This window comes from Antennarius striatus, chromosome 8 (genome assembly GCF_040054535.1).
Source record: "Antennarius striatus isolate MH-2024 chromosome 8, ASM4005453v1, whole genome shotgun sequence".
NCBI lineage: Eukaryota > Metazoa > Chordata > Actinopteri > Lophiiformes > Antennariidae > Antennarius > Antennarius striatus.
In genome coordinates this window covers 9,585,746-9,712,500 of record NC_090783.1, presented here as the reverse complement: position 1 = coordinate 9,712,500, position 126,755 = coordinate 9,585,746, and the positions used below count along the sequence as shown (strand labels likewise).

At 45.1% G+C, this 126,755-nt stretch overlaps 8 protein-coding genes and 2 long non-coding RNA genes across 17 annotated transcripts in view; 4 read left to right on the top strand and 6 right to left on the bottom strand.

The window, feature by feature from the left end:
• Positions 1 to 10,211: 10,211 nt before the first annotated feature.
• On the top strand, positions 10,212 to 18,380 carry LOC137600248 (E3 SUMO-protein ligase CBX4-like). The gene is made up of 5 exons (XM_068321765.1): positions 10,212 to 10,824; positions 11,006 to 11,049; positions 11,549 to 11,614; positions 13,056 to 13,122; positions 16,014 to 18,380. The coding sequence occupies exons 1-5, from the start codon at positions 10,756 to 10,758 to the stop codon at positions 17,406 to 17,408; spliced, it is 1,641 nt and encodes a 546-aa protein (XP_068177866.1). The 5' UTR covers positions 10,212 to 10,755; the 3' UTR covers positions 17,409 to 18,380.
• A 2,077-nt stretch (positions 18,381 to 20,457) lies between these two features.
• Positions 20,458 to 23,778, bottom strand: LOC137600737 (uncharacterized). Its single transcript, XR_011036978.1, has 3 exons — positions 23,676 to 23,778; positions 22,970 to 23,092; positions 20,458 to 20,834 (listed from the first exon to the last, which is right to left on the bottom strand). It is a non-coding gene; the product is annotated as an uncharacterized lncRNA (long non-coding RNA).
• On the top strand, positions 23,130 to 25,913 carry cbx8b (chromobox homolog 8b). Its single transcript, XM_068321213.1, has 5 exons — positions 23,130 to 23,317; positions 23,441 to 23,484; positions 23,667 to 23,732; positions 23,842 to 23,908; positions 24,428 to 25,913. The coding sequence occupies exons 1-5, from the start codon at positions 23,144 to 23,146 to the stop codon at positions 25,214 to 25,216; spliced, it is 1,140 nt and encodes a 379-aa protein (XP_068177314.1). The 5' UTR covers positions 23,130 to 23,143; the 3' UTR covers positions 25,217 to 25,913.
• Positions 25,914 to 26,806: 893 nt separating this feature from the next.
• On the bottom strand, positions 26,807 to 29,405 carry c8h17orf67 (chromosome 8 C17orf67 homolog). Its single transcript, XM_068321655.1, has 4 exons — positions 29,228 to 29,405; positions 28,403 to 28,503; positions 27,624 to 27,745; positions 26,807 to 27,043 (listed from the first exon to the last, which is right to left on the bottom strand). The coding sequence occupies exons 1-3, from the start codon at positions 29,388 to 29,390 to the stop codon at positions 27,629 to 27,631; spliced, it is 381 nt and encodes a 126-aa protein (XP_068177756.1). The 5' UTR covers positions 29,391 to 29,405; the 3' UTR covers positions 26,807 to 27,043; positions 27,624 to 27,628.
• A 1,090-nt stretch (positions 29,406 to 30,495) lies between these two features.
• Positions 30,496 to 38,394, top strand: dgke (diacylglycerol kinase, epsilon). 4 transcript variants are annotated; one of them, XM_068321653.1, is made up of 11 exons: positions 30,501 to 31,832; positions 32,116 to 32,275; positions 32,660 to 32,779; positions 32,862 to 33,005; positions 33,087 to 33,244; positions 33,362 to 33,410; positions 33,483 to 33,596; positions 33,717 to 33,788; positions 33,958 to 34,085; positions 34,193 to 34,304; positions 36,451 to 38,394. In XM_068321653.1, exons 1-11 carry the CDS (start codon positions 31,381 to 31,383, stop codon positions 36,670 to 36,672), a joined length of 1,731 nt encoding a protein of 576 aa, XP_068177754.1. In that variant the 5' UTR covers positions 30,501 to 31,380; the 3' UTR covers positions 36,673 to 38,394. The 4 variants fall into 4 exon arrangements, 3 of the variants coding, with proteins under 3 accessions (XP_068177755.1, XP_068177753.1, XP_068177754.1); XM_068321652.1 differs by having other exon boundaries at positions 30,499 to 31,832; positions 33,362 to 33,596; XR_011036913.1 differs by lacking the exon at positions 36,451 to 38,394 and having other exon boundaries at positions 30,497 to 31,832; positions 33,362 to 33,596; positions 33,717 to 33,832.
• Positions 38,395 to 39,573: 1,179 nt separating this feature from the next.
• Positions 39,574 to 51,530, bottom strand: trim25 (tripartite motif containing 25). Its single transcript, XM_068321651.1, has 11 exons — positions 51,423 to 51,530; positions 50,488 to 51,113; positions 50,229 to 50,324; positions 49,849 to 50,082; positions 48,507 to 48,675; positions 47,793 to 47,936; positions 47,604 to 47,666; positions 47,481 to 47,516; positions 47,251 to 47,370; positions 46,814 to 46,870; positions 39,574 to 45,488 (listed from the first exon to the last, which is right to left on the bottom strand). Exons 2-11 carry the CDS (start codon positions 51,091 to 51,093, stop codon positions 44,956 to 44,958), a joined length of 2,058 nt encoding a protein of 685 aa, XP_068177752.1. The 5' UTR covers positions 51,094 to 51,113; positions 51,423 to 51,530; the 3' UTR covers positions 39,574 to 44,955.
• A 288-nt stretch (positions 51,531 to 51,818) lies between these two features.
• On the bottom strand, positions 51,819 to 62,797 carry rasal3 (RAS protein activator like 3). Of its 4 annotated transcripts, XM_068320944.1 has the most exons (19): positions 61,910 to 62,778; positions 61,220 to 61,353; positions 60,883 to 60,961; positions 59,855 to 59,919; positions 59,670 to 59,755; positions 59,383 to 59,512; positions 58,519 to 58,617; positions 57,773 to 58,447; positions 57,530 to 57,674; positions 57,292 to 57,436; positions 56,963 to 57,199; positions 54,999 to 55,200; positions 54,725 to 54,816; positions 54,491 to 54,604; positions 53,634 to 53,817; positions 53,427 to 53,537; positions 53,136 to 53,326; positions 52,859 to 52,943; positions 51,819 to 52,662 (listed from the first exon to the last, which is right to left on the bottom strand). In XM_068320944.1, exons 1-19 carry the CDS (start codon positions 62,511 to 62,513, stop codon positions 52,552 to 52,554), a joined length of 3,489 nt encoding a protein of 1,162 aa, XP_068177045.1. In that variant the 5' UTR covers positions 62,514 to 62,778; the 3' UTR covers positions 51,819 to 52,551. The 4 variants fall into 4 exon arrangements, 3 of the variants coding, with proteins under 3 accessions (XP_068177045.1, XP_068177046.1, XP_068177047.1); XM_068320945.1 differs by lacking the exon at positions 61,910 to 62,778 and adding an exon at positions 61,537 to 61,807 and having other exon boundaries at positions 51,824 to 52,662; positions 60,883 to 61,353; XM_068320946.1 differs by lacking the exons at positions 60,883 to 60,961; positions 61,220 to 61,353; positions 61,910 to 62,778 and adding an exon at positions 60,389 to 60,595 and having other exon boundaries at positions 51,824 to 52,662.
• On the top strand, positions 60,831 to 79,061 carry LOC137599799 (uncharacterized). Of its 2 annotated transcripts, none has more exons than XR_011036876.1 (3): positions 60,831 to 60,965; positions 77,585 to 77,662; positions 78,722 to 79,061. It is a non-coding gene; the product is annotated as an uncharacterized lncRNA (long non-coding RNA). The 2 variants fall into 2 exon arrangements; XR_011036877.1 differs by lacking the exon at positions 60,831 to 60,965 and adding an exon at positions 77,154 to 77,484.
• An 8,827-nt stretch (positions 79,062 to 87,888) lies between these two features.
• LOC137599923 (equilibrative nucleobase transporter 1-like) lies at positions 87,889 to 100,093 on the bottom strand. Its single transcript, XM_068321172.1, has 8 exons — positions 99,984 to 100,093; positions 99,519 to 99,599; positions 99,290 to 99,438; positions 97,788 to 97,931; positions 96,306 to 96,413; positions 88,338 to 88,524; positions 88,105 to 88,228; positions 87,889 to 88,002 (listed from the first exon to the last, which is right to left on the bottom strand). The coding sequence occupies exons 1-8, from the start codon at positions 100,091 to 100,093 to the stop codon at positions 87,889 to 87,891; spliced, it is 1,017 nt and encodes a 338-aa protein (XP_068177273.1).
• A 20,885-nt stretch (positions 100,094 to 120,978) lies between these two features.
• LOC137599922 (equilibrative nucleobase transporter 1-like) overlaps positions 120,979 to 126,755 on the bottom strand; it is a 7,522-nt gene continuing 1,745 nt past the window's right edge. The window contains exons 6-8 of the mRNA XM_068321171.1: positions 122,332 to 122,518; positions 122,120 to 122,243; positions 120,979 to 121,098 (exon numbers count right to left, since the gene is read on the bottom strand). Of these exons, the coding sequence (XP_068177272.1) occupies positions 120,979 to 121,098; positions 122,120 to 122,243; positions 122,332 to 122,518 (431 nt within the window). The remainder of the gene's footprint in view (positions 121,099 to 122,119; positions 122,244 to 122,331; positions 122,519 to 126,755) is intronic.

The window sequence follows — 126,755 nt, the reverse complement described above, 5'->3', positions numbered from 1 at the left end:
TGACACACACTGTGTGGAATGAAGGATGGCGAGCGTGTCAACAGGAAACCATTGGTTTTTAATGATGTCGTTGAGCCTCTAACGGACTCCGTGCTGCAGAACGGACTGAGAGCATTGAGCTGGAACAGCAGCAGGAGTGTCCTGTTGTCTTTTGTGTGTCTGGATGCGATGGGGTGATTTACGGGGTCTTAAACCCACGGGGGGGGGGGGGGGGGCAGGAACGCTGGAGAGGTGTGCATACAACTCCGATGCCGAAGCAGAGCCGCTTTCCTCTGTTTTCTTTGGTCACGTTCTCATTCCTGCAGCCCGCCGGATCCGTTCTTGTTCTGTTCCCCATATTTTCCACAGACCTGAGCTTTAATTCCATTTCCTCCTCCCTCAGCACCTGAATCAGGTCTAATTTCTCTCTGCTTCACCCCTGCTCATTTGGTATTAATGCTTTAATCATTCTTCTTTTTCCTCTTTCTTCTCCTCCTCATCTTTCTGTCATTTGTAGATCTGCATTAAGTGTATTTTTGTATTTTTAAAGTTCCTCTCTTGTTTCCATTTGATGGTGAGAGAAATACTGACAGGTGGATTTTTAATATTGTGTCATGAAAGATTAGAGAAATTAATTTTGTAATTATATGCACTAAATGAATATCAATATCATAGATATTATTTACTGATTGATGATTTGCGTTAAAACCCTAAGGGATTCTAAAAAGAACATTTTTAATTCCAGCTGACATCTGATTTCTCTTTAAACTCATTCCATTTTCACTCTGTCCACTTCTCTTTCTTCCTCTCACAATTAATCACTCCTTCCTCCCCCTCTCCCCCATCCTCTCCTCCCGAATGTAACCAGGGGTGTGAGGTGTCTGGTCAGAGAAAATGTTCCCACATATCAAAAGGCTCCTGGGTTCTGAGTGGAAGCGGCCCAGAGAAGGAAAAGGTCAAGCTGAATACAGATAGAGGGATGAAAAACGGTGATTAATAGCAGCAGCAGAGAGCAGCGGCGCTGAAAGGCCACTGGGAGCGAGAGCTAATGCTTCACTGCTTTGTGCTTTATTTCCTTCTCCAAACACATTCGGAACACTTCCCATTATCGATCACTGTTTCACAATTAGTTTTATTTTTGTCACATGTTGTGATAATCCTCGCAGACAGTACGCTGGTTTTTAATTCTCCTGCTTTCATTAATACTGATTTCATTTAGCCTGATTTAATGTGACCTCATCGTATGTGCGGTTGTGGTTTGATGACAGAATATCAGATGTACTAACTGCAATATTTAATCCGTACATAACGTACAATCGACGACGCCACCGACCTGCTCACGCTGAGACGCCTCTCTGAGAAAAAGCTTCAACGGGTTCCGGTCGGTTCCTGCTGCTGAGAGCGAATTAAAAATGTGAGGTTTTACATGTACAATGAAAAATCTAATTATGGCAGAAATTAATAACAAATAAACTCCAGGTGGACTTTCGTTTAGATGAATCCTTCCAACTTTCCGGACGTTGTCCAGACCGGGCTGGACCGTCAGGCTTTGAGCTTTCCAGACAGGTCAGTGTTGTTCATGTTGCTGTTTGGAAACTAGTGTATTTCTGACCTCAGAAAACACACAAAAATGTAAGGAATATTTGGTCTTAAGAGGACGACACACTTGCTGTAAAATGGCACAGCTCGAATATCATTTCCTGTGAGATCCTAAAAGCCTGGAGCACAAATCTGATGCATCCTGCAGGTGTTAGAAGTAACAAGTCACGGTGGCGGCGAAAATACAAAGGATTTCTTCAAGATTTACGTCATCAGAGACAAAATTCTGAAATTTATCTGAAATGAGGTGAAAAAGTTTCATTTTTAGGCATCACAACAAATTTCCATTACAGCAATAATCCCATAATGCTTCAGGAGGAGGGAAAACAGTGATCAGGACTGACTCACAAGGCGACCTGTGATGACACACATCACGTGTGTCGACTCACACACACACACACACACACACACACACACACACACACACACACACACACACACACACACACACACACACACACACACACACACACACACACACAGCAGTGTGTTACGTATTCCCCAGGCTGCTTCTGCAGTGTTTAAACACGCTGCTGAGTCTCTCCTTCAATAAATCATTCTGATTTCATTAATTACCCCATCAGACATCCCATATCATCTCCAGTATCAGTCGTCATTCTATAGCCGTCGACGTTGGAGTTGTTTGCCTCAGTGTGAAATGAAATCAAGGAGCCGTTGTGATGGAAGTGACTCTGGACCTCCCCCCCACCCACCCCGCAGGTAAATGTGCTGCTGTTATTCTGAGCTGCGTATGTGCCATGTTAGAAAGGAAAGCTTGACAGGCATAGCAACAGTAAGGGAGGTGGGACACACACACACACACACACACACACACACGCGCACACACACACACACACACACACACACACACACACGCACACACAAGCTCCTCCTCTGTCTAGCAGGTGAAGGGAGGAGAGAGTGTGTTTTGCTGCAGCAAAGTGGCTCCATGCTCTATCGACTGGCTCACCGTGGCAACCTGCAGAATTCCACCACCAGCCCCGCAGACTATCTGCTCCTTCCCTCCCTCCATCCATCCCTCCTTCCCTCCTTCCCCACCTCCCTTCATCCTTCCTCCCGCTCTCCCATCCCCCACTCCGGCAGCTCCGGGGGAAGCAGTGACGTCGGAGCTCCGTGCTCCTGAAACGGATTGAGAGAGAACAAGATAAAGATCCTCCCTCACCCGGTGCTCCTTAACAATGAAGCTGAGAGTCATTTCGAACCAATGAGCCAGAAAACGCCGAGCCGCTCCTCCATTCATCCTCCTAAGCATGACACCCCCAGACATCACATTCATCTCAGAGAATAGCTGAGGCTCACTCAGACGTGTGGAGGGTGCTCACGTTATAAAAACACAGGGACTCACACCGATTCAAAAAAATAATAGAGACGTGAGGAGGCATCGTGCGATTCATCCATCAGCGGAGCTGCTGAAGCTGATTTGAATGAACCGCGGTGACAATGTCATCAGCGTAACCTTTACCAAAAGAAAGAATGGAGTAATAAAAAGAAAGTAAACAATGATTCATCACCACGCGGCGCCCGGCCTGGCACGAGACGACAAAACCGAGGTGTTGAAGTGGCCCTCATGACAGCTAATAAGTAGCAGGAGCTCATTAGCGGCCTTTCATTAATGGGATGCAAGTTGTGAAATAGAAAATGTGGACATGTAAAACAAAGACATGAAGCATCGACGACATGAATTCCCCTCCTCGACCTTCACGGTGGACGTTCACTCTTCCTCCAAGTGGGCCATCTTGTAATTGTCTGAACATATCTGTGTCACCGCCACCAGCCGGTAAATATACATTCAAAAATACTATTTAATTTGCCCCAATCTGCCCCAGGACACGTGTTGATAGAATGGAAACACAGCATTTGATAGTAATCCCCCCACCCTTCTCCTCCCTCAGCCGGCGAGATGGATGGAACGGCCTTAATCACCCCCTGCCATGCACCGTCAGCATGGCTGCAGGCCACGCTTAGCATTTACACCACATGATCACACACACACACGCAAACACACACACACACATACACACACACACACACACACACACACACAAACCAGAGAGAGAAACTTGACTCTCTTCTCTCCTCACCCTCCAGCTTCACTCCCCCCCCCCCCCCCCTCCTGCCTGGGGGCCACCACACACAACCCGTTCTCCCGCCACCACCTCCGACCGATCCGATGGGAAGCAGCCGCCTCCCGGGTGCTGAAGGAGGCAGCACCCTCCTCCCGCTGCTTCTGCCGTTATCTCCAGGCTGGAGTCCCATCAGTTGGTACTGGGGTGGGGAGCGGGGGGGTCTGGTTTCCAGCTGCATTATCAGCAGCTCAGATGGTAGGTAGGAGCCAGGAGCCAGGAGCCGGGCGACTCCCGTATCAGCATCCTCTCACGTGGCCCGCTTCAAGGTTCCTCTCAGGCTACCTTTAAGTCAGAGCTACACACACACACACACACACACACACACACACACACACACACACACACACACACACACTGACTTTATCTCCAAAACCTCTAACATGTGCTGTCCCTCTGATGTACTCATTCCTGGATTCGATTGAACCCCAGGGGTTCGGTGAGTCGGTCTCACTCGACACGATGTGTCGGGTGTTTTTGCCGCACATACACGAATCACTGTACGTTTGACACATCGTGTCAATTCGTGATGACACACACCCCTTAGCCATCACTGGCTGCAGGTGATCACGCAACATCAATTAGCCTATCTGTGCTACATGGGATTGTGCGCTCTCAGTAGTCGATTTATGCTTGTCATGTGGACAGGCATAAAATCGGGCTTAAAAAATCCAGCCGGACCTGACCTGAGCTCGCAGGTATTAAAGCCCGACCTGACCAGGACGTAATTACAGTGGTACCTCTACTTATGAAATTAATTGGTTCCGGAAGAAATTACGTAAGTAGAAAATTACGTAAGTAGAGACGTGTTTTCCATTCAAATGCCCTAATCCGTTCCAAACCCACAAAAATTCCGACATAAATATTTTAGAAAGCATAAAAATGCATCAAAACATGTGACAAATACATGTTACGATTAGATTATTACACAATAAATGAGAGTTGTGCATAACGTAAAAAACAAAGAATAGAGTGAAGAATAATAATGTCGGTCATTTACCTTTTAACAGCTGTCCTCATTGTTTTTTGCCCTCTTTGGTTCATGCGCTCCTATCTCACCATGCCGAACAACAGAGTGAATTACAGTCCTCCTTTTGAACTTCTCCAACCACCCACGCGATGCCTTAAACTCCTTAAACTTCCTTTTGTTTTAATAATGTGTCAATTGTAGATTTTTGGCCATATTCTTTGGCGAGATCAACCAAACGCATCTTTCTCGTGCTCTTCTATTATCTCTTGCTTTGTTTGTACAGACAGAAAAACTCTTTTCTTCTTCTTTTCTTTTACTCTTTTCTCCGTCACTTTCTTGGGGTCCATAGTGAATACGTACTCAGAAAGTTATTATATTTGCGCAAAACTATCAGACTACCTCACGGGTCCAGTGCCGAATGCCGAGACACTCCATAAGCACTGTTCCACACAGAGGTGGAGTGGCATCCCTCTTACCCAATGGGATGCCATGAAGATACGTAATAGCCAATGGCAGAGCAGCTGTGGAATGTTGCGTTCAGAAACCTGTGGGAGATTCGAGTATCAGCCAATACTGTGTTTTTACATTACTTAAGTCGAAATTTCTCTCGTAAGTAGAGGTAATATTTTCCTTCTGAGAAATTTCGTAAGTAGAAAATTTCGTAAGTAGAGATATCACTGTATTGAAATTTTGAGCTTAAGATCTTACCTCTACTGTCATGATGGTCCGTCATCTGATTGCTTTATTAATATTTTAATTCATAGTAACTATGTTGAGCAAAAAAAGAAAGTGGTTGGACAAATATGTGCAACGTGAATTTACATGTACTGTGTAACTGAACGTGATGGGAGTCAACATTCTGCATGATTTGCAATGTCAAGTTGAGCAACTCTAATCTCGCACCGGCAAAAATAAAGGAACACTTCCTTAAGCTGCATGGAAAACAAAAGAAACAGACTTTGCTGTGAAAATGACATCAGAGTAGCACTTGTCAAGGTGAAGCCACGCATATCTGAACTGGTCTCTCAGTAACAACAGCAGAAGTCACACTGATGTGCAGGTAGGGCATTTTATGTGAGTTCATGCACTGTCTTGGTTTTGTTCTTTGAAAAAGGTGACGTTAATGTACAATTCATTACATACACCAGTAAAACATATACTTATGTCTTAAATTTAAAATAAATAAATAAATATGTATATATATATATATAGCATAAAAATGCATATATATATATATATTATATATTTATTTATTTATTTATTTTTTACTAAAGAAGGGTTCGGTGAGTGAGCATATGAAAATGGCAGGGTTCGGTACATCCAACAAAGTTAAGAACCACTGTCTCTAGACCAAACAACATCGCTGGTCTCACCACAGTTTTATACAGCTTTTTTCGGATGAAATTGTCATTATGGGATGCTAAGAACTTGGCGTCTCCTCTTAATGGAGCTTCAGTGGACTCGGACATTTTAACTTCAGTAAAGAATATAAATCTCTCCTGCAGATCCCTTCCAAACAAGGCTCACGTCTGTCTTTTCACAGGATTTCTGCCGACCAGATGAATCCAGTTTGTTCCTACCTGATCCAGGTGTGCTGTACCTGAATTAGTGAATTGCTGGTACCACGTTCTCAAGGGGTGAAACCTCCAGCAACATCAGGAATCAGGGTGTGGACGCTCACAGCGTCAGGACCTCGTATGAACCTCTTTGTGCGTCTTTAGCGTCTTTGAGCACATGAATCACAGAACACGTCGCTGATCGGTGCATGTTGGGAAATCAGTCTTTACGTGCAGCTCTTCAGTCCTTCTTTTGTCTTTTCTTTAATGTGATATGAACAGCAGGGTCACACACATGTTTCATTGATCAGAATCCATTGTCAGAATAAATGATCTATGATTAAAAGTTTCCTCTCACGCTCCATTTAAAAACAAGAAAAGATTTTATGCTATAATTTTTTTTTTTTTAATTAAGCATCACATCAGAACGTTCATGTCTGCAGCAGGTGGTATGTTTCAAAAACTGCCAGACTCTCTCCGCCTGGACTTGAACCCATCACCGCCTGCGCTGCCGTGAAAACCTGCTGCACGTTTGATCCCTGGCAGAAAAAAAGAAAAGCCAGAGCTGTTCGTCTGGAGTTCCCGCTGAACGGAAAATGAGCTGTGAAGTGAAGTGATGACACAGTGGGTTGTTCAGCTGTGACCGTCGTGGGGCTTCGGCTGTGACCTTTGCACTCTTCTCAATCTTAGAACAACAACTCCGCTGCGCAAAATCTGTCCAACTGGAGGAGCTGTAAAAAAATTAAACTCATTCCCAGGACACACATGTGGAGTTTGCCAAACAGGTTTTATAAAATTATGAAAACCTTTGAAAATGTGAACCATTTTATTTACATAACGAAATCAGCCACTGTTTTGTATGTGGAATAATTTTTCTACCTATTCTGAAACTGTCACGCAGGAGAGAAAAAAATAAAAAGAATTGTGTCTACTTCATCTGATCATGTCAAGTTCCTGAATTCCACTTCAGCTCTAATTGCTGAAGGCTCCATGGAAACCTCCATCTTCATCTCTTTCCTCTGAGCTGAAACAATACTCCTGATTTGGAGCAGCAGGTCTGCGCTTCTCAGCACACGTGTTGTTCTTAATCACGTCCTCCCCGCTGAACGTTGGTTCGCGACCCCCCCCCCCTCCACCACCCTCCATTCTCCTGTTTTTCCCCTGCTGTCATTTGATCTGAAGTCTGCCTCAGTGACGCAGACAGAGCATCATTCCTTCCGACGTGGAAATGTCACCTCAGTCAGATCTCCTCATTTAGGAGACCTGTGGCGTCAGCGGATCCAAACAGTTTCCTCCTTGCAGCCTTTGTGTCAATGTGGGATAAAAATAATCTTTAGAGAATTATTGTGTTTCACCTGTCATTATTAACACCTGTACTTCGCCACTTCTATTTCCACTTCTCTCTTGGTTTAAAAAAAAAAATGGCACGAATCATCTCGGATGAGTTGAAAGGGGGTGAGATGCTGTGCGTCATGATCTGAGGAGTTCAGGGTAAAGTCTGCATATTTAAAATGGAAGAGGTGATGAATAATAAATTGATTTAGTTTCCAGATATTAACTTTCTGAATATGGACTGTGTGACATAACCAGAACTCGACCAGGAGTCCTTTTCTGTCTCTGTCACGTCTTCCTAACACCATCATTCAGTTTCTGCTGCGGACACGTGATCTCTCCGGGAGGCTTCAGACAGCTTCGTGTCCGTGAATTAAAACATTTGGACTGTGGAGTCCAAGAAGCTGACGATCGAATCTGCGGTTTTACGCAGGAATGGTTTCATCAGTCCGCGCCAGAGAAACCAGACCTGCCTGTTTGCTTCTGGGGGGTCACGTGTTTGTAGATAAGTTCCCTGCGCCCGCACGCCTCTCTTGACTTTGACAGATCCGTCAATGTTTGCTCTTCTAAACTGCGGGACTCGTGTTTGACGTTCTCACGCACCGGGACTGGCGTGCGGCTATACTCGGGTGAAGTTTATGCGCGTAACTTTCATAACACACACACACACACACACACACACACACACACACACACACACACACACACACACACACACACACACACACACGTGCTGCATCACATTCCATCTGCCCCTGGAACACGTGCTAAAGCGCGGATGTTGGGATTAAACTGTAGCTTGAGCGATCCGCACATCAGTCTGTAGCGCCATGAGTCACTCTTGCGGTACAATTTGGGTTCTAAATCCACTAGAGTCCATGTGGAATTCATGGTGCGCTCTGCCCGTGAACGCATCACGCGTGGCGGGACCGGGCGCAGGCAGGTGACATGTGGGTCGCCTGGTAAAAGCTTCCTGTCGTATTTATCGGGCGCGCCGTCTCCCATCGACTACCCACGGCTACCATGACGACAATGTTTCTCCTGTCAATTCAAGAATGACGCATTAAATTAATAGACTCCGCGCACGGCGAGGCGGACGCGCGCCGAAGCCGCTGCGCGCAGAGCGGTAACGCGCCGCGGCGCGCGTCGGTGATGGGCAGCCGCGTTCAGGTGACTGTTATAAGACACCTGACGCGCCACGCAACTGCAGACGTAACACGGTCGTTTATTCCATGTGACATTTCGCCGCAGATTTGCCCTCATTGCCTTATAAGGAAACGCCGTCGTGCCTTTCTGCAATAGGCCGAGCGCTGCAGCCTGCGGGATCCACGCGCTTTAACTCTTTCGCTGCTGAATTTAATTTGGTCCGATACACCAAACAAAGCTTTTAGGGTTTAAGGGACAAATGCGATTTTTTTTTTCGTTTTGCACGCAGAACATCGAAAATGTTTCCTCCCTGTAGAATTATTAAGTGTGTGAGAAATAGCAGATAAATACTGGATACATGGACCCACAACGTCCAACAGTGTGATTTGGAGTCATCTCCTTATCCGTGTCTTTTTTGTAATTATTTTTTAATTCGTTGTACATGACGTACTGTCACATTCTAGATGAAAGTTTAGATTCGGTCTGTTTTCCCCTCCATCACGTGCCCAAACTGGTTCACGCTACCAGTCCGGTCTGGCGTGGGATCTGCCCGGTGGGGTCACAAATAACAACCGCTGGAGGTCCGACCTGCTGGGACGGGGGACGGGGACCTACACCGGATGGATGTCCTTTAGCACCACGGAAACCCTCCAGAAAAGCAAACGCAGAGTCATCCCTTTGTGTGACCTTGACTCAAGTGGAAATCCATTCAGTGTCGTGCGCAGAAGCAGCTGGGCTCTGACCGCAGTCTAACTTCACACTGCCAGGACTATCATCCTGCACCGGGGGTTCTGTGGGCAGTATTTACTTGTGTTTGCGAGTCCAATGCCGGCCAATAGACGTCGGTGACGGCCACAGCGGTGGTTGGACTTTACGTGACCTTTATCAAAATGCGTCTGCTATTAGTCATTGATAAATTAGATTACAATTAAACCAGCCGCAGCTCAGAAATCTGTGAAATCAATAAATGGAGCGCTCAAAAATACGAGCCTATCCCAGATTAACCCAATCGAATGACGTGTTGTGGGATTAAATACACAATTGAGCGACAGGCCTCGACGACTGAGTTCGCGTTCAGGCCATCGTGGTTCGGAATGGAACGCTTCCTTCTCCCACAGCTCCCTCCCGCAGTTACATTTCGCATTTTGGTCTCGTTTCAAGACACAGGAGGGACACGTGGTGCGTTCACGTCTCCTCTCAGCTCGTACTTTAGAGAACCACATGCGCACTCCGGTTTGTCCAAACAGGTTTGATGGCCATGCGTCAAGAATGTTCTGTAGGAATTAGTGGCTGTGTTGTTGGAATTTTTTAAACCTCTGAGTCTTATTTCTGATCCCAAGCAATGAACACACCCAGAGAAACGGAGGCCAAACCTTGGCATTATTTTCTAGTGTAAGTCTGAGCTCATACAGAATAACATGTCCTAATACAGCCGTGCTGTTTCGTGGGACTGTCGTGGGTCGTCATTGATAATTAAATAAGTTAAATATAAAAAGCAGCAGCATATCGAAGATGGGTTGAAAATGACAAGAAGAACTCTTTACAGATGATGTCGGACAGGAGCTTAAACGAGTCATTCATGATGATATAACTCTATTTATTCATTACAACCAGTGTTTCCTTATTCCTGAACTACACACCTCGTTTATCCGTTTCCTTTGAAAATTAAATAAAATCATTTACAGAATTAAGCGCTGAACAGAAGCTATTTTAAATATTTTCCGACATGACTTGAATGCATCACGAGAGAACACCCCCCCCCCCTCCGCCGCCCTTATTACCTCCCCTGGTCCGACGTCACGCCATTGGCTGTGGTGTTTTCTCGCTGCAGCTTCAGCTCGCCTCCAGAACGAGTCTCTCCGGTGGGGGACAGCGACGGTTTCACCCCGAGGAAGAGGAGGATCGCTGGGTTCCGGCTCGGGAGAGCAGCCGGAGGACGGAAAGGGTCTGACGGGAGGGAAGCGCGTCGGATAGCAGCAGCAGAGACGGACAAACAGGACAGAAGAGCCGCTTCTCTCGGGTCGGAAAAATGGAGCTACCCGCCGCGGGAGAGCACGTCTTTGCGGTGGAGAGCATCGAGAAGAAGCGCAGCAGAAAGGTTTGCCTGGAAGATGTTCGTGCGCAGATGCACATCGTTTCTTTTTAACCACATGGATTGTGTACACACATTTTATTTTTTTTCCTCACTGTAAAATGTTTGAGTTAATGCTGCGATGCGGTGTGTATCTGCGGCGTAAAGTGCCTGTCTAACCCCCCCCCCCGTGTCTCCTCATTAACAGGGAAAGGTTGAGTATCTGGTCAAGTGGCGCGGATGGTCTCCGAAGTAAGTATTGTGTGGGCGCTCAGCGGTCATAGTGCTGATGATGACATTCACGACAGAGGCCAGACTCAATGTTTTCAACCGTGTGAGCGTGGGCGCGCAAATGGGCGGTTGCGCGCTCTCGTGTTTTGGGCCCCTGAAGAATCTCAGTTCGGTGATCGCTGCGGTTTTAGAACGTATGGAAACACGTCAAAACGGACGTGTCTGGAATTCAGCGCTATGCCTGACTGACGGTCTTATGTTCAAAAGTTGAGAGGAGGCCACTGTAGCCCCCCCCCCACCCACACACCCACCTACACACCCACACACCGTGCGTAAAAGTTGTTGGTGATTTAATACGCGTGTGTCCACGGGGGGTGCAAGTGTCAACGCGTGTTGGTTACGCATGGGGAGATTTATAAGTGGAGATTTGGGTTCAGGCCAGTTGACCCCGTGGTTTCTGTTACCTGCTGCTGTGGGACAGGCCGGTGTGTTCACGCTGCTCGCTGTCTCCTCTGGACAGGTACAACACCTGGGAGCCAGAGGAAAACATCCTGGACCCCAGGCTGCTCGACGCTTTCCAAGACAGGTACGTGTGGGGTTGGATGCACCTGCGATTTAAATGCAGGTTCATCCATAACTCCAAATTTATCCGTTTGATTAAATTAGGACGTCTCCACCCTGTTTTGTGGTCAAATATGTTTCGTCCTGGTTGTTTGATTTATGATCCTCTGGAAGCTGATTATAAAACGACAGTTAAGCTCCTGGGCTTTTGGATTGGAAGCGACAGTGATGTCATTGTAGGGTCATGTTTGAGTTAAACTTGCTCAGCTCAGGTGACGAGAGCTGAGTGTGACATTTTGCTGCATCTCCTTTTGGTAACCTGATAGCTATTTCAGTATGAGCATCAGGTTTTCAAACTAAAGTGCTAGCTGCTGTCCCACCAGATACACCAGTTTCCTGAACGTGCAAAGTTCCTTCATTATGATTCAGTCTAGAATTCAGCCCACCATGCTTTTACATGATGTATAATAAACCATGAAACCATCTTTTCCTCCCTCAGGGAACCACAGAACCATTTTCAGCACAATATTTCAAAAGAATATGTGTTTGGGGCCCAAAACCTTCCGGTACAACTGTTGTGTTTGGTTATGTGCTAATTTGGTTTGCTAATTTTCAGTAAATACACATATCCAAGCTCATAATTATGACAACTGTATTCTGGATTCATAAGAATGGTTCACTTTTTTCTCATTCTGCGCATGATGTCATGGAAAAAACAAGAGGAAACATCAATTAGCAGAGGACTGAATGCTTTCTTAGTAATTATTATAATTTTGAAGTGTGTGCTTTGTCTCAAACTTCGAAGAGAGTCCAACTGACTGGGTCTGTGACTGGCAAATGTGGTTACCATGGTGAAATTAGCTGCTTGGCTAATTGCTAAAGAGCGTGATTAGTGACTCACCAGCCAGCTCCACATGAAGGACAGAATAATAGATTTTTTTTTAAAGCAGGGAGTGTTAAACTGTCACTGGCTTTTCTCAGCCGTCCTCAGCTCTAGCTTAGAGCAGCCATTCTCTTACATGTTAGAGCCAAACACTGACATTCCTCTGCATCTGTTTAATAATTACATCCCACCCTCTAAAGTGGAGAGATTTATTGAAACTAATTGCTCGTCTCTTGGGGGAGCCAACTCGTCTGAATGTCAGTGTATGAAAATACACTGAGTCGTCATTGTAATTAGATGTGATGCAGGAGGGTGAGGCAAGGGACTGACATCAGTTCTGTCTGAGGGGTGGAGTTACCGGCCCGGAGACGAGCGTGGAGACGGACGACAGCTTTTAATGTGGATTCATTACCAGTTCTATTTAGGGGAGGAAGGAGCCGCTTTAAATCTCGCTCCTTTAATCAGTTTTCCTTCGTGTTTTTTAATTAAGCCCGAGGAGGAAGGTCATGACGTTCTGTTGCTGTGCAACAGTGTCTCGTTTCTGTCGGACAAACTGATTGGCTGCCTTCTTCCTCTCCCACAGAGAACGTCAAGAGCAACTGATGGGTTATCGGAAGAGAGGACCCAAGCCGAAGCACCTTCTGGTTCAGGTGACACAAAAAAAGAGGAAATATGAAGTAGTTCACCTGGCTATCAGTCATACTTCATTTACAGTAAAAAAAAGCTCCCCTTCACATTATTCACATTATAGGAATAAATAAAGTTAAAGAGACGTTCTAGGTTAACCTCGGCTTAGGTCGTTAATCAGTTCCAGGAGACGCGACTTATGTCAAGATAGAAATGACGTGAGTGGAATTAGTTAGCCTCCACGCTAACCTTGAAGATAACCATTCCCAGTTCTTGAACTTTATGAATGAATACATTATAATAATATTTGGTTAATCATGAATTTATTTTAAGTTTAAAAACAGTTTCATTTTATTTTTTAGTACAGTATAGTACAGGAAATACGTCACCATCTTGTCTTCAGCTGCTTCTTCCTCATTGTGGGTCACAGGGGTTACTATGGGCTAATAACACAAATTTCCCCACTGTGGGACAATAAAGATTTATTATTATTATTATTATTATTATTATTGTTTTTATTCTGATTAATTGTACTGTAACAGAGTTCATTTTACCTCAAGGAAGTAGTGCATCCCTGGGATGCGCTTCAAAAAATGTGTGCAATCCAACATGACGTTTATGCATCCCAAAAGCAATAACAGAATATACAGTAGAAGCAGTATGAAAGGATTGAGTTTTGCCAATAGTACAATATAAAAACTAAACAAACTGTTAATTTTAACAATTTCATTAATAACAACATCATAACTGTTTAGGTAAAAAGAAAAAAAGAGTAAAATTGTGTATTTTATTAAAATGTTGCAGCCCTGGTAGTAATTTAAAAAAAAAATCATCAACCTTTATATAGTGCTTAATCACATCATCAGACATTTCAAAGCGCTTTAACAGACAGACACTCAACAGAACCTTCCAGAGCAAACACAAGCGATGGTGGTGGGGAAAAATTCCGTCATTGAGGAAGAAACTCCGGGTAGGACCCAGACTCTCGCCATGACTACTCGGGATAGAAACAGGGCAAGGAAAAGAAAGAGAAAGAGAGTGGCAGGTAGGCCAGATTGAATTTTCAGTTCAAATTGTGTCTTAGTTGCTGAAGTGTGAGCGGGATTACCAGGCCTTTGGATTTCCTGTCTTTCGTTCATATTTCCCACCTGTCGAGCAGAAGCACAAAGACAGCAGCAGTATCTTGGAAGCGAAAAGTAAGAAATAAAGAAAGATGTAATGTAGTTGTTTTTTTTCCTTTTACTTTTTACTCAATAGTTTTCTTTGCCTTTAATTCAAATTTTCTCCTGTAGACACTGCGCCAAGCTGACAAAGCCTTCTCCACACACAATTTGTGTGTGGAGAAATTTGTCATTATTTTGTCTTGGTGCTGACATTTAGCTGTGCCCCATCCATGGAAACAATGACACCATAGCGATACAAATGTTGGGATTTTTGCTGGTTTTCGCTTGGCTTGTTCTGGGTCTTTATCTGCAATATCCACAGTAATATTTGTCTTTTTCTTCGTTAACTATTGATTGTTTTTTATTCAAGAAAGCGCTCATTGTCACTTGCTTTTTCTCAAACTTTTGCATCTTTTTCAGAGGCATGGTAATATGTCAGACTAACTTGTCGCTCTAGCAATGCAGCGTGTAAAACGAGCGGTTTAACAAGTGAGTCTTGTGATAAGAACCTTGTGCGAGATCAAAATATAATGGTGATTTCAGGGTTCGAAGTGGAGAAATGGATAGATTGTGAAAAATATTTTGTTGAATGGAAGTGCATTTTTTTCCTAATATTATATCATAGGAAAAAGTAGCATCGAATTTTTTCTATTGTAAGTATTTAAAGCTTGCATTGTCTGATGACCGTGCGTCCCTGTCAAAAAATGTGCGTCAAAGACGCAATGACTCACGTTAACAGTGCACAAAGGTCAGAGGGATATCATCCATGTGCAGATTGTAAAGCCCTTTGAGACATTGTGAATCTGGGCTATATAAAAGTAAATAAACTTGAAACATGTTAACGAGAACACTGATGTAACCTAGTATTATGTGGTTTTCACGGTTTACTAGGGATTTTATGATTCTAATATTTGTGTGAAATGTAGAGTGGAGTAAAATGATGTCAACCAGATTTTAATTTTTCTATATATTTTTTTGAAAACCAATAATCGAAAACGGCGTAACTCCAAATGACGTAAGCCGAGGTAAACCTGTATTTAATGTACAATGACACTAGAAAGTCTGTCGTACATTTCTTATAATGCACTCAAGAAGTGTTGCTTATCCACTCAGACATTGTGTAACTGTGTCCCCTGGCTGAGTACACTAAGTCATGGAGTGTCCATCTAATTGCATCGCGTTTGCGAACCAAAACTCCAAAGATTTACCACAAACAAGATCCTGCTATAAATTCACTTAACAGTTGTAGCTATTAGGTTCTTACATTTGTACACTTGCTGCATCAATCACTGGTCCAAAGGCCATGGGAACCCCTCAGAGAAGTGTCTTATTGTTCCTCTCAGGAGGGTGTTGGTGGTAACACATGGGATAAAGTCAATGACGGGACACTGGCATTCCTCTAGGCTGAGGTCACAGCCACAGGAGACACTTTAAAACGTCACTCATGACCAGGTTGGCGGCTGAAAGGGCCGCACAGGAACTGCGGGGGGGGGGGGGTGAACACGAGTGAAGGCCCCTGAAATAAACTGTGTGCTCGTTGGGGCCTCAGGCGAACCCTTTCAAACATTCCAAGCACAGTTTCTTCGGTGCGGCTCATGGGCCCCCGGTAAATGGCGACTCTTTCTTAACCCCGTTGACACAGACGCCGTAGAGAGGATGCTTCTTTGTAACCAGCTTATGTAAACTTCCTCATCTCTGCATTTGGTGCTAATAAAGTTTGCTCTTACAGAAGTTTCTGTCTGGTCTTGCAGGTTCCTTCCTTTGCAAGAAGATCCAGTGTTCTGGCAGACCTTCAGGAAGCATCACTGGATGAGGACCCGTGTGAGACGAGCAGTCCCATCCATGTGATTTGTCCCCAGGGTCAGCAGTACCAGCTGAACAGCAAGAAGCACCACCAGTATGAGCCGCCGTGCAGGGAACATGAGCCCGAGCCGCCGGCCAACGGCAAGACCTTCTACTACCAGCTCAATAGCAAGAAGCACCACCACTATCAGCCGGACCTCAAGGTGCATGAGCCCCTAAATCCTAAACCCCGTGAGGTCAAAGCTCCAGAGTTGAATAACAAGGGGTACAACCTTCCCCCGGTGTTGCAGCAAAAATGGGTCCGGGACAAGGACTCAGGCTGCCTGACCAAAGTTAAGGACATCACCATGGAGCTGAAGAAGCTTCCAGCAGACCTCAGTTGTCACAAAGAGCCCGAAAAGGTCAAACCCGAAGAGGTCACTTTACCGCAGTTCAACGGTGTTGGCAGCAGCAAGCTAAAGATCGTCAAGAACAAGAACAAGAATGGGCGAATAGTGATCGTCATGAGCAAGTACATGGAGAACGGAATGAAAGTAGCTAAGATTGAAAACGGTGATTCTAACAGGGCGGAGAAGTCGCTGCGAGGCGTCGACGGCAGCGCCGAGAAACACCTCGAGAAGATGAGGCTCGTCAAGAAGCTCGGTCTCATGAACGGATTTACAAAAAGCTCCAAAGACAAACCCACTGGTCCCAGTTCTGTACTTAATGGCGATTGCTCCAAAGGAAGGGAACAGGCCCCCAATATGAAGCCAACTGTGACGGAGCTGCATAAACATGCCGAGGTCAGGGGTCAGGGGCAGCTTCAGGAGGATCAGCCTTTACAATTGACGACCAAGGCCAGTCTGCCCTCCCTGCCCCCGGACAGGGCGGCGTCCTCCTTGTTGGACAACAGCAGGATCCCAGGTGGACCTCAAGGACTAAAGCGACACTTCTCGGGCACAGACGGTGAGGAATTTGGGGGTAGCAAGAGGTTTTCGAGCTGCAGGTGTACCAACACCCCCACCACAGTGCTCCCACACGTCCAACACCTGGGGGATTGTGGGTATGCAGAACAGGAGGAACCTATTGACCTGAGCATCCTGAAGTCCAGACCTGAAGCATGCACACAACCTGAAACTGTAACGCAAGCAGATACACATACACAAGAAGAAGCAGACACGCAAACGGACACGCACACGGACGCTCGGAGTGAAACAGAGGAGGACAGAGTGGATTTGTCTTCTGTTTCCAGCCACGACAGGAGAAAAGAGGGAGCTTTCCAGCCTTTCCTTGGGAATATAGTGATCACGGACATCACGACAAACTGCCTCACGGTCACCTTTAAGGAATACGTAACGGCCTAGCTGGGACCCGCTGTGTCACTCTACTGAAGATTTATTTGCAATTTCAGATGCTTGAATGTACAAATGGAACCTTGATGTCGTTGTCATCGTAAATTTTGGTTTAAAAGAGAGACTTTATAGCGTTATTTACACATTTCTTCTATGAGCTCTAGCTGTTGTTACTTCTGGAGGTTTTAACCACACGCAGTGTCTGGTTTCAAAAATGTAGGTCAAATAATGCCCTTAACTCCTGTAAATACTCCCCTGCTTTTCTATAGATAACATTTGATTCCACACTTCAGAAAAACATAGACTTGTGGAGCGTTCTGTGAAGAAGAGAAGTTATGATGGAATATGGAGAATAAGTGAACGTGTGAACAGACAAATTTAAACAGGGATGTATGCTGCTGGAACAGGTGACGCCATGAGGCCTGCTTAAACAACAAGATGAAGAAAACTGAAGCACAGTTCTGTCAAAAAATGTCATTTAAAAGGTTTGGAGGACAAATGTGATGTTTTATTTAAATAAGAGTTTGTCTATTTTTATTTTTCAAGTTTTGGAGCCACGAAACTCACTCGCGTTGGCAGTTTAAAACTGTTTGTGACCTAAAAGGACTTTTCAGTTCAATCATTTCGTTCACAAATGGGTGAGACACCCCCCCCCACACACACACACACACACACACCTCACCCCACCCCACAACAGGGCCCTCATCCTGACATATTGGATGTTAGGTATGGGATAGAATGGGCTCCTGGTGGTGTGGGGTCCTGATTGACTTCTGTAACTGTGTGGAAATTATAAGTGAAAATACGTTCTTGTCATCAGATCTGCCCCCCGTGTCATACATGCCCCCCCCCTCCCCACTAGAACTACCTTCCAGCACTTTGCGACCTGAGGCGCATTAAACCTGTCTGAGAGAACTCGGATCCGACGCACTTTTGATTATTTTTGCGTAGACTTAAAAAAGTGAAGCTTCCACCGAAACATTTTGCAATAAATAAAATTGTTTGCAAAGGATTTGTGGACTTGCTTGCTATGTTTTTTGTCCCCCCCCCCCCCCCCCCCAAACCAGAAAATCCCGGCCCGGCTGGTCACGTGACCGTGAGAATGAAAAATTTTGAAGAAGACAGAGCTGCAGCTTCTAACACGATCACCTCAAAAGAGTCCGAATTCGGACTTGGATCCGTGTGTGTGTGTGTGTGTGTGTGTGTGTGTGTGTGTGTGTGTGTGTGTGTGTTTCTGAACATGTGTGTGTGTGTTTCTTTTCAGACTGCCTGCGGGCCAGTCCTGCTTCACGACCCCAGATTGACTCATCGTTCATTAAAACCATCGCAACGAATCCAAAACACACCGACTGAACTTCCGGCGTACACGGAATAAAATCCGCTCCTCGATCCGTCTCTGAAACATGAATATAATACATGACTAACACCACGAACACGTGACAAGATCACTCGTTGTTGTCGAGTCCTCAGGGCGCCTCTGCGTCACGGTCGGACCAACTTCGCGCGTCCCCGCGGGGGATCTGAACCGATCACCGCCCATGGATTTGACCTGACGCCACGGAAGGCGACTGATTTCTTTGCGTGGACGCTTTAATAAAGGAATGGATGTGTTTATTTTCATCTTCCGTGTTTCTTCTCATTTCTCGTTAATCATTTCGCGAGGCGCACAGTTCCTGTTCTCCTGCGCTTTTCAAGCGCCGATGAGCGCGTCGTGTCCGTTATCTCCACGCTCATTAACCACACCAGACGTCCACGTGGACGTATTTGTTTCGCGCTGAGAGGATAAAACGACGGGTGTCCGCCTCTCCTGCTGAAGTTAAACGTTGGTTCGCGTCGAGATGCGCCGTAGTTCGACGTTCCAGCCCGCAGCTCCGTCTCACCATTTCCTCGGCTGCACCGCACCAATAAAATGCTTTCTACACCCTGCGTGTAAATGTGAGGAAACAGAAAATGGCTGTCCCCTTTCTTCTCCATCCACCGCAGCTGCAGCAGCCGACAAATGTAATGTGGTTTTAGTCCAACAGTCAGCAGCGAGACCTTCTCCGAATGGTTTAAGAGCGCGTTGTTTTTTAATCGTGGCCATCAGATGTCTCAATTTAATTAAACCAAATACATACAAACAAACAAACAGTTCGTTATGAAAGTGTCATGAAATAAATCATAAAATAGTGAAAGAAGCACTTGTGGCGATCCACCCTGTTGACTTCCTCCTCTTATCTGACAGGTCACCCGTGACTGAGTCGGGCCTGCCGCGTCGTGATCGTGGATTTCACAAGATAAAAAGAAAAGGTAGTACTGGGTGACATAAAGCAATATTTGTGCTTTTCACATGGAGGTGAAGTCAACTTAGAGCCAAACGCGTCTTCCACTCAGTCCCCGGGTTCAATTCCACGACCGGGCGCACAGAGATACCTGTGTGAGGCGCGCACATCACCCTTGATAAAGAGCGTGCTGCTGCTCCTTGGCGGGCTGCATGTTGGATGCTTTATTTAACGGTGGTTTTTACTCAGTCTAACTTTCAGGAACTCGGCTCCTTCAGCTCGTCAACGGCACTCAGCAGCTCCGACCAGTGTGTGACGTCACTCGTTTCATTTGTGAAAATTAATTTAGAAGGGAAAAAGAAAGCATGTGGGTGGAACTGTGGTGGGACAAAAAAACAACACACCATCCCACTTTTTACACTTCAAACTATATTTACGACGACATCACAACGCAAAAATGGACATTTCCTCTGAACCTCCCGTCCCATGAACGACTGGGTGAGAAGTCTCTTGAGTTGTTGAGCAAAGCTCGAAAAATGGATTGTGTAATCTGGACTGGTCCGGTCAATTTTCTGCATCACACAATCATTTTGTTTAGTCTTTGGTAACACAAGATACCCTTATGGACTATTGGCCAAGGAGGCTTTGTGGAAAGAAACAAAACCAGCTGGAATCGCCTGATAGAAAATGACGCACGGTGATAAAACTGCCCTGTCCCCCTATTATTGGATAGAAATAAGCGAGAAAGAAATGTGAATAAATGGAAGCATAACCTCTAAAGAATAATACATAGAGGGAACCTTTAAAATAAGCAGATTTTTAATGTTTCATAGTAATTATCAAGAATGTCTCCCTGTGATAATTGTATAATTATCCCGCCGTCCCGTGGGGTCGAGAAAAGACACCCCTGGTATTTTTTTCTTTCCATATCACCGCCTTTGTGGTGTCCGCTTGAGGTTTCCGCTCCACGCGCAGAGTCTTGCCCGGAAACAAGCCAACCAATGGTGTTTTATCGGCGGCAGCACTGCTGCACTGCAGGCGCGCCAAGACCAATCGCATCCAGAGTCGGAGGTGTGCGCGTCTTCCCGTTCTGCCGAGGACCGAGAGAGGAGCGGCGGACGGGAGAAATTAGACGAATTGGACGACAGCGTCCTCCAACCGGACGCGCTGTCCCTCACTGAAAAACAAACACGACAGGTTCTCAATGGCCGCGTCCCATTAAGACCCACAGATAATGAACTTAATCCGAAATCCTGTCCTGGGTGTCACCCAGGAATCCAGACTTTAGATTTACTGTCGGTCCACCTTCAACTGCTGGAGGGACTCCGCTTTATTCTGGAACGCATGGACTAGATTAAAAACATTTTTTTCGCGGGTTGGAAACAAGTCAGGAAGATTTTCTGTGTTTTATTAGTAACGAAATATAGCAAGTATACGTTTGCGAGCAGTTTATTCCCGTCGAAAACACTTAAAATTAAACTCGATGTGCGTCGTTCCGTTTGCTTTTTGTTAATTTAAAATCCTTGAGAAAGAAAATCTCCTGTAGATGCGGAATAGTATGGAGTCCGAAAAGGCCAAATCAATCATCTTCAGTATTCCTCAGCAGAAATCATCGACACCTTCAATGGATCCTTTATCTCTAAATGACAAAACTATAGCGTGTCGTGCTATGAAGGCCCGGTCCCGGGACATCCTCCGCCGGTTGTCAATTCACTTTCACCCGAAGTCTTCAGAAGACCGAATCCTTCACTGGTTCTTGAGAAATGCAATTTAACAAATTTAATCTCAAAGGTCGAAATTAAAACTACAAAGCCGTTGGATTTAAAAGCAGAATGTCTCGGGATGCAACGGTGTTAAATTATAAACTCCAGAACTCTTAAACAGCAGACTGACGGAAAACTGCTGATAGGTAATTTACCGGACACTTCATTAATTTGATTCTATGACGTCATTTAGTTTCCTAATAATTTCGATAAAAATTTAGAGAAGAATGAACCTTTAGGAATAGTTTACATACTTAATGGAACAAAGGGATTTTTCTCAAATGGTTTAAAATGAAATTATAAAACATTTAACATGCCCGTATTTTACCCCATTGTAACCTCTCTCTATACATCATCATCATAATGATAGTAAATAATAAAAGTAATAATTTCCACCTTTTTAAATAGTTAAAATTAATATAATCGTCGCTTTGTTTAGATTTCTTAAACCGTTTTAACATTTTTCTTATTTCTTCTCATAAAAATGGAAACGATGGAATTATAATTATAATCTGATCATAACAGTAATTTTCTTAAGATTTTTTTTCTACAGTTTAGATTCTGATTGGGGATATCATTTTATTTAATTTAATTTAATTCATTTTTTAAAAACGTCAGGCCTAGTGGGCGCATCGCGGACACGGATCATTTACGCCGGCGCAAACGCGGCCTTCGGGACCGGTTCTGACCCGTTTCCACGCGTCGTGTTTTATTAGGCGGGTCGATCACGGTGGCGGTGGGGTGAACACGGGCCGTGTTAAATTAGGGGAGGTTAAATGCGGAACCTGACCGTTTGCAGCTGTCGGCGCGCATCACCGGAATGTCTCCGGCTTTATTTTAGTTGATGCTAAAAGTTTCGTTTTTCGAACGGTTTCTAAACGCGGGTCCTTGAACGCCTCTCAGTGCGGGGTGCGACTGAAGCCCCACGAACCCTCCGATTAGTGGATCATTATTTTAAACTTTAGCTCCTCAGTTAACCCACATTTGTGTTCCACGTGGATGACAGCTCTGTGAATTGAATTGAGAACCACCGTTTGTCACGTGATGTTATAAAGAGAGGGGATTCGAACCTGACGACTTCAGACTTTGGATTCTGATTTAAAAAGTGTTGATTAAATAAACCTGAAGCGCACGGATACTTTGCGATCGGCCTGAAACGGTGGGTTAAAAAAAACAAAAACAAAAAAACTCGAAATGACTTTTGAGAACGCCTTGACGCGCGCGGGCACAGCGCGTGAAAGCAGCCCATAAAAACATCGTTATCTAACGGCTGGATGATTGTTAACCGGACCGGAACCGAACGGAACCCGCCTCCCCGCTTGGTTCTCGCGCTGGTGCACAAATGAAGCGCCACCGGTTTCCTGGTTCCTATCGACCAAAGGGGGGAGGGGGGGGGTTGACCCCACGGCCTGGTGTCACCGCGCGCGTGTATTTTTAAAAAAATTATCTCTCAAAAGTTGCGCGAGACAATTCACCCGTCGCGCGGGATGGTGGTGATTGTTGTGGGGCGGGGGGGGGGGGTGAGGCAGGGGAGGAGCCTCCTTCTCACCCTCCGAAAGAATCCACACAGGCGTAAGCTCCTCCCCCTCACTTAGCAACCGGATCACGTAGCAACGGCTGGACCAATGGGCGCCCTCCTCGAGGTTCCACCGACTGCGGTTTCCTAGCAACGCTGGGGAAGAAAAAAAAAACGCACTGACGTCCATTCTGTTCGGGTAGTATTATGGTCTGTCGGGAATTCAGAGTGGCTGGGACTGGAGAGAAGCTATCTGCTGCGCTAGCGTTAGCCACCAGCGAGCTAACGGCAGCTAGCAGCGCGGGGGGAGACATGGAGCTGTCCGCCGTCGGGGAGAGGGTGTTCGCCGCCGAGTCGATCATCAAACGGAGGATCAGGAAGGTGGGAGCGAGACGTGACGGGATGTTTTCGGGGCGAGATGCGCCACGCAACTCATTTACAGCTGCGCCCCCCCCCCCCCCCCATAAGCTAACCCAGTATGTTGTTGTTTCTGATGGCACGCAGGGTCGGATCGAATACCTGGTGAAATGGAAGGGCTGGTCCCCCAAGTAAGTCCCGCTCCGCCGCCCGTGACGCGTTCGCGGCCCGCGGCTGTTGCGTCTCACCGCCGCGGCTGTGGGACTCGGTAGCCCCACTCGAAGCTAGCGAGGCGCGTGGGGAGATTCCGCGACCATCCGTGTATGCCCCCCCCCCCGATTAATCCTACCTAATGCCCCCCCCTCTCCCACAGATACAGCACCTGGGAGCCGGAGGAGAACATTCTGGACTCCCGCCTGTTCGCTGCGTTCGAGCAGAGGTAAGGCGCGTCGGCGGGCGGAGACACCGACCGGGACACGTCCGGTAACGGGCGGTGTGCGCTCTGCTCCGGTGACGCTCCGCCCGTCTGTCGCTGTGTTCTCGTGCAGGGAGCGCGAAAGGGAGCTGTACGGGCCCAAGAAGAGGGGGCCGAAGCCCAAGACGTTCCTGCTCAAGGTGAAGTCAGGACGCTTGTTTATCATGTTTTTTTGTTTTGTTTGCTTTTAAATGACACAGTAGTAATCGTGTCGGTGTGTGTGTGTGTGTGTGTGTGTGTGTGTGTGTGTGTGTGTGTGTGTGTGTGTGTGTGTGTGTGTGTGTGTGTGTGTGTGTGTGCACCGTTTGCGAAACGGTTTGGAACGTCTCCAGTCGCTACTTTTTTATTTCATCGAAAGTCTCCAATGTCATTAAAAAAAAAAAATTTAAGTGCGAAAAAAATCTTCCATCTTTTCCTGACGCGGTCAGAAAGGATTTTATCTCCTGAGACAACGAACCGGGACATTTGCTCTGTGACCTATTCGGTTAAACGCGATTCTCCGCCGGCAGGATGTCGAGGAGGTTCCCTCTAGCAGGAGTCGTTTCTATCCTGGAAGTAATCCAGCAGTCTTTTTTATTCCATTCTGGAATAAAAAAAAAAATTTCATTCTGAGATAAAAAACACTAAATTAATGTCCCCTTTCATTTTCTCCTCTTCAGGCTCAGGCTAAACTCAAAGGCAAATCCTACGACTTCAGGAGCGAAGCTGTCCGAGGGATGCACATCAGCTACCCCACGCCGGAGCCGGTGGTCACCCCCAGGGCCAGGGAGGGCCTGAGAGCCGTCGTCCCCACCATCTTCCCCCCCAGCGCCGTCAACCGCGGTGAGAGCGTCCACATCCGACAGTTGGAGCTCCAGCAGCAAGCCGGTCCAGAAGGTCTCATCCACACCCCCAAAAAACGAGGCCCCAAGCCCAAGCCTCGTTTCAAGGACGGCGGCTGCAGCGCCGCGGGGTCAGAGCCCCAAAAGAGGAGGGCCGAAGAGCAGGGGGGCCACATCCATCACAAATTGAGTAAGCTCCACGGGGGGGAGGACAAGAGGCTGGTCAAAGTCTCCCATCGGTACCCAGGGAGCTACGCTCACAGTCACAAACACCCCCCCTATCACCACCACCACCCCCACCACCACCACCGCACACACGAGCGAGGAGGCTCCACCGGAAGCTCCTACAGGAAGTACTACTCAGCCCGTGGGCCGGACGCGGTCCCACACAGGACTAAGGACGCCTTCAAAGCCAGCCCCCCCGTCAGACTGCCGCAGATGGACAGGCCGTACTTCTTGGACCGGCCGTCCCCCCCCAGGCTGGACGTGGACTTGGACGAGGTGAGGTGGAGGCCCTCCCTCCGCAACGTGGAGGAGGTCCTGGTGACGGACGTGACCAGCAACTTCCTGACCGTCACCATCAAGGAGAGCAGTACCTCCAAGGGCTTCTTCAAGGACAAGAGATGATTTCACCCCCCCATCTGGACGCTGTAGGACATAGTGTGCGCTTGTTAGGCAGAGCAGCGTTTGTTTGTAATGTATAAAAGGAAATTATGTTATGTGCACATATGTATATAGTAAAAAAAAAAAAAGAGTTGGATATCTGTTTAATGTATTGACCAAATCAAGTGAAGTTCACTGCATACGTTGCGTTGGTGGAACACGTTTCCTTTGCAGCAGGCGGCTACTTCCTGTACAGAGCTTTTTGAATTTTAAGGTTTTGTAAGTGCAACTAACCAGAATGTATTTTTTCACTCCTATTTTCCAGCCTATAATCTTAGATATTATTAAACTCTCTCTACCAGATTAAGAAGGTCTGTATAATTTGAACTGATTCGACTGAATAGACTGTTCAAGTCAGCAGGGTTAATATTTAAAAAAAAATAAAAAAATACTCAAGCACTTTGAATTCAAAATTATAAAGAAATAATCTGTTTGTCTTGTGTTCAAAGACTCTGAGCGTGTAAATCTCTAACCTTTAAATTTGTAAAATGAATAAATGAATCCCGGGCCCTCTGTGTGCATTTAACTGCGCTTTTCCATTAACATAGTATATTTTACATTTTCATAGAAATCGTTCATGAAGCTTTAATGTAATGAGAAAAAACAGAGTTGGTGTCGATATGCTTTTTAGACGCTTTTCAATAAATTCCTAAATTCTGAATTTTCTGTCTCTTGTTTTTGATTAAATCGTCATTGAAGGAGATGCGTTCACGGTCAAACGGAATAATCGACTACGTCATCTAAACCTTCAAGGTTGTTTGCTTATTTATTTTATGGATTATACTTTTATTTCATTTTGAGTTAAAGGAAAAGGGGCAAAGCGCGTTATTTGTCTTCCTACCGAGGACGTCCTACACCTGGAGAGGAGGGATAAGACCTCCGACTAAAACCAGAAACCTGATTTAGTCGGTACCAGCCTGCAGCAGGCTGAACTTTTAGTCACTAAAAATGGATGAAAAGAGAAAGTGCGCTCTTTTTTCGGTCCATTAAACCGTTTTTAACGCGTTTATTTTGAGCCAGATCCACGCGTCACGCTGCTCGGGTCTCATTCGGATGTTCTCTTGGGCCTCACCGGCTCGCTTCCGTTTTTTTGACGTTTACGTTCTATTGGAGGAAAATTTCATTTTAAATGTAGGCCTAATCCCCACATCTGGACGACAGCCGATGGTGCGTGTTTCAGATTTTAAGGATCATTTCTGCCTTTTAACTACATCATTCAGATAAGGCCTACCGGGAATGGCCTGCGGCTCTCATTGGTCCAAGGAACAAATTAGGCCGGGGTGCGCAGCCGGGCCTTTTATTAACTCTACATCCGGATGATCCATGTATACCTCAAACACAAAAGAAATTTAAATTCGATTTTTTTGCTTGCAGAGGTTCCAGACAAACAAACAAACAAAATAAGAAAAGAAAAGAAAGAACGAAAGAAACGCGTTTTTCGTGACAACTCCTTCAGGAACAATCAGGTGTGTGTGCGTGTGTGTGCGTGCGTGTGTGTCTCCTCCACCTCCTGTTATGTTTGTGTTTTAACAACAAGAACTCACACATTATTCCTCATGTTCGACGTCAGTATGTGGATTTATTTGGGATTATTATTCACTACTAATACGTTTAACTACATGTGATGACACACAACTAACTGATGACACTAAACTAAACTACACAGCTGCATCAGGTAGGATTACATGCATGGCCATTTCTTCAGCAGTCTCCACATGGTCACAGTTCAGGAAAGAGAGGAAAGGTTTTCCATGTTTTCATTCTTCCAGGATTTTCCTTGTTTCACCGTCACTGAAGGAAAAAGAAGAGCAGAACTCAGACCCTGAAGCATCCTGGGAGATTGTGTGCGGCACAGTTATGATGCAGTGACATCTCCAGAACGAATATTTCATGAATGTCTCTTCAAACCGACTCCACGGCATCACTGTTGTTCTTTATTCTTTGCATGTGTTTGTGGAAATGTGTTTGTTTTGAAGCTGATGTGAGTGTATTTAGAATTCTGTTAAAAATGAAGCATTTCTGATTTGACTGACTGTGTTTACACATCAGCCTGACTGAAACTGTTTGACAACTTTAAGAAGTTTTCCTGTGGCTTGAACCGTTGTGATAAAGCCGTTTAAAAAGAAAACAGGGATGGAAATAAGCTCAACAAGGGAACAGACGCGTTCGGACTGACAGAGACGTCTTCCCTCAGGCCTCAGGGTGGAAATTGCTTCATACTCTGAAATGTGACAAAGGTTCAGGTTGTGAATCAATAAGAAATATGTTCCTCCAGCTGTTTGCACAGACATGGAGGCAGAATTCAGGTGTTTCCGCAGAACCGATGGTGCTGCTTTGCGTGTGAACGTGGACACGTGGCATCTGTCCTCACCGCGCTCACACGGGGTGTCCGTAGTTCCTGTCGCAGCGGGGGGAGCAGTGGGGGTTCAGCCAGTTCTCCAGGTTGGTCTCCTGAGCCCGCTGGTCCAGAGCCTGCATGTGGAGCAGATGCTCCTACACGGGGGTGGGGTGGTGGGGGTGGGGGGGCATGAACAAGTTGATAAAAGTGGACGCACTCCGTCAGCCACACCGGCCCAAAGGGATCAAGGTCAAGAGGGATCAGTTTGGTTCTGCTTCATAGCACAAAGCTCATGTTTAAATCAGGTCCTGCTCTAAATTACTACATGGAATTCACATTGGGTGAGAACATATTTTTAATATATTCATTAACTTATTTAATTCTAGAGGTGAAATGCGTGTTCTACTGCTTACGTCTGTGGAACACGACAGATTTCTGAATGATTTCTGAATGATCGACGATGTGAAGTCTGACACCAGATCTCCTACAAATGATCCTTAAGCTTTTATTAACAGTATTAATGACATTTAAATACCTAGTACATGATATCAACCTGTCATTCCTCATGTCAGCTCAAACCATTCATTTCAGATGAGAATGCTGGAATTAAAAAAAAAAAGTCTTTTGGGTCACATGATCAACCCAACACCTTCTAAAGGTGTAATGAATGCTTTGTGAGGCATTATAAGCATTTGTTCATGTTATCAGAGCGTTAATGGATGCCTCAGATGAGGAATGATTCAACATTAGGTCTAAAATAAAAGCACTTCTGGGATGACTGATCGTCTGACTTCCTGTTGAGTGACACTCACCCTCATTGGCTCGTCGGGGTGGCCAGCCTTCATTGGTCGATCCTGCCTCTTGCTACGCAGCAGCTGCTTGGCGAAGCTCTCCTTGATGACGGGGTTGGCATCTGAAGGAGAGAACAGCGAGTGAAGCCACAGTGTTGACAAACAGCACAAGGATCCTGAACTCAGGATGTCTGATCTGACCTCTGACCTCAGGCTACAGCTGTTTTCTCGCTGTGATTGGCTGATCAGGGGAAAAACATTTCACCATCAACTGCTGCTGTTGTTCATGTGAGGTTGTTTATCCACACACACACGCACACGCGCACGCACACACACACACACACACACACACACACACGCGCGCACACACACACACACACACACACACACACACACACAGTATTTGGAGGAAGGTAACAAAGCGTCCATTCATCTTCCTGGTCCCTGGGGAGCCTGGCCCACGCGTCACGTGACCCCAGCAGTCGTCCAGAACCCCCCCACCACCACCTCTGTCCATACAGGGCCAGAGCCGCCGCTGCTGTTGCAGCAACGTGGCAAAAACACTCCCACCCTCTCTCCTGCTTGGGTTTGTCAATTTCAGAATAATTGTAGGAAGTTCTGAATATTTCAATTTCTTTTCATGCATGAAAGCTGCCAGGAATCGAATCTTTTTGTGAAGGGAAACGCTGCAAAGCGTAGCTGTAAGGATGAAACACTTCGTCTTGGTCCTGATTTAACATCTAAATACATGAAAATAGAGACACGCTAAATTCAAAGCTACTGATATGAGGAAAATGACATCTGAGAATTCATATCGGACATGACCCCCCACCCCCAGGTTCCTACCTGTGTCGATGGTCAGCAGGACCAGACAGAACAAAAGCACCACCAGCTTCTTCATCCTGTTCATCCTCGTCCTGCCTGAGCCTTCTCTGCTCAGAGGTCCCCCGTCCAGAGGGGCGAAGGCTAAAGTCTCCTCCTCCTCAGCGTCACCACAGAAACACTGCATGTCTGCTCCAGTGACTGAAATATTCTTATTACAGCAAATAACTTAAGAACTGTTCACTGCATGATGATGATGATGTAAATCCTAAGAACAAAACTTTAAAAATTACAATCCAACATTTCTGATAAAAGATCTCCTGACGCCATGTTCTCCTGTAATGAGGAGTCTGTAAGAATACATGCAATAAGCGATGGAATGCCCTTTGACACCCTAGGATTAAGTCATCACAGGTGACGTCAGTTTGTTTGAGACTTCACCATCATGGTGATGCACACAATCAACTCACTGAAACATTTCTGTTTAGGACAGTGAAGCTTTTATATCTTGTTAAACCATCCATTATTTCATCTGCTATGTGTCTTTTAGTGATGTGCGGTGAGGTTCATGGCTGGTGAGGCACTGATTTCATCATAATCAGATTTACAAACATATGAACCTACAGTGCAGCTTATTCACCAATTAATAAGTAACATGAGTGGGTTATTTTTGAAGTCTCAGAGCAGAATTATTTACACATACAAACTGTAGCACGCAAACAAGGACATTTGATTAAATAAACGTCATGTTGTTTCCTACATGTTTGTTATATGTTATGTTATGTAACTTATAAATGAAGTCCATGAGCAGCTCCTTCTGAACAAAAGTATTGATAACTTGTTTATAGCTTGCTGTCACTTCTTCTGCGGCCAAAGAGTCGCAAGAAGAATCCTTGGGATCACCAGCGCCCCCTACAACGAGGCAGGAGAACTGCATGCCTCTTCCCAGCGGTTTCTTGATCGCTCAACTCAAGAAAGACGTTACACACATAAAGGTGTTGACAAAAAACAACTGTACATTATATATAAATTAGCTAAACTGTGGAAATGTAGGTCATATAGCAAATGTTTTTGAAATTTTTAACAGCGACATATAGACAGATAGCATTACGATATAGGTCTCACTGTTTAGCTACTAGCACAGCTAGCCGAGTCATTGGACAATCCATGGTGAAGCTCAGCTGACTGGTGCCTCACTGCAGGTCTCTTCTCAGTATTACAGTATTTCGCGTAAAAATTCAGCGAATTTGAGTAAAAATAATTTAACATTCGTGACGTGAAACAGAAAATAAGTTTATAATACACATCGCTGGATAAATATAACCATTTATTTCTTCCATTTTCCAACTTTTTTCATGCCTCCCCTGACCCCACGTCACATAAGACATAAAACACACTGTCTTTCAATTCCTCGGCCCGCCTGGCTCACTGCCAGTGACGTGGAGATGACGTCATCATGCGTCACCCTTTATGCTTCCCCATTCACCGCGTAGACGCGCCAGAAAGGTACCGCGCGCGTTGTGTTCACGCGCCACCTCGCGGAAGTGATTCGCGCTAAACAGATCTCTCTTCTCTTTCTTTAAAGATTTTTTTTTTGTCGCCGCGCAGCTCAGAGCGCATGCGCGATGTGAGGCAACGGGTCAGGCGCTCGGAGTCAAAGATGATAGAAGACATCAAAGTAGTTTCTCGTTTTTTCCCCCCGTTTGACTAAACGTCATCAGGCAAACAGGAAATGTGAATTCAGTCACCGGACTCGTTTAAAGCATCTCATTTCGAGCCCCAAGGAGATCAAATTATACCACATTCCACACCAATGAATAAAATAAACACTAAAAATACTTTGTGGAGCTACCTTACTCCTCAAAAACGAGATTTAAACCACGTAACGCGAGTCTCACTTGTGCGCATGCGCGTTTCTAATGTTTGTGAGGTGAATGATCTTGACGTAGTAACGCTCTGGTAGTGAGGTAGCTCATTGGTTTGACGTCACACCGTTGTCTTGTTTGGAACTAGTCGGACCCAGAGCTGTTGGTGAAGCTGGAATTAGTGCGAACATTCCGGACATGAGTGTCGCGGATCCCCCGCGGCGCGCGTCCGGCCGTGACTCCGTGATGCTGACGCGCGTCGCCGTCCTGGTTTCCAGCCATTAGCGTCGCCGCCGCGAACGTCCGTCCGCGATGTGTCGGGGAGGAGACGAGGCGCCGGACGACTGCGGCTCCCGGGAGGAGTGGACGCTTCTTTTCTGGACGTCGTTGGCCGTCATCGTCCCGGTGATCATCACGCTGTGGTGCAGCGCGCAGAGCTCCAAGCGGAAGACGCACATGAAGGATTTCTTCCGCAAGAGCAAACACGGCTGGCGCTACACGGACCTGTTCAACAAGCCCACCTACTGCTGCGTGTGCGCCCAGCACATCCTGCGGGGCGCTTTCTGCGACTGCTGCGGCGTGTGCGCCGACGAGCAGTGTCTGCGTCGGGCCGACCGGAGCCTGTCGTGCAAGGAGATCATGGCCCCCTTCAGCCCAGACGGAGCCGTAGAGCACCGTTGGGTCCGCGGAAACGTGCCGCTCGCCAGCTACTGTGCGGTGTGCAAGCAGCAGTGCGGGACGCAGCCGAAGCTGTGCGACTTCAGGTAAGGCACACCGGTGCCACAGGTACAACCGAAACCAGCCTGTCTGCGTAAAAGACGCCTGTTTGGCCGCTCTTGAACGCGCAAAGAGCTCCAAACCATAGTGATGTTCACCCGTGATTGCGCACACAATGACGCACCTAATATTGACGGAAAGCGCGTAATTTACGCATAAAAATGCGGATTGAAGCTCCAGATATTTATAGTAATGGGTTCTGACGTCATTCCGTTTTAATTTGCATCTACGTGCTGCAGCTGCTCAGACATAATCTCATGCCCCCCCCAGGTGTGTGTGGTGTCAGACCACAGTACACGATGACTGCATGGACGCGCAGGAGGACGCGGGTCAGTGTGACCTGGGAGAGTTCCACGACCTCATCATCCCGCCTCACTACCTCTACCTCGTCAACAAGCTTCGGCGCAGACACCCTGATGAGTACAGCAAGGTGCGGAACACGTGACGTCACGTTGAGCAGTCGGCTCGTGATTACATGTTTGCACTGAGCTTTTTGTGAGCAGTGTTAGCGGGTCAATCCGTGGAATGTGTTAAGGACTGGATCTTGGAATTTTCTTAATTTCATGCCATGCAGAACATAAAAGACTTAGATTAAACTTTTTCAAGCTCAGGCACCATTTTTGGAAGTTTCTAATTTTTTAGAATTTATTTTATATACTTATCTGAGGAAGAGGAATTAAGAGCACACTCTAGTTAGTAAATACTTCAAACTCATGCATACTTGTTAGTGTGTACAGGCCCCTGCAGCACACACACACTGAAAATATCACTTTGAATGCTGTGTTTGTGTGTGTGTGTGTGTGTTCTTTTGCAGCTGGCAGCTTCCTGTGGCTCTGGCTGGACTCCGGTTCTGGTGCTGGCGAACACTCGGAGCGGTAACAACATGGGGGAGGCGCTCCTGGGGGAGTTTCGCACCCTTCTCAATCCCGTGCAGGTCAGTTTGGACACCCTCCCCTCACCTCCCCTAGAGGTAGGTTCTGTGTCCCAAAACCAAACCCGTCTCGTTTCCCCTCCAGGTGTTTGACCTGTCCGTGCTGACTCCCTCCAAAGCCCTCCAGCTGTGCACCCTGCTGCCCCCCGGCAGCGTCCGGGTGTTGGTGTGTGGGGGCGACGGAACGGTGGGCTGGGTGCTGGATGCAATCGACGCCATGAAGCTGAAGGTGAAACGGGACCGCCTCCGGCGGCATCTGGTCTTGCATGTGGTGACGTTGGTAACCTTCCTGACACTTCGATGCTTTCAGGGTCAGGACCAGTTTATGCCCAGGGTGACCATCCTGCCCCTGGGCACCGGAAACGACCTGTCCAACACTCTAGGCTGGGGGGCGGGGTATGCTGGGGAGATCCCCGTGGAACAGGTTCTCCGTAACATCCTTGATGCAGAGGTGGTCAAAATGGACAGGTGGGTGGGTGGGGCATTGTGTCCGGGTTTGGGGCTACATTTTATGGGAGTCCTGGAATAATTTAATTGGATTTGTTCCCGTTCTGCCTTCCTCCTTCCCATCTGTGCTCGCATCAGGTGGAAAGTCCAGGTGGCATCAAAGGGCCTCTACTTCCGAAAGCCAAAGGTGAGTTGGATCTGTTGCCCAGGCCTTGTGGGAGGGGCTTTGGATTCACAGGAAGCTGCCTGTCCCCTTCAGGTTCTGTCCATGAACAACTATTTCTCCGTCGGGCCTGACGCCCTGATGGCGCTTAACTTCCACGCACACCGCGAGAAAACGCCGTCCTTCTTCTCCAGTCGCATCATCAACAAGGTCAGAGATATGTGACAAGTCACGTGTGTGAATCTCAACACAATGAGTGTCTGAATGTTTGTTTCCTCTTCAAGTCAGACCTACAACCCTTTCTAATTTCCTGTTTGTGTTCTTTTCCAGGCCGTTTATTTCCTGTATGGCACCAAAGATTGTTTAGTGCAGGAGTGTAAGGATCTGGATAAGAGGATCGAGGTATGGGACGCCGGATCATGTGACAGATGTTTGTTTACACTCAGGTAGTGTTGATCACGTGTTCAAGTTCAAGTGTTGATCAAGTTCAAAGAATCTTTTCTGGTAGTTTCACCTTTTAGTTTTTTTAAACCACATTTCCTTTCATGTGTGTGTGTGTGTTCATACCCAGCTGGACTTGGATGGGGAGCGGGTGACGCTCCCCAGCCTGGAGGGCATCATCGTGTGTAACATCGGCTACTGGGGTGGGGGCTGCAGACTGTGGGAAGGTATGGGGGATGAGCCCTGCCCCCCCACACGGTAAGGGCGTGGCATCCATTTGGGTTTTATGTCTGAAGCACACTCCCCATCACAAAACGTCGGAGCTTTCCTTGTCCTTCATGCTGCTGGTCTGTTTGGTCCTGCAGGCTGGACGACGGCCTTCTAGAGGTGGTGGGGGTGTTCGGATCCTTCCACTGCGCTCAGATACAGGTCAAGCTGGCCAATCCCATACGGCTGGGACAGGCCCACACTGTCAGGGTGAGACATCAACACTCCTCCAATGCCCCTTCAGAGCAGCAGATCAGACACCTGAGCCGTACTGCTAGCAGAACTCCTGTAGACGACTGTGCACACTAGTCCTCCCAGATATGAGCCGTCACTCTGTCTGTTTTTGTTCGACATACAAGTAAAATCTGAGATATGAGTCGTGTTTCAGGACACCACCACTAGTTGGTGGATGGATACATACAGTGGCTTGCGAAAGTATTGGCCCCCAAGAATTATTTGACATTTTGCCACATTCCAGGCTTCAAACTTCAAGATAAAAAAACTGAAAATATTTTTTAAGAATCAACAACATGTGAGACACAATCGTGAAGTGGAACCAAATGTATCCAACATTTTATATTGTGTTTACACATAAAAACTGAAAAGTAGGACGTGCAAAAGTATTGGCCCCCTGTTCTCTCAGCTCAGCTAACCGACTCCAGAAGTTCCCTGATGACTTCTGAATGATCCAGTGTTGACCTAAATGACTAACAATGACAAACAGAGTTCACCTATGTGTCATTTGGTCTCAGTTTAAATGCATCTGTTCTGTGATGGTCTCAGAGGTCTATGAAAGGAACACTGGAGAACAAACAGCATCATGAAAAGCAAAAGAGCATAAAACCACCGCAAACCTACCAAGACCTGGCTGTCCCTCTAAACTTTCAGCCCAGACAAGGAGGAAACTAAGCAGAGAAGCAACCAAGAGGCCCATGATCACGCTGGATGACCTGCAGACATACACAACTGAGGTGGGACAATCTGTCCGTAAGACAATTATTAGTTGTACTCTGCATAAATCTGACCTTTATGGAAGAGTAGCAGGAGAAAGCCATTTTTGAAAGACAACCATAAAAAGGCCCATTTGAAGTTAGCAAGAAGCCACATGGGAGATACAGATGGCATGTGGAACAAGGTGCTCTGGTCAGATGAGACCAAAACTTTTTGGGCTGAATGCGACATGTTACGTTTGGTGTAAGAGTAACGCTGCACATCACCCTGAAAACACCATACCCACCGTCAAACATGGTGGTGGCAGCATCATGCTCTGGGGTTGGTTTTCTTCAGAAGGGACTGGGAAGATCGTCAGAGGTGATGGGAAGATGAATGGAGCCAAATACAGGGCAATTCTGGCAGAAAATCGGTTGGAGTCTGCAAAAGACCTGAGGATGGGGCGGAGGTTCACCTTCCAACAGGACAATAATCCTAAACATAAAGCCAAATCTACACTGGAATGGTTTAAAATGAACCATATAAAGGTGTTAGAATGGCCAAGCAAAAGTCCAGACCTCAATCCAATAGAGCCTCTGTGGAAAGATCTGAAAATTGCTGTGCACAAATGATCTCCATCTAACCTTAAGGAACTTTAGCTGTTTTGGAAAGAAGAATTGGCAAATATTTTTGTCTCAAGATGTGCAAAACTTATAGAGACATACCCAAAAGCACTTGTGGTAGTGATTGCAGCAAAAGGAGGTTGTACAAAGTATTAAAGGGGGCCAATATTTTTGCATGTCCTTCTTTGCAGTTTATTTGTTAACACAATATAAAATGTTGAATAAATTTGGTTCCACTTCACAATTGTGTCTCACATGTTGATTCTTAAAAAAATATTTTCACTTAGTTATCTTTAAGTTTGAAGCCTGAAATGTGGCAAAATTTCAAAAAGTTCTTGGGGGGGGGCAATACTTTCGCAAGGCACTGTAAGTTGAGACTGGATATCGTTCTTTACCATGTGTTGGCGAATGGATACAACATCAGTGAGACCGGATCTCATTTTCATTGGTGGAGTAGCTCGTGTGTTGTCGTGATTTTTGTGTTTCTTTTCATTCTATATTATTGTTTTCATAACTTATATATAATTATACACAGGTAAAGTCTGCATGTCTATTGGTTAATAAAAAGGTGGGTTTTTTTCATAATTTAGGGGGTTTGGGGCTTTTTTACAAGGCTAGAACAGATTAAAATGATTTAAATTATTTTAAATGGTGAAATGTTTGACTTAGGAGATCAGCTACGAATTAAACTGGAATCTGGAGGTTCTACTGTTTGACGTTACATGGACATTAGTCGGTGGACAGGGATCAGATGCAGCTCAGGGGGTCTCACCCTCCGGTGTCTGTCATTATTCTGTCTCCAGCTGGTTCTGAAGAGCTCCAAGATGCCCATGCAGGTGGACGGGGAGCCGTGGGCCCAGGGGCCCTGCACCATCACCATCACACACAAGACCCAGACCCTCATGCTGTACCACAGCGCAGAGCAAACGGACGACGACGACGACGAATCCAGCGCCTCTGAGACAGAGAGCCCCACCCCTCACGGCTCTCCCAAACCCCAGGGGCCGGTCTCTGCCCAGGCGTGACCCACCCCAAAGCACCGCGTGATCCGAGTTTGTTCTTATCTTTATTTCTGCAGCCCAGTTTCTGGTGAATGATGTGTGATTGTTAGCGTTCTGTCACTGCAGTCGTGAGGGGCTGGTGTCAGGTCTCCTTTTATCTGCACCTTCCCCTGATGAACTCAGAGCCCAGGGAGCTCACCCCCCCCCCCAACACACATGCCTGATTGTTTCCAGGTGAGATTTGCACTGATCCTTCGTCTGTAGGTTTCTGTCGTCGACCCCACCCTATTTATTCGTTGCCGCCCTGCATGTTGGCCGTGTCTCAATCGCGCTGCCAGAGTGTCAACGTGAATGTCAAGTGTTGGTTTTTGTCATCTTCTCGTAGTCCAATAAGCCCACACAAACTAATCCTCTCCAAAACACTAAAGCCAACTAGCGGAGGGTAGAATTAAAGAAGTCACAGAATGTTTCCTCATCACATCAGAGTGTGAGTGTGTGTGTTTTTTTAATCAGGGCCTCCACCACGTCCTGTTGTCAATCACTGGATGCCCATGCTGGTTTGTTTACTTCCTGATGCACTGTCTTCAGCAGCTCGCCATGCTGTTACGATATTAAACGTTAGCTAACGTTGGTGTCAGAGCGACAGACACCACACGACTTGTTTACTTCATTTCAAATGACTGCCAACTTTGTGTTGTTGTGTAGACCATTTATTTTGCCTTCTTGTTAAGCCTGTTGTGTTTTTTTTTGTTGTTGTCTGTTGTTTACCTCGGTTTCGCGCCTCTTACAGCGTTCAGACACACACCCACACACTTTACCTTGTGTGTTGGTGCTGACGTCATGATGAAGCTCCCATGTCGTTATTTGTCACCCTGACTAGTTTGTGCGCTACCAGCTATGACCACTAGGGGGCAGCCGGCACGCCAACAGCTGCTGTCCTCAGACCATCCCTGCTGTATCAACCTGTTAGTCAAGTGATGCTGATTCTGCTGTGTGTATTTCCCATCATTCCTGTAATGGACATAATGTCTTCAAGGGTTTGATAGGCCCTCAACCTGGTGTGTGTGTGTGTGTGTGCGTGTGCGTGTGTGTTGCACTGAATTTACTGAAATCCTATTTGTAATCCTTTTTTTTTTGCCTCACTAGCGTTGCTCTAGTTCAGTTCACTGTATTCTATGTATTCTATATTCCAACACGCTGCTTTCTGACAAATCTTACATGTGCGCCCTGCACACACTTGCACATGGCTAGTAGCTAGTTTGTGTGCTCGCTAGAAGAGCTATTGAATTTACCTGGGAGATGCTACAAACAATACTAGAGCTGAAATACTCAAACTTGACGACTGTGGTGCATACAGGATCACTTCTGTTATCTTGGACGCACCATCATCAAATCGTGTCGCCCCACTAGTGGCAGGATTTCCTGCAGCGAAGTAGCTCCTACATTTGAAGGCACCCGTCAAACGCATATCCTGGTGTTCCCTCAGAAGGCCTCTGGCTTGGAAGAAGGCTTTGTTTCCTTTTAATGCTAACAGCTAGCTGCCGTCAGTTCAGGATTCATTGTTTTCTTTACAGAGCAGTATTTTATGTCGACCCAGTCTCTTGTGGCAGATATGTTCATTATAATTAATATCCTTATTGTATTTTTTTTTTACACTTTCATATTGTCATTTCATGTATTTATGTATTGCTGTAAAATATCTGCAAAATAAATTGATCCATAAATATTAATAAAGTGAAGAAAATGTTTGGATCTTCATGTGACAAATTACTATATATGTAAAAGTTGCAAAATGGTAGTAGCAAACTTTTTTAGGTGCAATCGTTACGAAGAGTGTTAAATGTGGATTTTGATAAAAGTGAATGTAATGAGGTAATGGTTTGAATTCAAAGACATCATAAATATTTTCTTGCAGAAGCCACGGGTGTTTTGTTTATTTCAGGGAGAATCGAGCACATTCAGAAAATTGCGTCCGGATCTTCTTCTAGTCCTAATCCTGAGCTCAAGTGATTTGGAAATGTGTTGCTTTTCTAAGCAGCGGCTACCGCAGTCATTTCTGAATGTTCTGTAAGTTTATTAAAGCACAATGGTTTCCTGAACTTGGCGCACTCATAAATTGAACCATCACGCATCATGTGGCAGACTCATAATGTCCATGTCGTTAGGACACACAACTGCGCCTCTTGTGTCAGGACTGCAAAACATTCTTATTTGCTGACGCATCACCTTTTCAGGCTGTGGATGAAGGAAGGCTTCAGAGCTCCTTCCTGGTGAGCAGCTTTGATTTTCAGCTTTTTGGTTCCTCCTCTCAGATGATTAAAAGGTTAAAAGGTTTCTTGAAGTTTGAGTCGTGCAACTTGTGAGAAAACTTCCTATTACCTGAAAATTAGCAGGTGATACTAATTGTGTTTTGGCTGTTTGTTGGTGAAGCACAAAATTGTTGAACAGAGAGGGTGAAGAAATATTAGAAAACTGTTTGGGGAAAAGTGGAAGAACTGGAATTAAAATATATGTTCATTTCCTAAAACCAAAGCATCGACGAAATCTGAGTTAGCTCATCTGGTGGTTTCAAAATTAATATTGAACCCTTCAAAGGGTCATTTGGATAAACCTGAGGGATTGGGGTTTAACAGCAGAGAAAATGATTAAAGAATTACTCTGATTGACTGAATGGATTTTTTTTTCTGTCGTTGCTTTTTAATTTATTTGATTTTAAATGAAACCAGATAAGTTTATTATGTATTGTGATGATTTCTGAAGAGATTTCTGTATTATATAATCCTGTTTTAAAGTCTTGCTAGTGTCACCTGTAGTGAAGAATAAAGTACATACAATAATTCCTTCTGAAATGAACAAAAAGGGAATTTATGAAAATATCTGACAGCTCTTTAAATTTTTTAAATCTCAAAAAAAGAAAACAAAAAATTCAGTGAAGAAGGAAACATTTTTATTGAACATAGAAATTGTTTAATCATTAACAAGACAACCACACACAAATATTAACATTTAACTCCATGCATCGCCTGTTGGGTGCAATGCACTAAACCATAAATGGAGCTTCACGTAAAAGCTGCCTGATGTTGATGTGGAGATCTAAGAAAATCCCAACGCACTATTAAATGCAAACATTCTCAAACTACATTTAAACTGATTATCAACAGAAACAATACATTAAGATAATCTGAAAGCCAATGGAATGATGGGTTGATCACAAGAGAACACAGAAAACCCTAAACGAGAGGAATTAGGGTCAAATGTGGCTTTAAATAAAGACAATCCTGCCTTAATCTGACAGCACAAAGACGACCGTTAGGATGCTGGTAGCGATCGTGAGCCGGTGTCACTGGAATCAATGCACTTTCCACAAAGCTATGTCTTCCACAATTCTCTGTTGAGACCACAAACAACAGTGAGGAAACGAGGGGTTGCCCTCTGCAGGTTAAGACTGTCCATGCAGTGATGTAAATAAAGGTGTGTTGAAGTGCGTTGGTAAGACAATTTAAGACAGGCGTTCACCGTGTCTGACATCTGCAAACTGTTACATCACATGGGAAAGCAGCATGATCGCGTTAAATGAAATGAGGTCATTATTTACTCACTCTGTTAGATAGCATATAACAACTGGATCTCGATTAGATCTCCTCCAAGAGAGAGGATCCACTACAGTAGAAACAATCGTGTTGTGTCCAGATGTCTACCATCCACATACTTCATCACATCAGCAGAGTTAAAGACGCTTGTGTTAGGCCCACATCACCAGTAGGTACAATGACCAAAGCAACAGTTGTGCTGCATCCGCCAACGAGCCACTGGAGCTAACGCCGCTGCTAACACGTCCCACAGGCCTGACTCTCTTTACCGCTTCGTGGAAAACCAACACTGGTGTAATCCGCATGTAACACCCGTGTGACCCACCCTAATGTCAGGTTCAAGTCCATCTCTAGTTACAACTTAACAAATGGAATGGAACTAGAATAAAAACAGAGAAAATGTTTAGAACTCGAAGAGAAGAAGGTCGAATCATGTGATCTGTCCTCGCAGTAACCAATGCAGAATGTTTTCCTAGGTTACACAGCTCGAGTGGATCAAACAACCAATTGCATTGAAGAAATAAAAGTATTTCTGGTGTGGATGCACGATGCAGATATCAGTATGGTACCCTTAATGATGCCTCGATGACACTCAATGGCGACACAACGTTAACTTCTGAGCAGGAAGACTGAGGAGGAAGATGTCTCTTCTTCCTGGAAGTACTTCCTGGAAAAAAAATTGGGAATGAAAAAAGACATGGCAAAAACAGGCTAAACCGTGTCCGCCACTTGTGGACTAGGCCTCCACTCAGGGAAAGATTAGACTCTGATGACAGCATGTTTGAAAGTAAACTTGAAGTATTAAGAACTCAAGTTTTCAAACTTTTTTTAGTTTTCATCAGAGTACGTACTCGTACTCATATTTGTACTCATACCCAATCTGGTAAAAACTGGTATAGCTGCAGTGATAATTTGTAGCTAATCACATAATAAGTTAGCATGACACACTGCATGCCAAACTACAATTGTTTTGTCCATAAAGAACATACATCATAAGATGGCTCTTCACAGCCGGGCACATGAAAGCATCATGTAAAACGCCCACAATGCTGTACAGACACGTGCTGGAGGTTGTGTGCACCGAACCATTTTTATACAGTGACACACAACTATTGTCCAGTGCATACCACACGAACACATGTGATGCTAGTTCACGGCACGTGTTCTGCTATAGTCGCAGTAAAGATGGACGCTAAAATGTTGCTAAAGTGTGTAGCAACTACCCTCTCTTGGGTCTGGCCACCTCTCTTGGGTCTGGCCTTGGCGTGGCGAGGGGTCCTGTGCGTTCCAGTGACCCTGGAGAGTGATACCGTCGGGAGCTTGCTCCTGGTAGGGTCACCCATGGCGGGCCGGTCTCCAGGGTAAGTTCCAGACAAAGACCCCAGCGTGTCGGTATGCTGTGAGGTGGCAGCCCCACCAACCGACTATCCTGCGGAGGGCTGACAACCCACCCAGGAGAAACCCTTTGTTACGAAACTGACCAGAAAAAGAAGCTGGACTGACCAAGACGATAACGGACCCCAGCCTGCCCACGACCAACGAATATGGATCAACCTTCGTCGTAGGACCCGTGTCACCACATGGAACGTCTGGACACTTCTTCGCCCAAGAGCTGCCACTCTGCTATCCCGAGAGCTCAGCCGCTATAAGATCACCCTGGCAGGGCTCTGTGAAGTATGATGGCAAGGCAATGGCGAAACAACAGAATGCGACCACCGCTACATCTGGAGCGGCCCCGAGAGACAGACAGGCCTCTATGGCGTGGCACTTGCCTTCCCAAAGGCCCTCTGTAAGTGCCTCATCAGCTGGACTCCTCTGAGCGACAGACTGTTGTCGGCTTGCTTTCTCCAGGAACACGGCAAGATGACAGTCATTGTTGCCTATGCTCCCACCGATGTCGCTGATGAGGATGTGAAGGATGCCTTCTTTGACCAACTCCATCAGGCTGTTGGCCAAGCCTCACCACACAACATCACCATTATTTTCACTGACGCCAATGCCCCTATTTCCAGCAGTGATCGGTCCACAAGCTCACCTGTCGGCACAACTTTTGCAGACAGGCTTACAGACAACAACGGTCACCGCCTTCTCCTTCTCTGCCACCACAACAACCTCTGCGTCACTGACACCTGGTTTCCTCGAAAACTAATCCATCACTGGACATGGTACAGCACAGATGGCAGAACCAGGAAAGTGTTGGACCACATCCTCATCTCCCGACGCTGGAAGTCGTTTGTCACCAACTGTCGTGTGTACAGAGGAACAGAGCTTGGCAACACTGACCACTGCCTGCTGGTGGCCCAGCACAAGTTATAGCTGTGAGCCAACCAGCACACCACGACTCAACCTTGCCTGGACTCCTCCCTACTCAGTGACCAAAACATTGCCACTGACTTCAGTTGCTCCATCCGCCCCGCCCCTGACCACTGACAAAGTGACGGACTGGCACACCCTCAAGGATAGTGTCATCCAGTCAGCTCATAATGTCCTTGGATGCTCTTGATCCTCCCCCAAAAAGTTTTGGATATCGGCGAGGACACCCACATCATTGATCAGCGGCGCCAAGCCAGGCTCCAAGGCGACCTGACCGAATACCGAGGACTGAACCACCAGCGCAAAGTGGCCATAGCTGAGGACAGAGAGGAGTTCTGGCAAGCACAAGCTGAACACCTCGAGTCCGCAAACAATATCAACAACATGAGCCGTGTCTTCACTCTGCTGCCCACGCATCAAGGCAGCCCTGGTTAAAGACTCTGATGGCAACATCATAACAACAGAAGCAGACTGCCTCACGTGCTGGAAAGAGCACTTCAGCCTCCTTTTGCAGCACAGCTCCACCCCAACTGATCCCACTATCTTGGCGGCTGCAAACGCCTCAGTCCCTAGCGATGCCTGCAGTACAGATCCCGTCAGACCCATGGAAGTCAGAACAGCTCTGAAAAAAATTAACAACAGGAAAGCCCCTGGCATCTGTGCAGTAATGGCTGAGATGCTAAAATCTGGTGGTGACAGTCTTGTTGAGTGACTCACCCACACCTTCAACCATGTGTGGGAGACAGAGAGACTTCCCAGTGACTGGACCAGAGGAGTCATCCTACCCTTCTGGAAACATAAGGGTGACAGGCTAGTCTGCAGCAACCACAGATGCATCACACTTCTCTCCATCCCCAGCAAGCTCTTCACCAGGATCTTGCTCACCCGTGCTCTCCCAGCCATCAGAAGTCGCCGCCGTCTACAGCAGGCTGGCTTCATGCCTAACCGCTCCACCACAGATCACATCGCTGCTGTTCGCCTGCTCATGGAGAAGACCCATGAATTCAGCAAAGATCGCCAGCTACACATCGGGTTCATTGATTTGAAGGTTGCCTTTGACACTGTCTGCCATGCCTCACTCTGGAGCATTCTACAGACCCTTGGAGCACCACCAGTTGCCCTGCTGAAGCTGCTCTACATCAATGCAGAGAGCTGTGTTCGTATCAACAGTACAGACTCTGACTGGTTCCCCATCTCCAGTGGCGTTCGCCAGGGCTGTGTGGCCGCTCCTGACCTTTTTAACTGTATCATTGACCATCTGATGTCCAGGGTCTGTGAGCAAGTCCCTTGGGTGTTCCTCAGAAACTACCACCTGACCAACCTGGAGTATGCTGACGACACCATCCTACTCAGCACATCCTACAGCCAGCTGAGAGATGCCCTGGTCAAATACAGAGGAGGGGCAGAGAAGCTTGGTCTTCGAGTGAGCTGGACCAAAACCAAATGTTGGTTTTGCATGCATGTTGGTGATGGACCGGATCCACCTCCCTGCAGCTAGGTGATAACACTGTGGAGCCTATGGAGCTTTACTTATCTGGGGTCCATAGTGATGGACAATGGGGACCTTAAACCAGAGATTCTCTGTAGAAGAACTCTGGCAGCATCAGCTCTGCAGTCTCTTTGGAAGCCACTCTGGCGGCACCAGACCACCTCCCGCAAGACGAAGCTGTGAAATTTACAAATCTGCCATCCTCTACATCCTGCTCTACTTCTCAGAAACTTGGCCCTTAAATAAGACCCTGGCTGCCAGTATAGATGGTTTTGATAGCAGGGCTCTCAGAACCATGAAAAACATCAGGTGGCCCCAGCGGGTTTCCAACAAAGTGCTTAGAGCACGTGCCAACCCAGAGCTTCTTGCCAGGCGGCGCAACGTCGTACCCGCTGGTTTGGTCATGTCCTCTGCCTTCCCCCTGATCACCCAACAAGAGCCATTCTCCAGTTTGACCCTAAGACCGCAGGCTGGAAACAACGTCGAGGCAAGCCCTGCACTGATGGCTTGACGTCATGGCGGGTGACCTCCGACAACAGGGAGTCGCTGTGGAGGATGCAGAGCAGATGGCACAAGACCGCCAGCGTTGGAAAAAACTGACTCATCTGGTTGGCTCAACGCACAGGGATGGGACACTCCCCCATCGCAAGAGTTCTACTTGACTGACTGACTGTAGCAACTACTTGTTGCTACACACTTTAGAAGCAGATATTTGAAGTGAAACACAAGAAAATATATTTTCGAAATTAAAATTTGTGGGGATGTATCGACAAAAGTAGTCAGGACCGAGAGAGAGAGAGAGAGAGAGAGAGAGAGAGAGAGAGAGAGAGAGAGAGAGAGAGAGAGAGAGAGAGAGAGAGAGAGAGAGAGCGAGAGAGAGAGAGAGAGAGAGAGAGAGAGAGAGAGAGAGATTCCTTATGCCTCCAGGTTGCACAAAGTAATGGAGGAGCCACTAGAGAACATCCAGAAAGCTGGATAGACTGCTTCTGCAAAGGTGAACACAAACGAGTGGAAGGGAAATGCCCTGTCGGCCACGTTATAGAACGTAACGATTCCCGCCTCACGATCCAACAGCACGCCAACGCGCTTTGTGTTGAAATAGGGCAGCACGGTCTCGCTGCCGTTATACCAGGCAGACAGCTTGGCGTTAAACCACTCGACACACCAGGACTGGGCGTTACGCCCCAGTCGGCTGGTGGCACCTTTGCGGTCGATGCTCCTGTAAGACAAGCCTATGCCAATGAAATTGTTGCTGCTCATTTTGATTTCCCAGTAGCGGCGCCCTTTAGAGAAACCCGTGGAGCTGAGCACCTGGGAGCAGACAGCAAAGCGTGAAGGGGAGTCTGGGTAATTCACATGCTCGTCCAACACGGTGGCCCGAGTGAAGCCCTCACTCAGCATGATGCGTTTGTGGGCCGTCTTTGCATCCAGTTTGAGCGTCACAGCATCTGACAGCAAGAAAAAAAAGGTTGAAATCCGGTGCTAAAGAAGTTTGGATGCTGCAGAAAATATATATAAAAATTATGTCTACTTGTGACAGTTTTAGAACCGCTTCAAGAGAGGAGATCCAATGGTGTTCACTACAGTGGCTTTAGTTCTTTTCTTTTTCTATTTGACTTATTTTCCTGTGTCATCAATGCGTTTTTGTCCCTGATGTACAGCGCGCCCTCGCGAATTCGCGCATCAACGCTCGTGACTCCACCTCGTCGTGGATTTTTGGTCGGCAGTCACGTGATACCGTACGCGCATTCTATTGGCTGATGGCATCCGGAAGTGTGCTACGTTCTGTGAGTCTCGGACTTACCTGAGACACAAAAGTGCTTTAAACAGTCAATAAGAGTGTGGGAAATAGTAATACAGATAGAAAGTGGTTTAATATCAGTATGGGGAGGGTTCATAAAGGTTTAAATTACCGTAAATAATAAAATAAATAGTTTGTCACTCTATCGCGGAATTCGGTTACTGCAAGGCATTAACCGCGAGGAATGAGGGCGCACTGTATTTCTTCTTTGTAACAGTTTCTTTTTCTTCTTCATTTTGCTGTCGTACATCACCCTGTGTTGCTTTCTTTGTCACTTCTTGCCTGATTTTTATTGGAAGGATAAGGATAAGATGTTTTTTCTACATTAGATTTGTGTGAATTGCAGTCTCATTTAGAGTTCTTTTTCTTTTCACATTCCTGTCCACTTGTTCTCTCTTCCTGTATTGTGTAACACAACAGCCCCATCCTTACTGACATTAACTCTTTTTATTTTCTATTCGTTCCACATTTGTTTGAAATATATGAACTGTATTAAGTTAAGACAAAAGCATCCTTCCATCCATTTTCTTCCGCTTTATCCACTGCAGCGGGTCATGGGGAGTTAGTGACTATCCTAGCTGGCATAGGGCGTGAGGCGCCACTGCACCGCGGAGACACATACAAAGACAGACAACCACACATACACACACACACACACACACACGCAGACACACACTCACTCCTACGGGCAACTTGGGACCAGCCAATTAACCAATTAAGCGCATGTTTTTGGAGGTGGGTGGAAGCCGAAGAACCCGGAGAGAACCCATGCAAACACGGGGAGAACAAGCAAACTGCACACAGAGCGGGACTCGAACCCAGAACTGCTGTATTGTGCGGCGGCAGCGATACCCACTGCGCCACCGTTCCGCCCAGAAAAAAACATCCATTTGTAAAAATGTGTGTGTGCTGAGTTTAATACACAGCACACACACGCTCACACACGCTCACACCTTCTGTAAACACACTTACATTTCAGAAGTTCGTGTCTTTTCTCCGCAGACGTTACTTCCAGAGGAATGTATAACCCTTCGGTGGCAGAGGAAAAAAGAAATAATTGATTAAAACAGATAAATAAAACCTCTTCAAAGGAAAACACTGTTCTACACGTCTCGACTAAACTATTATCTGATGGTGACTTGAGTTTATTGTTTAACATGGGTCACAGCCCCTGCTGTTTGAAAAGAGCTTATTCATATCTATTTTTAGCTCTCGTAATTAAATGTTGCATTGCTAAGCACGACGAGCATGAACTGCCTGCAGTCCAGTAGGATTGTGGGTAACGTAGGCAGTAGGAAGTGGAATGAGTGAACTAAATGTCTCGATCTCCTTCATCCATTTTTAACTACTGGTCAGGAATGTGACCAATCAGCTCTGATGGCGGAGTGCTCTTGATGGACGGCGTCTACCTGGCTTCTCTTTGGATCCGGCCTCTTTGGATCCGGCCTTTTCATTCAAGTCCAACAGGCAGTCCTTTGAACTGGAATGCTTGTTGCTCAGCTTGTTTTTAGCAGATTTTCCAGTTTTTTCTAACAAATAAACAAATTTGTCAGGGCGGTCTGACTCGCCATATTACCACTAAATGAAGCATGAAGTTAGTTATTTGTCTAAAAATGGATATTTACACAATTTTTCTTACTTTCATCTGTTTTCTTGTTCCTTCTGGGTTGAGCACCTGGGTGAGAAACAAACGACAGGTTTTATTCTTGAATCATCATTTTCATCACACCTCACAATGCGTATGTGTGGGACAGAAACGCACCAGGCTTCTGGTACATTTCGGGGTTCAGAGTTGCAAAGTCTGGTCCAGGGGTCGCAGTAGCGCCTGGGAACAAAACAGAGTCAATACAACAGTCTTTTAATCCACATCTGAATACTTCTAGGTTACCTTTTAATTTGATGGAAAAGAAAAACACTGGTGTAACCCGAGTGTAACACCCATGTGACCCACCCTGAGCATGGTAGGGCTCCCAGCCTCCTACCGGCTTGAAGTAGCCTGTTGGAATAGGAACTGGACAGAACTGTTGCAGGACCGGTGGAGCACCTGGACTGTGGGACCTGGGATTTCCTTTGTTCTTTTGAAACTGTTTTGGTTCTGAAATAAAGAGCAACCCGCTATGACACGCGTCTTAATCCTTTTCTGCTAAAATAATATGATCCTAGAGATCAGCATGCAGGACTCCGGCGGAGGTCCGGCACTTACTGAGACTGAGGCGGCTTTTTTATCTGTGATTATTTAAATACACACTACTAGTTTCACATTGCTCAGAGACACAGGGCTGGAGCTCAAACCACCAAACGTGCCTTTAGCAAACAACCAGCAGAGATACATCCTACAATGCAGTTAAGAGTTATAGAAGAAGTTCTCTGCTGTCTCAGATCACCCAACCCTTGTCCACCATGACATACAGTCATTACTACCCCTGGTTAGATTACAACAGTTTTGTTTGAGGTGGATTTTTCTTTGAGGTGTGTGTTAAATTAGAAAATGATGACACAGGGTGTATCAGAAAAGCTTTGGCACTCCCTGCTATAACTTCCTGGTGTACTCCTGCCCCACATGTTCTTTTCAGTAAAGCCAATTGGACTTATGGGTACCTGTAAATTCCAAGCTGCCCTTCCTGCCTGACACACGTGATACGTACAGTAGATATTGATCATTCACCTGGCCAATGAGTCAGCAGTCTGGCCTCAACCGGCTGTTTCAGGATGTTTGTTATGTGTTCTTTCAGGGCAGCGGCAGAAGCCTCTGCTGCCAGTACCTTCCTGGAGTCCAGGCTGATTCGAGGGGTGTAAGGGTTGAAGTTGGCGACTGGTGGCAGGTCAAAGGAAACCTATGGGAAAAGAAAGACATCTCTTCTCCATTTAGTGTCATTCTAAACGTCAGCGTAAAACTGTGTTAAATTTTATGAAGAGACGAAAATGAGATAAAGTCATTTGTCAAGTTTTCAGTGTAGCATAACATGAGGCTTTATCCATCCATCCATCTATTTTCTGCCGCTGTATCCGCCGTAGCGGGCCACGGGGAGCTGGAGCCTATCTCAGCTGGCATAGGGCATGAGGCGGGGGACACTCCGGCCATGACGCTAGTGCACAGCGGAGCCACACACAAAGACGGACAACCATGCACACACACTCACTCCTATGAACAATTTGGGACCAGCCAATCAACCTGAAGTGCATGCTTTTGGAGGTGGGAGGAAGCCGGAGAACCGGGAGAGAATCCACACAGAGACAGGGAGAGCATGCAAACTACAGAGCAGGACTCGAACCCGGAACCGCTGTATTGTGAGGCAACAGCGCTAACCACTGCGCTACTGTGAGGCTTTATGTTGTCTATAAAATTAAGATTAAGATTAGAAATTATGCTAATATGCTAGAAGCATCCCAGTGAAAATAGAAACACAGTAGAACCTCAAGATACAAGTTGAATCCACTCCGTGACTGAATTCGTAAGTCAAACAAAATTTCACCATTTACAGTAAATATAATCATTTTGATCCATTCTAGCCTCTAAAAAAGCCACAAACCCCCTAAAAATTTTTTATTAACCAATAGACATGCAGACTTTACCTGCGTATAATTAATTCTGTATGTTACGTAAACAACGATAAAAAAAGAAAGGAAACGCAAAAGAGAACACACGAGCCACGTCTTTACTCCACAGACGAGAATGAGATCCGGTCTCACTGACATTGTAGCCATCCACCAACACCTGGTAAAGAACGAGATCCGATCTCAGCTGATGTATCCACCCACCAACATGTGGTAAAGAACGAGATCCGGTCTCACTGATGTTGTATCCATCCGCCAACATGTGGTAAAGAACGAGATCCAGTCTCACTGATGTTGTACCCATCCACCAACTAGTGGTGGTATCCTGAAGTACGACTCTTATCTCGGATTATCACTCGTATGTTGAAAAAAGACAGACAGAGCGATGGTTTGTATCTCATATATTCTTATCTTGAGGTTCTACTGTATCATAAAAATAAAAGTTGTCTCACCTGTAGGAAGGACAGAGTTTGCGACTGACTCAAAAGACCCTGGATATGCTCCTTAGCTTTCCTCAAATCACTGATGTTCTTCGTGAACCTCTTGGTGAGATCATTGAGTTTGGTCTGACCATTCTCTAGCTCCCGGTCCACTTCCTGCAGTGCATCACGCTCATCCTGGGCCAGAATATCCCTCATCTGCTGGTACTCTGCTGCTAAAGCCTTCCGTCTGTTGGTGGCTGAGTCCTGCAGGACAATTACAAGAGGATCTGTCAAAGGACAATCAGGTAAAAGGAAGGGGCAGGAATGATTCACAGGACCAACACTCATTGTCTTGGGAAGCAGGACAAACACTAATTGGATTGATATGAATGTAAGATGTTGAGCATGACCTTCAGCTTGATCTGCAAATCCTTCATTTGAAAGATGGAATCCTCATTCTTTGAGATCTTCCCTTCCAGCAGAAGTAACTTTCCTCTCAGATCGAACTACAAACACAGAGACACAACAGATCAAAACTCCCCAAGGTCCATTTAGCAAGGACCCTGTTTTATGAGGATGGAGTATTGGGTTAGGCTCTAGCAGCATCTGCTCCAGAAGAACTTTACAGTCCCATCATGGTTCTTCACCTGGATTTGGTAAAACACTCACCTCTTTGGCGGTCTTTTGCTCCTCTGGAGAAAGGAAGGTGCAGCCTTTGTGAACCTGTTGGAGACAGGTGCTGCAGATCGGTCGGGCATGCTGGCTGCAGAAGAACTCCAGTTGCTTGTGGTGGTCCTGGCAGATGCGCTCCAGAAGGTCTCTGATGGGCTCGGTCAGCTGGTGGAGACGGAAAACTGGGTTTTCCAAGTGAGGACGCAGGTGCTCCTCACAGTAGGAGGCCACACAGGTGAGGCAGGTGCGTGACGCCTCTGTCTGCATACAGGTGTCACAGACTATGACGTCATTCTTATCGGGTCCACTGTCCTCTTCGACCGACCTGGCGTCAGACGTCCCGCTCGACCCTAAGCTCAAGGTCTCCACCACGTTGCCGATGACTGTGTTCTTCTTCAGCTCCGGTTTGCTGTGGAACTCCGTGCGGCACTGAGGACACCGGTAATCCTCCAGGTCCTTCCAGGTTTCCTCCAGGCAGTCGAGGCAGAAGTTGTGTCCGCAGGGGACGGTTACAGGACAGGTAAACGGACTCAGACAGATGCTACATGTGAGCTCGTCCTCCAGGTTGCGTAAACAAAACGGGCTCTCCGTGGTTTCGGCCATGATGACGCGTCCGGTGGAGACTGAGGGAGAAACGAAACTTAACGCGAAACCGAAAGTGACGCAGTTCGCTGCCGGTTCCGATGAAGGAGAATTTAAGTCTTTTCTTTTCTTTTGCTTATTTTCCCGACCGACCGACTGTGTGTGTGTGTGTGTGTGTGTGTGTGTGCGTGCGTGTGTTATGTCCGAAAAATATAATAAAATATATGTGACACCGATATATTCTCACATTTATATTTACAAATTATAATATTTATATTTAAATATAAATACTTATTATTACATTTCATTATTATACTTAATAAAATTTCAGATAAAAGAGTCGGCAGTACCTGAGGTTCTGGAGGGAGAGATGGATCGATCTGTGCAGCTCGACTGGGATATGGTGACGAGTCTTTCCCTCTGTCCTCATTCGCTCTCTCTCTCTCTCTCTCTCTCTCCTCTCTCTCTCTCTCTCTCTCTCATCTCTCTCTCTCTCTCTCTCTCTCTCTCTCTCTCTCTCTCTCTCTCTCTCTCTCTCTCTCTCTCTCTCTCTCTCTCTCTCTCTCTCTCTCTCTCTCCTCTCTCTCTCTCTCTCTCTCTCTCTCTCTCTCTCTCTCTCTCTCTCTCTCTCTCTCTTCTCTCTTCTCTCTCTCTCTCTCTCTCTCTCTCTCTCTCTCTCTCTCTCTCTCTCTCTCTCTCTCTCTCATCTCTCTCTCTCTCTCTCTCTCTCTCTCACTCTTTCCCCTCCCTCTCACCCTCTGAAGTAAATGCTGGCTTATTGCAGTGCATCAGGAGCAACTAATAGAGCCAATAGAGTCAGAGCTGAAGGGATCATCTGGGTGTGTGTATGAGGGTGTGTGATGCTGACTCACCCTGCATGCGGAGATTGAGCAAAAGCAAAAAACATCTCTCTTTCTCTCTCTCTCTCTTCCCCTCCCTACCGCTCTGCTCCTCTCTCTCCGTTTCTTTGCAATTGTTTATTACGTTTTTTATTGAGCAAAAAAACAGAACCCCCCCCCCCCCCCCCCAAACACACACAGGGTGGTATCTACAGTATGTTGCCCTCAAGCTTGGTTCCTCTACGGACTATAAAGCTACTTTGAAGAAAGTGAAAATCAATTTACAGCATTTCAAAATACCACGATAATATTTCATATGTATTGCATTAGAAGACGTAAGATCAATGTGAACATAACAAATACCATTTTCTTTTATCCATTCCATGGGTATGCTGTACTAACAGTACAGCATACCCAACCAATCAGGTTTTAGATCTTTTATTCATCACAAAAGTTTATAAGTAAAACACGTCTAAAATACATCCTGACAGTGAGAGTTTCCATCACATTCAGTCTGAACATTAAGAACGTTATCACACAGGAAGCATTCGGCTCGCTGGGAAACTAATCCAGATGGTGGCTTTACTTTACACACTTTACATGTGTGTCATGCAACTGTGGGACCGTTTAGCTGTGGGGCTCAGGTGATGTTGATGTGGGGCTTATCAGGATGCTGGATATTGTTTTGGCTGCTGCTGCCAGCCTCCCTGAGGTGATGGAGCTCCATCAGCAGACCTGCAAACTGCTCCTCCTGCGACCACAGAGAAGACAGTACAAGAAGGACTACACATAGAAGTTATAGTCATAGTGGTACATATGTACAGTATATAGTAGAGCATGAAAGAATGCCAAAATGCTTTCACTCTCAAATTGCTTTAATATACATTTTAGGATTGTATGATCTTCAAATGACTCCTGCAACTTCTTATTTGTTGGGTTTTGCTTACCAATACATTCATTCTCTCAGCTGCTGCAATGGCGACACCCAGCTTCCTCTCGTCTTCTTCCCTCTCTTCCTCAATCACACCCAGCCTGAGAAAAACGCACATCAGACAGAAGTTTAGATAGTGTTTTATGACTTCAACAGAGAGACAGTTAAAAAGACGTTTGATGTTTCAAGTAACTTCAGAAGGAAAGTGCTGTTTTAGGACATCAGAGGGCATAATCTTTTTGGCTTCACAATGAGAGGAGTCAAGTTGATTTAAAGACATTCTTCTATCTTACCTGAAGATGGCGCTGGCAAGCTGCTCCTCTCGTACGGCCAGGAGAGTCTGGAGCTCCTTCAACTCTGCCTGAAGCATTGCATTCTGGTCCTGACTTTGGATAATAAAATCTTCCAGGCGCTTGGCCATGTCTAGTTCGCGCTCCGTCACCTGCTCTACTCCCAGACGAAGCTCTGATAACTCTTGAGCATGCTGTTTGTGAAAAGGGCATTTATATTTCATGACATATGAATGAAAGCGAATACTCCACAGCCAGGATATTTCAGTTTTGACGGTAGCAGGTTTCATTTACCCTATCCAGTACGGTGAAATGCTCATTCTCAGGCTTCATCTTGTCTGACTCCCTGTTGTGGCTGGTCTTGATCCATGGAACTGGTGCATGTGGGCGTTTCACACTCCCTCTCTGAAACCAAAAACAATTCATGCTGTTTGAACCACACATCTTCATTTCAGTTTCCAAAATAGATTAGCTGAGCTCTCAGCCTGTCTTTGTATGTACAGTTTTTGGTGAGGTGATAAATGGCTGGTTGGTCTCAATTTCTTGTTTGTCATCTGCTGTCAGAGCTTCAGAACTTCTCTGCCTCTTCAAGGTTTGCTTTGCTGGACCGGGACGTCTGTGAGGAGCACTCTGTGTTCTGGTTACTGGCTTCCTCTCTCTCGGACTCCTCCGGGTCCTCATATCCCTTTTTAACAAATGAGCGTATCATTAATTAAATGCTATTTACTGTATGCAGCAATGACATTTGAAAAATCTGCAAATAATTTTAGTAGAGGTCACAAAAAATCAAATAGGGCTGTGATGTACACTCAAAACGCTGGCTAAGGAGCCAGCAGTGTCCCCAATTGTTATTGGTGATCTGGTCCTAGAAGATGCTTGCACGATGGGATAGGATCAGGCATCAAGAATCCTACTAGTGCCCAGGGCCCTGAGAATTCAACACACTCCAAGCTGTGAGGTCGTCACGGAGTCACAGCGCCACAGGGACCCAGATTCACTGTACAGGCCCAGGGATCAGGAAGTACTCCGATCGGTGCTGCTGGAGCAGTCACCCTACCACGGGGACAGGACAGGAAGGACACTGTACCACCATTACTATGTGCTACAGGCACCAGGGGTAGAGAGTGGGCCACCAGCAGGATTACCCCAGCTTTAAGGATCCATCGGCCAACTCATGGCCAAAATGAATTTGCCAAAAGCATTTCAAAGAGATAACTTGAGATAAAGCATCTAAGGAGGTCTGACCTACTTGCATTATAACAACCAAAAATAAACCAGTAAGGTTCAATCATAAATCACCTTCGTTTGTAAAGACATGTGAACATCAATGCTCAGAAACGCACATACAACTATCATACCCATCTTGTAGGCCTTTAGAGTCCACAGGAAGCTGCTGAAGGGATGATTGATGAGGACTGTACTTGCTCAAATCTTTAGGAGGAACGTACACTGGCTTGGCTTGGCCCATTTCGCTGTAAGACAGTGCTTTCTTCAGAAACAGGTAATGTCACTTTGTTCTAGGTTAGGGTTAGGGTTAACACATTACAAATTTCTCAAAAGTAAAATAAGTAATAAACAGTCTTCAGACATACTTGCTAATTATGATGCGAGGTGCTTCAGGACCCAAGGATTCTGTAATCTGATTCAGAAACGAAGGCAGAGGTTGTAACTTGTCGATTGTGTCCTAGAGAAAAAATAAATATTATTTAAGGTACCATTGACTATATACTAATAGCATGCAGTAGCATTGTGGTACTACAGTACCATTAATAGTATGTAGTCTAATCACACAAAAAAGATAAATTATGTGAGGGTTACAGAAATATTTCAAAGTACCAAACTAGACTCGTTGGTTTACTGTCCTACCTGGTCCCTCTGATAAATTATGTCCACCAACAGTCCATGCAGCACCGCCAAACGCAGAGGCAGGTCCACGTAACCATCAAATGAACTTATTCGGATTTCGGTATCTAAACTTGACACTGTTTGTAGAAAGCCCCTCATTCCATCCCAGTGTTGCTCTAAGAATTCATTCATGAATAACATGTATTCTTCTTTCTCTCCAAACCTGAAACAGAACAAAAGATTTCATTAACTAAAACTGCTTAAGATGACTTCCTTCTTATTTCAAGAGTTTGTGTTTGTTAGTCTGTCAGAAAGAGGATTTCCTCCTGCTGAACTCCTGCTGAATCTCCCTATAGTTTCTGTGTTTACCTGTTATTGCACACCTATTTACATTTACGCTATTTATGTTTAAAATGTTTATGTTAAATTATTATTTACTACGATTTGAACTAAGTTTTGCACTAACTAGGTTTTAAACTAACTAGGTTTTAAACTAACAAACTAATTAGTTTTTTTTAACTAACTAACTAACTAACTAACTAACTAACTAACTAACTAACTAACTAACTAACTAACTAACTAACCAATTAGGTTTTTAACTAACTAGGTTTTAAACTAACTAGGTTTGGAACTAACCAACTACATTTTGAACCAACTAGGTTTTAAACTAGTTTTTGAACTAACTGGGTTTTAAACTTACTAGTTTTTGAACTAAAAAGGTTTTAAACTAACTAGATTTTGATTTGATTAATTAGGTTTTTGAAGTAAGTAGGTTTTGAAGTAACTAGGTTTTTATACTAACTAGTTTTTGAACTAATAAATTAACTATGGTTTAAATTAACTATGTTTCGAACTAACAAACTAGGTTTTAACCAAATAGTTTTTGAACTAATTTACTAACCAACCAACTAATAACTCACTCACTCACTCACTCACTCACTCACTCACTCACTCACTCACTCACTCACTCACTCACTCACTCACTCACTCACTCACTCACTCACTCACTCACTCAGTGTGAGTCAGCTTCGGATTTTCGTGAGACACAAAAGTGCTTTAAACAGTCAATAAGAGTGGGAAAAGGTAATAGAGATAGAAGGTGGTCTAATATCAGTATGGGGAGGGTTCATAAATGTTTAAATTTCCGTAAATAATAATCTTGATCACAGATTCCTTAATCACGTGTGGTTCCTGGAACGCATTAACCACAAAGAACGAGGGAGCACTGTAATTAGTTTTTGAACTAACTAACTAACTAACTAACTAACTAACTAACTAACTAACTAACTAACTAACTAACTAACTAACTAACTAACTAACTAACTAGGTTTTAAACTAACTAGGTTTTTAACTAACTAGATTCTGAATTATTATTACACACAAACAGTGTATTTATGTTAATACTTAATTATTATTTGTTAATTGTTTATGTAAGGTGAAAGTAGAGGTAGCAAAGGTCAAACAAGGGGCTGCACAGCAAGGAGGGAGAGACTGATCAACAGTGTACAGGTTGGCAAGACTGAGAGATAGAGATGGGAAGGACGTGCAGCAGGTTAGGGTGTTTATTAAGGATAAGGATGGAAGTCTATTGACAGGTGCCAGTAGTGTGATGGGAAGATGGAAAGAATACTTCGAAGAGTTGATGAACAAGAAAAATGAGAGAGAACATAAATGTTTAAATCACCGTAAATAATGAGATAAACAGATCATGATCTCGAACACGGATTCCTCAACCGCGTTCCTGGAACCGCAAAGACCGAGGGCGCACTGCATTATTTATCATAGACAGTGTATTAATGTTATCATTTAATTGTTGTTTATGTTTATTGTTTATGTTCACACTGATTATGTTTACATTGTATGTTTGAACCAGGGGACTAATAAAGTTTTTTAATTGAATTGAATTAAACTGAATTGAATTCTCATGTATAGATGCACAAAAATTGAGGAATTTGTTTTATCTAAACCAAAACCAGATCACTCACAGGGTGAAGTTAGCCAGATTCTGGATGACTTTGGCAGTTAGGGTGAGGGCACGCAGAGTGTTTGGCTCTGGATAAGGCTGTGTCAGACCAAAAAGAGAAGGACTGAGAATAGCAGGACATAAGAAGCGAAGGAAGAGGGAAGCAGAGATGAGACGCTGGCCAATCTCTGGTCTGCACTGCTCCTCACACAGGTCCACCCAGCTGGAGAAGATCTTGTTTAGCTCTTCAGGAAAGGGACTAGAGACAAGAAACATGCCCAGCATCAGTTTTGTGCATTAAATTTTTTTATCATTTCAAATTACCTTTTTTATTGCTGACTTTTCTCTCACCCATTGATATTGATAATCTTTTCCACCACCTCCTCACAGACTTCCCTCAAATGCTTCTGGTTGACTGAAAGTTCAGAAGCAGGGCATTTACGAGGATCAACTTCACAGTTGTCTACTGAGATGTAAAGACGAGTTACAAAGTCGCCTGTAGGGAAAAAGAGAGCAAAAAGGTCAGTGAAATGACGGCACTAGACAAAAACATTGACATTAGCCCACCTTAATCACCAAACGGCCCTACCTAGTGTGTCAGTGAGGTACTTCTGGCCAACCAGCTTCATATAATCGTCTATGGCTTTAGTGGCTAATGTGTTCTCTCTGAAAATAAGTGCTTCTTTCTCTCCAATGCGCTCCACCTCAGCGCTTCCCAAGTCAACAAGGAACTCCTAAAGCACAGTTAGTAAATAATCTTTGAGTTTTCTTTCCCCATTGTGGGATTTCCAAACTGTGATAAAATTAGCTCAATAAAAAAATCTTTCTTTACCTTGGCTTTACCGATACTCTGCAATACATGGACCAAAGCTCCAGCCAGTTCTTCCTTCTCCTTCACATTCAAAAGTGGCTCCAAGCTTCTGCACATTTCCACATAATCCACCGTCACATACTCGGCAAACTCTTTGTACTTCTCCATTGGCAGCACTTGCAAATTCTGGAACCGGGCTTTTATACGTAGAGAAGCCTGTGGCCCCAGCAGGTCTTTGCTACCTATTGTGCCTGAGGTCTTGTGAGGAATGATGGGATACCACTTCTCCTGATAGGTCCTCCCTCTGATTTCATCTAAATTTATGGCCACGTTGCCGAGTGGCTGAAGGCTAGGCTCATCACGGGAGTGACGCTTTTTCTTGGGGTCTTCTTCTCGGAAAAGGTGTAGGGTGATTTGAGAGATGTTGGGCAGGTTGTCTAGCTCAAATAATTCCCCCCAGAATGACCGACACCCTCCGGCAACACCTCCACTGGCCCCTAGACTTCCTGATGTTCCAGCAGAGCCATCCCCACCCAGACTGGACTGGTTGGATGGCTTGCCAACAGCTTGGGTACTGGTGCGGGCAAACAGGGTTCCATCCAGGTGCACCTCGCAGTAATAACGTCGTTTGGGTGGAAGATCCTTTGCTTCATTTACCCAAATACTCAAGTAGTTCTCTGTGCGTGCAATGTTATCCTGTGAACAGCGTTGTGATTAGCTTGTTTTATAACTTTTTCAGGACATATCTTTTGGTGCTAATAGCTTACTTTATTGGGCTGTGCAGCTCGTCTCAGGTCTTCAATCCATCGGTCACGTTCTGCAGCTGAGGAGCAGCCGAAGCAATGAGTGCTCTCTGAGTTTATTACCTATAAACACATTCAAATCAGTAGCACTTCATGTAAGGGCTTAGACAGCTACTTTGGTAGAATAAAAGATGGACAACACTAACGGTAGCCCAGAGGTTAACAAGGGTGACTAGCACTCAGACAGTCTAATCCAGTGAAAAGTTCTCCCCACAGGCACAATTGAAAAAATAGGAAAATATATTTATTCACTGTAAAATGGGAAAGTGACAGAAAAAAATCTTTTAAAGCAAACTGACTGATTTATTTAAAGGTTTTTATAAGCAACAACCAGCTGCAACCTGAAATTACAAAAAATCAGTCAAAAATATCACTCTTTGAAATGCTAGCTAATAGTGGCTGAGATGGTTTATTGCCATTCAAGTCGCTGACCAAATGAGGGGTCTTGCTGAGGTAACCGAGACAGGAGACAGCTTCGGGACAGTGTTCATGGACGGTACCATTAATGTCCTCAGTGGCAATACTGATGCAATACTGTGCTTCAGATTGAGCTTTGTGTATGACTAGAAGCAGAGAGGGGAGTGACTTTGGAGATAAGTCATCAGTTGCTCGCTCAATCAGAAGACGGGAATAGTACTAGTTTAATCTATACTGCTTTTCATTTGACTGGACAAATAAATAATTTTTCTTAATTTTTGATAGGATGGGTAAGATGCAGATTTAGGAGGGCAGAGTCCACCCCTGAACCTAACAACCTCCTCCTTGCTTGTGTTGCTCCTGGAGGAGCCTGGAGGAGGCGCAATTATAGAATGTGGAATTAAAATGTACCTCAAAGCAATACTTTTCCCCCAAAATGGAACTGTGGACTGGTCTGATGACAGTATTGGTGTCTGCACTGAGATCCAGACTTCCCACTACACTGACTGGAATTGAGACAGATTCCCGGGAACCATAGTGCCTTGAAATAAGTAAAGGAAAAGTTAGCCAAATGTCCAGAAGCATAATTGACTTCCATCCATCCACCACCCATAGCATTAGACATGGCAAAGAATGATCTCATGTACAATGTCATGCTCTAAACATCATCTTTGCTTTAACAATATAATGATCTATACCTGCTTCCTTTGTTTAGTCCTGATGGGTTCGGTTGGTTGTTGATATTCCTTTTGGCTCTGTTCTCGAGACGTCGTTTAATCAGTGCCTGAGGGTGAAGAAGACAAGCACGGCCTTTGAGAGTGACTGCATCAACAGGAAATGCAGTTTTAGCAGAAAGATTAGCTCTGGTGTGCACGACACTCACCCTCACACCACCGTCTAGGTTCTTTGGTCGAGGCCCTGCCGGTCCCATGTGGTCGGGGCTACATTCTAAGTAATAGAAAAATGTAAAGATAATGATAATAAACTTAAAGCATAATATCTTTTTTAAAAACTATTCTTACTGTTTTGTTTGCTCGGTGGTTCTATATAAATGCAGCATCTTTGTAGTCGTTCATTTTTAGGTTCTTATTCTATTTGTGTAGGAAGTTTATTCGCACTTGTTAAATACACAATATGAGCCCTGAGTTACTGAGAAATCGTTACTGATCCAGATCACTGTTAAGACCTTTTGTCTGCTCCTTCACTGAAGGATAACAAAACCCCACAAGGTCAAGGCTGAAAATTTCTGAATACTTTTTAATGAAGCCAAGCGACTTTAACAAATTATGTGTACTTCATAAGCAGACATATTTCTTGTTGTACGCCTCTGGTTTATTTCTTCACTGTCAAGATCTCACTTTTACGGGGGGAAATATCCTCTAAGTGAAATCTTTAAAGTTCTGTGTTATTGGCTTACCCAATGCCCCACCGCAAACAATCCAACGTTTAAATCCCATCTTCTAGTCCGGAGGTGTGCCAGTGTAAAATACGTTACTGATGAAGATCAACCAAACTCAACAGAGGATCAATAGACTTCTTCTAAAACGAAACACCAGCTACTGAGATGTTTCCCCGTCTCTAAAAGCTCTCTACCAGAGGACCCAGATGTGATGTTATCGTCTCCAAAAACGTAGAGGAAGCAATTTAACAACCATGCGTAAACAGGCAGCTATTTCCTCTGTGACTGCCTGCACAAATGTTCAAATGTTCCCTTGATGTCACTAAACGGAACACTATGGGAGGGTTCTTCTAATTGCTCAATGCATTTTAAATTACAAGAAGCTGCCCATATGTGTGTGTGTGTGTGTGTGTGTGTGTGTGTGTTTGTGTGTGTGTGCGTGTATGTGTGTGTGTGTGTGTGTGTGTGTGTGTGTGTGTGTGTGTGTGTGTGTGTGTGTGTGTGTGTCTGACCTGTGTCGATGTCCACCAAGTTCTGCATACTGACATTGGACAGACAACTGTTGACACGATTTCGGGTCCACATCATCGGCTGAGTAAGACACACAAAAACACACAGGAACACACACACAGGAACACACACACACACACATACACACGCACACACACACACACACACACACACACACACACACACACACACACACACACACACACACACACACACACACACACACACACACACACACAGGAACATTCACTTTAATTTTTATCTTGCTTTTGTTTTGTCATACTTGTCTTAGACCTCTGGTTAATCCTGTCAGTTTGTGTGTATTTGTGTGTGTGTTACTTCTTCCTCCGGAGAAATGAGAATCTGTCCATCTTCTAGGACGCAGTTGTTAATGTCCCACAAAGGGACCTCCTGAGGTGGTGCCCACTGTGGTCTCAGCTGGGCACAGCTGGTGGGCAAAGCTGGTCCTACATCTGCACACACACACACACACACACACACACACACACACACACACACACACACACACACACACACACACACACACACACACACACACAACTGTAATAAAGACTGTTCCAAGAGGTTTGTAAATAAGATCATAATGCACATAACTAGTTAAACTATAACGTTGGAGAACATCATCTCAGGCTCACACTGATGTTTGCTGGTCTTATCTGTTTTTTGATAACTGCAGTGTGATGGAACTTGTCACGCAGCACTCAGCCTCTCCTGTTTGTAGAGTTGGTGGAGTTGCCAACGCTATCGCTGTTTATTCATGACGCACCAGGATGAGATGTGCCCATTTTTAAGCTATGACTTCTGATGTAATCCATTAATTTATCTCCAACTCGGAGTTTCACTGTAAAGCCAGAATTTAAGCCCGCTGGTCTGCAACTTCTTCTGCTGTTTTTGTCATTTCAACTCTTTCTATAAGGTTTATTGTTCCAGCTACTGCACTGCTGATAACAAACGTGATCAGTTAATAAAGTGTCATGCACTTGCAGATCACGTTATTTCATTGATTACCTGGCAGTAAATTGGAGGTGCTGCTCCGTGTTTGCAACTTGGGCCTCTTGAGTCTCTGAGACACAGTCCTCAAGTACTTTTTAAAGAGCGTTCCTCCACTCCCTTTTTGTGAAGGGTCTGTGGAGGGGGTCTCAGAGGCCTCTGCAGCCACCGATGATGAAGCTGTTGAGGATGGGCTCAGGGCTGTGAAAAGCGACCCTGGGGGCTCGGAGAGGGCCCTCCTGAATGGGTTCTTTCTGGTTCCTCCAGCGCCTTTATCCAGCTTGGCTCCATCTCCACCTTTCCCTCTAGATGAATTTTTCTCTCCGGCATCCTCGCTCAGGGCCTTGCGCCAGTTTTGCACCTTACTCCATTTGTTGGTCGACATCTTTGGGACCTTACTGGTTGTATGTGTGGAGGAAACTTCCCCCATCTCTCCTGCTTCCCTGGCCTCATTGTTAGTTCCTTTGGAGTCGGTTTGCGACTTGTAAATATGGAGCTGGTCGCTGGTCTCACGTGGTTGTCCTTCAGGAGGATCCGTAGGAGGCTTCGTCTGCTCAGTCGATCCCTTGTCCTTCAGTAGGGGCTGGCATGTAGGCTCTATATCAATCTCTTCTGTGCCCATTTTAGATTTTAAAAATGTGACCTATCGAAAATTCATCAAACTTCAAATTCTTTACCCTCACAGGAGACCTGGCCACCTTCCTTTCTGGCTTCCTTGTGGGGATCGTTTTGAATGTTAAGGATGTCAAAAACAGTCTGTACACGTCCTTGTTCGATCTTTCTGCCTCTTTCGTTTCCTGTCTTGCAACACGTCATCCGGAAACAACAGGCTCGTCGTTAGGCTCAGTGTGGTTGCTTGCTGCACTTCACAACTGCTTTGTCATGGCCTGCTAGCATCCTTGTGAAGCAGTACAGAGAATTTCATGCAGCTAGAGAAATCTCATTGTGTTGCCTTCTTTGTATGTGTTCATTCAATACTTCCTCTTCTTAAACGCATCACACAGGATGTCCTGAGGACATTTAATACTTTTTTTTTGATGTGTAACAGATCCACTTTAATTCAATGACTTCTTCTATAACTGATGTAAAAACAGCGATCTACTCTACAATTGAATCGATCCACCAACAGCTATTTATGTTTGTGCGTTCAGTGTCATTAACCCTTTGAAAAGAAAAGGAGCGATGGTCTGACTTGTTTTCATCTACCAGTGGGTGTATGCACTTTTGGCTGTTAAGATCAGTTTCCTGTCAAAGCGAGTCTGCACTTCTGACTGAAAACCACTTCCTGTGTGTCTGCTTGCACACACCCACAGGATATATTGGTCCCATTAGAGCACATATGTCAAAGTCAAGGCCCGCAGGCGACATCTGGCCCATTGCGAATTATTTATGGCCTGCCGGATGATTTTTAATTACTATTAGAACCAGCCTGCAGGCCACATCGACCTGCTGATGTTTTGCATGCACCAAAACTACATTCCCCACAATGTCGTGACTTCCGCTACCGGAAGTCACTGCAGCGCAGCAAGTGGGCTTTGGGTTTCAATGTTTATCAGCAGGGCGGCACGGTGGCGCAGTGTGTAGCGCTGTCGCCGCACAGCAAGGCGGTTCCGGGTTCGCTCTTTGTGGAGTTTGCACGTTCTCCCCGTGTCTACTTTGGTTCTCTCTGGGTTCTCCGGCTTCCTCCCACCTCCAAAAACATGCGCTTCAGGTTAATTGACCGGTCCCGAATTGACCGTAGGAATGAGTGTGTGCGTGGTTGTCTGTGTCACTGTATGGCTCCGCGGTGCACTGGCCCGGAGTTTCCCCTGCCTGACAAAACAGATCAGTAACGTATTTTCAGTTTTAAATTCAATTAAATTTTTACATTTGTTTCTACAAAGACATAAAGTCTCTTTGAAGGAAGTATTGTTTTGTGTGTGTGTGCCATAGATTTTTGTATTTTATTTATTCATATTTGTTTCAGTTGAATTGCAGATAAGAGCCATGAGAAATTGCAGATAAGAGCCATGAGAAAGGATACAACTGATTTTTAAAAATTTTTTTACTATTTGAAAGCAGTTGTTGGTAGGATTGTAGAGCAGCACAATAATTTCTAAATGTAAAAAAATTTGCACAATATTGCATTATTATTGTGGATGCACAATATTATTATTGTTCATGCAATAATGCATGCACAGTAATATATTTTCAGTTTATAATGCATGCAATTTAATTTATGCATTTATGTTGATATTAAGGAACATATTTTGTTTTTGAAGGACATTTACTTTTTTGCTTTTTTCCTAAAAGGTTTCCCCTTGAAGTTACTGACAGAGCCATAAAAAAATATTGCTTTATTTATTTAATCATAACATAATATACGCTGTGTTAGCTCTTGGTTCAACAGGCTATGTTCATTTCAATATGTTTTAATAAATATCAAACCACTCCGGCCTTCGACTTGTAGCAAATTTGTTTTTTTGGCCCTCCATGTATTTCACTTTGACACCCCTATTTTAACCACTTCAGACAGAGGACTTGTTTCTATACTGATTCTCTTGGATCTTAGTGCAGCTTTTGACACAATTGCGCACAATATTCTGTTGGTTAGGGTTAGGGTTAGGGTTAGGGTAAAACCTCAGTCAGTTCAGAGGCATCGCTCTGCTGAATGTGGAGGGGAAAATCTTTTTCTCTATCTTGGCCAGAAGGATGACGAGCTACTTCATGGCAAACAAGTACGTTGACACCAGCTGCCAAAAGGCAGGAGTCCCAGGATTCCCTGGCTGTGTAGAACACTCAACGGTGATCTGGGAACAGATCCAGACAGTCAAACGAAGCAAAGAAGACCTGCATGTACTTTGGCTTGACCTGGCAAATGCCTTCGGATCAGTTCCCCACCAGCTCATCACATACACCCTCAACGTTTTCCACCTACCATCATGTGTCCAGAACCTAGTAGCCAACTACTTCAACAACCTGCACGTTTGCTACACAACCCGGGATATCTCAACCGAGTGGCACCGGCTCGAGAAGGGGATAGCAATGGGATGTGCCATATCTCCCATCCTCTTCACTGTGGCTTTTGAGATTCTCCTGGTAGGCGGAAGGAAGATGGTCCGAGGGGTCAGAGCACAGACAGGCCAAAGACTACCAGCCATGAGGTGCTATATGGGTGATGTCACCACCCTCCTCCAAACAGCAGCCTGCACAGCTAGACTCTTCAATCGGCTGGAAGAGCTACTAGCCTGGGCTCGCATGAAGGTCAAGCCATCAAAGCCTGTCAATCCAGAAAGGGACCAGGAACGATAACATCATCTTCACTGTGGCGGGTGAAAGAATCTCCCTACTGGCAGAAGCACCTGTGAAAAGCCTCGGCAGGATATACACGGCGGACCTCTCTGACATCATATCCTCAGCTATCACAACCCACCTCCAAGAGGGCATTCACAACATCAACCAGTGCCCCCTACCAGGGAAGTTCAAGGTGTGGTGCTACCAGTTTACTCTGTACCACCGCCTAATGTGGCCCCTGAAGCTGAGCAACATCACCATGAGCAAGGTCCTAAAGCTGGAGGCAAAGGCCAACAACTTCATCCGGAAGTGGCTTGGCCTTCCTAGATCCCTCTCCGCCACGGCACTGTTTGGGAGAAACACCCTGCAGCTCCCACTGCAGTCCATCAGTCTGGGGTACAAAAAGGAGAAGGTGCAGCTCCACTACGAGCTGAAGGACTCCATGGACCCGGCAATCCAAGCTGCCAACCCTCAGATCAGAACTGGACGGAAGTGGAATGCATCCAAAGCAGTTGACCTTGCAGTGGAGCGGTTGAAGCACCAGGAGATTGTTGGCTTCACACAGTCAGGCAGGTCTGTCTTAGGATGGGCAGCAGCGCCAAAGACCTGGTCTAAAGCGACCATGAAGGAGAGGAAGGATCTGGTGATCTCTGAAGTTGCTAAGATGGAGGAGGAAAGCTACATCTTAAGGAAAGCTAGATCACAGCAATGAGCCAGCAACAGCAAGGAAAGTGGACTACTTGGGAGGCTGTGATCAACAGAAAAATCACTTGGGCCGACATGTGGAGAACTCCCCAGGCGAGATTGAGTTTCCGGATTAGGTCCACATACGACACCTTACCCAGCCCCCGGAACCTTCTCACCTGGTTTGGAACAGAAGAACCCTGTCACCTTTGTAGCTCCCCAAATACAAACCTGAAGCACATCTTCTCTGGATGCAAGATGGCGTTGTCACAGGGAAGGTACAGGTGGCGGCATGACAAGGTCCTGCGCAAGCTAGCAGAGATCCTGGAAGCCCACAGGCAGCAAGTAAACCGGGAGAATCCACCCACATCCCCAAAGTGGATCCAGTTTACCAGGCCTGGGATAACAGCACGGCGCCGCACGGGATCAGAGCGATCGCTCCTGTCACTAGGAAGCACGTGGCAGTTAGCAGCCAACCCTAGCCACCGACTGAAATTCCCCGCAGAGATCACCATGACATCCCTACGTCCAGACATCGTGCTCTGGTCAGCTCCTGCCAAAGTCGTCATCATGGTGGAGCTGACAGTCCCATGGGAGGAACACATGGAGGCCACGTACGAGCGCAAGAAGGACAAGAAAGCAGAGTTGGCAGCAACGTGCTCGCAAGCTGGGTGGAGACCATTCACTTTCCCAGTGGAGGTCGGATGTAGGGGCTTCACCGGGACATCCACTCAGCGGCTTCTGGGGACCCTCAGAGTCTCTGGATCCAGCAGGAATCGAGCTCTTCGGGATCTTGCGGAGGAGGCCGAGGAAGGGAGCTTCTGGCTATGGCTCAGAAGGAAGGACAGGGCGTGGGGAAGAGAAGGCTCATAAGAAAGACGTCACGGTATGCGGTCAGGCCTACGCTTGACTCAGGGAGATGGACGTCCCTGCCATGCACAGTCCCCTGGGTCTCATTCCATACACACCAACAATAACACTGGGGTCAGAGTGTGGGGAAAATACGATCCTTCAGCAGGCTACAGGGGGGCGGCAGGGTGGATCCCCCTGTAGTTGGAGCACACCCTCCGGTCCCCCTTCTTAAAAAGAGGGACCACCACCCCAGTCTGCCAATCCAGAGGCACTGTCCCCGATGTCCACGCGATGTTGCAGAGGCGTGTCAACCAGGACAGCCCCACAATATCCAGAGCCTTTAGGAACTCTGGGCGGATGTCATCCACCCCCGGGGCCCTGCCACCGAGGAGCTTTTTAACTACCTCGGTGACCTCAACCCCAGAGATAGGAGAGCCTCAGAGAACCCAGACTCTGCTTCCTCATGGGACGGCATGTCTGCGGGATTGAGGAGGTCTTCGAAGTATTCTCCCCACCGAGTCACAACGTCCCGAGTTGAGGTCAGCAGTGCCCCATTCCCACTATATACAGTGTGGATGCTGCACCGCTTCCCCCTCCTGAGACGCCTGATGGTGGACCAGAATTTCTTCGAAGCCGTCTGGAAGTCGTCCTCCAAGGCCTCACCGAACTCCTCCCACGCCCGAGTTTTTGCCTCAGCAACCACCAAAGCTGCATTCCGCTTGGACAGCCAGTACCTATCAGCTGCTTCAGGAGTTCCACAGGCCAAAAACGCCTAATAGGACTCCTTCTTCAGCTTGACGGCATCCCTTACCGCTGATGTCCACCAGCGGGTTCTGGGGTTGCCGCCACGACAGGCACCGACCACCTTACGGCCGCAGCTGCGGTCGGCCGCCTCGACAATGGAGGCGCGGAACATGGTCCACTCAGACTCAATGTCCCCCGCCTCCCCCGGAAAGTGAGTGAAGTTCTGCCGGAGGTGGGAGTTGAAACTCCTTCTGACAGGGGATTCCGCCAGGCGTTTCCAGCAGACCCTCACAATACATTTGGGTCTGCCAGGTCGGACCGGCATCTTCCCCCACCATCGGAGCCAACACACCACCAGGTGGTGATCAGTTGACAGCTCCGCCCCTCTCTTCACCCGAGTGTCCAAGACATGCGGCCACAAGTCCAATGACACAACCACAAAGTCGATCATCGAACTGCGGCCTAGGGTGTCCAGGTGCCAAGTGCACATATGGACACCCTTATGTCTGAACATGGTGTTCGTTATGGACAGTCCGTAGTTTTTGACAGTAGTAGTTTTTTTTTGACAGACAGTAGTTTTTGAAAAGCTCACCTCACACAGGTATGTTGTGGAAAATGGGAGCAATGTCAAAATAGCTGAGTTGAGCATGTCCACTTATATCAGTAGACTCATCAAGTTGCAACACAAATTTATTACTGATACGGATCTTGTCCAAAACCACACTTTTGATGTCTGCAGACATCTCATTAATACGTCTGAAAACTGTTGTCTGAGAGGGACTTTGGCTATTTCTTTAGCCGCTTCGGGTCTGAGCATCTCATTTACAATGGCTTTGCAGGCGGGAAGTATTGATTGCTCTGCCACAGTGTGGGACTTTTTTTGATTTAGCCACAAGTTCAGCAATGTGGTAGCTAGCTTTAAGGACTCTCTCGTTTACTTTTGTGGTTTTTCTCATGAAAGTTGCTTGTTTCTCTGTGTGTTCACGCAGGCGAACAAAATACTCGACATTTTTGTTTTGAAGTGAAGGGTGTTTCATTTGGAGATGGCGTTAAAGCTAACTTGGGACCATAGCACTGTTGGAGAGCTTTTCACCACAGACCAAGCATGACGGAGTTGGTGCCGTTACATCTCGGGTAAAAGTAAATCCAAATTAAAGATAGCTTTAGTTGTATTGCCTCACGCCAGAAACTTTGCTGGATATCTTTCCTTTCTTTTGACCTCCACTCATACTAGGGCAGGGGTCGGCAACCTTAAAGGTTCAAAGAGCCAAATTGAACCAAAAAAACTAAAATCAAACCTGTCGGGAGCCGCAAAAAATAATATGCTCTATATGAAGGCAACACAAGCTCTAAGTGTCTATATTAGCTACATTAGCCTACTATCAAATTGATTAACTAGTCATAGTTAATGCATAATGAGATTCATTATTTTCCATGCATGCATTATTTTCCATGTTTACATACCTGCACAACAGCCTGTCTGTTCACTAGCGATCACATCACATGACTCCTCACGTTTAATTGATAATGCAGGAGTTGAATTAATGTCCTAGATTTGCTGATTGGTGATGTTGCTTCTTCTTTCCTTCACTGTCTTTGCAGAGAGAAGCAGGTCTAACTTTCTGTATTGTTTTGTTTCCATTATTTTAATGAGTCCTCCATGTAATCACCATCTATTGGAGATATAATCGGGGGGACTGTGTGTGTGTTGGAACCCCCTTATCCACAGCGGTAACTGCGATCAGAGAGCAGGCACCACACAGGGAACAGCTGATTTCTGGCATTTAATCAGTAACTTGCAGCATGACAGACCATAATTTCATGAACAACTCTGTTTTGTAGTTGACCGGCGCTTTTCTGGTCCCGATTTCACCCCCTACCTGAAAAACCTGCCCCGCAGACAGGCCATACATACATAATATTACACATTTACACAGTAGTTACATTTATTTTACATTACATTAAGTTACATTTGGTTACATTTATAAGTTACATCTGGCCCTTTGAGGACAACCATCATGCTGATGTGACAGAGGGCAGGGGTCTGCAACCTGCGGCTCCGGAGCTGCATGCGGCTCTCTAGTGCCTTCCCTTGCAGCTACCTGGACATTAATCACAAAATAAAAAATAATACTTAACAGAAAAAAATAGATATTCTACTTACAGCTAAAAAATTAAAAAAAACCAAAACTTATTGTTGTAAATTTCCTACGCTTTATTACATTATGATAGTAATCGTGTTGTTTAAAAATTTAGTCAGGCTCCCTTTAGTACAGCTCAGATGCACTGTGTGGTCCATACAGATTAGACGGGAATTGAAAGTCATATAAAGCATATAATTTTTTACGGCTCCCGACAGGTTTGATTTTAGTTTTTTTGGTTCAATTTGGCTCTTTGAACCTTTAAGGTTGCCGACCCCTGGGCTAGAGCCTTTAGCTATCAAGTCCCCCTGTTGTGGAACCATCTCCCTACCTCGGTTTAGGAGGCAGACACCGTCTCATTATTTAAGACTAGACTTCAAACATTTCTTTTTCAAAAATTTTGCAATTAAGGCAGCTTAGGCTGCTAAGTTGTTTTTATTACAGACCTACACTGCTGGAGACTCAATATCAAGACACAATGAGCTTCTCTCTCCTTCTTCTCTCTGATCTCTGTTCCTACTTCTCTTCTCTCTCTCTCCATGTCTCCAATCACATACTTCTATTTCAACGTCTTCCCTGGAGTCTCTGTGCTCTACTGTATGTCCTCAAAGGTTTGTCTCAGGTTCACCCCTCATCCGCCCATCTGCTGTGAACCTGCTCCTCCAATCCCACCGGTATCACCCCTCATCTATCCATCGGCTGGGTTCCTGCTGCCTTTCTTCCTCCGTGTCATCATACAGTCATCCATGCAGGTTTAATTGTGCTTTGAATTAACCAGCTACATGATTGGGAACATGTATTGAAGACAACAACCCAGGAGTCAGTGAATGCAGCCTGACTTTCCCGTCCCCACTTCAGCGCCTGCATCAAACTTCCTAACTATAACCATAAAGATACTGACTCTGACTTATCTGCCACTCTCTCTGTCTCTCTTTTTATTACCTTGTCCTTATCTTCATTGTATTTCATTTCCACTCAACTGGTCAAGGCGGATGGTCGCCCAAAAGAGTCTGTCTTGCTCGCTGTTTCTTCCTCAATGAGGGAGTTTTTCCCTGCCGCTGTGGCTTATGCTTGCTATAGACGGTTCTGTTGGGTTTTTCTGTCCGTTAAAGCGCTTTGACATGTCTATTGCCATGATTAAGCGCTTTATGAATAAAACTTGATTGCTGGTAGCACCCAATATTCCAACAAGGCAGCTGCTCCGTGCCGACTGATTTCCCCAGGCGTGACTTTTATTCAGGTCTCACGCTGAAAGGGTTTTCTGTAGTTCATTTAAAGGGACTGTAAAGCTAATTTTAAGTGACACATACAGTACCTTGTGAAAGTATTGGCCCCCCAAAAAGTTGTTGATATTTTGCCAAATTTCAGGCTTCAAACTTAAAGATAACAACCTGAAAATCTTTTTCAAGAATCAACAACGTGTGAGACACAATCGTGAAGTGGAACCAAATTTATTCAACATTTTATATTGTGTATACAAATAAAAAACTGAAAAGTAGGATGTGCAAATGTGAGACCAAATGACACATAGGTGAACTCTGTCATTGTTACGACCCAGCTAGAGGACTGGGGAAATAACATAACTAGGATATAAAAATGGGGAACATAAAACATTTATTTACAAATTCTCGCAAAGTACAAGTATTTAACCAAGGTTGTTCTTTTAATTAACAAAGGAAGGCCAAAGGGCGCTGTTCAACGATAACAAAAATGCACCAAACTTAGGACTCTTTAAGAGATTAAAAATGTTAAACTTCACTAACAAAAATATACAAAATGGAACACAAAACACAACCAGCTCTTTAACTAGGGTGTACAACAATCCAAAATCCAAACTCAGAATCACAAGGTCACGGTTCGAAAAGCTTTCAAAGGTGTGCTGCCACAGTCAGACTGTCGCGCTGCTTGAATGGCATTGCAGAGCTTTTAAGCTGTCCATTTCTGGTGACGAGGCAGGGCTTGGGCTAATCAAGGAGATGGCACACCAATCAGGAGATGGGTTGGCCAGGAGTCCCAGAGACACCACACCTGGCACTGACGACGGAGGGCGGAGCATCCCAGAGCAGTGCAGGGCCAGCAGCTCAGAGGCAGGGTTGCAGAGGGATATACAATACAAACAGATGAGCTATGGACATAATACTCCCCCTCTTAAAAATGTAACCTCACTGGGTTACTTATCAAATTACCCACCTAAACTCAAAGCATACTTTCTAAAAATACGTTCAGATCTCCAAAATACAAACACCATACTCACTGTCTGGACAGAGCATCAGCCAACACATTCTCGGACCCTTTTTTATGCTGAATGTGCAGGTTGTAGTCCTGAACGACCAGTGCCTACTGCATGAGACCCTAGTTATGGTTATACATGCGGGATAGAAAGGTGAGAGGGTTATGATCTGTGAAAACTAACTGGCAAAGAACTGGACTCAAGGTAAACTTCAAAGTGCTGTAGTGCCAGCAATAAAGCTAGGGTTTCTTGCTCGATGGTGGAGTAGTTGATCTGGTACTGAATTTGCGTGAAAAGTACGAGACTGGGTGATCTACTCCATCCCCATCCTCCTGCAGCAGAACAGCACCGGCTCCCACCCCACTGGCATCAACCTCTAGTTTAAAGGGTCGAGAGAGGTCAAGTGCAGCGAGCACAGGAGAGTGGCACAGAAGTGATTTTACACTTTCAAAAGCATTCTGACACTCTGGGGACCACACAAATTCAACTTTTGGGCTAAGGAGGCTGGTTAGTGGTCGCACCACGGTGGAAAAGTTTCGTCAGAAGCTGCGGTAATAACCAACCATGCCCAAAAAGCGGCGCAGGGCTCTCCTGGTGAATGGCACAATGAACTCGGAGATGGCACAAATCTTAGCCTCTATGGGTCGCACCTGTCCCTGGCCTACCTGTCTCCCCAAGTAGGTGACAGAAGCCTTACCGAACTCACATTTAGCCAAATTTATGGTGAGGGTAAACCATGTGATAAACCGGCCAGCACGGAGTTAATGAGACGCTGAAAGGTGGCCGGTGCGTTACACATACCGAAGGCCATGACTGTGTATTCTAGGAAGTAGTCGGGGGTTACAAAAGCGGAAATCAAAGATGCGCGCTCGGTTAGAGGCACCTGCCAGTAGCCTTTGAACAAATGTAATTTGCTCACGAATTCTGCTGAACCCACATTATCCACACAGGCGTTCATCCTCGGTAATGGATAGGAGTCAGGGACAGTAACGGCGTTGACTTTTCGGTAGTCAGTAATGAAACCGTCGGGTTTAGTGTCCAGAAGACACGGAGAACTCCAGGGACTGGAGCTGTGGATGGCTAAACCATTTTCTAATAAATACTCTCTTTTCATTATTGCACGCTTAGCCGCGTTTACACGGTATGGGTGTTTGATCGGCCGAGCATCACCAACGTCAATGTCATGCAGTGTGACAGTAGTCCGGGATGGAACGTCACTAAATAGACAAGAGTATTGTTTTGTTAACGCCGTTATGTCGACCTGTTGCTCAGATGACAAGTGGGATAAGTGATCCGCCAGTACCATTAACATTGCCGAGTTTGACAGATGGGGGCTTTGATGGGTGGAGGCGCGCACAGCTACATCATCGGACCGGTTGGGGGACTCTGCCACTATAAGCGCGGAGTCACAGGTGGCTGTGCAGGCTTGGGCATTTTTGGGACTCTCTGGAGTAATACCGCTTCAGCATATTTATGTGACATACACGAGTTTTGTGTTTTCTCTCGGGTGTACAAATGACATAGTCCGTCTCACTGAGACACTCACGGACTTCGTACGGGCTGGAAAACTTAGCCGAGAATGCTGGGCCTGGGATTGGCAGTAACGCCAAAACTTTGTCACCGGGGTGAAACTGTCACGGAACAGCAGAATGATCAAACTGACGCTTCATTTCAGTTTGAGAGGAGGATAAAGAGTCTTTTGCAAAAGAGCGAGCATGGTGCAATCGCTCACAAAATTTACAAACGTAATCTAACACGTTACTCTGAGGAGAAGCGGCGGATGACAGAAATGTCTCCTGCAGAAACTTCAACGGACCGCGGTGCGTGTGTCCAAAAATAAGCTTAGCGGGGCTGAATCCGAGGGATTCTTGTACGGCTTCACGAGCCGCTAACACAACAAAGAGGACTCCTTCATCCCAACAGTTTGCAGTCTATAAAAACAATAATTACGAAGCATCGACTTTAACGTCTGGTGCCAGCGTTCTAATGCGCCCTGAGATTCGGGATGGTACGGGCTGGAGACTATATGCTGCACCTTTAGAGTGGTCAGCACCTGCTTGAACAATTTGGATTTAAAATTGGTGCCCTGGTCTGTCTGAATAACACGAGGAAGGCCGAATGTGGAAAAGAATCGTTTAAGGCTTTGACTACGGATCTGGCTGTGATATTACACAGCGGGATGGCCTCGGGGAAACGAGTGGCGGCGCACATAACGGTCAGGAAAAACTGGTTTCCACTTTTTGTTCTGGGCAAAGGTCCGACACAATCTACTATTTGTTCAAATGGTTCTCCTATGACGGGTATGGGGTGCAAAGGAGCGGGAGGAATGGGTTGGTTTGGTTTTTCCTGAAATTTGGCAGACGTGACAGGAGCGGCAGTATTTGGCAACATCAGATTTTAAACCAGGCCAAAAGAAATGTTTCAGAATTTGTTAGTATGTTTTAGTCACACCCAAATGTCCAGACCACTGACTGTCATGTGCCACAGATAGCACATGTGAATGGTACACTGAAGGAACAACTATCTGAAATACAGTATATCACTCCATTCTGTGTCGGAGAGGGAAGGGGACCATTTACGCATTAAAACTTCACCATCGAGTAAATAAGCCACCTTTTTACCCTTTGCTTTTTATGCACTCACCACACCTGAGAAGCATTCCTGTAGCGTCGGGTCCGCCCTTTGCGCAGCACACAGGCGGTCGCGAGACACTGTAAGAGAGGAGCTGTCAGGACAAGCAGGAGCAGGCTTTACGCACGGAGGCTCCGGGGCGCATTCTGCCTCCGTCTCTGGCCCAGCCTCTCCTGAGAAGGCCGGCATCAGAAAACTGTCGGTTAGAGACACATTATCACCTTTTCGAGCTTGTGCTCGAGTTAATACACAAGATGGAAAGGCATCAGAAGAAGACCGAGGTTTATCTGTCTGTGCGCACTGAGGGATATCCAACACTTCTAACTTTACCACCAGCTATATTGTTACCCATTAAAAATGATATACCTTTAATATGCAGTGCAGGACAGATAGCAACTGGGAAGAATCCTGTTACTAGTTTTGACTGCAAGTCATTTATCAAAAAGAGTATTTTTCTCCCTGGCAAACTACATGAGTCTAGGATGAGGCCTTTTTATGATCTCTGAATTTTTGACTATAGGCCTCAGGTACTAGTTCATATGCACGAAGGATAGCATCTTTAACAGATTCATACTTTAAACTATCCTCTACCAGAAGAGCTGCGACAGCCTCCTGAGCTTTCCCCTGAATTTTAGATTGTAGTAAACGGGCCCACACATCAGGTGGCCACTGTAAAGCTTTAGCTATACGCTCAAATGCACCAAAATAGCAGTCCACTTCAGTCTCTCGAAATGTAGGAACCAAAACAATGTTCTTACCGATGTCAAAGGCCGCTGGCAGGGAAGTGGTGGAAGAGTGTGTTCTGGTCTCAGAACCAGCAGACACACTGGGCTTCTGAGTCAACCTCAGAGCCTCAATCTCCAGCTCACGCAGCCGTGCAGCTTTCTCCATCTCCATTATCTGTACCTTAAGCTGATACTGCAGCTCAGCCTGCCGGGTTTCCGTCTTCACCTGGGCTTCCATTTTTAGGCGAGCGATGCGCAGCTTCAAACGGGCTGCCTCCTTGGACCTGGAACAGCTGAGGGAAGGGGAACGGGAGCCCTCCTCTGAGGCTCCATCATCATCATCCACACTTTTTGAAGAGTCACCCTTAAGTGGTAGACTACCAGCCTCTCCACCCAGGGGGACCTCTTCAATCTTGGCTGACACTGTCTGCATCGGAGCATCAATCAGTCCCACTTCCACCAACATACCAGAGCCTTGAGCTCCTTTTTCAAAATTGGTTTCAGCACCAAGAGACTGAAGTGACTGGCTATTTCAAAAAAATTATCTTTACAACAAATGTTTATTACTGTTAGCGAGGGGGAAGCTAAGAAAGCATCCAAATCGAACTGTGACATGACAGTTGCACACAATCACTACAATCAACAACTCAATTAAACACACGTGCCAGAGGTCAATTAACCCAACAAGTGCAAGAGGTCAATTAACCCAACAAGTGCGAGAGGTCAATAAACCACCATGTGCGAGAGGTCCCGTGTTTGATTCCCGGATGAGCCCCCACTTATGTTACGACCCAGCTAGAGGACTGGGGAAATAACATAACTAGGATATAAAAAGGGGGAACGTAAAACATTTAATTTCAAATTCTCACAAAGTACAAGTGTTTAACCAAAGTTGTTCTTTTAATTAACAAAGGAAGGCCAAAGGGTGCTGTGTAGTGATGGGTTGGGCAACATCAATGCTGTGGTGCATGCGTCAAGCTGTGAGAGCGAAGTGCCGTGTCGGTACATGTATTGCTTTAACAAAGTCATGTGACGATACAGATGTCACGTGACCGATACAGCGCCAATTGGGATTTAAAAGGAAGCGCATCTGTCAACGCTGATACAGCTCTGGCAAAACAAACGATAAATTGTTTATAGCTTATCTACCACTTGGACCTTTAATTGACCATGGAGCCCGAAAGGAAGGAAGACCTCAGCCGTATGGGATCATTTTGATCTTGCATCGGAAAACAAAGTATGTTTTTATTTCCATGTTAACATTTCATCCTGTCCCTGATCTATTCTATTCTTATATTCTAGTTTTATGTTTGAAGTGTCTTTCTTTATTTCACATATCCAAGTATAGAGTGATCAATATCTTTTTTCTTCACTTTTTGCTCAGATTGTATATTTTCACATTAGAATTTTCAGAATTAAAATCCATTTCAAAGTGAGTAATTTAAATTATAACTTTTATTTGCTGCAGGTTAAGTGTAGGATTTGTTCAGTTCAATCAATCAATCAAATTTTATTTATATAGCGCTTAATCATGGCAGCAGACCTTTCAAAGCGCTTTAACAGACAGAGAAACCCAACTGAACCCTCCAGAGCAAGCATAAGCGACAGTGGCGGGGAAAAACTCCCTCGATGAGGAAGAAACTCCGGGCAGGACCCAGACTCTTTTGGGCGGCCATCCGCCTCGACCGGTTGGGTGGAAAAGGAATCAAAGGAAGACAAGAACAGCATCAGAGAGAGAGACAGAGAGAGAGTGGCAGATAGGCCAGATAGAGGCAGTATCAATATGGTCAAGGTTGCTAAAGTCAAGGCACAATTACAGCTGTGTGGGTGCTCCCACACATGAGAGATGGGGGTGATACTGGTGGGCTCGGAGGTGCAGGTCCACAGAGGAAGGTCCACGGCGGTTGGGCGGATGAGGGGTGGAACAGTAAGATGACACCAAGGAAGAGAGGCAGCAGGACCCCAGTCGATGGTTAGGTGAACTGTCCTACATAAATAAGAGCACCTCATCCATGCTGAGGCATTTCAGGGCCCGGCATGAGAATGAGGCCTCAAACAGACCTACACCTGAACTGAACACAGGTAGGCCTATACAGACATTTTACAACTTTCTAATGGTCGCTTTATTGATAATTAACATAACTTTTTTAGTACTTTATTTATGACAATCAAGCTTCTAGGAAGCAAGAACTGGATCAGGCAGTCCTGAATTTTGTTATAAAGGACTGCCAACCACTCAGTGTGGTGGAGGACGAGGGGTTCAGGGAACTCATCCAGGTCCTTGAGCCCTCATATGTTTTACCAACCAGAAAGGTTTGTATAGAAAATTTCTAGAGTAGTAGTTGATATATCCACTTTGTTTACTATTTAATTTCAATGTATTGATTTACTTTTGGTTGAACTTAATTTTCAGACTGTAAAGGAAATGGTGGCCAAAAGGTACGAGGAGGAACGCGAACGAGTGAAATTGGAGGTACAGCAAGCTGTGGCAGTAAGTATAACAGCTGACATGTGGACATCTGTAAACATGGAGGCGTACTTGGCTGTAACCTGTCACTACATAAATGAGAATATGCAGTTGTGTACATCTGTGTTAGGAGTGCAGTACTTTCCACAAAGTCACACTGCTGACAATTTGGCCCAAGTCAAAATGGGCATGATGGAGGACTGGGCCATAACCAATAAAGTAAAGTGTTTTGTGACCGACGCAGCAGCAAACATGGTCGCATCCACTAAACAGCTCATAATTCGGCACTCAATTTGCATTGCACATAGATTAAATTTAATAGTTAGAAAATCATGTGACGACTTCCCCACACTGACATACATCAGACACAAAGTTAGGAACATTGTCACATACTTCAGATCCAGCACCACAGCCAAGGAGAAACTCGCTCAAGTTCAGCGATAGATGGGACGGCCAACCCGGAAACTCATCATTGAGGTGGCAACACGTTTGAACATCACATATGAAATGCTGGCGAGGCTGCATGATGAGAGGGAGCCAGTGTGGGTGGCGCTCACCTCATTGAACTCAGGCATACCTCCACTGTCAGCTGATGAGATTACCAACATCGGAGAAGCACTTCTTGTGCTTGCTCCGTTCCATTAAGCCACAGTGGAGATGTCTGAAGAGAAGAGGGTTTCAGGGTCAAAGGTCATCCTGATGATGAAAATGCTATATCTCTCACTTGAGTGCAACTCCTCTAATTTGCACACACCCACAGCAACACAGTTACAGCAACACCTCAAGTGTTGAGTCACAGAGGCTGCCTCCAATCTGGAGTCATTGAGTGTGCTGACCCTATCGACATTTCTAGACTCCTGATATAAGTCACTCAGGGTTTCGTAGTTCCTCCAAGTGCTCGGAGACCATCAATAAGCTAAAAGCTGAATGTGCAGCTGTGATTGGGTGCAAAGCAGAGGAGCCACAGCCCAGACTCATAGTCACAACAGCTGTCTGCAAAAACTTCAGGCATGTTATTCAGCTTTATTTGTGCATTTATTTGTTTGTAAATCATATACTAAATTGCCATTTATTGTTTCTTAGACCTCTGGAGGCACCTGGATGAGGAGGTCAGCAGACAGACCAGCAGCTCCACAGCAGATGCTATTGTGGAGGTTCAGCGGTACCTGGCAGTGGGCAATGCTGCTAGGTCTGCTGATCCTCTGCAATATTGGGACACCCAGAGGAACACCTTTCCACACCTCTTCTGGTTGTCCCTCAACTATCTATGTACACCAGCATCTTCTGTTCCGTGTGAGAGGGTATTCTCCAAGGCAGGGGAACTCGCTTCAAAAAAAAGAAACCGCTTACATCCAAGGACCCTAGAGCACCTTTTATTTTTAAATACAATTTTTTAATAAAAATTACCCAAATCTCCTCTTTATTTTGATTTTCACATGTTATGACCTTATATACAGTCAAGTTAAGTTTCCTTTATTGACCCCCTCAGGGAAATTCAGCATCACAGCAGCCCCATGGGTGTGTGTGTGTGGGGGGGGGTAACAATAGACACGAGTCACAGAACAAAGAACAAATAACAACTAACAGATAGCAAATAGAGATCATTGGTTATTATGCACACATTCACACTATTTATTGATTGCAAATACAGGTAAAGATATTTAATATTAAATGAAGATATGAAATATTACAATATACAGTATAAAATACAATAACTTAAATAGTATTATTATACATATTATACATTATACAGGTCATTGCTTCTGTATGTCAGTTGGGCTGACTAGGTTGCCTGTAATGATTTTTAATGATTTCCAGCAGGTGTCGGTATTGAGCAACACAGTATCAACACACTATCAATACAGTTTGGAAGTGTGCCACAACACCTCATGAGACCTCATCTACCTATCACTAGTGCTGTTCAACGATAACAAAAATGCACCAAACTTAGGACTCGTTAAGAGATTCAAAATGTCAAACTTCACAAACAAAAAAAAAAATATACAAAATGGAACACAAAACACAACCAGCTCTTTAACGAGGGTGTACAACAATCCAAAATCCAAACTCAGAATCACAAGGTCACAGTTCGAAAAGCTCTCAAAGGCATACTGCCACAGTCAGACTGTCGCGCTGTTTGAATGGCATTGCAGTGCTTTTAAGCTGTCCATTTCCGGTGACGTGGCAGGGCTTGGGCTAATCAAGGAGATGGCACACCAATCGGGAGATGGGTTGGCCAGGAGTCCCAGAGACACCACACCTGGCACTGACGACGGAGGGCGGAGCATCCCAGAGCAGTGCAGGGCCAGCAGCTCAGAGGCAGGGTTGCAGAGGGATATACAATACGAACAGATGAGCTACGGCCGTAACACTCATTGTTGTCATTTAGGTCAACATTGGATCATTCCGAAGTCATCAGTGAACTTCTGGAGTCGTTTGGCTGAGATTAGAGAACAGAGGGCCAATATTTTTCACATCCTACTTTTCAGTTTTTTATTTGTAAACACAATATAAAATGTTGAATAAATTTAGTTCCACTTTGTGATTGGGTCTCACATGTTGTTGATTCATGAAAAATATTTCAGTTAGTTATCTTTCAGTTTGAAGCCTGAAATGTGACAAAATGTCAATAAGTTCTTGTGGGGGGCCAATACTTTCACAAGGCACCGAATGTTATTCACCATTATGAAAAAAAGAAGAAATAATGAATTTCATATGTGTAGCATCATCCCTTTGGTCATAAAACGTTAAAATTTGCGCCGCAGCCAGTTGTCACATGGGCGTCATACGTCATTGGCAACAAACTTAGCTTGGCAGCCATATAAGACAATGCGATCAACAACGCGATTAACTCTGTAAATATCATGGTTACCTGTGAGGTGACGGTTGTGTCAACACAACAGCAAGAAAAAACAAAGACAAGGACCTATCCTTCTTCAGAATACCTTCTGGATAGCTAGGAATGAGATGAAGAGCACAGATAAACCGGGTCAGTATGACCAAGGCTCTGTCATGAGCACTTTACCTAGGGTGATTTGCAAAGAGATTTGAAGGTAAGATCATTTTTGGACAACCCATAGTATTTATCCTGAATTCTCAAGATTTAGTGGATAATTAATTAATATCTAGAACTAGGTAGTGTGTAAATGTTTTCATGACCAGATTATCGCACAATTATGGCACTCGTGAAAGGTAAGCAATATCAAAAGTGATAGACAGGTCATTTTACTGACCACACGATGCCGGAACTTTTTGAAAACGCAACTTTTTTGTTGTGTTTATGCCTTCCGTCCACACGACAACACAGGAATCCGGAATGAAAACGCAACTTTTTGAAAACGCTGACGTCTTGCCTGCGACGAAAACCTCTTTGACGTCATATTTATGGGCCCCTGTGTTATGACAACAAAACACGGAGGATTCCTATTGGATAAAATTTGACTCAATACTGCCACCACATGGTTTGGCATGCTTATAGCCGTCCTCGAAAACGCACTGCTGCGTTTACGTGTGGACGGAGATTTTTTTGAAAACGCTGTTGTGTGGACTCAAATCGTTTTCGATGCGTTTTTAAAAAGTCGTGTTTTCAAAAAAATCCATCATCGTGTGAACGGGGGCTGAGAAGATCTGTGACACTCAAATAAAACATACAAAAACAGCATGTCAGATCCTGATCCCTATACATTCGTAAATACAAGACATATTAATATAAACTAGAGTTGTTATTAATTCCACACAGTCCAACAGTAACAAATGGCGGCTAGCTCAATGCTAACATAATGTGGAAAATCCCATTGACGGGCTGGCGTGTTAGCATTGGTAGCGCAATTAACTTTTCCATACACACAGTAAACCAAAAGGGGACATTATAACTAGTTGGATATCTCTGTCAGAATGTGATTCAGATGAAGACAACTGGGATGAATGTCCTAGATGTCCAAACTCTCATTCTCCTTGTACATCAGGTGGTAATTATATGGAATAATTACACTCCCAGGTGGGTTCACTGGGAACTCGTCTTCAGTTTCCAATGATGACGACATTATTTTTGGCGAAATTATTACGAAAATGCCAGCTTTTTGCCTTGTCGCTAGCTTGATCTTCAGTGATATGGATTCACCCCGTGGTCTACGGTTGCGTCACTTCCGCTGCCATGGCACGCTCCATAACTTACGATAAATTTCATTGCAAATAAAAAAATTAAAATGCCACCAAGCCTTTGTTTTACTTATGTACTTCAAATAAAGACCTGGTTCATTTTAACTGTACTGTACCTTTAATTTATTAGTAGCAGCAGGTTTCTTCCTGGCACTACGTAATGCCTGATTTCCACCTCCCTCCTTCTCTTATCTGGGTGTCTTTTCAATTAAGTTTTTGGATGACACCCCTTGACAGGTACGTCTCAACAGCTGGAAATTAGTCATCCATTATTACTCATTTCAGTGGAAACATTACCGTTATCAAAAATATGTACCTAAAATACATGTACATGTGTACATGCAAAGTTTACATTCACTTGGTATGCATTCATACAACCTGTGATAATTTCTATAACATATACATTATGAATGTGACGGTGTCACAAAATCACTAAGTGTGTTCTCCTCATTAGATGGTTACTGCAGCTCAAAATATAGTATGGTCCTCCATGCAATTACCTGATTGTTGCAATTATTCCTTTGCAGATTGATTTAGCTACCATGGTAACGGGGCCATTTCACGAAGAAGGTTTAGCGGAAACCTGGGGTATGTTAACCCTGAAATCAGGGAAACCCAGGATTTCCAGTTTCACAAAGAGAGGTAACTTACCCAGAATCAGAGGAGGTAGGGAGGGAGGTAACTTACCCAGAATCAGTAACTTACCCAGAATCAGAGGAGTAGACCTAAACTGTTTCACGAAGCGAGGTAGCCTAAGACTCATGGATTTAGACTCATGGACAGTTGAGCACTGTAAATAATGGCAGCCACTCCGTACGCTCCGCAGCATAGTCTTTTATTTGTATGTTTTTTGTAAGTTTTTACTACTTTTTCTACTTTTACTACTTCTTTACATGTATCAAATGGATATGACATCCATACAACCGAGAACCATCCCTCTCACTCATTTTAGAGAGGAGTTACTTACGAAACACTGACAGAGACATGACATAACGGCTGAACTGAAGAGACGTTACCGTGGCTGCAAGGCTGGGGATAAGCTAAAGGCTAGGCAGGCAGACAACCGAAGGCAATTCAAACCATTGCTTCCCTCCGTAATCATGGGCAACACAACTCACTGCCGAACAAGATGGATGAGCTGGCCGCTCTGGGGAACCAGCGGATCTACCATGAGTGCATCATGTTCATACTAATGGAGACATGGCTGACCGACGCTATACTGGATGCTAACGTAGAACTCCAAGGTTTGACTGCAGTGAGAGCGGACAGAGACACGAAGGCATGTGGGAAAAGCAAAGGTGGGGGACTCATTATATACACCAACAACCACTGGTGTAACCCCGGCCATGTTTCAGTGAAGGCGGTCGTATCCTGCCCTAACCTGGAGCTGCTAGCCGTTAGCATACGGCCATACTATTTACCCCGGGAGTTCAGTCACGTGATCTCCTTCTGTGTTTACATCCCTCCATCGGTCAACGCAGCCACTGCATGTGAGAAGATCATCAGTGTCGTTGCACGGTTGCAAACCAAACATCCTTAAGCCTTCATGATTATCTCTGGAAACTTTAATCATGTCACCCTGGACACTGCCTGGCTGCTTTCCACCAGGTTGTTAACTGCCACACAAGGAAGAACAGAACGATCGACCTACTGTACACCAATGTTAAAGAGGCATACAGAGTCACTGCCCTGCCTCCACTAGGCAATTAAGACCACAACCTGGTGTACGCCCAGACCCAGTACACCCCCCTGGTCCAAAGACAGGCAGTCTCTACACGCACCATCAGGAGATGGACTCCTGAAGCAGAGGAGGCTCTCAGAGACTGCTACAACACCCAGACTGGGAGGTACTGCTGGGTGGACATGGCAAGGACATCGATGGGATGACCCACTGTCTCACGGACTATATCAACTTCTGTGTAGATGTGGTCGCCCCCACCAAGACAGTTCGGTGCTATCCAAACAACAAGCCGTGGATAACACAGGACGTCAAGGATGTCCTCAACAGGAAAAAGAAGGCTGTCAGGACGAATGATGAGGAGGAGATGAGAGAAGCACAGAGAGAGGTCAGACGCTGCATAAGGCCAAAGACTCTTACAGGAGGAAGGTGGAGCAGCAGCTGAGCACCAACAGCATGAGGGACATTTGGGAAGGTGTGAGAAACATTACTGGGCACAAACCCAGGACCAGAACAGAGCTGTGAGGGGTGCAGAGAACCAAAGACCTGAACGACTTCTACAATAGATTCAACCCCCCCCCCCCCCCGCAGCACCCCCTATCACCCTCCACCCTCACAACCTCAGCAGCAGCTCACCAGCTTCACCCCTGTCCCATGGCCTCCTTCCCCCCTCCACAGAAGCAAAGTGGCCCCTCTCCACCCCCTGCCTCTCTCCCTGCCCCCAGCCCCCCCCCCCATTCAACCTCCCCTCACAGCCTCCACACATCTGTAGGTACAAGGGAGCCCACAACCCCCTCTTCCCCCCAGTCCCTCCTTCTCCTCCAAACCTACTGACCCCTTCTCTGCAGCAGCGGAGCAATCCCCCTCAGCCCCCCTTCCCCCGAACACTCCTCCTCCCCCCATCCCACCACCTATCTTACCTCCCTCAAGCCTACTGCCCCCATCCCACCACCTATCCCACCTCCCTCAAGCCCACCTCCACCTATCCTAGCCCCCCCCCCACTCTCTCACCTGCAAGCCCTCCTCTCTGTCACAGATATGCTCCCTCCACCCCTCAGCTCCCACCACCATCACAGCCTCCTCCCATCTTCATGGCAGACCAGGTAAGAGGAGAACTGAGGAAGCTTTGGCCCCGAAGAGCAGCAGGACTAAATGCCAGATGGGGTGAGCCCCCATCTACTCAAGGCCTGTGCTGCTGACTCAGGAAGCCGCTACAATGGGTCTTCTACCCTGAGCCTGTGTCTCATGAAGGTTCCCACTCTTTGGAAGACGTCGTGCATCATTCCAGTTCACAAAAAGAACCGGCCCAGCGAGCTGAACGACTTCCGACCGGTGGCGCTCACATCTCATCTGATGAAGGCTCTGGAGCGGCTCTTCTTCAATCTCCTCAGGCCTCAGGTGAAACATGCCAAGGACTCTTTACAGTTTGCCTACCGGAAAAAGGTCGGTGTGGAAAACGCCATCCTACACATGCTACACCGAGCCCACTCGCATTTGGACAAGGAAAGCGGCACTGTGAGGATCCTTTTTCTGGATTTTTTAAGTGCCTTTAACACCATCCAGCCCTGTATCCTACAGGAAAAACTCTTACATATGCGAGTGGACTCCAGCCTGGTTGCTTGGATCCAAGACTACCTCACCAACAGACCAGTTTGTCAGGCTAAAGGACGCCACGTCTGATACTGTGGTCAGCTGCATCGGTACTCCACAGGGGACTGTCTTGTCCCCAATCCTCTTCTCCCTGTACATGGTGGACTTCTGCTACAACTCAGAACTGTGTCACATCCAGAAGTACGCAAATGACACAGCTATCGTGGAATGTATCACGGACAATGAGGAGGAGGAGTATAGATGCTTGGTGAAAGACTTTGTTGACTGGTGTCAGCAACAGCCTGAAGCTCAACACCTTGAAAACTAAAGAGCTGGTCATTGACTTCAGGAGGGACAGACCCCAATCTAGACCAGTTCTGATAGGAACGGAGGAAGTGGAGATTGTGAAGACCTATAAATATCTTGGGCTGTGGCTGGACAACAAGCTGGACTGGACCAGCAACACGAGGCAGCTGTACAAGAAAACACAGAGCAGGATGTACTTTCTGAGGAGGCTGAGGGCATTCAACATCTGCAGGAAGCTCCAGTGGATGTTCTATCAGTCTGTGGTTGCCAGCGTCCTGTCATTCGCTGTGGTGTGTTGGGGAGGGAGCGTGACTAAAGCGGATCTCTCCAGGCTGGAGAAGCTGATCAGGCGGGCCAGCTTGGTGGTCGGGATGAAGCTGGACCCTCTGGGAATGGTGGCAGAGAAGAGAACCTTGGACAAACTGCTGGACATCATGGACAATGTCAGCCACCCTCTTTACACCGTTACCAACAACCAGAGAAGCCTGAGAAGCCTGAGCAGTCAGAGGCTCCGCCTCCCAACATGCAGGGCAAACGGACTTAAGAACTCGTTCATCCCCCAAGCCAATAAACTGCTCAACTCCTCTCTGGGGGAGATGAAGAAGAAGAAAGTCCACACGAGTGCTAAGGGATGACACAAACAATACAGCAAAAACAACGCAAACACTATAGACATTTCACTATACCCATACTTAACTAGGCCTGTTTTTTATTTTTTATTTCTATGCCTATTTTTGATTTTCTATTTGTATATTCTTGATGGGTTATTTATTAATCTTTCTATTTGGTGTTGTACTACTTTCTATGTGATGGTGCTTTCTGTGTGCTTTTTCTGTGTTTGTGTACTCACTGTGCTGTGTGTGACGGAGATGTTAACTTCCCTGATGGAACCTCCTTAAGGGATAAATAAATTTATACTCTACTCTACTCTTTATGATGAGTCTTACCTGAGCAACAGACTGTAACCTGGTCAGTAACCTAAAGATTTGCACTATAATTCACTTGTCTCCGTCCTTTAATCCACCTTATTGAATCCACTATACATGACAAGAGAGTTCGATGGTTTTTGCTGGAGTATCAATCGTGGTTGCTGACTCCTTGCACTAACCCAGGCCTGCAACAGAACTTCAACTGCAGGACGAGAATCCGGGTGGAGATGACCATAGGTGTACTGAAAGCCCATTTCCAGTGCCTGCATCACCTCAGGATGATTCCTGAGAGGAAGTGTGATATAATTGTGTTGCTCTCCATGTTATTGGCAGTATTACAACAGGAGAACAACACCATACCCCACAAACTGAAGACCTCGATGATGACCCTGTCTACCTACCTGCTGTCCAAGATGACAGAGGAGTGAGAGACACCATGTACTAGAATCATTTGAGAGTCTAAGTTTACATCACCACCTCCACAGCGGGCAATAAAAATATTACAATACACATTTCATTTGGTCATCTTTATTTCTCCCAAATACAAGTTAGTTTGTGCATTCTTCCTATAGTTAATGCTGTAATAGTTCAAGTGATTCACCTGTGAAAAGTGAAACATTTATACACATCAAGTGTCATGACATTTCTGTCTCCAGAACCAAAATTGAAACTGACTTGAAATTGAACTAGAAGAAAACCAAGCTTCCGCAGAAGCTTGAACTGTCTTAACTGTGGGTAGCCCTACTTCTTCTTGCTACTACAGTGGTCAGTTTGTGTAACAGTAACATTTAATCTGGGTTTGTGATGAAGAGTTAATGTTTTGCTACTCAAAGCTTAGTATGCTGAACAAAAATCCTTAGAGATTATTTAATCTGTACAATTAAAAAAAAAGTCATTTGCTATCCCGGAATAACAGGCTGGATGTTGCCTACGGCCTTGAGTTTGACACATGGACAGTCAAACCAGTCTTATTGTTTTTTTTTGTGTGTTTTTTTCCCCAGTTATCCAGGTCATGGTTATTCATGAGTATACTGGCCTACAGTGTGTGAGCACAACAGCTCATCCTACTGCCTGTTTTAAAAGCTAATCAGAACCTGCTGATCTAACCTTTCACCTTGGGCGGCAGTAGCTCAGACCACTGAATCATGTGAACTGGCAAAGGAAGGTGCAGAAGTGCACAGCGCACTTCCGCATGTTGTCAGCCAATAGCATGCACTTACGGTATCACGTGACTACCTACTAAAAATCTGTGATGTAGTGAAGCACATCTCAGATGTATATATATACAGTATATATATATGCACATATACATACACACACACAGTATAAAGTATATATACAGTATATATATATATCGTATATACAGTGTATATATATAGATTATATATAGATTACTGTATGTGTGTGTATATATATATATATACAGTAATAATATACAATATACAGTATATATTACATATATACTGTATATATATGCGTGTGACTAATAAGTAGTGTGTAGAGTGGAAAGATAATTTCCACTACGGGGGTACAATAAAGCACAGTTCATTTCACATTGGAGAACATTTTGAAGATTGATTTTTTCCCCATTATTTCTCTTCTTGTTCAGTCTTCCTTTGTTGAGCCAGCTTCCTGCAGTAAAGGCTGACGTGGAGTGGGTGACAAAATGAGAGCAGAGACACCAAAGTGACGCCGACATTTACCTGTGAAAACGATAGGAGACAATTGGACAGTAGGGAGGATTAAAGAGACGTATAGCTTATTAAACGTCTCATGGTCAAGCAAGGCTCACCACAAACACTTACATAGAGTGGATCACCGTGGAGCTGGTTCTGGATGAGGTACTGGATTGGAAACTGGAGAAGCAGCACCAAAGCTGATGAAGACATTGCTGTACCCGATAGCTTTCCAAAATGAGATGATGGGAAGCTAGAGGAGACAAGAGTGCAGAAGAGAGAGATGAGCATTGTTGCATTAATAAAGATACAGCTGCTTAATTTTCTACTTAATCTTAAGGGTGGCAGAAATGTGAACGTACGCAAAGCTAATGAAGACGTAGTGGCATCCATAAAATGAGACACTATTGGCCACCTGCAGGACAAACGTGAGGTACTGCAAAGGGAGTACAGGAGTGGTGAAACACACACAGAAGAGGAAACACTGCAGGGAGGTCAGGACGAGGGCAGGAGATGACGAACACAGGTTGGCTTCCCTCTTGGACTCTCCTGTGGGACAGAGGACACACGATGATGAAGGGACAACTGTGAAGGACTGATCGCAACAACAATGACTCTAATGAAAAATGAAGTTCAGCATTTGTTACTCTCTATAACCGGATTTATTAAATAAATGCCAGAAAAATCACATTCTTGGAGAATAAGGTCTTAAAGGAACCTTCTGACAAATATGCCAACAATATTTTGAAAAAAATTGGATTTATGAATTGTAATTTATATACTTTTTTGTTACATTTAGAATTTTTTTGCATACAAAATGTAGAAGAATTCATCTTATATCAAGTTTTTCAGGAAAAAATGATGAAACTTATGATGTATAAGCCTCAAAATCCTGAAAGATCAACAGTATCATATATGATACCCTGGGCTTTAAAGGGATAATTATTAATTACTGATTGTGATGGTGGGATGGTGCTTGAGATGGTGCAGCCCTCTTATCTAAAAATATAGTTCAAAGTCTATCCTCTAAATCTTGACATACCAGAGTGGAGATCAGGCAACAGAGTTGCAGTCCTACACGCTTCTCTGAGTTTGCCCTACTAGTCCCCAGCCATAGCTAAGTTTAATTTAACTAATACACACCCCATTAAGACTGTCTGTCCCTCGGACCTATAGCAGTGTTAGACTGTTAAAATCTAGCAACACTGGTTCAATTAACCATTGTAATTTAATTCACATTAAATGTATACACAGACAAAATTCAGACAGGATAATTAAATGTGGTCTTTTAAATATTAGATCATTATCATAGATAGAATTTTCTGAATTTCTATCTAATTTGGTGGCTACCAAAGATAAAGTTATAGTAATAGGAGATTTCAATGATCATTTCGACAGTGTGAATGACAGCTTCTGCGTTGGGTTCAAGTCTATGCTAGATTCCCTAGGCTTCTCACAGTTGGTGGATGGTCGTACCCATAAACACCATCACACCCTTGATCTTATTCTTACCTACGGTGTAGATATAGGACACTTGACTATTTTCCCACAAAACGACTTCTTGTCAGATCACTCTCTAGTTACTTTTGACTTTGCCCTAATTAACAATAATCCACAGAATAAAACCATCTTGACTAGATCGATCACTGATTCAGTAATAACTAAATTTAAAGAAAAAATCCCCTCAGCCTTAGAGTCAATATGCTCCCCTGGCCCCTACTCCAGTAAAAGCCAAAATATCGAATTTCTCACAGACAGTGTGGCTAACATCCTAAAAACAACTCTTGATGGCATAGCCCCGCTAAAAAGAAAAAATTAAAAAACAGGAAAGGTCAGCCCCGTGGTTTAACTTGTCAGTCCGCAACCTTAAACAGAGCTCCCGCAGATTGGAGAGAATCTGGTGATCGACAAAAACTGACCTAGCCTATTTAACCTGGAAAGACAGCTTTATGTCATATAAGAAGGCTCTCGGTAGAAGTAGAAATACTTACTACTCTACTTGTCATGATTCTGTTCAATCGATATGTTCCTAGTCTGTTATTGTGTGAAGCTCATTATCCCTTGACAGGTCAAGCTGTGGCAGAGGGTGTGGCTGGCTCCTAGCAGCTGACGAGCCATACCAGTTCCCACTCTGCTCATAAGCCTCATCTTAAAAGGCCTGGCTTTTCCCTTGGAGGGTGCCAGATTATTCCATCCTGTTCTGTGATGCCAGTGTCGAGTGTTTCCCTCCGTTATCAGTTCTTTTCTATGTTTTTTGGAGTTTAGTCATTTTTGCTCCGCTGATTTTGTTATTTAGCTAACTAGCGTTTTTGTTTAGCCTGAGCAATAAAGCTGTTCAATTTTACTCGTGTGTCAGTCTCTGCTCCTTGGGGTCCAGACTTGAACTACCCGTAACAGAATAATCTGGCCACCATGGACCCCGCAGGGACTGATGGTATCCGGCAGGCTTTGGCCTGTCAAGGGTCCCGTGCTGGAGTCCACAAGAGAGCACTTCAAGAGATCATGGATTCGCTCAGCAAACTTGGCTCCAGGATTACTCGAATCGAGAGCCGCTTTGATCAGCTTTCCACTCAGTTTCCTACGCCTGCTACTCCAGTCGACGTTTCAGCACCTGTTCTTCCTGCCACTGAACCCAGCCAGCACAGGGAACCCTTCATTCCCACTCCGGTCAGGTACTCAGGCGTGCTAGGGTCATGCAGGGAGTTTTTTCACCAATGCTCACTTGTTTTTGATCAGCAGCCGTCAATTTATGATTCAGACAAGTCGAGAGTAGCATTTATAATGAGTTTATTGTAGCAATGGCCAGCAATAATGCATCTGCTTGCAGCAATTATTCATTGTTCACCGCTGAGATGCTAAAAGTGTTTGATCATCCTCTGCAAGGAAAGGAGGCCAGTAAACAGCTCCTTTCCCTGAATCAGAGCTCAGACCCTGTATCCATTTATAGACTTCCGCATTCTTGCAGCCGAGAGCGGATGGAATGAGAATGTTTTCGAGGCGGTTTTTCTTCGCAGGTTAAGTGAAGAGTTAAAGGACGAATTAGCTGCTAGAGATGAGACTGCTTCTCTAGACAAATTAATTTCTTTAGCTATTCGTCTAGATAACCAACTTCGTGAGAGACGCAGGGAAAGGACAGTCACGGAGAGTGTTCCTATCCCCCTCTCACCATCCAGGCCATCTCGACAGCAGCAACCACATCCCCAGCCACCTCCCTCGGGATTTTCTTCACCACTGGATTCGGCTAATCCCAATGGTGAAGAACCCATGCAGTTGGGGAGGATGAGACTTACGCCTGAAGAGCGCCAACGTCGCTTTGAACTGAGGCTCTGCATCTACTGTGGCCAGACGGGTCACAGGAGAGCGCAGTGCCCCGTCCTGCCAAAAGGAGCAGGCTCATCGGTGTCAGGAGGGGCACTGGTGAGCCGTACGTCTGCTGAGTCACTCTCCTCTAACCGCATTGTCCTTAAAGGTACTGTATCCTGGCAACAAGTTTCTTTCCCTTTACAAGTTTTGGTAGATTGTGGTTCTGATGAGTTTTATTGACAATGAGTTTGTCACTAGTGCCAACTTACCCACTGGGCCCCTTAGTGAATCCAAAGATGTGTTTGCCCTCAATGGTGGGCTTCTAGCTCGAGTTACTGATCGTACAGCCCCTTTGTCCTTGTTGCTTTCTGGAAACCAACGCGACCTAATTTCCCTGTATATTTCTGCCCCCAGTTCCCCATTAGTGTTAGGTCTCCCCTGGTTAAAGCTCCACAACCCACATATAGACTGGTATTCCTCTGCAATCACCAACTGGAGTTTGTTCTGCCACTCACATTGTTTGCATTCTGCCGTTCCGGTTTCCGTAACGCCCACACCTACTGCACCTTCGCCAGTAGATCTCACCTACCGGCCTGGGTCTCGGAGGAACAAGCCTCATGCCCTTTCACTTCAGTTTGTACCTTCAGTTGAGGATTCTTCTGAAGACACTGTCCTGCCCTCTTCCCGTGTGGTGGGAGCAGCCATGTGGGACATTGAGAGGCTTGTTCAGGAGGCTCAAATTGGTAACCTGTCGCCTGACAGTTGTCCACCAGGCCGGCTGTTCATGCCCCCACCTGTTTGAACTCCTGTTCTCCAGTGGGGGCATGATTCTAAGTCGGCTTGCCATCCAGGCTTTCGGACTCTGGCTCTCCTTCAACAGTGTTTCTGGTGGCCTTCTATGAGTGCAGATGCTAAGGAGTATGTCGCTGCTTGCCCTGTCTGTGCCTGCAACAAGACTTCTCACCATCCCCCTGCTGGCCTTCTTCGCCCCCTGCCTATTCCTCATCAACCGTGGTCGCACATAGCGTCGGATTTTGTCACTGGCCTGCCTCCGTCGGAAGGAAATACGACCATATTGACTATCGTTGACCGCTTTTCCAAGGCTGTGCATTTTATTCCGTTGTCTAAGTTACCCTCTGTTTTGGAGACTGCTGCTCTGCTTGTCCAGCATGTTTTTAGGTTGCATGGAATTCCCAGGGACATTGTATCCGACAGAGGTCCAGAGTTCTCCTCCCAGGTGTGGAAGGCTTTCTGAGAGGCATTAGGGGCGTCAGCCAGCTTGTCATCTGGTTATCACCCACAGACCAACGGCCAGACAGAATGAGCTAATCAGGACCTGGAGGCAGCTCTTCGTTGTGTGGCATCTCAGAATCCTGTTTCCTGGTCCAACCATCTTCCCTGGGTCAAGTATGCCCACAACTCTCTGGTTTGCTCCGCTACTGGTATGTCCCCGTTCATGGCCTCTAATGGTTTCCAGCCCCCACTCTTCCCAGCTCAGAGAACGATGTGGCAGTCCCCTCTGTGCAGGGGCACCTCCAGCGTGGTCGGCGGGTCTGGCGTGAAGCTCAAGCAGCTCTCACCCGTACTGCCGCTCGAAATCGGAGATTGGCAGACCGTCGCACAATAGCCCGGCCAGGAGTTTGGCTGTCCTCTCGGGATCTTCCACTTCAGGTGGAATCTAGGAAACTGACACCCAGGTACATTGGCCCTTACGTAATTGAACGTATCATTAACCCGAGTGTGGTTAGACTGACGCTACCTCCCTCTCTGAATGTCCACCCAGCCTTTCATGTTTCACTTCTGAAGCCAGTTTCCTCTAGTCCTCTGTGCCTTCACCTTCCGACAATTGTTGGGTGTAAGGAGAAGGGGTAGGGGTTTTCAGTAATTGGTGGATTGGGAGGAGTATGGTCCAGAGGAGCGCTCGTGGATCTCTCGCTAACCTTATTTTGGACAAGAATCTCCTGAATGACTTTTATGGTCGGTACCCGGACAAGCCTGGCAGGCCGCCAGGTGGTGTCCGTTGAGGGGGGGTACTGTCATGATTCTGTTCAATTGATATGTTCCCAGTCTGTTATTGTGTGAAGCTCATTATCCCTTGACAGGTCAAGCTGTGGCAGAGGGTGTGGCTGGCTCCTAGCAGCTGACGAGCCACACCAGTTCCCACTCTGCTCATCAGCCTCATCTTAAAAGGCCCGGCTTTTCCCTTGGAGGGTGCCAGATGATTCCATCCTGTTCTGTGATGCCAGTGTCGAGTGTTTCCCTCCGTTACCAGTTCTTTTCTGTTTTTTGGAGTTTAGTCATTTTTGCTCCACTTCTTCTTTTCCTTTTGGCTTTTCCCTTCAGGGGTCGCCACAGCGAATCAATTGCCTCCATCTAGCCCTGTCCTTTGAATCCTCTTCTATCACACCAACTACCTTCATGTCTTCCCTCATTACACCCATAAACCTCCTCTTTGGTCTTCCTCTAGGCCTCCTGCCTGGCAGCTCAAAACTCAGCATCCTTCTACCAATATATTCACTATCTCTCCTCTGGACATGTCCAAACCATCTAGTCTGGCCTCTCTGACTTTATCTCCAAAACCTCTAACATTTAGTCATTTTTGCTCCACTGATTTTGTTATTTAGCTAACTAGGGTTTTTGTTTAGCCTGAGCAATAAAGCTGTTCAATTTTACTAGTGTGTCAGTCTCTGCTCCTTGGGTCCAGACTTTAACTACCCGTAACACTACTTTAATAGAGGAAAATAAAAACAAGCCTCGGTTTCTTTTCAGCACTGTAGCCAGGCTGACTAAGAAACACAACAGTATCGAGCCTACCATTCCTTTAAATCTTGAATGTGATGACTCTTAGATTTTTCCAAAGCAAAATTACAAATCTTAGAGATGAGATCCATTATGTACTGCCTAACACAAATAAGATAGCAGAAGAATCAACTAATTCTAGCAATACCCTGGAGTGTTTTCAGCAAATGGAACGCTTCGATTTAAACTACCAAATTTCCTCTGCTAAACCCACCACCTGTCTTCTAGACATAATTCCAAGTACTCTCCTCAAAGAGGTTCTACCATTAATAAATGTACCTGTACTAGTATCCATAATTAATCAATAAAAATAGGTTATGTACCGCAGTCTTTCAAAGTGACTAGGATCAAGCCCCTCCTAAGAAACCAAACCAAGATGCTGGCATCCTCTCAAATTACAGGACGGTCTCTAACCTGCCATTCTTATCTAAGATCCTAGAGAACGTAGTGTCCAAACAGCTAAATGACTACCTGTTAGAGAACAATCTGTTAGAGGATTTTCATTCAGGTTTTAGAACAAACTACAGTACGGAGACTGCACTGCTAAGTCACAAATGATCTTTTAACAGCGTCAGATAAAGGTCTTCTATCTGTTCTAGTCTTATTAGACCTGAGTGCTAATTAAATTGGAATCCTGCCTCAGGGATATTAAATCCTGGATGCTTCACAATTTCTTAATGTTGAACTGTAACAAAACTGAAGTCATTGTTATTGGGCCGAAGCATCTTAAAGATGATCTCTCTAACATGGCAATTCACTTAGATAGCATTGGTCTATCCTCCACCAATGAAGTCAAACTTGGGAGTGATTTTTGATCAAGATCTGTCCTTTGATTCTCATATCAAGTCTGTATCCCGGACAGCCTTCTTTCACTTGTGAAATATTGCTAAAGTTAGAAATTTCTTATCCTTTAAAGATGCAGAAAAAAATCATTCATGCCTTTGTTACTTCTAGATCGGATTACTGCAATTCCTTATTATCGGGCTGATCTAACTCCTCTATTAGGACTCTACAGTTAGTTCAGAATGCAGCTGCCCGCTTACTGACTCGAACTGGGAGGAGAGAACACATCTCTCCTGTCCTAGCGTCACTTCATTGGCTCCCGATTAATTCTAGAATACAATTCAAACTCCTTTTGATTACATGTAAAGCTCTCCATTGTAAGGCTCCATCTTACATTGAAGAGATTATTAAAGTATATGACCCACCCAGGGCCCTTCGATCCGAGGATGCAGGATTTCTGGTCACCCGTCGGGTTTTTAAGTGTAGAACATCTGGCCCCTTTACTATGGAACTCTCACTCTCCCAACCTCGGTCCGAGGGGCAGACACTCTCAGCTTATTTAAGAGTAGACTAAAAACCCTCCTTTTTGATAGAGCCTACAATTAGAAATAACACTCACCCCACTAGACATACAGCTATAGGCCTAGGCTGCTGAGGGTATTTTCTCCGTCTCTCCCATTAAAGGAAGATACTCTGAAGCTTTCGTCACTTCTCCTTCGCTTTCTTTATATTTCTATGCTCTTAGAGTTTATTACTACTCCTAGAATTTATTACTACTACTGTCAAATCACACTCTGTCTGCACGATACTGCCGCTGTCTTTGTGCCTCCGTTCCTCAGGTGGAGAACGCGGATGGAAGACAGGATACCCAAAGGATGGAAATCCCTCCCCCAATTCAGCGACAACGCACTATGGACATGAAACTCAGACTGGCCTATCTGCCACTCTCTCATTCTCTCTCTCTCTCTCTCTCTCTCTCCGTCTCTTTTATTTGACCTATCTCTTTCACCAATGTATTTCTATTTCCCAACCAACAGGTCAAGGTGGCCGACTGCCCTCCAGAGCCTGGGTCCTGCCTGGAGTTTCTTCCTCAATGAGGGAGTTTTTCCCTGCCACCGTCGCTTATGCTTGCTCTGGAGGGCATTGTTGGTTTTCTATCTGTAAAGTGCTTTGAAATGTCTTCAGATATGATAAAGCGCTATATAAATAAAAGTTGATTGATTGAATTAAAATAAAAAAGTAAAAAATGTAGTAAAAAGTGATTATCATAAATTTCAGGACAAGGTCACACAATTACTCCTGCTGCAGGGAGAAAAGTCATTAATGAGACACTTTAATGGATATGATAATTGTATTTACTGTGAGACATACATTTCTGTGGCCTGATCTCTAGTTGAAGTTAAAGGGATTAAATCTTAAATGAATTTATTGAAAATGTTACAAACCTGGAGCCAGAAGTCTGTTATTGTGTCTGTCCATGATGAGACCGTTAATGGGGGCAAACAGGATTCCTAACAGCTGGATGATTGCCAGTATGTTGGTGTAGTGACTCACTGGAGGGGGGACATAAACACCAAGAAGCTAAAGAAATCATGCCAGCTTTGCAGCAAGTGTAATAGTAGTATGTCCGCTGAGGAGTACCTTGAACTATTACCCCACAACAGTTTTTGGGCTTTGCGGTACTCCAAGCGTTTTTGTCACATTTGCAGTCAAAGATATGTACAAGGTGTGCTAAAGACAGTGTTGAAGACGGATATTGTAGCAGCACAAAAGGAAAATGTTAGTCCAGTGGTGGGCAAACCCTTTGACTTGTGGACCACACACAGCACTGAAGTTTGACAGGTGGGCCAACTGAAGAGTGGATGGATGGAGTGCCTATTTGTGCTAATGAAAATGACTTGCAAAAAAAGCATGATTTAAAATTAGAATTAATGCAATTTAGAAGTAATTACATTTAATTACATTTAATTGATGGGCCGGATTACAAAGCCTAACCGCACATTGCCCTTGGGCCATAATTTGCCCATTCCTGTGTTGGAACAAGATTTATAACTTTTTGTTGACTGTGTGGGCGGGACCGTGGGACAGTGGCTAGCGCTGTCGCCTCACAACACGGTGGGACCGGGTTCGAGACCCACTCTGTGTGGAGTGTCCGCGTGGGTTCTCTCTGGGTTCTCCGGCTTCCTCCCGCCTCCAAAAGCATGTGCTTCAGGTTGATTGGCCGGTCCCAAATTGCCCATAGGAGTGAGTGTGTGTGTGCGTGTTTGTGTGTTTGTATGTGGCTCCGTGGTGCACTGGCGCCGTGCCCAGAGTGTCCCCCGCCTCCCACCCAATGTCAGCTGGGATAGGCTCCAGCTCCACGTGACCCGCTACGGCGGATACAGCGGCGGTACATGAAAATGAATGAATGAATGAATGGATGAATGAATTTTGACTGTGCAAAACTGTACTGTTGTTGCTGTGTGGCAGGCAGGCTAACTCATTGGCTGCCAGTGCTTTGTAGAAATTAATCTCCGTCAGAGCACTTTCTCAGAGGCTCTGGACATTTATGTTTTTTGTCTGTTCTTGATCGTTTGCGCAATGCTTCGCTCAGAGCGACACTGTGTTTGCTTGCAAGTGAGCTCTGACGTACGCAAACTTTGTTGCAAAGTAATTGCTGCAACTTCTCCATCCTTCTCTGATTCTGTAACTGAGTCAGTCGTCATGATGGTAATTTTCATGATTAGAAGCCTGATTTTCACTGACGAGCTCCATCAGAGTGTCGCCTAGCCCTCCCTATTGAAAAACACAACTGACACCTTTAGTCATCAACGGCACCCACTGAGTTCCCCAGGAAATTATCTGCATTATTGCTTTGTGTTTAGCGCTGCCACACAGTGTCAGACACTTTAAATGCTCTTAAATATTAATTCAGCTCTACAACTTACCCAAATCTTGGTCACTATCAGTCAGGTGTTCCAGCATTGGGTTGATGTGTGCTAAGAAGTGGGACTGACAGAACAGATTGGTGACCATCCACACCAGGTGCCACAGGAAGAGCCAGGAAAGCAAACAGCTCCGGAAACTAATTTCTGGAAGTAAGGACGACATGAAAGTCTGGCTTCAGTAAAAACTCTCTTACCCTTCAGCAATCAGGTCTTGTACAATGACCAGGTTTCATTGGGAGCTACTTAGTTTTGAAATGTTGGTTTGCCTCTAGTGCAGTGGGTCTTAACCTTGTTGGAGGTACCGAACCCTGCCGGTTTCATATGCTCGCTCACCGAGTGAAATTTGAGACATAAGACAAATTTAAGACAGAAGTACAGTATTTTCCGTACTATAAGGTGTACTGGATTATAAGGCACATCTTCAATGAATGGCCTATTTTTTTTTTTTACATTTCATACATAAAGCGCACTGGATTATAAAACGCATTTGAGAACTCATCTTCAATGAATGGTCTATTTTAAAACTTTTTTCATTTATAAGGCACATTGGATTATAAGAAATTGAGAAAATTAAATGCTTTTAGTTGCGGAAAATACTGTATATGCTTTACTGGTGTATTTAATAAATTGTGCATTAATGTCACTTTTTCAAAGAACAAAACCAAGACAGTGCATGAACTCACATGAACTGATCTACCTGCATATCAGTGTGACTTCTGCTGTTGTTATTGAAAGACTAGTTCAGATATGCGTGATTTCACCTTGGCAAAAGCTACTCTTATGTCATTTTCACAGCAAAGTCTGTTTCTTTTGTTTTCCATGCAGCTTAAGGAAGTGTTCCTTTATTTTTGCCGGTGCGAGACTAGAGTTGCTCAACTTGACATTGCAAATCATGCAGAACACTGACTCCCATCATGTTCCATTATACAGTACATGTAAATTCACGTTGCACATATTCGTCCGACCACTTTCTTTTTTGGCTCAACATAGTTACCATGAATTAAAATATTAAGAAAGTAATCAGATGATGTATCATCAATAAAGCATGAATTGACTACTGAGTGCGCAAAATCCCCAGTAGCACAGGTAGGCTAATCGATGTAGCGTCACATGATCACCTGCAGCCAGTGATGGCTAAGGGGGGCGTGTCATCACGAATTGACACGACGTGTCGAACGTACACAGTGATTCGTGTATGTTCGCAAAAACAACCGACACATCGTGTCAGGTGCTTTTGCCGACACTGCCGACAAAACATCTGACACAACGTATCGGTTTTGTCAAGACAAAACATCATATCGGGTGTTTTGTCTTGACCTTCGTCTCCGCCGGACCCCTGAGACCGACTCATTTAACATCTAGGGTACGATCGAACCCAGGTTAAGAACCACTGCTGTAGTGTCTGGTTGACTGACTTTCTGTGACAGAGGCTCTATCTGCCTTCTCATTTATGATGGTTTCTGTAAGCATCTGTCAGTTAAACTGATGTGACACACTCATACCTTTCTCCTGCTTGGAGTCATGCAGGGTCGAATGTGAGGCAGAAGTCTCAGACTCTTCTCTCTTGTCTTTTTTGTTGTTTTTGACGTTTGATTCTTGCATTTCTTCCTCCTCTATTACTTGTTCTCTCCTTCCACCGGGGCAGCCCAGCCTGTTAGAACGGAGGTTTGGTGGTGAAGACAACTCAACGGCCACAGGTTAACCTTCATCAGGATGATCACTTTGTTCTACCCATAGGTGAAGTTTTCCGGCAGTGGGAAGGGGATGTGTCCTCTTGGCATGAGGAAGAGGGTACGCAGTAGGAGGCCTGCGCTACACAAAGTGAGGAAGAGAAAAGATGTGTGGAAAGACACTCCTACTTCATACAGCACCTAATGGAAGGACAGAAAGGGGAATGTTTTTGAGGGACCAATGAACACTATGGTCAAATTGTGAAGGTTTTCATTCATCCAGGTCATGGCATAAATAGTTTTTTTAAAGTCAATCCACTGTACTTGCAGAAAATTTCTTGAAGACCTTAAAGAAATGGGCACTGAAAACTTGTGGATATCCTTGTGGATAGGGGATGGCAGTGGCTCAGCGGTAAAGTGGCGGAGCAGTAGAGCGGGTTGTCCAATGTTCCAAGATCGGCGAATTGATTCCTGCTCCCGCCCAGCCGCCTGGGGTGTGAGCTGACAGTGGAAGGTGTCAGCTCACCTCCCAAGCACTGCTGAGACACCCTTGAGCAAGGCACCATCCCCCTTAACAAGTTGCTCCTTTGGGGCGCACCATGCCAGAGCTGCCCGCCACTCTACCTCCCCCTGCATGCTTACAGCCACCCTTGTGTGTGTTTGTGTGTGTTACAGGGACCTGTATATACTAACATGTGTTTGTTTGTAACTAGAGTGTGCTCTTAATTTCCCTTCGGGGATACTATAGTATAGAAAATTTAAATTAAAAAGGGAAAAAAAAACAACTGACTGAATCTTTGAAAGCTCACACAAGATCCAGAAAGGAAAACAACCCAGTGAGGACTGAAGGGAAAGACAGCAGGAGAAACAACATAGCGATCCCATGTCTGTGGAGTGTTTGGAAAAACAGAAAAGGATCTTCAACAAATATCAGATTCCTGTGTATCTCAAAGCAAACAACACCTTCTGACAAACACTGGCACATCCAGAAGCTCCTACATTACACAGCTAGCATACAAGGGCTTAATAACGTCTGCGAGTTTTGTAAATCACAGATTCGAAGCTGAAGGCAACACCAACCGCCACCAGAAATGAAGAAGCCTCTTGGATGACAAGTGAAACGTCGTCAGGGAACTTTCTATAAGTCCAGTGGATTGATTGAAACCCTGTTGAATATTTGGGTTCAAATTAAAAGTGCATCCATTACCTTTATGAAGAGAAGTACCATAGCCGAGGAGTCGTAGGCCCCGTTGAAGATGGTGATAATGGTCGTGCGATGTGAGTAAAACAGGTTCCCCACCTGGTGAAAGAAACATTACCTCATCCTTGTTTTGTTGTCCTCATCATAGACCTCCACACAGCAGCATTTACACTTCCTGTTTGATTTTCAATCAAACCTGAGTGTTGGTAATGTGGAAGATTGATCCAGAAGTGATGAGACATGGCAGCGCCGGGTACAGCAGAAAAGGGGTGTCTGTGTTTGAGGGACAAGCAGAAATAGGGGTGTGTTGTAAAGGTTAGATGATGATTGAGAAGTTGTTGGTGGACTGGTCTGAAACGACTCACCTGTGTTTGACAATGTGATGAGGAGTGTTCCGATGATGTGGACGCCTCTACAGGAAGAGATTGAATAGTCAGCACACTTCCAAGAAGTTCAATCCACCCTAAAACTATTTTCTTGTTTTATTGTGATAGAAATATATATATATATATATATATGTTTTTATGTTTTTACATATAACCATGGTAAATATGATCCCACTGCTCATCTGGGCGCAGGGATGTCTGACCAGCACAGACCAATGAAATGAGACATGTCAGAAGTGTGTATGACAAGTAGCTATGAAATATTCAATTTCACAACTCTCCTCTTGAATAAACAGGCCGCTTGTTAACGCTGTGTTTGTTTTCTTTCTAAAATTATAATAATGCTGCTGATTGAGTTCAAAATAACAAGCATCATGCAGTTACAGTCTGCAAACCAAAACAGCATTTTAAACAGTGTACTGAAAACACAACCATTAAGAGCACAGCATTATGGGACAGTGATAGAATGGTATGAAACCATGGTCTACAACAGGTATTGGCAAACGCAGGCCGTGTACAACCCATTTGGATTTGTAATCCGACCCAACAAAGTAGTTTAAACTATAACATTAAATGTAATTATTATCATAATTGCATTAATTTTGCATAATGATTTTTACACATCATTTTCCATAGTACAAATAAACACTCCACCAATCTGCTCCTCAGCACGTCCTCCTGACAAAGTTTAGTACTCTGTGTGGCCCATTTGTCAAAAATTTTCCCCACTCTGGTCCAGGACCTGCTCTGCCTCTTGACATAGATATGAAGAGTCACCTTGATAAGGCAACAAAAATTGAGCAATATATCACTATTTTTATTATGACCTCATCATGTTTAAAACATGTCCTCTATTCAAGAGGTTATAGTAATAATTAATCCTATCAATCTTATTAATGGGCGGCACGGTGGTGCAGTGGGGAGTGCCATCACCGCAGAACAGGCGGTTCCCAGCTCAAGTCCCCCTCTGTGCCGAGTTTGCATGTTCTCCCCGTGTCTTTGTGGATTCTCTGGCTTCATCCCACCTCCAAAAACACTTCAGGTGAATTGGCTGGTCTCAAATTGCCCATAGGTGTAAGTTTGTGTGTGCGTGTTTGTCTGTCTTCACACAGATCTGCAGTGCACTTGAATCGTGCCCGGAGTGTACCCTGCCCCAAGTCCGCAGGGATAGGCTCCAGCAACCCTGCGGGTACTGAAGATGAATGAATGAATCTTATTAATTTTAACATCTCAAGTGGTCCTGAATGCTCACAAACCAAACATCAAATTACAAACGATCTAAATGTGATAGTGATGTGCACACATTGCCATGATCCTAGTTACTGTGGTTCCACAGCGGTCGAAGACGAGCCCCACAGGGAAGCGTGATATAATGTTGATAAAGAAAGCGATATCCATGATCCGTGTGAAGTGCTCATTCTGATGGCTGCAATCTGGAAGAAAGAAATGGAAATAAGAAAAACCTCTTTAAACTTTTGATGTAGTGACATGAAGGGAAGCAGACAGGTGTATCAATGCCCTGAAGCTGAACTACTTTTATTATAAGTCACTAATCCAGGCTCACATTTACATGTTCAAATACCTGCATAGACAGTGTCTTCCTCCTCCCTGGTGACATTGATGCAATATCCAGAGAAGTATCCATCAAGCTTCAGCACATACGCCAGAGAAGCCCAACCATAGGAAATCCCTGTGATGAACAATGTCTCCAAGAACCCAGACCCAAGTGTCCACCAGTATTTCCACTTGTTCATATGTCCTCGGAGTCTGAACATGCTGCCTGTTGATTCTGCTTTCACCTGCTGGAGTGAGGTGGAACGATGACACAGCGATGAATCATTATCAATGAAGCTGATGTGTAATGGTTTTATGCAGGTAAATAACAGCTTCATAATTATTCAGTAGATGGTTGGGAGGAGGGCGGCACGGTGGCGCAGTGGTTAGCGCTGCTGCCTCACAACACGGCGGACCCGGGCTCGAGTCCCGCCCTGCGCGGAGCTCGCATGCCCTCCCCGTGTCTGCGTGGGCTCCCCCTGGGCTCTCCGGCTTCCCCCCATCCCCAAAAGCATGCACTTCAGGTTAATTGGCCGGTCCCAAATTCACCATAGGAGTGAGTGTGTGTGTGAATGGTTGTTTGTTTGTATCTATGTGGCTCCGCGGTGCACTGGCGTCGTGCCCGGAGTGTCCCCCGCCTCACGCCCTGAGACTGCCAGGATAGGCACTGGCTACCCCGCGACCTGCGTTAGCAGATTAAGCAGGTTGGAAAATGAATGAATGAATGAATGGTTGGGAGGACACACTGGAGATGATGCTTTTGTTTACACTGGGAAAAAAAAAGTGTTTCATTCGACAAATTACTGGAAAGCCTTTTGCATTGTGATACATTCAACACTCCCCCGGGTCATGATCAGTGGTTTTGGTGGTTTTGGTTCAGGTGAGGCAGGTAAAAGGCACCAGGAAATGTTTCCTGTATGGCAATGAGGACAAGTTACAGTTTCAGAAACGATGATAAATAATTATATGTTTAAAGCTCGCCAATAGCAAATGTAACCACCTTATTTATTCTATATATAATCTACCATTACTCCATCCATCCATTTTCTTATCTGCCTTGCGTGTCACGGGTCTGCTTGAGCCTATCCCTGCTGGCTACGCCCCAGATGAGACGCCTTTGCACAGACATGAATCAAACCCAGAACCTAAACCCAGCTGAAAGCACCACCCACCGCATCACAGCAGTATTAATAATCTGACAGTTATGAGTAATCATACTGATTAGACAAACATGTTTAAAGATAATTATAGTGTTCTTGTTTTGACGTCGGTTAGTCACAGTAACATCATCTGTTCCAGACTAAAACGTCTCAAACTGTCTTTGAATATTTTTAATACATAGTTTTATAACTGAAAAATTAAGGTTAGATATGAGATTTAGAGATAACCTCAGGAACTTTCAGTGACAATCTTCTCATTTAACTTTCAGTAAGAGAGCAAAAATATGATTTTCCTGCAAAATGTTAAACAGCCCTATTTGCTCATTGAGAAATAAAAGACATTAAAATGTATAAGACAAACTTTTGTTTGGCCAAAGGATGGAAAACCAGCATTTTATCAGTACTGATACCAATAATGCTTGTCTATAAAATACTGAAAGAAGAATTAAGATGTGACCGATCTAATGGCTGATTAGTGATATTTTCATTTTAAAAAAAAATATGAATAACCATCATTAATCCTGAACCTGGTCTGTTACCAGGAAAATCCAGTCTGGACAATTTGACTATGTTTTGTTCCGGAGGTGAACTGATGTGACAGATTCACAAACGTCCTTTATAGTGTGTGAGTTTACAGTAAATCTAAAGTGATGTCTATGATAATGCTGACATATGACGACTTCTTTTGGACACATCAGGAAAGAAAATCCTCCGAACAGATTTTAAGGAAATCACACGCTGGTGTTACGATGTAGATCTGGATCCTACCATGATTCCAAACACATTGACAGACCAGAATTAATTTGGTTTGTGTGAGCGTTACCTTGCTTTGAGTTTGACAAAGAACAGAAAGAGTCATTTTTAGATTGGAAAATCCCATCAACTACCTGAGGTTGTACTGTTCAGTGCTGCAGATACTTTGCAAAAAACGTCTGACGAGCTGGATGTCTTTACCTCATGTGTTTGATGACACTGGCACACACCTGCTTTATCTACAACTACCCTTTTTTCCTGTTCTTGAATAGATTAACCAATGATGATGTTTGAAGTGCTTTTTTTTTTAACCATTAATACAGAAGTGGGCCAAGTTTTTGACTGCTGGGCCACACAGAGTTCTAAACTTTGACAGGCGGGTCATCGTAGGGGCAAATTAATGGATTGTTTATTTGTACTAATTCAAATGACTTAAAAATCATGATTTAAAATTAAAATGAATGTGATTTTAAAGTCAAAGTCAAACTTTATTTATTGTCATTATACACACACAGAGATGGTACAACAAAATTTCGAGGCCAGATGGATAGTTGGTCCAGAGCCTCTGCACCCACCACTGCGGTCCAACATGACCTAATATTCCCGAGATGCATGTTTTTCCTGATAATGGGGGGAAACCGGAGAACTCGGAGAAAACCCATTCAGACACGGAGAGAACATGCAAACTCTTCACAGAAAAGCCACTTTGGAAATGATGGTGTTTGAACCCCTGATCTTCTTGCTGTGATGCAGCAGTGCTAACCACTACGCCACCGTGCCGCCTTTTGTAGTAATTTTGTAGTACTTATAATCAATTATGTACTTTAAACAAGTTTAGCGGGCTGGATTACAAAGCCTGACGGAACGCACTTTGCCCTAATTTGTCCATGATGAGCTGCATGACTGTGTTAACATGTATTGTCGATGCTGTAAAGGTTGCCCCCAGGAAACTATCTGCATGAATGATTTGTGTTAAGGGCTGCCACACAGTGGCAGATACTTTAAATGCTCCTGGATATTTATTCAGCTCTACATCTTACCCAACTCTTGGTCACTATCACTCAGGTGTTCCAGCATTGGGTTGACGTGTGATAAGAAGTGGGACTGTCAGAACCGATTTGTGACAATCTACACCAGGTGCCGCAGGAAGAGCGGGGAGAGTAAATACCTTCGGAAAGTAATTTCTGGAAGTAAGGAAGACACCTGCTAACCCTTCAGCAATCAGGTCTTGTACAATGACTAGGTTTCATCTGTGCTGAAATGGGGGTGTGTTTCGAGTGTCTGGTTGGCTGACATTCTTTCTAAGTGACAGAGCCTCATGCATTTCTCCTTAGATCAAGCCCATAGTGTTTACTGTGGTATCGTGCAATACACTCCCCATCCAGCGGTGGCACTGCACTACGGTATTGAAGAGATGAATGCATGAAGAAGGAAAGTAAATACATTGTGAAAGTTACGGATTGTGTCTGTCCTGCAATCTACTTCCCTCCATCTACATACACAATATATTGGCGACGAGAATGGCTTCGGAATCTCACAACCTCCTGCTTTTCGAAGCCCCGGGTGAGCCTACAATGCTGTATACCAGTGGTCCCCAACCCCCAGGCCGCGGACCGGTACCGGTCCATGGGTCATTTGGTACCGGGCCGCTCAGAAAGAAGAACTTATTTACATTACTTCTGTTTCATTTATTTCTGAGTCTGAATGACGTTAAATTTGAAAAGTGACGTCTGTGTGGAATGACGCACTGACAAATTCATGCATCTGTCCCGCTTGACAGGTCTCGGTCACGTGACAGGTTATCAACAGACACACAATGAAGCGCCCATAAACGCACCAGTGTTCTGGATCCATTTCCAACCTCCAGTCTTTGTGAAGCGATTTCCTGCTGTGACCGAAAACCAAACCAAACTGCGGAGTAGACCGGACGTATGGTACACACTTCAGGTGTCATTGTCTCCCGTTACCCCTAGATCAGCGGTCTCCATCCACTAATTCTCATTATTGTAATTACTATTATTTGATTGACTTGTTCACCTTTCTATTGGAAATGATCAATGTTTCTCCTGCGTTGAATGCACTGATAGTAAGTCGCGAAATTTCAAAATAAACCTCATCAGTGCAGTCACTTGAATCGAGTTTTTAATGTGATTATTTCTTATAATTATTTCGTTTATAGAGACGAAATAGAGATGTTGATTATCAATTTATGAAAAAAAGTTTGTTTATTGTCTGTTGATGTCTACATTTTACATAAAACCACTGTGGACGATTTATTACAGCTGTCCTGGCGTCATTAACGATTATTGAGCAAATGAAGACCGGTCCGTGAAAATATTGTCTTAGATGAAACCGGTCCGTGGCGCTAAAAAGGTTGGAGACCGCTGCTGTATACGACTTGGATACAGATGTTCGAAAATTACCTGCTAGCACTGACTAATAATGACATGCCAGACAAACGAAAGCGCGCACTACTGCTTCACTGTTTATGCACGGAAGGTCAGCGGTTTTTCTTTCCCTCCCCGACACTGGCACTTCTTACAAATCCGCCTGTGATGCGCTTCAAACTTTCTTTGTGCCGAAGGTGAATGTCGTGGCTGTGACGAGCAAGTTCCGTCAGCGTGCACAGAGACCTGGCGAAACGACAGTACATTGCTGCATTGAGGGATTTAGTAGTTAACTGTGACTTTGGTACGTTTGCTGATGATATGATTAGGGATCAATTCATTGAGAAGACATCCTCTACGAGGATCAGAGAACGCTTGCTGTTGGAAACGGACTTAAAGTTAGAGAAGGCGATCGCTATTGCTACACAAAACGAATCAGCCATGGCAAAAGCTAAGGCTATCGCCCCTGTACACGTTGACGACGCTACTGTGAAACTCGTGCAGCCGAGAGGTGATGGTGCACACAAAAAGCATCAGGGCAAAGGCAAGTCTCAATCCACAGTTCAACACAAATCCTGCTACCGTTGTGGATCCAACTCTCACCTAGCAAACAACCCCGAATGCCCTGCTAAAAAGGCAAAATGTAATCACTGTGGGAAAATGGAACATTTTAGTAAAGTGTGCCGCAGCGTAGTCCCTACGCAATCAGTGCGTGAAGTTGCTGTTCCAGACCTTACCGTGTTGCATGTAGCCCCTACAGCTGCAGTCTCAAAGCACCTTACCTGTACAGTTGCCCTTCATGTTAAGGATGAACAGTCTCTTAATACAGAGCTGCTTGTGGACACTGTTTCAGCTGTCTCCATTGTCCGAGAGAGCACCTACAGACAGTCTTTCATGCATGTGCCTCTCTCAAAGCCTACTGTACGCCTGGTGACCTACATGAAGAAGCCGATTCCAGTACTGGGCTGTCTTCAACTTACTGCCACATTCTGCAACCAGAGCGCACAAACCGACTTCTACATCGTTCCCGATGGCAAACCACTGCTTGGAATGGACCTGTTCACTGCCCTACGCCTTCACATCCAAGATGGGCAGATTGCATCACCTGCTGCATCCGTGGCGAGTCACACCATCAACGCCACCAGTGCTTTAGGCGTTGCCACTGGTTTTATAAACAAAGTTAAGGTGCGTGCAGATGTGCCTCCAGTCCAGCAGAAGCTACGCAGACTCCCATATGCTGTGCGTGACAAGGTGTCGGAGGATGGCATCATTGAGAGAGTGGACTCATCTCCCTGGGTGTCGCCTCTGGTGGTCGTGAGCAAGAAGACAGGTGACCTTCGTGTTTGTGTGGACTTACTGTATGTGAACCTTACAGGGCTGTGGTGATCAACAGTCACCCGCTGCCACACATTGAGGAAGTTTTCACTGAGCTCCGTGGCACTACAATGTTCTCCACGATTGACCTACAAAATGCATACCACCAAGTGCAGTTACATCCAAGCAGCAGAGATCTTACAGCTTTTATAGTGCCAGATGGACTTTTTCGTTTCACGCAGGTGTCTTACGGCCTGGCCTCAGCACCCAGTGCCTTCCAACGCATGATGTCTCAGATCCTGGCTGGTCAAAAAGGCGTGCAGTGCTATCTGGACGACATCATCGTCAGTGGGGAGACGCCTGAAATACATGACACCAGATTGAACGCTGTTCTTCACTGCTTACAGGAGAGTGGGCTGAAGCTCAATGCAAAAAAAATGCCACTTCCGAAAGACTGAGCTGTCCTTCCTTGGGCATCTCATCTCTGCTTCTGGCCTTCATCCAGACCCTAGCCACGTACTGGCTGTGGTTGAAGCTCCCCCTCCACACAATGCTCAATCTCTGCGGTCTTTCCTAGGCCTGACTGCGTGGTATTCGAAGTTCATTCCCAACTATGCCATGCTTGTGGAACCTCTCCGTGCTCTACTCAGACAGTGTGCTACTTTCCACTGGTCTGAGGAGGCGCAAGCCAACTTCTGCAAAGTAAAAGAAATCATCACTACCAGCTCTGCGCTTGCCTTGTTCGACCCTTCCCTGCCAACTGTAGTGACAAAAGATGCGTCAGACTATGGCATCGGTGCTGCACTGACACAAATGAAAGGCGACACTGAACAGACCATTGCATTCGCTTCCAGAACACTTACTGTATGTGAGCGCAACTACTCAACAGTTGAAAAAGAGGCTTTGGCATGGGTCTGGGCAACTGAAAAGTGGCGTACTTACCTCTAGGGCCGTCACTTCACTTTACGGACTGATCATAGCCCTTTGACCACTCTACTTACAACCAAAGGCCTTGGACGCGCAGGCATGAGAATAGCTCGCTGGTCTGCTCGCCTGCTGTGTTTTAACTACACCATCGAATACAAACCGGGCCATGAGAATGTTACTGCAGATTGCTTGTTGCGCTTGTCTCTTCCTATCACAGATGACCATGAGGAGATGGAGCTGGAAATGGTGGCTGCTGTGTCCCCTGAGTTTGCTGCAGTCACAGCTGATGAGCTCTCCAGTGCCTGTGATGCACGCCCTGTGCTACAGCAAGTGCAACACTACATGCAAAAGGGATGGCCTCGTACTGCAAAAGGCCTTGACCCCCTCATCGTCCCATACTTCCGTGTGCAGAATGGGCTGGCTGTGCAGAACAGTGTCATTGTGCGTGGCACTCATGGTGTTGTCGTACCGCAACAGCTACAGGAAAAGATGATCCAGCTTGCTCATGCTACACACCAAGGGATCGTTCGCACCAAACATCGACTGAGAGACTTGGTGGCCTGGTGGCCTGGAATGGATGTCCAGGTTGAGTCTGCCATCAAATCATGCGCCACCTGCCTGCAGCACGATAAAACTGCAACCACCCGTACTGCCCCATTACAGCTGGTGCCTACCCCTACTGCAGCCTGGGAAAAGGTTGCTGTGGACATTGTCGGTCCCATTCACATCGCGCCTGCTGACCACCGCTTTGCCATCACTCTCATTGACTATTACAGTCGATGGCCCGAGATTGCCTTCTGCTCAAATGTGACTACTGCCTCTGTTATGACTTTCCTTGCCACTGTCTTCAGCAGAGAGGGTCTTCTTCTTTCTTCTTCTTTTCCTTTCGGCTTTTCCCTTCAGGGGTCGCCACAGCGAATCAATTTCCTCCATCTAGCCCTGTCCTTTGAATCCTCTTCTCTCACACCAACTACCTTCATGTCCTCTTTCACTACATACATAAACCTCCTCTTTGGTCTTCCTCTAGGCCTCCTGCCTGGCAGTTCAAAACTCAGCATCCTTCTACCAATATATTCACTATCTCTCCTCTGGACATGTCCAAACCATCTCAGTCTGGCCTCTCTGACTTTATCTCCAAAACCTCTAACATGTGCTGTCCCTCTGATGTACTCATTCCTGATCCTATCCTTCCTGGTCACTCCCAGAGAGAACCTCAGCATCTTCATCTCTGCTACCTCCAGCTCTGTCTCCTGTCTTTTCTTCAGTGACACTGTCTCTAGGCCAAACAACATCGCTGGTCTCACCACAGTTTTGTACACCTTTCCTTTCATTTTAGCTGAAACTCTTCTATCACACATCACACCTGACACTTTCCTCCACCCGTTCCATCCTGCCTGGACACACTTCTTCACCTCTTTTCCACACTCTCCATTGCTCTGGACTGTTGAGCCTAAGTACTTAAAATCGTCCACCTTCTTGATCTCTTCTCCCTGTAACCTCACTCTTCCACTTGGGTCCCTCTCATTCACATACATGTACTCTGTCTTACTGCGTCTAACCTTCATTCCTCTCCTTTCCAGGACAAACCTCCACCTCTCTAGCTTCTCCTCCACCTCTTCCCTGCTCTCACTACAGATCACAATGTCATCTGCAAACATCATAGTCCATGGAGATTCCTGTCTAACCTCGTCTGTCAGCCTGTCCATCACCATAGCGAACAAGAAGGGGCTCAGAGCTGATCCCTGATGTAGTCCCACCTCCACCTTTAACTCCTCTGTCACACCTACAGCACACCTCACCACTGTCTTACAGTCCTCATACATGTCCTGTACCGCTCTAACATACTTCTCTGCCACTCCAGTCTTCCTCATACAATACCACAGTTCCTCTCTGGGCACCCTGTCATAAGCTTTCTCCAGATCTACAAAAACACAATACAGCTCCCTCTGGCCTTCTCTGTACTTCTCTATCAACATCCTCAAAGCAAATACTGCATCTGTTGTACTCTTTTTTGACATGAAACCATACTGCTGCTCACAAATGTTCGCTTCTGCCCTTAGTCTAGCTTCCACTACTCTCTCCCATAACTTCATTGTGTGGCTCATCAGCTTTATTCCTCTGTAGTTGCCTTCAGCAGAGAGGGTAATCCACAGGAAATTGTCACTGACAATGGCCATCAGTTCGTGTCAGTTGAGTTTGAAGCATTCCTTAGTGACAGGAAAATCCAGCACCATTGCAGCTCAGTGCACTACCCACAGGCCAACGGTGAAATTGAGCGCTTCAACAGAGTCTTCAAGGACGGCCTGCAAACCGCCAACATTGAAGGTAAATCACTGAAAGCCTTCTTTACTGAGTTTTTACACACATACAGAGCCACACCACATGCCGTGACTTCAGTGTCCCCAGCTGAACTGTTGCATGGTAGACCACTGAATACCAAGCTTCACATCACAGGTCTGCACTTCATGTGCCCCTGCACTGAGAAAGCCAACATGCTACAAAACATCCAAAACAGACAACAGAAGTCTAAACAATACACAGACAAACGTCGTGGTGCAAAATCACCAAGCTTCCAGATCGGCTCTGCTGTCCGCATCCGCAAACATGGACTCATTGCCAAAGGACACTCAAAGTTTACCCAACCACTGACAGTAATAGCCCAAAAGGGTCCTGCCACTTACCTGCTGTCCGATGGAAAAGTGTGGAATGCCTTCCACCTTGCCCCCTCTTCTTCCACCTGTGCTGCCGCTCCAGCATCACTGCCTGCAGATGCTTGTCTCCTGCCAAGTGACCAAGGTGCTGAGCCACCTGAACCTGAAACTGCGCCCTCACCGCATCAGTCTCCAAGTGTACCGAGAGTACGACATGCTCCCGCATGGCGTAAGGATTATGTGACTTAAAAAAAAAAAAAAGAGAAAAGAAATGATGTGAAAATGTTCTTGAAATGTCATTATACTTTGTTTATGACTTGTGATCTTCATACAGTCTGCTTACGTTCACAATGTTTACAATAGGCCCATGGCTTATCTTTGATAAATACTTACCTGCAATTTGGTAATGAATATGACACTAATGTTTTGTATTTCTTGATACTTACCTCAGAGTTACTGCTTATTTTACAGATTAAGGGTACTCTATTTGTTATTTGTAGTTGCTAATGGAGTAGATTCTTATGTTACTGTTTGAGGGTTTATTCTAACAAAAGAGGAATATGTGGTATCATGCAATACACTCTCCATCCAGCGGTGGCACTGCACTACGGTATTGAAGAGATGAATGCATGAAGAAGGAAAGTAAACACGTTGTGAATGTTACGGATTGTGTCTGTCCTGCAATCTACTTCCCTCCATCTACATACACAACATTTACTTACCCTTACAAATAATGGTCGGTCCATCTTAACCCATAACAAAAAAATCCTCTGTATCTTTTACAGGATAACCTCATTAACTCATTACATTTCAATATGTCAAACGTTCAGGAGCTCGCCTGATTCTATGTTGTCGCGTACTGACTGGTTCATTCACAATTTCATTTAATTCCTCTCCTTCCAGTTCAAGACCGGGTACAATCTCTGTTTCAGGAGGATCATACAATTGTTCGGCCATCACTTCATCATTCTCAGTGTTTGTGCATTCGCCAGAAATCTTACTAGCAATCAGTTGATCAATGTGCTTTTTGTTTATTTTTCCATCTATTTTAACCAGATAAGTAAGAGGACCCAGCACTCGTTCAGTTACACCATGTTTCCATTTCTTTCCTTCTCCTCCCCGGAAATTTTTAACCAGCACTGCTTGATTTGGCTGTAAGACTCACACGAGTTTGATTGCGTTCCACTTTTGCTTGTTTTTCTTTCATTTGTACAAAAACTTTGGTGTCACTTGTGACAACCTGGTTCTGACCTTTCTATTTAGGAACAGCTGAGAAGGTGTTTTCCCTGTAGATGAACATGGGGTGTTTTGGTAACTGAATAGAAAATTATCTATACAGTGTTGCAAAGATCGCCCAGAATCTTTCTGTTTATCCAGTGACTGCTTAAACGTTTGGACCAACCTCTCAGCTAATCCATTGGAGGCTGGATTGTATGGGGCAGACTTGATATGTTTCACTCCATTAGCGTCCAAAAATGTTTCAAACTCTTTTGAAACCAACTGTGGGCCATTATCTAAAACAACAACTTGCGAAAGCCAATAAGCTGCAAACCGACTCCTCATAGCTTCAACAGTAGCTGTAGCAGTAGTACTTGTCATTAATTTCACCTCTGGCCAACGTGAATATGCATCACTAACCAACAAAAATTGGTGTTTCCCTTTTTCTGCTAAATTTCTATTTATTCAGTTTATTTTCCTTCTTTCCAGACATGTTATTACAACATATTTCACTTTCATCAGTGTTGAAACATCATCAACAACATCTGAAAAGAAAAAAAAAGGGTTGACGGGTAGAAGCCATTGGCTTGTAAGATTCCCGTCCCCTAAATCATCAATAAAACATCTCTGTCATTAGAATATGTAATAAACAAACACAGACATTAAAAGTTTTCAACCAGCTATTACATTGAATTTTGATATACGTTCATATCCTTATCCACTTCCAGATATTAGCCTTTTACCCTAGAGCATAACCATGTTTACATTCTTCCTAGGAACACTAGGTTTGTTAACATCATGGACAGTCAAAACTAGACATTGACCTTGCCAGTGTTCTCCACAAGAATATAATGATCATATTAACCTCTTTCAGCAGACAGTGTTTATACAAGAATTAACCAGTTTGTTGCAGACACTTTAACAGTTTCACATGGAATTATATTGTCAAAAGATATCAACATGCTCTTTAAAGTCTCAAAGTTAATGTTATCCCATGTTATCACAAATACATGTTGTCGGTTGTTTTGTTTGTTTGTTTTTGTTCATTAGTCCATGTTTCTGACATCAATGGTGTTGATTTTTTCGACTGTTCCATGAAGTACTTGACGTGTCCAAAATCGTAGAGCTCCCAATATTGAAGTGACTCTGTTGTGCTGATCTTTGGTAGAGTAAGAATTCTTGTCTGTCTTTATTGCTCATATTTCACCAACTCCTCTGCACTCCTGATCACTATTGTTTTCATCTGGTCCGGAGAAAGCCACTTTGTTTTGATGAAGATCCTCCAGTTGTTTTTCCAGAGGCCTGTACCATAAAGCAGGATTACAGCTTAGCGAGATAACTTCAGGCTTAACCCTGGCTTTTCGGTACCATAAAGGTGGCTGACTTTCTATCGGGCTACGTTGTCGCGGTAACCTATGCTGAACACCTAACCTGCTCCGGAGCAGGATGAGTTCAGGATAAGAGCTCAGCAGGTATAACAGTCCTACCTACTGACCAATCAGAGCTCATCGGGTATGACAGCCCCACCTACTGACCAATCAGTTCTCTTGGAAAATGGGCTGTCCGTTTTATGAGAACCCGGTGGATCTTGGTGCACAGCTTGTGCGAAGAGCGCTCAGGCGCGAGAGAATATTTAGAAATCGCTGTAATCCCTTTGAATTGCCTGAACAATCACTGTATGAAAGGTACTGGTTTTGGGGAGAGGGGTTGTGTTACATCTGTCAGCTGATGGAGCCTTACATCAGTAATGTAACGCACCGCAACCACGCGCTGACAGTCCCGCAGACAGTGTGCATTGCACTGAGGTTCTTGGCCACAGTTAATATACAGTATTTCTTCGCGATGTTCGTAATTATGATGTCATTAGATCCCTCGTTGGATGGGTTACAAGCAACCCACAGATGAAATGCCATTAATCAATTATTTGTTTAAGTAAATCATGGATTGATTGATTCATTCATAGGTACTTTTATGTATTCTGTTGGCGATGCCGAAAACCTCGGGAAGAACACAGTATGTAGAGCTATTCATTAAGTCGCGGGGACTACAATCACATGCCATAACAAAAAATGTCGTACACACATACATTTATGGAACACACAAATGTTACTGTAGTCAGATATACAAGTGCAGTCATAGTGGGGAAGTAATATTATAATGGAACTAACTTCCGCATTGACACAGTCGGTGATTTTGTGCCAGCGATCCTTGCGCCGTCTGGCAGCTGCAACTGTGTTGCTTTTTGCCTGGATTATTGACTTGTATTGCTCGTATTTATTAATTATTATTGTTTGCTCCTCCGTTGTGAAATATGCGGCTCAGGCCGGTTTGTTGCATGTTTGCGATTGGTCGTATACAGCAACCTCCGCCTTTTTTATGTGAGCGCGCACAGATCTAGAGTGGACATGCCTGAATTTAATTAGTGACTTGATAGCCGGCTTTATGGTACCGAAAATCCGGAGGGCGGATGTCTCGGTAAGTGAAGCCAGATAAGTAAGAGGAAGCCCGGCTAGGTTCATCAAGCTTTATGGCACAGGCCTCAGGTGTTGTCGATCAGCCCATTCTTTTTCAGTTGTCGAGCTTTTTTAGCGATATCAGCATTCTTTTTAGTGAGATTCTCATTAATGTAGACATGTTTTCCTTTCAGTTTGAAGCCTTGTTTCAGAAGAGCAATCCTGTGTTTACGATTTTTGAATTTTATCAGCACTGCAGGTGGTTTCCTAACTCCAGATGGTAGTGGTGACATGTCTCAATCTCAATGTTAATCTCCAGGTTCCTCAGTTGAGTAATCACCTGGTGTTCTATCGACTCAAAATTAGTGCTGTGTTCAGTTTCCACTCCTATGGTCACGGCATGAGCATAATTTCTCGGCTTAAGTTTGATGCCGATGATGATCACATCATTTATTCGAATGCTTTGTTGCCCTTGCTCCACTCCTTTCTGCATTTTTACATTGTCGTCCTCCACTTTTTGCATGCGGTTATTTAACGGTTTCAGCTTTTCTTCCAGCCTCTTATCAAGTTCCCTGTTGAACTTTTCGAAGTCTCTCCTTAGCATCACAGTTCTCTGTAGCTCATCCATCCCAGAGGCCAGCCGTTCAAGTGTTTCTTTCATATTTTTATTCTCATGTTTATTGTCAGACTCCTTGGATTTCCCTTTTCCTTTTGGCATTTTGAAGGACTCAATGAGAGTTAATGAGTGTTTATCCAATACGAGTTCGAGAGATATTAAAGTTAGCAAAAACTAAATCTATGTGAATTTGCTCCCAAGGTGACTCTGGCCATTTCCATGGGTGCACTGGTGCTTTGTTAGGTGCATGCCTGTTGTTCTGACAGGTAGGACATCTATCTACCATGGCTTCAATTTCATTATCCAAGCTTGGCCACCAAAATTGGCTTCTAACTAAAGCCTTTGTCCTAACAATGCCCAAATACTCTTCATGTAGTTCTTTCAACATTTTAGGTCTCAGTGCTGTAGGTATTATTACTCTCAACCCCCACAAAACACAATCTGCTTCCACAGTAAGTTCATTACGTCTGTTTCAGTATGGTTTTAAGTCACCTTCACTCACATGTTTTGGCCATCCGCTTTGTGTTAGATGTCTCACCTTGGTAAGTATAGATTCAAGCCAAGTAATCGGGATAACCCATCAGCATTTCCATGTTGTACAGAGGCTTTGTAGACTATGTCATACTGATAAGCTGACAGCAACAAAGCCCATCTCTGTAGACGCGCAGCAGTTAATGCTGGTACTCCTGTCTTTGGTACCAAAATTTTTACAAGTGGCATATGGTCTGTGACCAATATAAATTTCCGGCCATAGAGATAATCCCTGAATTTTTGTACGCCAAAATGATGCCTAACGCTTCCTTCTCAATTAGTGAGTAGTTAATCTCAGTTTTACTCAAGGTACGAGAAGTGTATGCTATTGGTCGCTCACTACCGTCTTGTCATTTTGTGTGATATCACAGCTCCTAACCCATAGGCACTGGCATCACAAGCCAGTAAGATCGGCAATTGTGGATCGAAGTGTGTGAGAACACTAGACGATGCCAACTGTGATTTTGTCTTCTCAAACGCTGCTTGACATTGGGTGGACCAGTTCCACTGACTGTCCTTCTGTAGCAACAAGGTCATTCGTTTGATAATAGTTGAGAGATTCTCAAGAAACTTTCCATAGTAAGTCAATAAGGCTAAAAATGCCCTAAGCTCTGTGACATTTTTAGGAACTGAAGCGTTGACTATTGCTTCGACTTTCTCGGGTACAGGGTGTAACCCTTCACTGTCAATTTTGTGCCCCAAGTAGGTTACACTTGGCTGGCTGAAGCTACATTTGTCTCTGTTCACCCGTATGCCTCTGTCTTGTAAGCGCTGTAACACCAGCTCGACATTTTTGTTCGGCTTCATTTACTCCCATAATCAGTGTGTCGTCCAGGTAGCATACAACTTTTGGTAAGCCCTGAAGAATGTGATGCATAATACATTGGAATATTGCCAGTGAACTAGCTATACCATAGCTATAAACTATTCATTTGGTAAAGCCCCTTTAGTGTATTGATGGTCAAGTTTTGTTTGGATTTTTCGTCTAGCTCCACCTGCTTATAAGCTTGGGTAAGATTTAGCTTCGTGAAATATTTTCCCCCAGCTAATTTGGCAAACAGATCCTGTGTTTTAGGAAGAGGGTATTTGTCTACCTCTAACCACGGATTTACGGTTACCTTGTAGTCACCACAAATTCTGACATCACTATTTGTTTTTGGAATGCACACAATTGGAGTTGCCCATTCACTATAGTCCACTGGAGTGTCAACTCCCATTTCCTGCAGTTTGGCTAACTGTTGATCCACCACGGCACTGATCTATCCTTGCAGAATTTTGGATTGGCATTTTCCATCACTCGAACTTTTGCTTGTACACCTGAAATGACCCCACGATCTGCATTGAACACAGGAGAGTATTTCTCGTACATCTCTGATAGAGGATCAGTAACTGGTAAGATATTCACTCTAGACCAGTCTAAACGCAGGTGCTGAATCCAATTTCTGCCCATGAGTGTTGGACAACTTCCTTTTGCCACTAACAGTGTCAGCTGTTTTTTTTGCTCACCACACTGCACTTTAACTTGGATTTTACCCATAAGTACAATTGTCTCTGAGGAGTACATTTTAAGACACACCTCACATGGCTCAGTTTACACTTTTTAAACTGCTTTGTGTACAGCTTTTCTGACATTACACTCATTGCTGCACCTGTGTCCACTTCCATCTTAACCTTAACACCATTACATCTCACCGTAACCATATATGGCTTCACGTACTCACTGTCACCTTTCACTGTAAACAGTTCATAGTCTTTTTTGAACCCTGGTACTTCAGTGTCTGTACAGTTCCCAGCTTCTGGAGGCTGTCCTGGCGCGTATGTGGCTCCCTCCGGGAGCGATGCTGACCGTTGACTCCGGGCAGCATCTGTCCCCTTGTCCGGTGGCTCTCTCATGATATAGAGGGTGTCTCGCTCGGCTGGGGCGCTCCTCGTTGACGCTCGCTGATCACCGCTGTGCTTGTCGCATTTCTTCGTTCTGCATGCTCGCTCCAGATGTCGTTTCTTGTTGCACGCTCTGCACTGGAAAGCTATGTATTTGCAGTTGGCAGGCGAATGCCCTTCTCTCTGGCAACCGTAGCACTGGTTGACTCCGCCACTGGCAGTTTGCTTTGGTTTCCTCTTAGAATCTTTTTGGCGTGCGTGAACCTTTCCCTTGTTGTAGCTGCTCACACTGTCGGTTCTAAGCGGTGTCTGCTGAATTGTTTTCAGACTGCTCGTGGTGGACTCGAAATTATGAACAATGTCCATGACTTTCGCCCACTTCAGCTTTTCTCAATACGCGGCACTTGGAAGCTTGCTTCATAGCTCTTTGCTGCTAATTCCATAAACTAGCTGGTCCCTCAGCTGCTCATCCAATCTGTCACCAAACTCACAAGTTGAAGTCCTTTTAACGCAGCCACATATTCAGCTACAGTCTTTCCATTTTGCTGCTTTCGAACACGGAATGTGTAACGTTCACTTAACACATTTTTCTGCGGCACATAGAATTCTCATTGCTTTTAATAAGTCATCCAATGTGCAGTCAGACAGCTTTTTCGGTGTTAGCAAGTCTGTCAGTAATGAGAAAGTATTTGCACCTACCACAGATAAAAATACAGCTTGTTGTTTCCTCGCTCAATTCCATTGGCTTCCACAAACTGTGCGAATCTTTGCTCATACGTCTTGAAACTTTCATTGCTTTCATTGAAGCACAAGCCCATCTCGCTGCTGTAAACTGCCATCGTTCTGCTAGCCTCTGCTAACTTCACCGTTGTTCTAGCATCTTCATTCTGCTTCCAAAGTCGTGGTTACCTATCCGACCCTTGTCGCCAGTATGTTGTGTCCGAGTGGGGAACACGTATACATACAAGGAGGCGGACAGTGAAGTGCTAAACATTAAAACTGTATTTAATTTATCTGCTGCATCAGGTGCACCAGGTTGGCAATCTGTATATCAGGTCATCACACTAAAAAGTGCGGAATGGGGGGAGCTCTAACATTAGATAGCCCCCGCCTAAACACAAGGCATTATTGGAAGGGAAGTTTTTTTAATATCCATACACAACATTATCCATCCACCAACTAGTGGTGGTGTCCTGAAGCACAACTTGTAACTAGGATTTTTCTCGTATGTCAAACAAAATATGGACGGAACGACGGCTTAAAACTCAAACAAACTCTGGAGATACTACTGTATCTTTATTGTCTCCTAGGGTGATTGGCTGCACAGTCAACAACAAGGACACATAAACAGACAACAAGAAAAGTACAAACTTTGAATTGACAAGCAGGCTAAAAGGCACAGGAATAAAGAAGTGTAATAAAGCAGGAAATCATCTGAAAGCGGATGGTTAGGGTCGGCCAGAATGAAACAGGTTTATTTCAAGGTCCAGACGTAAATGGATCATTCAGGCTATTTGTAGTCTGTAAATAAAACTAAAAAAAAAAAAAGATCAATCCATACTAGCAGATAAAAGAAAAGATAAGCACAACAGTCAAACATTTTCATTGAAGTGATATTCACCTTTAAGTTCCAGTTTCAAATAATCATTGATGTACTTTTATGTACATAGCGTTAACACGTGGGTCAAAGGTCAGCCTGTCATCAATTAAAGTGCCAATATATTTACAGTGACAACCTCCCGGCGCAGTGGTTAGCTCTGCCGCCTCACAACACGGCGGACCCGGGTCCGAGTCGCACTCTGTGCGGAGTTCGCATGCTCTCACCGTGTCTGCGTGGGTTCTCTCCAGGTTCTCCGGCTTCCTCTCACCTCCAAAAGCATGCGCTTCAGGTTGATTGGCCGGTCCCAAGTTGACCGTAGGAGTGAGTGTGTGTGTGAATGATTGTTTGTCTCTGTGTGGCTCTGCGGTACACTGGCGTTGTGCCCGGAGTGTCCCCCGCCTCACGCCCTGAGACTGCCGGGATAGGCACCGGCTCCCCCGCAACCTGCGTTAGTTGATTAAGTGGGTTAGAAAATGAATGACTGACAACCTCCCCCATCAGGTCACAATAACAACAGCGGTGACAAAGGCAGATTTGAGAAATGGCACCAGTGAAGGTAGTCTGCCACCACACGGGGCCACAGTGACGACTGTCATGACATGCAAACGATACCGGAGCACGAATCATAATAACGAAGTTTGTGAGCTCCAGACAATAATGTGATTATTGATGTACATACGTGTGAAATAAATGAACTTTTATTATGAGCCTCTTTATTATTCTTTCATGAGTTACAATAGAAACATTTGCAACATTGTCTTCTAATGCTTTGTTTTGTTTATTTGAGCACCTTTATTTTGTAAGAGTGCCCCTATTAGCCTGAAAAAGCTTGACAATACTACATATTCAGCCTATCAGTCTCAGTACTTGATGGCAACATTTTGAACCTTCATGCATTGAATTCTTGTTTTCCAGTCTTCCTTTGTTGAGCCAACTTCCTGCAGTAAAAAATGACGTGGAGTGGGTGACAAAACATAAGCAGAGACACCAAAGTGACGCCAAGGTTAACCTGTGTAAACGACAGGAGACGATTGGGTGAGTTAAAGAGACGCACAGCTTATTAGAGGTCCCATACTATATATTCATGTTATTCAGCTGCCAGATGTCCGACTAAATTGTATTTGAATTGTTTTACCCCAAAGTCCTCAATATTTTTGATTGAATTTGGTTAAAATCACTTCCATTCTGAAACGGTCTGTGTAAATGGGGTGTGCCTCCAAGCTCCATCTGTCACCAACCCCCTCCCCCTCTGAGCTGCCCCCTCGCGTTCAAGTGTGCTTTGTTTAGGTTTGCCACGTGAAGGTGCACGCACTACCGATTGATCGATCGCCATAGTTTGGAACCTTCTTTTAACTTTCAGTAACTTCGGTGCAACGTATTTTGCTCTTATTCTCCTCGTGTTTTTCACTCTTGTTTTTCATGATATAACAGTTGATTTTTCACCGCTAAGCGTGGAGCTGCTTTCTCAGTCTGCTGAACAAAGAGTTGTGGCTCATTGTGTAAACACGATGAGATCAGCTGGTGTGATAATTTAAGCTGTGTTTTCCAACAATCGTCATGAACAACAATAGATCATGGCTAACACCGGGGTACTAATGAAACAATGGGATTTTACCGGTAGGACAACTTTCAGTGTGTGCTCTGAGACAGGTTGTTACCACACACTGCTACCGTGGCCTGAACGAACTCCACCTCTGGGATAACCACGCCTGTATCCGGGTGGACAATCAAATATGACTCAGCATAGGTCAATTTACTCTATCAGGTCTTTGGTCATTCAGTTTGTTATGTCACAACCTGAACTATTACGAATCCAAGTGTATTCACTGTGGATTTTTCATTTTTAAATATATCTATTGATGCAGGAAGCGTTTGTTTTCCAGATTCTAGGATTTGGTCGGGTAAGGGAGGACCACTATGTATATGCACAGTCCTGAAAAAATGTGTTTTTCATAATAGGATCCATTTAAACATGTTCAACCGCTGCCTCAGGGTCAAGCAAGGCTCACCACAAACCAATGATCACCTACATAGAGTGGATCACCGTGGAGCTGGTTCTGTATGAGGTACTGGATTGGAAAGTGGAGAAGCAGCACCAAACCTGATAATGACATTATGACTCCTGATAGTTTTCCAAAATGGGAAGCTGGGAAGCTAGGAGAAAAAGAGAATAAAGAAAATCAGTGTATACTGATTTCACTGAATTTACTGTGTTTACAGTGTGGTGGAAATTTGAACATACGCGATGTAGATGAAGGTGTTGAGGACTCCGTAAAGGGACGTGCTGTTGGCCACCTGCAGGATAAACGTGAGGTACTGCAAAGGGAGGACAGGAGTGGTGAAACACACACAGAAGAGGAAACATTGCAAGGAGGTCAGGACAAGGGCAGGAGATGACGAACGCAGTTTGGCTTCCCTCTTGGACTCTCCTGTGGAATAGAGGAGACACAATGATGAAGGGACGTCCATCAATCAATCAATCAGTCAATCAATCAATCAATCAATCAAACAACTTTTACTTGTAGAGTACTTAATTACATCAGTAGTAGTTTAGAAACGTTTTCACAGGCAGAGAAACCCAACAGAACCCTCCACAATAAGCATAAACAACAGCGGTGGGGAAAAAAACCCTCATTGAGGAAGAAACTCCAGGCAGGACACAGACTCTGGAGGGCGGAGCAGGACTCTGGAGGGCAGAACCAGACTCTGCATAGCAGTCTTGACCCGTTAGGGCAAAAGAAAAACAATGGAGACAGGGACAGGCTAAGGGAAAGAAAGAGAGGGACAGAGTGGCAGATAGGAAAGATTAGAGTGTCAAGTAGAAGCACACAGAAGCAGTATCTTGCAAGCAAATGAAGGTTTGATCTTGTGTGAGTTAGACAAAGAAAGAAAGAAACAACAGAAGTTCCCTAAGTAGTTCATATTACTGCCTTTAGTGAGACAGAGAAAGAACTGCTGATTGTAAAGAAAGAAAGAAACTCCACTTTATTGTCCCCACAAGGGGAAATTATCTTTACACTCATGACCATACTATACATATAAATACATAAATAGGTGTTAAACATGTATATACATATTGTGTACAGGTCCCTGACACAAACACACAACACACTAGGGGCCTGTAAGCATGCAATTCAGTACAGGGGGAGGCAGAGGAATGTAGGTTAGCCGCAGTAAGACACAGTAGACTTAAGTGGAAGAGTGATGTTACAGGGAGAAGAGATCAAGAAGGTGGAGGATTTTAAGTACTTAGGGTCAACAGTCCAGAGCAATGGAGAGTGTGGAAAAGAGGTGAAGAAGCGTGTACAGGCAGGATGGAACGGGTGGAGGAAAGTGTCAGGTGTGATGTGTGATAGAAGAGTTTCAGCTAAAATGAAAGGAAAGGTGTACAAACTGTAGTGAGACCAGCGATGTTGTTTGGTCTAGAGACAGTGTCACTGAGGAAAAGACAGGAGACAGAGCTGGAGGTAGCAGAGATGAAGATGCTGAGGTTTTCTTTGGGAGTGACCTGGAAGGTTAGGATAAATACATCAGAGGGACAGCACATGTTAGAGGTTTTGGAGATAAAATCAGAGAGGCCAGACTGAGATCGTTTGGACATGAAGGTTAGCCACAGTAAGACAGAGTACATGTGTGTGAATGAGAGGGACCCAAGTGGAAGAGTAAGGTTACAGGGAGAAGAGATCAAGAAGGTGGCAGAGATGAAGCTGCTGAGGTTCTCTTTGGGAGTGACCAGGAAGGATAGGATCAGGAATGATCAGGAATCAGAGGGACAGCACATGTTAGAGGTTTTGAAGATAAAATCAGAGAGGCCAGACTGAGATGGTTTGGACATGTCCAGAGGAGAGATAGTGAATATACTGGTAGCAGAATGATGACTTTTGAACTGCCGGGCAGGAGGCCTAGAGGAAGACCGAAGAGGTTTATGGATGTAGTGAAACAGGACATGAAGGTAGTTGGTGTGAGAGAAGAAGATGCAGAAGACAGGGTCATATGGAGGCAACTGATTCGCTGTAGCGACCCCTGAAGGGAAAAGCCGAAAGGAAAAGAAGAAGTCAATATGAATATTGAAATCTCCTTATCTTTGGTCACAGCCAAATTGGACAAAAATTCAAACCTTGACTCAAATGAAAAATCTAATGGAGCATTTTCTTTACTTAACAGCCTTAAATAAAGGAACTACCCCTGATTGAGAAAATAAAGGGTCACATAATCACTCCTAGGTTTGTGAAAAATCAAGGAAACTCTTCTTGTATTATCAATTTAGTATCAATTTACCTGAAGGTGGTTGCACTGACCCCCACACCCCACACCCCCATACCTTGAATTTTTAACCCTTGGATGCACAAGTTACCGATACATCCACTCTTCCACATGGGAGGTCAAACATGACTCCACTGTTTGATTTTCTTCCACAGCCTCGAAATGAAATGTTGCAATACATTCATATTCAAGGTATTCGTAATGAAACAAGTTTGTGACAGGAAACCATTTGAATTGTTTATTTATTCTTCCATTTACTGGAAGAATTTGCAGCATAAAAAGAGAGATCTCTCAGATGCAAGTAGTTTTTCTGCATCTGTGACAAACTACAGTACTTGCTTCTGGCTGTGACCGTTGCACACAGGGGTACTGCATTTGACACAGCAATCAGCAGTTTTGCGGTCTTTCTTCCTGGGAGACAACCTGCACTTCCGCTGGCGATATGTGTCTGTTCCCTCCGGACGGGTCGCAGTGGTCTTTGTCACTCCGACCTTTTCCATTGCGGCTGTGATGTAGGCAGGTAGGTTTGGAGTACCTTTGTATAGACATTCAGAGTGGCGACGTCAATCATGTTATACCAGAGCACCATGGGCCATCTCTGGGTGTGGTGTTTGCAGGTGTAGTTGCCAACCATCTGGTCCATTATGCCCAGTCCTCCTCTTGTCTGATTGGAGAAGAGGATTGCTTCTGGCTTTTTCTTTGGGCTGTATTCATCCACCGTAATTCTGTGGTGCATTGTGCTAAGCAGAAGAACAGCCTTCCCCTTCTTTCTTACATAGCTGATCATGGTCATGTTGCCATTGAACCCAAATTCGGTGCTCTGGACCTCTCTGGACCTGAATCCACTGTGCAACCGACAGACAATGCCTTCCCCAAGATTCTTCTGGACATCTTCTCCTGGTTGTCACCCTAGGTACAAGATCCCATTAATTGCATATGGGCTATGTGCATCACAAACCCAGAATGATCTTAATCCCCTACTTGGCGGACTTGCTCGGCATGTACTGAAGAAGCTGGGTCCTCCCTCTGAAAGGCACGAGTTGTTCATCCACTGTCACACAATCACTGGGGATGAATTTGAACTGGCAGTTGATCAGGAACAGGTCCCATATGTGGCGGAAGGGTGCCAGGTTATCTGTTTGAAGTCGGTCGGCCCTGGTCCACTTTTCATCAAAGCGTAAGAACTGGCAAATGTCTTCGAATCTTTGACTTGGCATAGTGGCCTTGTACAACGGGCTGTGCGGACGGCTCCCGATAAGCGTATGTACAGGCACATCCCAGTTCTTCTTGCTTCCTGCAAGAATGGTCAATCCAATGAAGGCCACCAGCTCATCTTTGGTTACAGTTCTCCACTCTCTTTTCGTGTCTGAGGCTGCTCTTTCTCCCTACTTGTTGGTGCATGTCAGCACCACTTCTATTATATTATCAGACATGAACTCCCCCCATGCATCTACTGGGGAGACAGTCCTAAGCCCAGGTACAGGTCCTCACCAAATACGTATCAAACTGTGACTTGGTGTTACAGCCTGTCTGGGGGTAACTCTGCCCAGTAATAGCCCTTGTGGGTCCGTCGGCCAGGCATAACATCCACGGCCTCTTCAGACGACTCATCAGGGGAATGTGTGTGTCTGACAGCCCTTGTTCAGTGGAGGGACAATAGGCTGGGTCTTCCATGTCTAAGACATCAGAATCAATGACTGCGTCTGGCTCGTCATTACATTCAGCCTGGATCATTTGCAGGACACGGTCCACAGAGAGCGGAGCTGGGCTCCTATTAGCCTTTTTACTATGGATAAAATAAAGACATTTAACCAGCAAAGTGATCACACTTTAGAATATATCTCTAAAAATTAAGTTCAAGAGAAATGATTTACAACTCATAAGAACCGTCCGCGGATGTGGAGAATGTGCACAGTGCAGCAGAGGTTGTCTGGCTAGTTGACGGCCTCAGTTGTGTGTGTAAAGGCCTTGCTGGATGTTGAGAACACCTGCCGGGCTACTGGGGGCTGGGAATGGGGTTGCGAATGTCCACCATCTTGCCGGAGGCTCGGGTTGTGAATCTGGAGGCGTTTCATGGGGCTGCTGAAGTCGGCGCCCGGTCGGAGAGCTTGCTGACGCCGGGTGTGTTGATTGGAAAGTTCCAGCAGAAGTGATTAACTGACAATAGGTGTCTGAGTGGGACACTAAAAGTGGCTAAATAGTAAAGGTTCGTCCAAAAATCCATCAAACCTATTCGGGGTCATTTGTGACCCCGCATGTGGATGAGTGGGTTAGTGATACAAAAACTTGTAATGTCTTGAAAAAAATTCATTGTTTTAAAAATGAAAATGGCCTCATGTCACAGACATATTTTATGAGAAACACCTGGAATATGACGATATTACAAGCTTTTAATTTGAAGCT

Bases quoted from the DNA above. Each gene is read 5' to 3' on its own strand.
- LOC137599923 (XM_068321172.1), bottom strand. From the start codon at position 100,093: ATGCAGGGGGAGGTAGAGTGGCGGGCAGCTCTGGCATGGTGCGCCCCA. The intron at 99,439-99,518 runs GTAGAACAAAGT...CCGTTCTAACAG, and splicing joins CCGGAAAACTTCACCTATGG to GCTGGGCTGCCCCGGTGGAA. The intron at 88,229-88,337 runs GTACGTTCACAT...TGTCTCCTCTAG, and splicing joins TACGTCTTCATTAGCTTTGC to CTTCCCATCATCTCATTTTG.
- trim25 (XM_068321651.1), bottom strand. From the start codon at position 51,093: ATGGCCGAAACCACGGAGAGCCCGTTTTGTTTACGCAACCTGGAGGAC. The intron at 47,937-48,506 runs GTGAATGATCAA...TCTTTATTTCAG, and splicing joins ACTGCTGACTCATTGGCCAG to AACCAAAACAGTTTCAAAAG. The intron at 45,489-46,813 runs GTAAGTGTGTTT...TCTTGCTGTCAG, and splicing joins AAGACACGAACTTCTGAAAT to ATGCTGTGACGCTCAAACTG.
- rasal3 (XM_068320944.1), bottom strand. From the start codon at position 62,513: ATGGGCACAGAAGAGATTGATATAGAGCCTACATGCCAGCCCCTACTG. The intron at 57,675-57,772 runs GTAAAGAAAGAT...ACTGTGCTTTAG, and splicing joins AGAGTATCGGTAAAGCCAAG to GAGTTCCTTGTTGACTTGGG. The intron at 52,663-52,858 runs GTAAGCAAAACC...CTGTGGTCGCAG, and splicing joins CTGAGAGAATGAATGTATTG to GAGGAGCAGTTTGCAGGTCT.
- LOC137600248 (XM_068321765.1), top strand. From the start codon at position 10,756: ATGGAGCTACCCGCCGCGGGAGAGCACGTCTTTGCGGTGGAGAGCATC. The intron at 10,825-11,005 runs GTTTGCCTGGAA...CCTCATTAACAG, and splicing joins AGAAGAAGCGCAGCAGAAAG to GGAAAGGTTGAGTATCTGGT. The intron at 13,123-16,013 runs GTGACACAAAAA...CTGGTCTTGCAG, and splicing joins CGAAGCACCTTCTGGTTCAG to GTTCCTTCCTTTGCAAGAAG.
- dgke (XM_068321652.1), top strand. From the start codon at position 31,381: ATGTGTCGGGGAGGAGACGAGGCGCCGGACGACTGCGGCTCCCGGGAG. The intron at 32,276-32,659 runs GTGCGGAACACG...GTTCTTTTGCAG, and splicing joins ACCCTGATGAGTACAGCAAG to CTGGCAGCTTCCTGTGGCTC. The intron at 34,305-36,450 runs GTGAGACATCAA...TTCTGTCTCCAG, and splicing joins GACAGGCCCACACTGTCAGG to CTGGTTCTGAAGAGCTCCAA.
- c8h17orf67 (XM_068321655.1), bottom strand. From the start codon at position 29,390: ATGCAGTGTTTCTGTGGTGACGCTGAGGAGGAGGAGACTTTAGCCTTC. The intron at 28,504-29,227 runs GTAGGAACCTGG...TCTCTCCTTCAG, and splicing joins CCTGCTGACCATCGACACAG to ATGCCAACCCCGTCATCAAG. The intron at 27,746-28,402 runs GTGAGTGTCACT...ACCCCCGTGTAG, and splicing joins ACCCCGACGAGCCAATGAGG to GAGCATCTGCTCCACATGCA.
- cbx8b (XM_068321213.1), top strand. From the start codon at position 23,144: ATGGTCTGTCGGGAATTCAGAGTGGCTGGGACTGGAGAGAAGCTATCT. The intron at 23,318-23,440 runs GTGGGAGCGAGA...GATGGCACGCAG, and splicing joins TCAAACGGAGGATCAGGAAG to GGTCGGATCGAATACCTGGT. The intron at 23,733-23,841 runs GTAAGGCGCGTC...GTTCTCGTGCAG, and splicing joins TTCGCTGCGTTCGAGCAGAG to GGAGCGCGAAAGGGAGCTGT.